Source organism: Eumetopias jubatus, unplaced genomic scaffold (assembly GCF_037043125.1).
Source record: "Eumetopias jubatus isolate StellerSeaLion01/CBP00866 unplaced genomic scaffold, mEumJub1_p1.0 scaffold_4, whole genome shotgun sequence".
Lineage (NCBI taxonomy): Eukaryota > Metazoa > Chordata > Mammalia > Carnivora > Otariidae > Eumetopias > Eumetopias jubatus.
This window is the reverse complement of record NW_028274810.1, coordinates 32692962-32819781: the sequence shown is the minus strand read 5'-3', so window position 1 is coordinate 32819781 and position 126820 is coordinate 32692962. Positions and strand designations below refer to the sequence as shown.

The 126820-nt window shown below is 38.9% G+C and overlaps 2 protein-coding genes across 6 annotated transcripts; both read right to left on the bottom strand.

Annotated features, from left to right (window-relative positions):
* Positions 1–5838: 5838 nt before the first annotated feature.
* GTF2B (general transcription factor IIB) lies at positions 5839–38516 on the bottom strand. Its single transcript, XM_028102534.2, has 7 exons — positions 38417–38516; positions 33843–33949; positions 16382–16515; positions 11562–11708; positions 11299–11428; positions 8631–8912; positions 5839–6265 (listed from the first exon to the last, which is right to left on the bottom strand). The coding sequence occupies exons 1-7, from the start codon at positions 38431–38433 to the stop codon at positions 6132–6134; spliced, it is 951 nt and encodes a 316-aa protein (XP_027958335.1). The 5' UTR covers positions 38434–38516; the 3' UTR covers positions 5839–6131.
* Positions 38517–58819: 20303 nt separating this feature from the next.
* KYAT3 (kynurenine aminotransferase 3) lies at positions 58820–124849 on the bottom strand. 5 transcript variants are annotated; one of them, XM_028102509.2, is made up of 14 exons: positions 124463–124849; positions 118890–118989; positions 93325–93383; positions 92882–93026; positions 89173–89322; positions 84591–84677; positions 83668–83793; positions 83448–83568; positions 76591–76667; positions 75138–75227; positions 70492–70678; positions 68198–68274; positions 67850–67936; positions 58820–61725 (listed from the first exon to the last, which is right to left on the bottom strand). In XM_028102509.2, exons 2-14 carry the CDS (start codon positions 118986–118988, stop codon positions 61663–61665), a joined length of 1368 nt encoding a protein of 455 aa, XP_027958310.1. In that variant the 5' UTR covers position 118989; positions 124463–124849; the 3' UTR covers positions 58820–61662. The 5 variants fall into 5 exon arrangements, with proteins under 5 accessions (XP_027958310.1, XP_027958311.1, XP_027958312.1 ...); XM_028102510.2 differs by lacking the exon at positions 124463–124849 and adding an exon at positions 111949–112001 and having other exon boundaries at positions 118890–118904; XM_028102511.2 differs by lacking the exon at positions 118890–118989.
* Between the last annotated feature and the right edge of the window lie 1971 nt (positions 124850–126820).

Below are 126820 nucleotides of genomic sequence, written 5' to 3'. Positions count from 1 at the left end.
CTCACTCTGAAGAGCTTTCCCCCAAAAGCCAGATACGGGTATTGCATTGAATGATTTTGTTGATTTAGTAACTGAACAGAATTGTATTTGAAAGCTACAACTAAAGTCAGCCCTGAGGCAGACTCCTGGAAAATAAGCCTCAGCAGCATAGTTTAATAGCAAACAGCACTGAATTGTGTAACCAAGAGTCCGGAGTTAGTCCTATGTCTCCTGCTAAGGAAACTTGGACAGGTCTTCTGGTTTCTCCAGGCTTCTCTAATCTATAAAATGGGGAAATTGGACCAGAGTGTTTGAACTCGGATTCCATGAAACTTACATGGATTAAATCCTTGAACTTGTAGTGATAGCAGAGATTGACGATTAAAGTGGCTTCCAGAGAGTCTTCGTTTTAAATACCGGGATGGAAGGGACCACATTAACTAAGATTTCAACTGTTTCAAGGTGCTAGCATGAAAAGGTCGGACCCATTTTATCTTCACAGAAATTGCCTTGTGTTTCTAATATTCCTAATTTGCTAAAATGTAGGCCCACCCAGAAGTTGGCTTCGATTTCTTAGTGTGATCAGCTCTCAACAAGGTGGGTGTCCCCCGGTGTACGGGGAGATTTTCCACACCTCAAAAGATAAGTAAAACCATGTACAATCACTGGTTTAGAATATGTCAGATCCCTTTCACTGGTTAGAAAGACCTGGCCATGATTTAATTTCTAAGTGTTAGCAATTTTACCATACGAAGATCAAGTCGTTGCACTCGAACAATCCACAACATGAGTGGATCAGCCAGTGATAAACCTCTATTTGTAACAGCCTTGAAGCAGATGGACAAATAAGGAATAGGTCCCGTTGAGGTGGAGAATACTAGGCGGGGCAGAGGCCAAAATGTGGAATTGCTGGGGATTGTCCCCCTTCCCTAAGTGAAAATGTTCCAGTCGTCAGATTAAATGACTCCCCCAAAGGGTCACTAACAATACATGGATTCCAAACACACCTATCTGCATCGAGAACATCCATACTCAGAGGCCGGCGCTGGGGGCGGCGGCGGGGGGGAAGAGAGCTACTACTTTACCTTTTGACTTGGCATTTTTCTGTCAATATCCGAAATGGAGTTAAACCAATTAAAGCATGTGTGACACAGGGAGAATTTTTAAAAACTAGAATTTTATTTAAGAGATACTTACCAGAATGTAGACTCCATTCCCCAAACATACCTTCTGCCCCTAGATTAATCTTTTAAAATCAGTTCTGCTGATCCAAGTTTTTTAAATGTATAGACCACAGTGCTATGTGATTCCCTCTCAGGACTGCCTTTGCTGCATCCCAAAGATTTTGAACAGTTGTCTTTTCATTTTCATTGGTTTCCATGAATTTTTTAATTCTTCTTTAATTTCCTGGTTGACCCATTCATTCTTTAGTAGGATGCTCTTTAGCCTCCATGTATTTGAGTTCTTTCCGACTTTCCTCTTGTGATTGAGTTCTAGTTTCAAAGCACTGTGGTCTGAAAATATGCAGGGAATGATCCCAGTCTTTTGCTACTGGTGGAGACCTGATTTGTGACCTAGGATGTGATCAATTCTGGAGAATGTTCCATGGGCACTAGAGAGGAATGTGTATTCCGTTGCTTTGGGATGGAATGTTCTGAATATGTCTGTGAAGTCTATCTGGTCCAGTGTGTCATTCAAAGTCCTTATTTCCTTGCTGATCTTCTGCTTAGGTGATCTGTCCATCTCAGTGAGAGGGGTGTTAAAGTCCCCCACTATTACTGTATTGTTATTGATGTGTTTCTTTTCTTTTGTTATTAATTGGCTTATATAATTGGCTGCTTCCATGTTAGGGGCATAAATATTTACAATTGTTAGATCTTCTTGTTGGACAGAACTTTAAGTATGATATATGTCCTTCCTCAACTCTTACTAGTCTGTGGTTTAAAATCTAATTTGTCTAATACAGGATTGCCACCCCAGCTTTCTTCGGATGTCCATTAGCATGGTAAATGGCTTTCCACCCCCTCACTTTAAATCAGGAGGTGTCTTTGGGTCGAAACTGAGTCTCTTGCAGACAGCATATCGAAGGGTCTTGCTTTTTTATCCAATCTGATACCCTGGGTCTGTTGACTGGGGCATTTAGCCCATTTACATTCAGGATTTAACTATTGAAAGATAGGAATTTAGTGCCACTGTATTGCCTGTAAGGTGACTGTTAACTGTATATTGTCTCTGTTCCTTTCTGGTCTATGTTATTTTTGGGCTCTCTCTTTGCTTTAGAGGACCCTTTTCAATATTTCTTGTAGGGCTGGTTTGGTGATCACAAATTTTTTTAGTTTCTGTTTCTCCTGGAAGCTTTTTATATGATCTCACTGATATGTGGAATTTAAGAAACAAGGCAGAGGATCATAGGGGAAGAGAGGAAAAAATGAAACAAGATGAAACCAAAGAGGGAGACAAACCGTAAGAGACTCATAATCTCAGGAAACAAACTGAGTGTTGCTGAAGGGGGGGTGGGGGGATGGGGAGGCTGGGTGATGGACATTGGGGAGGGTAAGTGTTGTGGTGAGTGCTGTTGTGTAAGACTGATGAATCACAGACCTATACCCCTGAAACAAATAATATATTATATGTTAATAGAAAAAAAGTTTATATTCTTAAAAAAAAATGTATAGAATGATAGGAAAAAAAAAAAAAAACCGGAATGGTGACAACCTAAGTGGCAAGGGCTAGGGTTTTTATCCCCCTTTATGCTTATCTCCATTTTTCTAGTTATTGAATACATTTGTGTAAGCAGGAAAATGAAAATACTAAACAAATCTTACTACTATACCTGGACTGCAACTGTATTTTAATTTTATTTTATTGTTAATAACCATACATCATTAGTTTTTGATGTAGTGTTCCATGATTATTTGCATATAACACCCTGTGCTCCATTCAGTACGTGCCCTCTTTAATACACACCATCAGGTTAACTCCTCCCCCCACCCCCTCCCCTCTAGCACCCTCAGTTTGTTTCTCAGAGTCCATAGTCTCTCATGGTTCGTCTCCCCCTCGGATTTCCCCCCTTCATTTTTCCCTTCCATTTTTTTTTTAACATATATTGTTTCAGAGCTACAGGTCTGTGATTCATCAGTCTTACACAATTCACAGCGCTCACCATAGCACATACCCTACCCAATGTCCATCACCCAGCCACCCCATCCGTCCCACCCCCCACCACTCAGCAACCCTCAGTTTGTTTCCTGAGATTAAGAATTCCTCCTATCAGTGAGATCATATGATACATGTCTTTCTCTGATTGACTTATTTCGCTCAGCATAATACCCTCCAGTCCTATCCACGTCATTGCAAATGGCAAGATTTCAGGTTTTTTTGATGGTTGCATAGTATTCCATTGTATATATATATACACCACATCTTCTTTATCCATTCATCTGTTGATGGACATCTTGGCTCTTTCCACAGTTTGGCTATTGTGGACATTGCTGTTATAAACATTGGGGTGCATGTACCCCTTCGGATCACTACATTTGTAACTTTGGGGTAAATACCCAGTAGTGCAATTGCTGGGTTGTCGGGTAGCTCTATTTTCAACTTTGTGAGGACCCTCCATACTGTTTTCCAGAGTGGTTGCACCAGCTTGCATTCCCACCAACAGTGTAGGAGGGTTCCCCTTTCTCCGAATCCCTGCCAACCTGTTTCCTAACTTGTTAATTTTAGCCTGACTGGTGTGAGGTGGTACCTCATTGAGGTTTTGATTTGGATTTCCCTGATGCCGAGCGATGTTGAGCACTTGATGTCATGTGTCTGTTGGCCATTTGGAGGTCATCTTTGGAAAAATGTTCATGTCTTCTGCCCATTTCTTGGATTATTCTTTGGGTGTTGAGTTTGGTAAATTCTTTATAGATTTTGGATACTAGCCCTTTATCTGATACATTTGCAAATATCTTCTCCCATTCTCTTGGTTGTCTTTTGGTTTTGTTGATTGTTTCTTTGTGCAAAAGCTTTTTATCTTGATAAAGTCTCAAGAGTTCATTTTTACCCTTGCTTCGCTCGCCTTTGGCGATGTTTCCAGGAAGAAGTTGTTGCGGCTGAGGTCAAAGAGTTTGCTGCCTGTGTTCTCAAGGATTTTGATGGATTCCTGTCACACATTTAGGTCTTTCAACCATTTTGAGTCTATTTTTGTGTGTGGTGTAAGGAAATGGTCCAGTTTCATTCTTCTGCATGTGGCTGTCCAATTTTCGCAACACCATTTGTTGAAGACTTTTTTCCATTGGACATTCTTTCCTGCTTTGTCGAAGATTAGTTGACCATAGAGTTGCGGGTCCATTTCTGGGCTGTCTATTCTGTTCCATTGATCTATGTGTCTGTTTTTGTGCTAGGACTATAACATACTCTCTTGATGACAGCTTTGTAGTAGAGCTTGAAGTCCGCAGCATGTATTGACTTTTGAGAATAGCAAAAATAACTACTTTAAGATCTAGCTAACTGGTTGCAGCTTGCAGAGAAAAGTCTTTAGTGGGTGGGAAGTTCTGTGGTCAATCACTAGAAACTGGGGAGTGTCAGAGGAGAGGACCGCTGCCCTCAGTCCATGCTTGGAAAGATGGAGAGGTGTGGTGCACCCCAAAGATGGGGGTGCCCGTGAGGGAGGCACTGACCAGCCTAAGATTCCTCTTTTTTTAAAATTTTTTTTAAGATTTTATTTATTTGAGAGAATGAGATAGAGAGCATGAGAGGGGGGAGGGTCCAAGGGAGAAGCAGACTCCCCGCCGAGCAGGGAGCCCGATGTGGGACTCGATCCCGGGACTCCAGGATCATGACCTGAGCCGAAGGCAGTCGCTTAACCAACTGAGCCACCCAGGCGCCCAAGAGTCCTCCTTCTTCCTGGGTTTCGTTCTGGGTGGGATGGATTCTGCCTGGAGTCATCACTACTGTTCTTTTATTTCTCTGGTGTTCTCCCCCAGGTTTGAGTAGTACCGTTGTGTCCTACATTTTGTGCAAAGGAGAAATACCATCTCTCTTCACGGTCCAGCAGCCATCCCCCCTTCCGTGGTCAATAGAAATGAAAGTCTGATCTTCTAAAGTCCCTTTTTGGACCAGAGTGTGAATCTGTCTACTAGACTGCAACAGGAGATGTACTTCTAATCTAGTGCTAACCTCTTGACAGATGTGTAAGAAAGAACTGGGACACCTGCTTTAAGGCAGTGCACTTTACCCTGTAAGGTGATGTTTAGCACGGATTCAAGGCCCCTCACAACTACCTCATTGGTAAAATGGCAAAATTCTGTTGGTTTTTACCTTCAGTGCCTACCAGTTAAGACCCTAAATTGATGTTCCTTATCTAAGAGTGATAGGCAAAACACCTACACCTCCCAATCACCTATGGGGGAGTTGTACTTATTAAAAAAATTCCTGGACATTCCTAGGCCTAATCTATTTTAAATATTCTTTACCCTATGAGTATCTTAGTAAATAAAAATAATTGCAGATAATGCAGGTTCTAGAAAATTGTTAACATCCAAAAATTGCAATCTGCTAATTATTTACCAGCATCATCTTCTCTGCTCCATAAGCTCATTGTTATATCTCTTCAGTCAATGCCTTTCAAGGTCCAGTTCATCACTTCTGGCTTTTCAATATAAATATATATTTTTTAATAAATTGCAGGGTGTGCCTCTTTGATGTTCTTGGTGTCAACAGTGGCTCCCAAAGCCTAACTTTGTTATATAAACAAAACAAAACTATATACATGGAAAGAAACAGAAAACAAGGACCTCTATCAGCTTTATTAGCTGCAATGATATGCATTATTTGTAATATAAATTACATATAACATGTAATTATAACAAAAACTTTAGTTTTGAAAAACATTTTATTCAAGAATTACATAATTTCAAATATCTTCCAAAATACAGCTTCCTAGATTGCTACAAAAGAAAGCAAATTCGGTAAGAAATTTAAATCATTAAATATGTTTCACTAGTATATACATACAGAATGCCAAGCAATTAATATTTAGCCCTGGAATGCGTACCATGTCTTTTGTTTTTCCTTATTAAAGAGAGGCTCAATCCAGCACTTGGTACAGGCTATGTACAACAGGCCAAGTTCAGTGTTCAGAAGAGTTTGACATTAGCTGCCTCAATTTACAGCTGTGGTAGTTTGTCCACAGGGGTGTCAAATTTGAAGTCTGTAGGAAACAGATCTGGGGCTCGAGGATAGATTAGCCTGTAGGACTGTCTGATTGTAACATCAGCAACACCAGCAATATCTCCAATTTCTAAAAGACAAAAATCAAAAATTAATTACAACTTCCATCCCATCTCCCTCTACAACCTGTGTTCCAATGTGTGAGATATGGTAGTATAAAATCCACAGTGAAAACCCCAGAGATGCTGCCTTTCAAACCCTAACAATGGAAATCCATACTAAGAGGTAGAAAGGAGGGCTACAGTTGGTAACAGTAATAATGGCAGTATCCCTATCACCTCAAAGGGCTGTCTCGGCCGTGTGAAGACTGCAGGACATGGGAACAGTGCTCAGGGCACAGCACTAGGAGTGAGACCTATTGTACCGGCCGTCGTGTTTAGAACTGACTGCTTCTCCTTCACAGTAAATCTTTCTGAGGATCATGGAAGTAATGTATGAATACTTTCTTATAAAGAAACTCACGGGGCGCCTGGGTGGCTCAGATGGTTAAGCGTCTGCCTTCAGCTCAGGTCATGATCCCAGGGTCATGGGATCAAGCCCCACATCAGGCTCCTGGCTCAGTGAGGAGCCTGCTTCTCCCTCTGCCTCTCTCCCTGCTCATGCTTTCTCTCTCTGTATCTCTAATGAATAAATAAAATCTTTAAAAAAAAAACTCACTTTATTATTTCCGTGTTTAAAAGTTCCCCTGCAACACCTCTAGTTAATTCTGTTCTTTTGTTAAAAGGTTCTTTTGGAATCATACGTTAAAGACTGACCTAACAGCCTCTTTTTTCTACTTAGTACATCAAACATTATACATCTGCTTAAGACAGATGTACATTCTAACATCATGTGAATGTTTTGACTATTACAGACACATAACACTGAGCATTGAAAGTTCACGTATTTCTAGTCTATTACGGAACCCTAGGAGTAGATCCACTTTTACCCTTCAGAGTCACTGTCACCTTTTTCCTTTTTATTAAAAGTCCAAAGGATGCTACTTGACAATTATTTGGTCATAAATACTTAATCAAAATGGATTTTTAAAACACAGGCTTTAATGCAAACTCATTTTACCACCTTTTCACAGTTCAAATCCTAAGGTTTTATGGATTTTCAGTGTGGATGCCTGCCATCCATGTGCAATGAGCTAGTCTTAAATGTCGTCTGTGTGTAGGACGTCCTAATGCTGTCGTGTTGCATCACATTCGCTATCTGTCTTCTAGACATGGAGACCGGTGACTCTCAACTGGCTGCCGGCAAGGGAAGAAAAGGGCCTTACATCTCCAAAAACCCCAAAAACTTCATGTAAAACACAAACAGCAGAAAGTGCCAAGATAAACACTTCTGTGTTGATTAGAATAAACTTTACAACTGGGAATAAAGGTAAGGATACTGCTTAGTGTCAACTTCTCAATTTTACCAGAAGACTCAAAATTTCCTTAAAAAATATGAGTGGAGGCCAAAAGGAATGGATAATGGCACATTTAAATAACTAATGGTTGGCTTCTTCTATACAATTTATTACTTTTATTAATAGAGAAATGTGCGGCCTAAGCAGAGGTGAAAAGGCTGTTCTTACTAGGGTATTAACAGTCAGTGCAGCTAGTCCTCTCATTGCCTCACTTTTAAATTTAGAATTGACTGCTTCTTTTTATTTATAGATCTTTTTGAGGATCACAGAAGTAATTAATGAACAAATGCTTGTAAAGAAATTCACTTAGCGCTTCCTTCTGTTCAAAAGTTCCCCTACGGCAGTAAACTCAAAAATGGCTGTAGAAGGATGAAACTTCTGTCAGTGTCTTCATTAAGAAACTGAGTAACGTTTGAAAGGCGAAAGAAAACGGGCTCCACAGAATGTTATAACCTGACGGTCAGCAGGAATTTCTGATGAGCCCAGCTGTAGGAAGCCATGCCAGGAAGCAGGGAAACAAGTGTGGCCCCCACCTCTCAAGATTTAAAAAGCTAAGTTTTGAGGGGGAAAGAAGGACTATTCAAAATAACGTTTCAGAGTGACAAAAATAACTTCTAGAAATGAAAAATGTACAAACTAAAATACTTAATTTGAATGGGAAAAGTGTGTCCATACACAGTTATGCCTCCATTTTTATTTATGAATCACTTAAAATACAGTATTTTGCTTCGAAGTTTTGATTTTGTTTTGATTCCAAGAAACTTTTTTTTTTTTTTTAAGACTTATTTATTTGAGAGAGAACTCGAGCAGAGGGAAAGAGAAAATCTCAAGCAGACTGCCCACCAACCGTGGAGGCTGACACGGGGCTCGATCTCACGACCCCAAGATCATGATCTTAGTCACCCAGGTGCCCTGATGAAGAAACTATCTCTTAAATGTGGGTTCAGATATTTACCTGCTTTATACTTAAAATGGAAATACAATTACATACCACAGCCTTCACGATTTCATCACTACTCCTCCTGAGAAAGAATCCTACCTTTTTGGGTCCTCTTCTCAGCTGATGCCTGTGAAGCCATGTAAATGGCTGCCGCCGCCACAGAGATAGGGCTCCGTCCAGGAACCAAGTCCAGTTCCACAGCTTTACGGGCTATATGTGTAGCTGCCATCTGTACTTGTTTAGGGAGACAGAGGTTGGAACAAAACCTGGACATGAAGTCCCCAGTTGTAATCAAATCCACACTGGTTTCTAAAGCCTTCAAAATAAGTTTGAAACATCTACCAATTTCTTTCTTAGAAATTCGTGACACGGCACATATTTCTGAAAGAAGAAAAAAGATAAATCCACATAAGTCATACGGTTCATTTAAGAATATATCATTTCTGATTATAAAATACATTCTAATTGCAAAAACGCAATCATGCCTTAAACAGCCTGATTAAAAAATGGGTAGAGGATCTGAATAGACATTTTTCCAAAGACAACATACAGATGGCCAACAGGCACATGTTAGAGAGGGAAAAGGACGTGAGAAACGAAAACCCTCATGCACTGCTGGTGGGAATGTAAACTGGCGCAGCCACTATGGAAAAAAAGATGGAGGTTCCTCAAAAAACTAAGAATACAAATACTGTATGATCCAGCTATTCCACTTCTGGGTATTTATACAAAGAATATAAAGACACGGATTCAGAAAGATTTATGCATCCCTATGTTCAGTGCAGCATTATTTACAACAGCCAAGATATGGAAACAATCTAAACGTCATCGATGGATGGATGGATGAAGAGGTGGTATATCAATACAGTGGATACTATTAAGCCATAAAAAAGAATGAAATTTCATCATTTGCAACAACATGCACGGACCTTGAGAGTATTATGCTAAGTGAAATAAGACAGAGAAAGACAAATACCACATGATTTTACTTGTATGTGGAATCTAAAAACCAAAACAAACGAATGAACAAATAAAAACAAACTCATGGACACAGAGAACACACTGGTGGTTATGAGAGGGGAAAGGAGTTAGGGCGTAGGCAAAATGAGTGAAGGAGTCAACTGTATGGTGATGGATGGTAACCAGACTTTTAGTTATTACTTTGTAGTATAAAACAGATGTCAAATTACAGTTGACCCCTGAACTCAGGGGTCAGGGGATGCCCACTCCCAGCACAAAAATCCATGTATAACTTTTTACTCCCCCAAAACTTTTTTAACTACCAATAGCGTACTGTTGACTGAAAGCCTTAGTGGTAACAGTCAACATCTATTTTGTATATGTATCATATACTGTATTTTTACAAGAAAGCTAGAGACAATATTAAAATCATAAGAGAAACTACACTTACAGTACTACACTATGTCAAAAAAATCTGCATGTAAGTAGATGCATGCAGTTCAAATTCATGTTGTTCAAGGGTCAAATGTATTAATACTGTGTACCCCGAACTCACCTATGGCGTATATGGATATATATGTTATATGACATACTAATTACCTCAATAAAGAACAAATCATGCCTTATAAATGAATCTTTAATCCTCTCAGTGATACTTCCCATAGAGCTAATTTAAAATTTCTCAGTTATTTTAAAAAGATATTTATTTTTAGAGAGAGAGTGTGCGTGAGCAGGGGGAGGTGCAGGGGAGATGGGGAGGGAGAGAGACTCTCAAGCAGACTCTACCTTGAGCACAGAGCCCGGTGCGGGGCTTGATCGATTTCATGACCCTGAGATCATGACCTGAGCCAAAACCAAGAGTCGATGCTTAATTGACTGAGCCATCCAGGCGCTCTGTTAATCCCTCTGTTAATTTAAGTGTTTATCACACTTTAAAGAAGTCTTTTAAACAAGTTAAATGTAGGTTCTTATTATTTTAATATTAATTTCTCTTAAGTTTCAATTCAGACTAGTAAGTTACGCAAAGCTGAAGAATACTTCTCAAGCATATGCACGTGTAATCCCTGTGCTTACAGGCTATAACAAAATGAGATCAAATATTTGACCCTGTTATTCTAAAAATTAAACTACCAAACACTTTCAGAACAAATTTAAGAAAAGTCTTAGTTTTAGCTGCAGTAACCAAAAAGATGATGAGGATAAAAGCCACGGCCTCGTTGTAAAATATTCACTGACGCACGAAAGGTAACGGAAGTCTTAAGCTGGAGTGAACCTGGCAGTGGAAGAGTAAAGACCACAGCGGCAGTGTGAACAGCTCACCTATTTATCATGACTGCAAACTGGACAGAAAATACTAGTTCTCTCAAAGTCTCCAACTCAAGTGTGAAAGTGCAAACTGTATAACAAGAGACAAATGTCGCTGATTTTTTCTAAGGCTTGACTCCTTCACCTGCAGAGACCTGTGCTAGGAGTGGAAATGGTTTTCCATGCATGAAGTGTACACACTTAACTAGTAAGGAAGGCATCCTCTGGCTTATGATGCCAGGCCTCAAAGCCCCCAAAATAGAGTCAGTTCAAAAGATCTCATGAGCAAAGAACACGGAGCTTACATGGGCTAAAGTGACATCACATGGGAAAATAGCCTGAAAAGAACATGGTTAAGATTACAGAATGAATTTCTGTCAAGGAACAAAAAAAAGAGGCATTTGGAAATGATACTAAGATGGATTACAATATGTAACCAGGAAAGCATGACAGCTACGTAGTGTCAAAGCTGCTTGACTTTGGTCTGCAACTAAACACTTACCTTTGAATGTCCTAGGAACCCCTTCTTGTCTACAGGCGATATAGAGACAAGCGGAAGCTATGGCATCATTAGCTCTGCCCTTCAGGCTCTTCTGTTCATACACTTGCTTGAATAAATTATTTGTTCGATCCTTCAAAGCAAAGAAACTAAGTTTAATTAACTCTAGGCCATTTAATTAGTTGCAATATCAAAATTTCATGTGTTCATTAAATTATGCTAAGTCAATGCCAGAATTCGCTTAAAGGAGACAGACAAGAACTTACAACTATATTTCGAGGGAGGTTGATTCTGTCTGCCATAGTAGTGATTTCTTTGAAAGCATTCATCATTGCTCGATCAGAACTACTCATTGTTCTCCGATTTTGGTACTTAGAATTGCCAAATTCGTCAAAACTTGCAGCTCCTGTACCCTATAAAACAAAGTTTTACAACTTTATGCAAAATTTTTTTTTAAATCTGAATGAACAGACATTTCTAAAAAAACAACTTACATGATCCGACTCCATAAGCCCAAGAAATCTACCCTGTGCCCCCTCCTTATTCCTCAGTAGAACAAGTACCAGACTGAGATGGTTTAAATGAATATCTGTGAGAGAACCCAATAATATAAACCATCACATTAATAGACCTAAGGAGAAAAATCAAAGGATCATCTCCAAAGGTGCTATAAAGGCAAGCAAACAAAACTCAAAAGCCATTTTTTGATATAAACTCACAAAACACTACAAATGGGTACTTCAAGTTAGAAAATCATTCTCCCAGGCCCAAAGCCAGCACAATGATTCATGAAGAAGAAAGGCATACCCTGTGTTATTGCGCTTCACTTTACTGCACTTTGCAGAGACTGTATTTTTGTACTGTTGTTAACAAATTGAAGGTTTATGGCAACCCTACGTTGAGCAAGTCTACTGGTGCCATTTTTCCAACAGCATTTGCTCACTTCAGGTTTCTGTCACGTGTTAGTAATTCTTGCAACGTTTCAAACTTCTTTCTGATGGTGATCTGTGAGCAGGGATCTTTGATGTTACTGTTATAATTGTTTTGGGGCTCCATGAAGTGCATACTTAGAAGACGGCAAGCTTAATAAATTGTGCTCTCTGACTGCTCCCCTGAGCCGCTGTTCCCCCATCTCTCTCCCTCTCCTTGGGCCTGTTTCCTGAGACTCAACAATATTGAAATTAGGCCAATTAATAACCGTATAAGGGCTTCTCTCTGTTGGAGTCAAAGGAATAGTCACATACTTCTCATTTTAAATCAAAAGCTAGAAATGATTAAGCTTAGTAAAGGCATGTCAGAAGCTGAGACAGGATGAAAGCTAGGCCTCTTGTGCCACACACAGCCATGTTGTGAATGCCAAGGAGAAGTTCTTGAAGGAAATTAAAGTGCTACTCCAGTGAACACGCAAATGATAAGAAAGTGAAACAGCCTTCTTGCTGATACGGAGAAAGTGTTAGTGGCCTGGATGGAAGACCAAACCAGCCACCACATTCCCTTAAGCCAGAGCAAGGCCCTAACTCTCTTCAATTCTGTGAAGGCTCAGAGACATGAGGAAGCCCCAGGAGAGGAGTTGGAAGCTAGCAAAGGTTGGTTCCTGAGGTTGAAGGAAAGAAGCTCTCTCTATAACATAAAGCACAAGGTGAAGCAGCCAGTGCTGACACAGAAGCTACAGCAAGTTCTCCAGAAGATCTAGCTACGAGAATTCACGAAGGTGGTACACTCAGTAACAGATTTTCAATGTAGATGCAACAGCCTTCTTTTGGAAGAACATGCCATCTAGGACTTCCTGAGCTAGAGAGGAGAGAGAGGTAATGCCTGGCTTCAAAGCTTCAACAGCCTGTCTCTGTTGTTAAGGGCTAATGCAGCTGCTGACTTGAAGTTGAAGCCAATGTTCAGGTACCATTCTGAAAATCCTAGGGCCCATAAGAATTACGCTATCTATTTTGCCTGTGCTCTAGAAATGAAACAACAAAGCCTGGATGACAGCACATCTGCTTATAACATGGTTTACTAAGTATTTTAAGTCCCCTGTTGAGAACTAACTGCTCAGAAAAAAAGATTGCTTTCAAAATATGACTGTTCATTGACAATGCATCTGGTCATCAGGAGCTCTGAGATGGAGCTGAACAATGGGATTACTGTTGTTCTCATGCCTGCTAACACAACATCCAAATCCATCCTGCAGCCCATGGATCAAAGAGTCATTTCAACTCTCAAGTCTTATTTAGTAAACACATTTCATAAGGCTACAGGTGCCACAGATAGTGTTTCCTCTGATGGCCCTGGACAGACTACACTGAAGAACTGGAAAGGATTCACCATTCTAGATGCCATTAAGAACATCCATGATTCATGGGAAGAGGTCACAATATCAACATGAACAGGAGGAGTCTGGAAGAAGTTGATTCCAGCCCTCCTGGGTGACCTGGAGCAGGACTCCAGTGGAGGCAGGAACTGCAGAGGCGGTGGAAACAGCAAGAGGACTAGAAGCAGCAGGAGAGAGCCTGAACATGTGACCGGACGGCTGCGATCTCATGATTGAACTTTCACGGCTGAGGAGCTGCTTCTCATGGATGCGCAAAGACAGTGGTGTCCTGAACTCAAATCTACTGCTGGTGAAGATGCTGTGAAGATGGTTGAAATGACAACAAAGGATTTGGAATATTAACTAAACTTAGTTGACAAAGCAGTGGCAGGGTTTGAGAGGACCGACTCCAATACTGAGAGAAGTTCTGCTGTGGGTAAAACACTATGGAACACATGCTACACAGAAATCGCATGTGAAAAGAGGAGGCAATCGATGGGGCAAACTTCATTATTTTAAGAAACTGCCAGAGCCACCTACCATTCAGCAACCATCACATCGAAGCAAGACCCTCCACCAGCAAAAAAATCATAATTCGCTGGAAGCTCAGATGATGGTTAGCATTTTTTAGCAATAAAGTATTTTTAAATTGAGGTATATGTATTTTTTTAAACATAATGCTACTGCACACTTAATAGTGTAAATAAGACTTTTATATGTACTGGGAAACTAAAAAAAGGCATTTGACTCCCTCTATTGTGATATTTGCTTTACTGTGATGGATTGGAACCAAACCCGCACTATCTCTGAGGTACGCCTGTACTAGAAAAACTGACCAATATAATGTAATTATAATTACATAATGTACCTAGATAACAATTATATCAACTATACTGGTGTAATTATTTTAAAATTAGGCAGAAGAGCAAGAGAGGGGGGGCGCCCAGCTGGTGCAGTCAGTAGAGCATGTAGCTCTTGACCTTGGGGCTGTGAGTTCAAGCCCCACGTGTGGCGTGGAGTTTACTTAAAATAAAAAACATTAAAAATTAAAAATAAAATAAGGCAAGAGAAAAATGAGAAGTACTAATTTGGGAAGGAAGTGATTATTTGCAGATAGTATTTTTGAACATCTAGAATACTCAAAATCACTGTAAAACTGCTATAAATCATAGAATTCATTAGAGGCAAGGTCAAAATTAAACAAATCAATAGCCTTCATATGTATAGCCAGTTATAAGGCAATGAAAGAAAAATATTCCAATTGCAAAACAACAAAGAAGGTAAGTATCTAGGAATCAACTTAAACATGCAAGACCTTTATGAAGAAAACCTCTCTAGAAGGACACATATGACTTAAGGAAATGGAAAGGCATACTATGTTTTTGGACAGATTTATCAGGAAGAAGTCAATCTTCCCTAAGTCAATTTGCAAATCTATCTAACCAAAACCTCGCTGAAAATGACTTTTTTTTTTTTTTTTAAACAAAGTGATCCATCCTAATCTTTAAATGGAAAAGACAAGTGAAGAAAATGCTGAGAAAGCAGAGCAGGGAGGAACTAAAGCTACTAGATACTAACAGTATGGTAGGACATCTGACTGCCGGAGCCAGGACACAGAAAGGATAGAAAGTCCGGAAACAGTCCCAAATACATACAAAAATCTAGCATATGACAAATATAGCATCTTAAAAAACTCTTTTGCCATGTAGGATAAACAACTGTCAAAGGATACAGGAGGAAACTAGCGATAGTGGTTACTGGTTTCTGACAAGGAAAGGGGGTTGCAGTGGGAACTGAGTTTGGGGGTCAAGGATAAAGAAAATTGTGTTCTTTTTACATTTGTGTTTGAGTCATGTATTTCCTTTTGAAAAAATTAAACATTAAAAAAAGTCACAGTGTCAATTTGTGGCAATCTGAGATTTTAAAATGTCCTCAGTATACTTTTTCCCCAAGCCTGTAAAGCTAAAGTAAATGTAGAAATCACCCAAAGATATTTCTGAATATAATACTACAACTTTAACCTAGCCTACACTATGTTTTTCAAATTTTATACATACTTTATAGAGCATGAAAAAACAATTAATGACCTGCTTTTTCATAATATTTTCTTGAAAATAGACTGCAGCAGTATACAGTAAGTCCTGAAATTGCATCCCTTGCTTAGTTCTTTGGAATATTGCCACCACTCCTTCCAATTCAGATAAAAGAGCAAAAAAGAGCCAGGTTGCCAGACAAATTATACTGCTGCTTTACCTAACAGCAGCAGCTACCATTTACTGAACACACACCACATGTGTGTTATAAATACTTTACCTACATTCCCATGTAACCCTCAAAATTTCTATGAAGTACTCTTAGTCTCACTGATGATGAATGTGAAGCTTACATACGTCACTTAGGTTAAGTCAGAAATCGACCAATATTAGAAAACAGGCTATACCGAGCTACAGTTTATCTTAGGTAATGTGGGGGGGGGAGGGGAAGAAAAGACTTTCTTAATATTCAAGGAACATATCAATATGAACTCAAAGAATTTTTGTGCAAAATGGGCTTCACGGAAACAAGGGCCTGAGATATAAAGACTCTGTAATCATGACCTGTTGCTCTCCCCTTTAAGGTGGAAGAAATGTGTAAGGGAACAATCATTCACAATCTGGTTAAATCTTATTCTCAGGTCAGAATTCCTCATGGGGGCAGTGATGGATACTTTTTCAAAGTTCCCAAACTCCCAGGTCTTTGGTCAGTCCACACTTTATGTTTCCTGCAGAGGGGATCTATTACCTTGCCAATCATGGTAGACAAATCTCCATCACTCAGAAGAGGATTCTGGGAGTCTCCAACTCGGGATGGATCTTTTGTTGCTTTATCATTGCTGAAAGTTCTCCATTCAGACCCCACATCGATAACCCGGTCACCTAAGAATATAAACACAAACAGAAATCTAAATGGTCTTGTCAAGACAGGATTTACTGAACACTGTGTAATACCCAACTCAGCCCTTATTCCTAGGAAATCTCAACATGGATATCTAGGCTCCAGCGCAAGTATCACGTCTCAGACATCTGGCCTGAAGCATTCCTTTAACGACTGTGCCAGTCCAATAATAACCCTCTTTATTTATTTTTAAAGATTTTATTTATTTATTTGAGAGACAGAGTGAGAGACAGGTCAAGAACGGGGGTGGGGAGGGTAGAGGGAGAAGCAGACTCCCTCCCGCTGAGCAGGGAGCCCGATGCGGGGCTCGATCCCAGGACCCTGGGATCATGACCTGAGCCGAAGGCAGACGCTTAACCGACTGAGCTGCCCAGGCGCCCCCAATAATAACCCTCTTTGAACATTATGCTATGATTAGTCATATTCTAACTCTTGGAAGAAAAAGAATTAGTCAAAATAAAGACAAATGGCAAAATAAAGCTATTCATATGTGATGCAAAGATAAAATAATATGATTCAGAACAAAAATTTGCAAGAGGCACAGAAAAAAAAACAGAAAACACTGCTCACAATGGTATTAATGCACACAGTTTCACATAAGAAGTTATTTTCATGGGAAATGCTTTGCAGAGAACTAGGCCTAAACTTATGTTTTAGTTAGCTATTGGACAAAAAAATATTTTTTGGCCAAAGAATTTATACAGAGAGCAAAATGTTAAGCCTAGAGCCAGTGAGAACAAAGCCAGGCAGGGAAACTTTTCTTTTTAAGCAAAGAGCCAGTGGCAAAATAGGTCCTGCCAAAAAAAGCACCTATGAACAGATCTGGTTGATTACTGCTCTGGAGGGGGGTGCTCAGTGGCTAGTAACGTCTCCACAGTGACAAGGGTCACCCCTGAACACCTGCATACGCTGTCATTGTGTGAACATTCTCTTTTAATCCTCACAGCCTCGTAAAGATAGGTACCACTTTCCTGCCACTTTGGAAATAAAATTAATTGGCTAAGATCACCCAACTAGAACTGAAATGTGCCTCAGATCCCAAAACCTGCTGTTCCCTACTGCATCTCTAAAGCCTGAGCTTTTCCACCAAAGTGTGATAAAACTGAAAGCAGGAACCAGCCCATTTGCATTGTTGCCTGAACAGAAAGGAGAAAGAAATGCAAGAAATTAGTTACCTCAGCAATTAAAAGACATTCTGGTACTGACAGTCATGAACATAATGGTTATGAGCGTGGGCTCTACCACTGGCCACTTAGCCTTGGACGAATTATGTCATTTCTCAACTTTCAATTTCCCCAACAACCGTACAATTTAAAGACTATAAAGATTAAATAAATGAATACAGGTACATTGCAGGTAAAGTGATTAAAAAGTTCAAAGTGAGTGCTTGATATTAGCTATTGGCTGCTATGAAAATGAAAATAAGAGGACAGATATTCTGACATTTCACTCCTTTTGGTGAGGGGAATAAGGAGAGGCACCAGTTATAAAACATTTGTCTCCACATCAGACTTTGAAAGTAGCAGAGTACTCTGCTACAGGTATTTGATCAGAGGGGCAGCAAAGAGAAAAGAAGGAAGGAAATTATGTAGACTCTGCTAAGTCTTCTGAACTATTTTCTATGTAGTTAATTAAAATGCTTATACTCCAAATATAATAATCATAATCTAATCCTAGTGTTATATTTAAGCAAGCAGGTAAACGTGCAATGGAATCATTCAACCCTGATGGTTTGGGAATACTTTTTCTTTGAACACTCCAATCACTTGGGAGTAACCAGACATCACTTGGACTATCAAGTGTTCCTGTCACAAGGGAACTGAGAGGTAGGGTCCCCATGTGCCATACCTGTATGTAGTAAGAATGGCCAAGGAAGGCAAAAGCAGGGAGATCAGTTTATGACGCAACTTCAGTAGATGAGAGGTTGAGCAGGTGGCCCAAAATAAGGACAGAAAGGTTAAATGGATAGGACCGTCATGATGGATTACTCTGCTTCCTCCTCATAAAAACAAACATCACTAAACTTGGGAAGCAATTCTAAGATTTTTAAAACTTATCTGAAAGTAACAAAACCTATAATTATAGACTGAAGTCTTACTGCAATATTAACTAAACAAGGCTCTTGTCTCAAGAAGACCACTCTAAAGAGACTGATTTTTCTTCCTTTTTATAAAAGAATAATAATGCTTGCTTACCAATATATATATTAATATAAATATATAAGCAAAAAAAAATTACCTGTATTCTCAACACCAGAGAAAACCATTGTTAATATTTTGGTATATATATTTTCTGCCCCCTCCTGCCCCCCGCTTTTTAAAGATTTTATTTATTTATTGGAGAGAGAGAGCACAAGAGGGGGTAGGGTCAGAGGGAGAGCAGACTCCCCGCTGAGCAGGGAGCCTGATGTGGGACTCGATCCTGGGACTCTGGGATCATGACCTGAGCTGAAGGCAGTTGCTTAACCAACTGAGCCACGCAGGTGCCCTATTTTCTGCCTTTTTAATTCATGTGTAGGTTTTTTCCTAAAATTAAATCATATTGTGCCTATTCCATGAAAAGCTCTATTCACATATGTATCATAAACAAGATTTTTAAACAGTTTGGCCCCTTTAATAGCATCCACCAATTAAAGTGATACTCTGATGTCTCCATGTACTATGTTTTCTTTTTTTTTTTTTTTAGGATTTATTTATTTGAGAAAGTGAAAAGAGCAAGAGAGAGCAAGTAGGGGGGTGCTGCAAAGGGAGAGGGAGAAGCAGACTCCCCACTGAGCAGGGAGCCCAGGACTCTGGGATCATGACCTGAGCTGAAGGCATATGCTTAACTGACTGAGCCACCCAGGAACCTGTTTTCATTTTTTAAAAAAAAGATTTTATTTATTTATTTTAAAGAGAGAGAAGGCACATATAAGTTGGGAGAGAGGTAGGGGGAGAAGGAAAGGGGCAGAGTTGGGAGGGAGAGAGAGAATCTCAGACAGACTCCCTGCTGAGCTGGAGCCAGATGCAGTGGATCCCACAATCCTGAGATCATGATGTGAGCTGAAATCAAGAGTCAGATGCTTAACTGACTGAGCCACCCAGGTGCCCCATGCACTATGTTTTCGAAGGGAAAAATGTGAATCTAACTTTCCTAGTCAGAGAACATGCGCAAAACAAAAAACTACTATGGCCTTCATATTTGGAGTTACTTGCTAAATTCTAAGTTCAAAAAAAAATCAAATGTCATCATTAATTTGTAATATTTTAAAGAATGTACTAAGAGAACAGTGTAAATGAAAAGGTCGGGAGGTATGCTCACAACTTTTAAGTCTCTCTAGAAATCTAAAGATGAAGCATCTTGCCTAAGACTTTATTTCATAGCATTTTCCTTTTGGCCCCCAAAATAACCTACATGAGTTTCTTTTATTGGCTGCTTTGTAATGCTTTTAAAAAGAAAGATGGATTAGGGGGAAAAGGGGGTTAGGGGGAAGCTGGCCTAGGATGGTATAAATAGAAAAGCCAGAACTTGGTAGTGATGTAATTTTTCCACATACGTGGGAACAATCTACATGACTCATTCAACAATCTGTGATTTGTGCTAAGAGCCATTCCTCTTTTTATATTTTACTGCTCAAAACATAGCATTTATAAGACATAAAATTTCCAAAATAACTCAAATAGCAAATCATGAAACTATAACTGGACCATCAGATGAAGTACATGAGTAACAAAACAGGGCAGACCATTCAGAAAAATCAGTGCATAAAGGATTTTCATTTGAAGAAAACCTAAATGAGGCAGCATTTTAAAAGTTGCTCTGGAAGAAAACTGCAATACATAATCTTTTCAAGGGTAAGTGCACAAAGCAGCCATAATGTTTAGGTATAATCAACCTCTGGCAAAGCAGCAGCCTGCCGATAAACACATGCACACAAACACACACACATATACAAAACCTCCCACATCCTTTCATGTTCTAGAAACAGAGGAGCGCGCCAACTTTTACCGGTTCGTTCTTAACCAAACACTGATTTTTGTAAAATGAACACCAGATAAAAAGTCTATACAGGAAAATTTATAATAGCCAAAATAATACCACTACCATAATATACAGAACAGTACTGTTCCTCCATCTAGTGTGTGCCTGCTACCACTTCGATCAGGTTCCTCAGCCAAAAAAGTAAATGCACTCAATATGTATATTCTATATTCCACACATGTACAGTTCTCAATCCATATATTAGAGCGGTGTCTAAAGAGAATGAACTAAGATTTTTACCATATTCTAAAGAGAGTAAGTTTCATCTCTTTATTTTTCAAGAACGACTTGAGAATGACTGCCAAAACCATTCACACCAACTACTTTGGCACCTACCTCATGATTTGGCATTTCCACTCTTAAATATTTATCTACAAAAGTGTCATACAAGAATGTTCATAGCAGCATTACTCATGTTACTAAAACCTGGGAACAACCCAATGTCCATTAATAGAAAATGTACACAATGGGCTATCCCTCAGCAAACAAACTAACGACACATGCAGTAATGTAAATGCATTCAAAAACACTATTCTGAACCCCTAGAATGTCAGTGACTAAAAAACCATACTATATGATTCTATTTATAGAAAGTTCAAAAACAGGCAAAATAATCTATGAAGAGAAATCAGTACAGTGGTTGCTGTTGGGCTGGGGGACAGAGGTGACGGACTAGAAAGAAACATAAGGGAACTGCTGAGAAGGGAAGGAAATGGTCTAAACATCTTGATTAGTGTTGATTACACCAGTATATGCAGTGTCAGGATGCAAACTGTACATCTGGGATCTGTGCATTATACTGCAGGCAATTATACCTCAATACATCACAAATAAAAATTCACTCCCACCAAAATACTGCTGATTTTGAATTAAGCTGCACCAAGCCTATCCATTATTTTGGGGATGGCAGAACAATTATCAATCTTCTTGGACAAGGGAATATACTTTTTCTCAAGCTCTTCTTTCAGATTATATGTATGTCACATTTATGACGAGATCTAATTTTTTTCTGTTAAAAATCCCATTTTCTAACTAGTAATTGCTATAATATTTTATATGCTTATATTCAACCACTTTTAATAGACTATTAATTTTTAAAATTTGATCTGAATATTCTAGATATAGAATCCCATCAGTAGCAAAGAACTTGTTCCTCTTCCAATGCTTAACTTCCATTTCTATTTTATGTCCACAGCACTTGTCAAAACTCTCAAAACAATGCCTTTGATTTAAAACAGAAATGTCTCCAATATTTCAACATTATGCATAAAAGCAACAGGTGAACCTAAATAGTTATCTATTAAAGCATCATTCTATTCTAATGCAGAGTATCTTATATATTAGGAGTGTGTTGAGTTCATTAAACGTCTGTCATCTTGGCAAACCATAGTGTTTCTTACAATACTATCCTCTTACATTATGAAAGCCAGCCACAGTTGTCTGTGGGCTATTATTCTTCTAGCACTTATGTGTTAAGATAAATAAAGTTATTCTGGAGTAGTAAATAATTTCAGGTCAGTGGCTTAAAACGAAGATTTCTTTCTTATACCACATGTCTATATAGGGATAGGACAGCTTTCTATGCCATCCTCATTCAAGAGGATAGAATTCCTACCACTTGAGACATGCTAGGGGGATAAGAGAAGGTGGTAAGTTACGCACTGACTTAACAGTTTAGTAACATTTCCTCTCACGTGCCCTTGGCCAAAGCCAGTCAAGGAGTGGTGCTTAACTTCAAAGGGGGTGGAAAAGCATAAACATACCATGTGGCTCAAAGGAGAACCAGAAATATCAGCAAACAGTCATCAATGCTGTTGCACATGACAATCAGCAAGTAGAATTAAGCACTCACTTTTGTGGGATTTATGTATACATTCATAAAAAAAGATTGTTTTAGGACTTCCTTTTTCTGTCACATAACAAACAGAGGAATCAGTTAACTTTAGCGGTTGGTTCTTTGCAAGTCTCTACTAAGGACATTTTTTAAATGTTTAAAAGATACACTCCCACGGGTGTGAGGGATTCTTGATTTGCAACCCTGAGGGTCTTCTGCCACAAATATAACATTTTCTTCTGTTGTATCTTTAATACTTTATCATATTCCCTTGGATCTTCAAGTAGTACCATAATGTATCTTGTCTTTACCACTTTCTCATTCACTCTATATTCAGCTGTCTTCTCCACTTTACTGATTCAATTTCCTAGAATGTTAAGTCAGCTAATTATTATCTATAACAGTTTTACTGTGTTTGTCTCCTTGTGCTACCTTATTTCTTTCTGAAAACATTTAATAGAAATATTACTGAAGCTTTATTTCACTGATTACAAAAAATCGGTTATTTTTCTAACCTTCTTCTAGTAAACTATATCAGGGGTAGAATTTTGTTAAGTCCACTGGATCACTGTTCTTCTTCATTGTAGTTTTTATTCATAAGCCTCACGCTGACTTTTCTGCTTATCCATCCTGTACTGAAAAACTATCAAACCCATGTCTGGTGGTGGCAGTCATGTCAGAAAACCTTCCAATCCACCGCCACCAGGAATTCTCAGTCTCTCCAGGTACCTGAAGTCCCTGGCAGTTAACAGATGACCCAAATAAAATAAATTCCCAAGACTCTAGAAATTTATTAGGAAGGATACAGGTTTGTAATTATAGCAAAAATAATAGTAGCAAAAACAGGATAGAACTTTTTCACATTAACAGTCCACAGTTAATAGTCCTAGACTAGTGTGACCCAGGCTCCTCCTATCTTTTTAATAAGCCATCTTTATCATGACTAGGGTTTGCAGCATTAGATGCCTGTTGGTGGTTCCCTTTACCATGTCTGTATTCTAGCCAGTGGGAAGAAGAAAAAGGGAGGGTATATCCCTTGTGGCAGGATCTAAAGTTGCACATACCTATTCTACTTACAACCCACTGGTTAGATCACATGGTCATATCTAGCTACAAGGGAAGCTGGGAAATACAATCCAGTTGGGCAGCCACACACCCAGTTACAGTGTGGGGATTCTACTACTAAACCAAGAGTGAAGTAAGAGAAATCAGGCAACAACCAGTGGCCTCTACCACTACAAGGAATAATGGGGTAGGAGAGAAAGGAGATGAGAAAGAATGTCCTGTAGAACCAAGGCACTTTGCCTTATAGTCTAAAGGAAATAGTACACCAAGACAAACAAATATCTAACCTCCTTACCATGCAAGCTATAAATATAAATCCAACGAGAGTTATTTTGTAATACGCTATTAAAACCAGAATGGCTTATGGTAACAATCTAAACAGTGCAGGGGAAAACTGCAACATACCAAAAGCAGCCAGAAGGCCAACCCTAGAGAGTCTGATCTTCTAGGCCTGAATTAGACTCAGAATGTTTTTGTTTCTTATTGTAAATTAATAAAGGAATTTTTAAAACAAGTATTAAGAGGAATCACCCTAAATTTCAGTTCTTTCTGCTATCTTCCCGGAAAGTGATTTGAGCATTTTCATATATAACCAGTGGTAGAGAATTCAGAAGTAGGAGTCTTAGAACAACCTTCTCCAATTACTTGTTTTCAAAAGGTAGATTAAAACCATTTAATTTGAAACTATAAAATTTTCCAAAAAATGCCAAGTCTAAAAGTTCAATAATGAGAATGTATTATTCAAGGTGGACAAGCCCTAAGCATTGAGTTTTTTAATTAAAAAAAAAAATAGGATGCTTTGGAAAACTGTTTGGGTCAACACACTACATGTGTTAAATGGAATGCTGAAAATGAAATGCATCATTAGCTTCCACACCTTTCTCAGTCATCTACCCCTTCCTATCATTCCTCCTTACGCTATTTCAAAGAATCCTGACTTTAGTTTAGGGTTCCCGTACATTCTTTTTTTTTTTTTTTTTTTAAAGATTTCATTTATTTGACAGAGAGAGAGACAGCAAGAAAGGGAACACAAGCAGGGGGAGTGGGAGAGGGAGAAGCAGGCCTCCCGCCGAGCAGGGAGCCCAATGCAGGGCTCGATCCCAGGACCCTGAGATCATGACCTGAGCTGAAGGCAGTCGCTTAACCAACTGAGCCACCCAGGCACCCCGGGTTACCATAGTACATTCTTAACAGAAAGCTTACATCAGAGACAATTTTCAAAAGCTATCTGATCAACAGATACTTGAAAAAAACAAACTCTACAAGTCAAGAGTATAGTTACCATTTGGAAAGCCATTTGGAAAGGAAAATGCCTTGTAAATTCCATCCCAGAGAACCTGAATATAGCTCTTTTCTCCTCAGATACAGGTAGGTTTGCGGCAACAGCATCTAAGCTAAGGAACTGTAGCTCTAATGGAACGTGCATCCTAACCTCGGTCACAGTAATTTGAGTCATTCATAAACTAACACCTGCAGGCCTCTATCCTATGGGGCACGTTTCTTTTTCCCTCCACTTGGAATGACCTTCCCTCCATAAACCCTTACCCCTACTTAATGATCATGTTTCAATGTAAATTCAACAGTAATTTCCCCAGGAAGTCACTGCTTCCTTCCTTTGTGTTCTCACCAAACTTGGAAGCTCTGGAATAGAACTTTTACCATGCTGTGTTGTACTAATGCACCCTCTTCCCTTCCACACACTAGCCGAAGAGCTGCTCCAGAGCTTGCTTAGAGCATCTGATCCTTCTATCCCTCTCCCTGACTGGCACAGTGCCTTAACAGAAACAGGCTTGTTAAGTCCTACAGATCGGGATTTGAGTGGCTCTGTCACTTACTAGATGTGAAATCTTGAGCTAATGACCTAAGTACTCCAAGCCTCAGTTTCCCTTAAAGAGTGGTTGTGCTGACCAAGTAAAGTTAGTAATTCTCTGTTGCTTAAGGTAAAGTAGCATCTAAATTAAAAATTCTAAACTAGGTAAGAAGGCTGTCTCTGAGGCCTTAGAAGAGGTGCCAAAGCAAGAATTTGAAAGTGAATATTCCTGAATTTTTTCCTTTAGGAAACACTATAATGCAAATTTAAAATTGGTAATCCGGCAATCTTTAAAATGCTACAGTTAGAGAGCATTCCATATGCTAGACCCACTCAAACATAGCTTGCAACTGACTTGCTATGATGAAAAGCAGCTCAGACTTAGAATAACCTGCTTTTTTCTACAAGGTTAAGAAAAAAGGAGTATTTGTAACCCCAAAATATGTATCATTGAAAACTCATACTATACATTTTATACATTATCTCATTTGATTTTTAACAATTCCTAATAATTCTGAGATGTATGGTACCTGCTGCCTGTTTTGGAGGTGGGGGAGGAGGAGTCACGACTTATTTTACACATGAAGAAAGTTAAGCTTGGAGAAATTATGTAACTTGGTTATAGTTCCATAGCTCATTAACTAGTAGAGCCAAGCCTGGATGCGAAGGCCACTAGTTATACTAGGAACTATGGACACACATAAGATACCTGCCCTACAGGAATTGGCAGTCTGGAGGCATGGAAAACATGAAAACAAAGATGAAAACTCTGAAAATACAGAAGATCTCAAAAAATGTGGTAAATTGTAAGGTTAATAGTACAGATATGTGTTTCTTAATGTTACCGATGTATGACCTGAGCTAGAATTTCTAGAAATGGGGTCTGGAATCTTTATACACCTGATTCTTAATGCACATTCATGCTTCAGATGCACTGGTATAATCAGTATCCAGAAAGACTTTAAGAAGGAGAGGTCAAATTGGCTCATTTTTCTCATTCAAATCTACCTATACTATTTTCTGGTATTTTCCTTATATTCCTTTTAAGAACAATGAAAGACTTCAGTTTTAAATGGCACACAAAAAGTAGCTTTAACTAGAAATGATACCACGAGATCTAAACACATTATTTGAAATCCTAATTTATAAAAGTCATAACCAATTTTGTGTTTTAACAACCATCACAGCAGCTTGCTAACCTAATACTTTGCTGACTATAAACAATGTACAAAGTCAAATTTATGAACAAACTGATAATCTAAATATGATTACACTGCCACCTAGTGCTCAATTTTTACAGTGACACAATCACAATTAGGATTTGGGGGGTAAAAACCCCACAAAACAGTGCTGTCAGAGTCAACAGTTTCATGGTAGAAATGACAACGCTTTGCTTTAAAAATTGACCTTATTTTGATTAGGTGATATCTAATCACCTAATCTAGTGATTAGATATCACTACCAATATCCCAAGGATCAGTGGTAAGATTAAATAGCCAGTGACAAATCATAACACTTTCCATGCTTAAAAAAATCCTGTAATTCAAATAAAAAATAAAATTGACTTTTCCTAGTCAATCAGACAGTTATTACATGTTAAATAGTATTAAAAATAGCCGCAAAATATTGGGAACAACCCAAGTTACAGATGAAACTAAGTATCACACAACCACTTAAATATGGGGGAAAAAATTAAAAGACACTGACTGTTTGACAAACTGTATTTTCCAAAGATGGCAGCAATAATCTCTCTCATCAACATGTTCTTCAGAAACATGACCTAATCTATCTCACACTGAGGGGGTACCTATTTCTCCACCCCTTCCAGTCTAGGTGGGCCCTATGACTGTTCTGACTAATAGATTGCAGAAGTGATCCTATTCCAAGCATTGTCCTTAACTACCTGAGTCCAGCTTCCACGCTTTTTTTTTTAAGATTTTATTTATTTATTTGACAGAGAGAGACACAGCAAAAGAGGGAACACAAGCAGGGGGAGTGGGAGAGGGAGAAGCAGGCTCCCTGCCGAGCAGGGAGCCTGATGTGGGGGCTCAATCCCAGGACCCCGGGATCACGACCCAAGCCGAAGGCAGACGCCCAACGACTGAGCCACCCAGGCGCCCCAGCTTCCATGCTCTTGAAACACATGCTCTTGGGGTATTTCTCTTGGAAATCAACCACCATGTATGAAATATGACTACTCTGAGACAACTACGGAGAAACTCTAGAGCATGGCACATCTGTATGGAGAGGCCAAAGGGCAGAGAAGAGGCAGAACTGTAGGAGAGAAAGCCATCGGGGGGGTGGGGGGGGGTGGGGGGGAGGTGCCTGGGTGGCTCGGTTAAGTGTCTGCCTTTGGCTCAGGTCATAATCCTAGGGGCCTGGGATTGAGCCCCGCATTGGGCTCCCTACTTGGCAGAGAGAGCCTGCTTCTCCCTCTCCCTCCGTGTTCTGTCAAATAAATAAATACAATCTTAAAAAAAAAAAAAAGAAAAGAAAGAAAGAAAAAGAAAAAGCTATCATGGAAGTGGGTCCTCCAGGTCCAGCTTGATCCATAAAATCATAATCAACATAAAATGGCTGGTATAAACCACAAAGTTCTCAAGTAGTTTGTCATGTAATTGAAACAGAAACTGGTTCCTGAAAGTATGATGTTGTTTAAGAAAAACTGAAACACTTTAGGCACTGGTTTTGAGACTGAGTGGTGGGCCTCAAGGATCCTATGAATGAAGGCTTGAAGGACAGTGAAAAGAGTGTTGTTAGAGACTGAAGAAAAGGCAGTTTATAATCATGTAAGTTTTTTTTTATTATGAAATTATTTCACTAAAAAAGGTGGTAGTCATGGGCTCTGTTGAGAGGAGTAATATATGGCTCTGAAGATAACAACTGAGCAGTATCTAGTGTTGAGTTTGAAATTAAGAGGAGTTAGTGACAACAGGCTGCCTTAAGTTTAAGCACAAATTAAATATTAAGTATAGAGTTGTCAAGAAAACCAATTCTAAGAGTTCCAGTTTCTAAAGTTGTCTGATTACTTAAATCAGAAGCTACTGAAAAAGCTTATTCAATAAAATGGTATAATCTGAAAAGTTTCATAAAAGGTAAAATGTTATGGCAAGCACATTCAAACCATGTAAACCAAGATTATTTATTAGGAAGCACATGATGACACCTAAATTTAAATCTGCAATCTCCTAAGGGCATAAAATTTGTGAAAAAAGTCACAAATTTTATGCCCTTAGGAGATTGCAGAATATTGGCCCAGACTAATTTCTTCCCTGTCTCCATAGCATAAGAGATAAAGGCAGAACTGAGCTGGCAACAGACAGCATACGTCTTTAAACCAACAAATTGATGCAAAGCCAATTAAATATATAATATAATCTCAATTTATGATCAATCTATGGCAGCAATATATGTTTGTGTATATATGTACACATGCACATGTATTTTTAAAATTTAGACTCACAGACTGTCATGTTCATGTTCATTTAAGCTCTTTTCAACATAATTTGATGATCTCCTCAGCAAAATGGAACTTTATTAGCAGACTCTTGCCGCCCACCCTCACGGAATAGATTATTCACTTGCAGGACACACTGCAGGTTAAGTTACACAATGAACCACAAATATGTGAATGAAGCTACTGTATATTTTAAAACAGGTGTTACGGGGTGCCTGGGTGGCTCAGTCGTTAGGCGTCTGCCTTTGGCTCAGGTCATGGTCCCAGGGTCCTGGGATCAAGCCCCGCATCGGGTTCCCTGCTCAGCGGGGAGCCTGCTTCTCCCTCACCCTCTGCTTGCCTCTCTGCCTACTTGTGCTCTCCCTCTCTCTCTGTCAAATAAACAAATAAAATCTTTAAAAAAAAAACCACAGGTGTTACATCTTATGTCAGAAAAACCAATTATCACAAAAAGAAATTTCTGTATATAGAAAGGAAGTTCAGATTATATTTTTTAATTTTCAAGCCTCACAATTAGGCTAGTTGCTTTAGTTATGATAAAATATAGTAGTTCCAATGCTGGTGTTCAAGACTAATAAGTAAATAAAGCAAACTAAAAGAAAATTAACTTCCTTTGGTTTGATATAAGCAGAAAAATGCAAGTAAAAATTAGGGATTCCAAGCACAAAAAAGCATGTAAACCTTGTGAATTAGATCTTCCTTCTCCAGTTGGTTCATCTTACACAACTATCTTGCTAGTGTGAAGCTGATGGAAGGGCTGATGCAAAATTTCTGCACTATTTTTTTAAATGACTACATTTAGGAGAGCCAAGAAGCTGAAATGATCTTCAATCTTCTGTCTCTGCCTCACTCTGACATACTATCAGTTTGATCTTAATACTGTGGAATTAGAATGCTCTCATTTAACTTAATCGGCAAACATTTCCTGTAAAGGGCCATATAGTAAATATTTTAGGTTTTGTGGGTCAAGAGCCTCAACTGTGGCACTTACATAAAGAAGAAAACTCCACTAATTTTTTGATGAAATTAAAAATTAAAATATAATAGTTTGTTATAATATATATCTACTACTGAGAAAGAATAGAATTCTCTTTTGGGGTGACAATATTTCACTTAATTGGAATTCAGTTAGTGTTCTCTATCATCAAAGTCAATTACAAATATTCATTTGTCAATGCTGTGTTAACAGGATTTTATGTATTTCATTTTTAAAAAAGTCTTGCACACACAGATAAGTACTGCCAAATACTGATATTAATCTGCAAGCATATGATTTTAATTGAGCATATTCATTGCTTGAAAGGCATTTATAGAATTTTATTACATTCTTCTGATATTTTGCCTTTTAACATGTCATTACATTGTAGATTAATCACTCCCAATTGAAGGTTAGGTGGGAGCTCCTTAATTGCAGTTAATCGGATTCTGAAATATGAAAATTTTCTTTGCATCCAGGTCTGAAAAACACTGATTAAAATATAGTTTGAGTCTGGAAAATATACCTGCTGCAGACCTGTGTGGGAATGAAGATCCTAGTTCCTGTTTTAACTTCTGACAGCAATGAAAGTATATAAAATACATTAAAGTAATTTGACATTGTTTATGATTCAAATAATGTTAGTTGTTGTGAAACTGACTTTACTACAGTGCAATTTTAACATATAGGCACTGTTTTGCCTTACAATTCTAGGTTGAATTAATTAACTAATATTAGCAAGTCTGCAACAAAAGCTAATTTCTAAAGCCATTCAGTGTACAATAGCAGTGGCTGAAGGCAGTATTGGATTCAGAAAAATTTCAACTTGGCCCTGAGCTCAAAAACAATTACAAGAAAACTTTGCTACTGCTAAGCTATCAAATTACTGTGTGGTAGGCAAGTCGAGATATTCAGCTTCTATTTCTGACAATGATTCACTGAAATGACAGTTAAGTCCATGAGAGTGAATGAAGTTCACTACTGATACTGTTACTGATCAATAACAGAGATTCAAACCTTTTCTACAATGTATCTGCTGATGAATACAACAAAGAACTACAGGCTTTAAAAATCTTACCTTTTCACCATCTTTGTAAATTTCTCAAACTAAGTCTTCTTCCACATGCATTTTTCGATCAGTTGTAACACATCTTAGAAGATTTCCCCCACTTCAGGTTGTACTGAATTAGCATTTTTGTAACTTTTTAAAAATAGTTTCTCCTGTAGTTGTTCCATGCAGATGATTCAAACTCTTAAAAACTCTGCACTGACACCTTGAATAAACAACCCAGTAGCATCTAGCTAGTCAACAAGAGTCCGGGAAAAATACTTGAAATTTGTCTGGACTTTTAACTGACTATTGATGTTGCTCCCAGGGTCCTCAACTCTTCAAGCAACTGTTTTTGCAGAGAGGCTAATCGTCTTAAATAAGTGTATTTTTTCTGGACATGATTCTTCAGCTACCACAATCAAACACGAATTAATTAACTCATCATTGGTAAATGGCTTTCCCTGCATGGGCTACAAATAAGCCAGTCAGAAACTTACTTTAACTGCAGCCTTATTTTTATTCTTTGATGTTGGTGAAGAAATTCTGCTATGATGAGATATTCCACTTTACATTTTCTAAATTTTCTGATCATTGTTTTTACTGAGTTGGCATGATGAGTGTTTATTTGGTAATGTCAAAGGTTACTGTATTCTTTTAGCAGAGCTATAGTATCACTGCATAATAAATACAGTGCTTTGCCATCTAATTCAATAACAAAATAATCCACACTCCACTGTACCTTAAAAGCATGACATTCAAAGTTGCCTTTTTTCTTTTTGTTTTGACACAATGGGTATGCAATGGTAACAAAATGTTGTAGTATGGAGACAGGCTTTGTACTCAAGATGCTGAGGAGTTGTAACTGCATTACTGGGATTTATAGTGCACTGGGCAGCAGTATGACGTGACGAGAACACCACATCTGGTTTCTGCTGCAACTACTAAATCCTGATGTCATAGTGCGAAAGCAGTCATAGACAACAGATACCAAGCAAGTGTGGCTGTGTCCAATAAAACTGTGGCTGTGTCCAATAAAACTTTATGTATGGGTACTGAAATCTGAATTTGATATTATTTTCATATGTCCCCAAATGTTACTATTCTCTGGATTTTTTTCAACCACTTAAACATGAGAAAGCCATTCTTAGCAGGCAGGTCATATATAAAATAGGTGGTGGGTCATAGTATGCCTGTCTCACACTGAACTCGTTTTACTACGAAAGGCAATCTAGGACAGAAATGACTCCATGTAGACAGTGGAGCTTCACTGCCACACTAAACTTCAGTTTCAGTTTCTCATCTCTAACATGAACATAATATTAGTAGTCACCTCAAAGGTTTCTCTGAGGATAAACTGAGTGAATATGTAAATCATTTAAAACAGTGCCCAGCATATATAAGCTATTAATATTGCTTACTGAGGAGAATTCAATTAATTGTAAGTGGATTTTAGTTCCTATTAGCAACTCTGTATGATATAAAACTCCCACTGGAGGTCTGAGGCGAGCAGCCTACTTGGATGAATATTACAGATGTCTCCAAGTAAGACAATTCCATAATATATCATCACCAATGTTTCTGTTATACGTCCCATAATCCTACTAGCACTTTCATTTCTAAGTATTTTTGTTTTTTTAAAGATTTTATTTATTTATTTGACAGAGAGAGACACAGCGAGAAAGGGAACACAAGTGGGGGAGAGGGAGAAGCAGGTTTCCCGCTGAGCAGGGAGCCCGACGTGGGGCTTGATCCCAGGACCCTGGGACCATGACCTGAGCCGAAGGCAGACGCTTAATGAGACTGAGCCACCCAGGTGCCCCATTTCTAAGTATTTCAAATGGCTAAGTATTACTCCTTTTTTCAGGTACTAGCTGCAACCCCACCATAAGAATAATTTCGAACAGACCATCTCTATTCAAAATTTGGCTATGTATCTGGATAAGTGAGCAAGTAGGAACAAAATGAAAATTTTAAGAAGTTTTTTTTTTAAAGATTTTGTTTATTTATTTGACAGAGAGAGAGAGAGAGAGCAGGAACACAAGCAGGGGGAGTGGGAGAGGGAGAAGCAGGCTTCCCACCCAGCAGGGAGCCTGATGTGGGGCTCGATCCCAGGACCCTGGGATCATGACCTGAGCCGAAGGCAGATGCTTAACAACTGAGCCACCCAGGCGCCCCATGAAGCAGTATTTTTGACAATTTTATACCAGAAATTCATAAATAAATCATTCTATGTAAGTGATTGGCTCCGTTAACTAAAAGGCCTTGGATGAGACTCAGTACAGATATACCTTTATTACCCTAAAACAAATCTTGTTTAAAGCCACAAAAGTTAGATTAAATTTACTCAATTTCTTTTTAAAGACTTAGTTATTTTGAGAGAGACAGAGAGGGAGAGGGGGCAGAGGAGAGGGATAGGGAGAGAGAATCTCAAGCATACTCCACGCTGAGCACAGAGCCTAATGTGGGGCTGGATCCCACAACCCTGAGATCATGACCTCAGCCAAAACCAAGAGTCAAATGCTTAACTGACTGGGCCACCCAGGCACACCTTATTCATTATTTCATATGCACAAGTTTCACCACCACCACCCCAGCACCCCCATCAAATATTTAAGATTAAGGACTCAGGAGGGATACCCGGGTGGCTGGCTCAGGTCATGATCTGGGGTCCTGAGATCATCGAGCCCTACATTGGGCTCTCTGCTCTGGGGAGTCTGCTTTTCCCTCTCCCTCTGTGCTCACTTGAGCGCTCTCTCTCTTGCTCTCTCAAGTAAATAAAATCTTAAAAAAAAAAAAAGACTAAGGACTCGGAAGACTAAGGACTGGGCTTTTTCTTTTGGATTGGCTGTCTCAATTTTAAATGTTCCTTCATACTCCACATTATGAAATATATACATTTGTATAGACAAAAAATATGGTATCTCTAACTTTACTTTTGTTTTTTTTTTCCTAATTCTTCTTGTTTGTTAGTTATATAAATAATTACCTGTAGGGAAAAAAAATCAAAATGTATTCATTAAAAGAAACTTTGGGAAATATACAAAAACAAAGTACCCAAAATAGTGATTTCAATTAAAACCATAGTAACTGCTCACCTACAACCAGGCCACATTCTGGACAGATCATATCACCAGCTCTGTAGTCCTCCACTAAAATCGCATCTGGATGGTTTGGACACGTGACTCTTGGAAGAGCATCCAAGCTAAATGGAAAAAAAAAAAAAAAAAAGAATTTTTTTATATTCTCCCAACCAACATGTAACAAAGTAGTCTTTTGGGGGCAGGGGGAGGAGGGGTAAAGAAAGATTTTGAACACTTTCCCAATACTACACATGTATAATACACTTAAGCTAAATCTTCAAAGTAAACCAGTTACCCAGTTAGATAACTTTTAATTCCAGCTAGTAATTAACAGATTCCATTAAAATTGTTTTTTCTAAGAACAGTTAGGTTTGCAGACATGGAAGGCTTTAAAAACCTAAATGGAAAGTCAGTCTTTTTTCTCTTAACAGGAGGCTACTAAGATCTTTAAAAATCTTGATTAGCATAGAAATGAGTAGCTACCATAATAACCTGTGACATTTACATATAGTCATCTGGTTTGTGTGACCTACCACTTATTTCTCTGATTAGAGAATAAATTTCAAGTCTGTTTTTTTTTTCCTACTTGCTGGATATTTTAGTAATAGATTTAGAATAGTACACTGAACCTAACAGGTAGATAGAGGAGGGTGATAGATGTGTCTCTGCTGAACTTAAGACCTGAGGATTTCATTTAGTCCAAAAAATGAGTTTGCTACCATTCAAGAAATGGTTTCAAAAGCTACTTTTTAATCTATTTGTGATAGTACTAATTTGCTCAATTATTCTATTTTGAAAATAAAGCAGTTTGGGGAAGACAAATCAATCTTAAAAGACACAAAAGAATCAGTTTTACAAAAGCAACAGAGGGGTGCCTTGCTGGCTCAGTGGGGAGAGCACCTGACTCTTGATCTCAGGGTTGTGAGTTCAAGCCCCACATTGGGTATAGAGCCTACTTTAAAAAAAAAAAAAATTAAAATTAAATAAAAAGCAACAAAGATATTTAACATAGATTTAGTAGTTATTTCCCTCACAATCATTAAGTGTTTGGTATCATAGAAAATAAGCCCTCTTTAAAAGTTTACTTGAAATACTACAGCACAAGGTTATGTTATGGCCATCACAAATATACATCTAGGGGTGCCTGGGTGGCTCAGTCTGTTAAGGGTCTGCCTTCGGCTCAGGTCATGATCCCAGGGTCTTGGGATGGAACCCCTCGTTTCAGTCTCTGTCTCCCTCTCCCCCTGCTCTCATTCTCTCTCTCTCTGTCTCACTCTCATGTGCTTAATTAAATCTTTAAGAAACAAAACAAACCCCCCCCCCACAAATATACATTTAAAAGACATCATTAACCATTCTTAGAGTAAGTAAGCAGGTATTTGTGGTTTTGGATAAATTTTCTAATGTCAACAAATATAATTCAGAATGTTAACTCTCAACATAGGTGATTCCCACTGAAAAACTAATAACCCACATTCCCAAAATGTATATATTCAAATTAACCAAAACATGTCTTGGATCTTTTCATTGGGAAAATGGAGGAACAGAGGTTTGTTTTATAGTCACACTTATTCCATAAATTCCTACTACGGAAATATTTTAATACATTATGACAGATAAATTAAGAAATTAGTATAAATTATGAAAAACTATGTTGAAATAAAGGAAAATCTTAGCAGAATAAAAGTAATGACAAAGAGGCAGCTATATGGCACACAGCATACAAAGATAAGGACTAATATATTTTGCACTATTAAAAAGTATGTTGTGCACATATATAAATGATATGTAAACATCTCAAAGATACGCTAAGTAAAAAGAGTAAGTTAGGGATTTTTAAAGATTTTGAGAAAGAGAAAAAATGTGGGGGAGAAGAAGAGAGAATCTGAAGCAGACTCCACACTGAGCACAGAGCCCGATGTAGGGCTCAATCCCACAACAAGGGAGATCATGACCTGAGCCAAAACCAAGAGTTCGATGCTTAACTGACTGAGGCACCCAGGCGCCCCTAGGGATTTTATACAAAAATGGAAAAAAATATGAATTACAGTTATACTCAGGAAAAGGTTAACTCTCAAAATGCTATCAAAAGAAACTAAACATAGAGGAAACCACAGGCCATTTATATAAACTTTAAAGTGGGCAAAACAAATCTATCATGTTAGAAGTTGGGATGTGGTTATCTTTGGAAAGGGGGTAATGGCGGAGGTCACAAGGAGGCTTCCAGGATGCCAGTGGTATTTAATTTCTTGACCTGGGTGGTAGCTATGTGTGTGTGCTCATTTTGTAACTGAACTGTGCACTTAAAATGTCTGTGCTCACTTCACGAAAAAGGTAAAAAGCAAGGTAGCAGACGGTGTTTACAACAGACTTTGGGGGAAGAAGAGAGGTTAGCGCTGTTTGTTAACCGTGCTTGTTAAACCAGAGAATCATTAGGAAAACAGGAAGAAACTGGTTACAATGGCTGCTTTGGGGGAGAATTAGATGGCTGGGAGCTAGGGAAGAAAAGAAACTGCTTTTCACTTTTCTTCTTGTTTTTGCACTATTTGTGTGTGTTACCTAACCAAAATAAAATGAATCACAATAAAGTTGTCAACTTTAATCAGAATACCCACAGGAATAATACAAAAGAGGAACCACAAGAGTAGGGTAGTGGGGGAAGTAAGGGAGAGAAATGAAAGGGAAAGAATGAAGTGAACAACAACCAATGACATTAAAACAATTTAGAGTCCCTAAGGAACCAGATAAATCCAAATCTCACTTTATAGCTATCACTTATTGGGTGCCTACTGTGTATCTAGTACTACATATATATTATTAATCTTCAAAGCAACCCTGCAAAATAAGGGTTATTTCCCTTCTAAAGATTAAGCTCCGAGAATGATTAGCCTAAAATCACAGAATAGTGGTGAAGTTTAGATCTGAACTGACAACATTTGTGCTTTTCTCTGTGAAAACACCGGGCAGTTTCATAACCTAGTAACTGCATCTTCCTCAGGGGGTAAAAAGCTAAAGGCAGAAATACTAACATTTACCTTTGTTCTCACTGGTAGAAAAACTCGAGATGGACAACTGCAATGACACATATATTTAAGACCTACACGTGTCCAGAAAAAATTTATTTCAAAGATTATTTTTTAACATATGAAGAAAATAAAGGCACACAAAGGAAAGTGTATTCTTCTGGTAAAGAATCAATCACATGAACTTACTATATTTAACTGCTGCAAATTTTTCTTACAAACACAATTTCCTGTCCTATTATATGGAAAAGCTAGGCCCAAATATGACCACACTGACCTTTCAGATCTACTGTGATAAGAGAACGTAAGTCGTATTTAGGTGTCTTTGGGTAGCTAAAGTTTTCCACTTACCTACGAAGCCTTTCCCAACAGAGCCACACCCAGATAGAATGATTGAGCATTCAATCACAGAATTACAATCAGTAAACAAGAGTGTCATTGGCTTTAAGAGTTGTTTCCAAGTTGTTTTACCTAATGCTGCCTCCACCAACACTTTTTTTTTTTTTTTAAGTACAGTAACATAAAGCAGTAAGTCTTAGGAGTTAACACAAAAGGACCTGGACTTCTTCAGTTTGCTATTTTGTGATAATGGCTTTCATTGGGAACTCTATTTCATAGATAACAAGTTCGGTGAAATTATGCCAGAGTTACCTCTCAGAGGCTATAGAACTAAGTTGATACTTTTAATACATTATGAGTTAACTAGAGGCCAATTGTGTGATAACAGGAAATAGATAAGAAATTCTACACTTTGTTCTAACACTAACCCTGGAAAAGTCAACACTGGCATGACTCAGTTTACACTGATGCAAAAATACTAATATCTACCTCATAATGGTAATGAGAGATAATTAGGGTCTACAAGCATTTTTCAGATCACAGGATTAAAGGCTGCCTCTAAGGGCACTGCATACATTTCCTGTAGATATGAGTACATCACATTTTAAAGAATATATTACAGTGACTTCCCAGCATATGTAAGTAATTTTCTGCGGGAAAGATTTTCTTCAGGAGTATGCAAAAGACATTTGTAAAAAAATAAACCTCTTAGAAGGGAACTTATCAACTCTTGAAATGCCCTAGCTTCCATTTCAGAAGGCCTCTGGGATGGTAATCAGTTTCCATCAGGCTGACGTCCCTAACTTTCTAGCTGTCAGATCGATAAGGGCCTGGAACTAACCCTTTCCCGCTCTTTGGAAAGGATGGGCTGGTTGAGCCACAGCTGGAAAAACAAGCGTAGAAAAAATTAACAAGAAAAAACACGGTTAAAATACTCAAAAAGGAGGCGAAACCAGGGGCTGGGGACACAGGGGCCCCCACAGGGTGGTGCCTGGGTGAGAAAACAAGCCGGGACGCTGGAGTGGTAACGCCGACGGCTCGGTACCCCCTGCGACACCCCTGACAGCCCTGCCGTCTGGAAGTGCCTTTGTCCGGCTCCGCCAGTCCGCCGCCTCTCCCCGCGCCTCCCGAGCGCTTTGCCCGACGCGACAGCCCCGGTGGCCGCCTCCCAGCTCTGGCACTCTCCGCCCGCCCCTTAGCTAGCCCGGCTCGGCCGGACATACTAACCGGCTGGTAGACGCCATCTTCACGGCCACTGCGGTCCCAGCTAGAAGCCACAACAGACGCACCAAGAACAGGAAGAGATTGTGGCGACGAGACGCTCCCAGACGGGCTTTTATAGGCAAGCCACCCACGCAGTCGTAATAGGGCGCGGCTACGGATCGGGAGAAAGGCCAAGAAAAGTGAGATTCTGTACGCCACGTGCTTTGCGTTTTTTTTATTTTCCTATTCCGTTTCTGTGATTTGCCCTGCCGCTGAGCGAATCAACAAAACTACCTAGGAAAATTCTCAAGGCAACTCTACAAACGGGCTACACCAAAGATGCCCTCAACTGGACTGAGTTAAAATACAAAGACAACCCGGCCTTCGTGGTGGGGGCAAAGCCCACATTCCCGAGGGTTTACTACCCACCTCCCAGCCTGCTGTCAGTTAGGCCAGTTTGAGCGCAATCCTTACTTGCCCAGAGGGGCGATTCCACTTAAGGAATTTGGAATAAAGAGAGAAATTCACTTAGGTCAGCCAGAACAGGTGTCAATGCAGACTCTGTCATCAGCTAGCAAGCTGTTTCTTCTTAGGCACATTCCTTCTCCTTTCCGTGCAAGGGGTAATAATATCTGCTTTGCATACCCTTTTAGAGCTGGCAGGAGATGAAACAAAACCTTGTGAGAGCACTCTGCACCCCTGAGGCAGGGAGATGTGGGCCCTATCCTACTTTTTTTCCATGGCCTTTGCAAATTTGGCTGATAGCCGAAGTACAGGGAACTTAGTAGAATGTTTGATACCTCAAAAGGACCCTAGATTTATTAATTAGCCAAACTAACGTCAGAATAGTAATAATAATAACAATACCACCACCAATCTGCTGAAAATAAACCAACTTTGACCCTGTGGGAATCAGAGGAAAGAGGGTGCTCCAGGTTTCTATGGGGATGAAGACTTAGAATATAGTGGCTGCTTTGTTCTCTTGGGCTTGGGACCTAAATGCCACTGAGCCTTCATTGTTTTCTTGAAAGGTGGGAAAGGCTCGCTTCCTCAGAAAGAACAAGGGGTGTAAGAAGCAAAAGTTTAGGAACTGAAATCTGAAATCCGGCTGGAGATGGGAGAACTTCTTCTTCTTCTTTTTTTTTTTTCTTTTTCCAGTCTTCCAATCTGTAATTCTGTAATTTAAAAACTTGACTGACTATTTGACTGTACTTTGGCTGGTGGGGGGGTGGGAGGTGGGGTTCTCCCTTAATATCTGGAAAAGTTTCAGAAATGCCGGTTCATTTCAGCTGTGCCAAATGCAAACAGAAAAGGGCTTGGGGGTGCTCCACCCCATTGGGGCAGGAAGTTTTTATAGATACAGCACTTTGACTTGGGAGCAAAAGGGGGAGCGGAGGAGGAGGGCAACTAGACACCTCTGGAAGATCAAGAATAAGGACCTACCACCTAATGGTTTATGGTAGGCATTCAGTAATGTTTGCAGAAGAAAGAAATCAGAGAAGTTGAAACCCCAGAGGAAAGAAGCTGGGCAACCTGTTAAATTACTTCTGCCCCCACCTGGAGGGTCTCTTATCTGTCATAACCTAGTTAGGATTTCTTTTATATTAAAATAGAACAATTTAGGTAGGTCATTCTTTTTCTTTTTTTGTACAGCATAGGCAATTTATATAGCATTTTCATCAACATTTATCCCATTTAATCTTTACATCTGATCCTAAGATTAAAAAACACAACATACACACAGACAGACACACACACACGCACACGCACATAGAGTTGGGGTTTTATCACGTAGGAATCGTGACCCAGACTAACATGTACCAAAACTTCTGGTTTGTCAGTATCCTCATTTCTATTTAACTTCCATATGTGAATGAATTAAGTAAACTAAGTCATTCAAATCAATTATTTAAATTAATTCATCTTTTTTAACTTAAACATTTATTTTAAAAGTTCACATTACTACTGTAAAATCAAAATTGATGTGCTAGTTATTGTTCTTCTAAAGTATAAAATGCTTTACATACTTAATAAATAATTTTTGACAAGTTTATGATCCACCTAGAAGTCAGTGACTTTCAGTAATTTAACGGTTTTTTTTTTAAGATTTTATTTTTAAGTAATTTCTACACCCAGTGTGGAGCTTGAATCCATAACCGCGAGATCAAGAGTCACATGCTCTACTGACTGAGCCAGCCAGGCACCCCTTTAGTAATTTTACCAAGTTGTGCATACATCCCTAATCCACTTTTAGCACATTTCCGTCATCCCAGTAAGAGCACTCATGCCCAGGGGTGCTGGGTGGCTCAGTAGGTTAAGCGTCTGCTTTCGGCTCAACTCATGATTCCAGGGTCCTGGGATCAAGCCCCACATCAGGCTCCCTGCTCAGTGGGGAGCCTGCTTCTCCCTCTCCTCCCCGCTTGTGCTCTCTCTCTCTCCCAATCTCTGTCTCTTCACTCTCAAATAAATAAAGAAAATCTTAAAAAAAAAAAAAAAAAGAGCCCACTCATGCCCATGGACAGTTAATGCGAATTCCACTGCCAGCCCCAGGAATCACTTTTCTGGACTTTTCATGTAAATGGAATCATATAATATGTGGTCTCTTGTGTCAGGCTTCTTGGAATAATGTGGTGGAGGTTCATTAAATCTAGCTTGTGGCCTCACTTTTGGAAACATTGAGAGAAAATGACATTTTCCTAACCTAAGCAAGACTTGACAAATATTTGTTTAGAAATTATATGACATATTCTGCTAGGCTAGGAAGAATGGAGGATTCAATGAAATGTATGGCCAGATCTGACTTGGACTCTTGGAAATGGGATGAAATGCCCAGAATATTAGATAAGCCTCATGTGCCTGGTGCCTCATGTAATAGGTATTACTTCTAGAAATGTGAGGGTTTTTTTAATTTTTCAAAATTTTTATCATGCACAAGGATGTTCAAACACACTAAAAATTAGAGGGTATAATGTAATGAATCTTCATTACCTCTCTTCCTGATTAAACAATTACCAAGATTTTGCCCCATTTGTATCATGTATCCTTTTCTTTACGTCTCCCCTTGCTAAAGCATTTTATTTTATTTTATTTTATTTATTTTTAAGTAGGCTCCATGCCCAACATCAAGCTTGAGCTTATGACCTGGAGATCAAGAGTTGCATGCTTCACTGACTGAGCCAGCCAGGCTCCCCTAAAGCATTTAAAAAACAAATCCCATCTATCACCTTGACTCATACATATTTTAGTGTGCCTGTCTAAAAAATATGGACTTGTAAACCTTTTTTAATATAACATTATAATACTTCCTGTATTACCAATGATATCTTTACACACTGAGTTTTCCATTGGTGGTTGTCCTGGGCCTGCTTTGTGGTGGTTTGGTTTCACCAGGCTGAACAGTAAGACCTTGCTGAAGGTGGCAGGGAGCCAGAGAGGGAAACGGAGGGCCCCACATGCAACTGCAAGAACTGAGGTCCTTATGCTTCAGGCCATCTCTTAGGTACCTCACATTCCGCTTAAGTTATCTCCTTCTTGGTTATCACATCAGGCAAGATATTATTCTGCTCCTTCTAAAGTCTTAGAGAGGTTGAGTAGGTAAAGCGCCCAGAGTCGCACGATAAGTTACTGGTGGAGGTAGAATTCAAGACCAGAAACGCCTGACTCTAAACCTTTCCCCCTTCTATGTAAGCCGACTGTGTAACTGATACTGCAGGACTGTATTCGGGGACCCAAAGTCCTGTGCCCTGGGAAATATAGATTATATTTGTAGAGGCGTTCACTATCGTTTTGACTCTTTAATAAAGACATAAAGTTTTCTTCAAATTCAGATAGAAGTAGTAATAAAAATTAATAATCGTGAAATTAATAATAGCAACATATGCCCCTAGAGTGCTTGCTATGTGCCAGGTACTATTTTAAGGCTTTGCATTTATTAACTCATTTAATCTTGCCAACAACTCTATGAGCTGGATACTATTCTTGTCCCCATTTAATAGATAGGGAAATTGAGGCACAGGATGTTTAAGAATAGCCTATAATCACACAGCTAGTAAATGGCAGAGCTGGAATTTGAACCCTGGCAATTTGGCATCAGAGTCCATGCAGTATGCTTCCTAATAGAAACTCAATGTACAGAAATTCAATTTACAGACTTTAGGATCAAGGAATGGATTCAACAAGCAGTGTACCTGGAGCAATCATGTGGGCTTGATTTTACAGGACAGCTGTGATCTAAAATATTCTGATCAGCTGTCTGCATAAAGATACTTGTGTTTGTCAGACTGTGTGCTGCCTACACTGAAATGTGCCTGGCTCATCTCCCATTGCTAAATGTACTTGCATATGCGATCCTGAATTTAACTTTTCCATTTGTTTGTTGATTTATGTGACATCTTTTATTACCCAGTATTGGCAGCTAGCTTGTCCTCCACTTGAGAATAAAGCTAGCCTTTCACTGAGAAAAGCCAGTAGTTTCTCCACATGCTAGGAAGTAGAATTTAGGCTTAAAACATTAATAATATATAAATAGAAAATATTAACTGTCAGTTATCTCCTTACAGGATCAGGGAGGAAGCTTGATAGAAATTAATTCAGTTTTTAATTCAATGTTCAGTGAGTAGTAGTTTTCTTTTAAACTTCTAATGTACTCTGATAAGGGGAGCCTGGGTGGCTCAGTAGGTTGAGTGTTTGCCTTCTGCTCAGGTCATGATCCCGGGGTCCTGGGATTGAGCCCCATGTTGGGCTCTCTGCTCAGCGAGCCTGCTTCTCCCTCTCCCTCTGCCTGCCACTCCCCTTGCTTGTGCTTGTTCTCTCTCTCTTTCTCTCTATCAAATAAATAAACAAAATCTTTAAAAAAATCACTGATAAAAGCAAAATGAAACAAAATAACTTTAAAAGGTTCATATTAATAGCCTAGTGACTATTAAAATTAATATTTTTCCAAAAAGATATCATTTGGCATTAAGCCTGTGACATCAAAAGTTATGCTGCACTGTTTAGTGATGTTTTATTCTATGTCTTAAAACTAATATTGCTCCCAATTACCAACTGTCTCATTTTATAATAAGAAATATGGGGAAATTGAGTGATATATGAGATTATAATTTCCTAAAGATGTTTTTAAGCACATTTACTGTAGTGTAGATAAGATTCACCTCTAAAGTTTTCCTAATGGTTTTTTTTTTAACTTTTTTTTTAAGATTTTATTTATTTGACAGAGAGAGAACAAGCAGAGAGAGGGAGAAGCAGGCTCCCTGCTGAGCAAGGAGCCCGATGTGGGACTCGATCCCAGGACCCTGGGATCATGACCCGGGCTGAAGGCAGCTGCTTAACTGACTGAGCCACCCAGCCATCCATCTCCTAATGGTTTTTGAGTGCCCTGATGAACTCTTGGGAAAAAATGAGAACATGAAACATGTTCATGTTCATGTGACATGTTACTTGACACTTTCTTAAAGACTAAATTTTAACATTAGGTATTTACTGTTTCCATGAAAATCACATGCTAAAAAACCTTATTGTGGAAAATAAGTACCTATTTTCAAATGATCTCATGTGATTTGAACATTAAATGAGAACTCTGAAAGTATTAGTTATAAAGGATGACCACGTGACAAGAATATAAAATTGCTCCTCTCATTACTGTCATGCATTGCTCACTATTAGAAAGCAATTTGGCATTACTCCAAGAATGATTTAGACGTTAAAGCTTCTTGAGCCAGTAAGCCCACTTCTGAGAACCAGAGTAAGGAAGTCTTCTAAACTATGGGAAGCCATGTTCATGAAGATGTCCATTGCAATGTTATTTATAACAATATAAGATTGGAAGCAAGATAAATGCTACAAATAGGAAGGTTGTAGCTTTGGTAGTAATACTACAAAACAGGAAGCGATCTTTACCTTTGAAATAGGGGAACAAAATACAGAAGTTCCCTTAAGTCTTAGTGCAATTTAAGTGGTGAAACCAATGCATGTACTAAGGGCCTGTTCTAAGCAATGCTTGACCACAGTCCATTCTATTACTTCAGGTGCTTGAGAGGAAGCTGCAGTGAGCTTACTGAGGACTGAGGCATCATAATTTTCCTCCAACCTTTGTGACTGACTAATCCTTTGCGCACAGAAGACACCCCATGAATGTTGGTTCATGTGAGTTATTGGTTGAATGAAGTAATATATTTAAAGTATCACTATTCTGATGTTCTTCACAAAAATTAGACCAAATTAGTGAGATTTACCAAGAGGATTTTCCCATTTATGGCTTTTCCTTTTTCTTTTTTTGCTTCCTTTGTGCTTTCTCTCTTCTACAAAACTGTCCATTATACCGGCTCACTCTAGCTATTTTCTGACCTTTCCTACCTACCATTTTCCTCCTTCACATTAATGAGATGAAAGGACCCTGCCCCACACTTGTGAAGTAAAGCATTTGCCACCCACTGTTCCACCACTGATCTTAGTCAAGACGGGTAGTTTGCTCAGTGCCTCATGTTCAGACATCACAAGAGTCCCTGCTCTCATTACTGGTATTATTAGCATCTGAGTACTAACACGTGCTCACGGCTAACCCAGATCTCTTAATGACCGACAGTAAGAGAGCAATTCCCAAATAGAGCTTAGTAGAGGTGATATTTGGTACACCATCAGTTATAAAGAATACCTTTCCTGGGGTGGCTCTTTTCAAGTTAAAGAAAAACCAAAGTAAATTTGAATGTAGCTTTTTAATTAAAACGACAAAGCTCACAATGGGTTAGCTATCTTCCACTGTTTTAGTGACTTTATTCTATGGCATTGGCATCGAGATGCAGCATAAAACATGCATAACAAGCCCATGTCTCTTTTTGCATTCATCTGTTCTGAACACTCAGGCTAACTTTGGAGCCTCTCATCAAATGCTCGCTTCTAGCAGGTCTGTGGATTATCATCTTTCCTCTTTTGGTCCTGTTAAAATCTTGCCATACTCTTACATTAGTGTTGATTTTGCAAATGAGGGAATGGTTATATCTTTCTGCTTTCTTTCCTCTTATGTGGAAGCTAACATTAAAAAAAAAAAAAAGATGCCCCACAAACCAGAGGTCACGAGTTTGATTTTACAATAGAAATCCTGAGAATTTCCCACCAAACTAAATGGTCATACATCTCCACATCTAAAATAACTAGACATGCTTGATTCTGTCAAATATTCATCAAATTGTTCCAGGGTAACATATTAGCTACACTTCAATGAGAATTAAAGTTAAGTTAATGAGAATTTAGGTATGGCTTGCTTTCAAACTACTAAACTACACTGTGATAGATCATACTTTTAAGTACTTTTATTTAGAACTCAAAAGTGTTTTTGATCTATTAATGGAGAAATGTATTTTTTCATTTAATTGTAAATCCTGATTATGAAATAAAAATAGAGAAAGATTATGTGTCTTCTTAAGATCAATCATCAAGCACTGTAGACAGCTACTCCCATTTCCTGAACAAAAGGTGATGCCTGAAAACAGCAAAAGGGACACCATACCACACTGGTGGTCATTCAGTCCCTCAGATTTCCCAAACTCCCTCCCACCTCAGCACTTTGGCCAAAAGATGGCGCTGTTTCCAGCTCAAATGACACTGCCATATTCCAATCGCATAAGCACTAGGCCTGTTGAAAATATTAAACAAATTTTTAATTTGGGAAGTTAAAAGTATTTAAAATTCTGAGCACAAGAAAAACTGTGTTAAAATTTTTATATGTTCCAATATCTAATTTGCACATTCAAATTCATGTAAATGTACCCGTATTGTACGCAGGCATATTCATCTACTCATGTGTTTTTGTTTTATTTGTACAAAGAGATCATATTCAGTAGTCTTAGTTATTTTTCAAGTGGCAGAAATGAAATGCATTCTTTGACTACATATCAGAATCTATTTAACTATACCACCAATAATGGAGGAATTGGATATTTCCAGGGTTTTGGTTTTGTTTTTTTTTGTATTATGAACAATGCTGTCATGAACATTCTTGTTCATATTTATGAGTGAAATTTTACCTGTTAAAAGAGCATAGAGTACCTATTCTTCTGAAGCTCTTCCAAAAAATAGAAATGGAGGGAAAACTTCCAAATTCATTCTACAAGGCCAGCATTACCTTGATTCCAAAACCAAAGACCCCACTAAAAAAGTATTATAGACCAATATCCCTAATGAACATGGATGCAAATATTCTCAACAAGATACTCGCTAATAGAATCCAACAGTACATTAAAAGAATTATTCACCATGATCAAGTGGGATTTATTCCTGGGCTTCAGGGATGTTTCAATATCTGCAAAACAATCAATGTGATACACACATTAATAAAAGAAAGGATAAGAACTATATGATCCTCTCAATAGATGCAGAAAAAGTATTTGATGAAAGACAGCATCCTTTCCTGATAAAAACTCTCAAAAAGTAGGGATAGGAGGAACATACCTTAATATCATAAAGGCCATATACATGAAGACCCACAGCTAGTATCATCCTCAATGGGGAAAAACTGAGAGCTTTTCCCTTAAGGCCAGGAACACGAAGGGATGCCACTCTCACCACTGTTGTTCAACATAATACTGGAAGTCCCAGCCTCAGTAATCAGACAACACAAAGAAATAAAAGGCATCCAAATCAGCAAGGAAGAAGTCAAACTTTCACTCTTCACACACGACATGATACTGTATGTAGAAAACCTGAAAGACTCCACCAAAAAATTACTAGAACTGATACATGAATTCAGCAAAGTCGCAGGATATAAAATCAACATACAGAAATCTGTTGTATTTCTGTACACCAATAATAAAGCAGAAGGAGAAATTAAGGAATTCATCCCACTTACAATCGCACTAAAACTGTAAGATACCTAGGAATAAGCCTAACCAAAGAGGTAAAGATCTTTACACTGAAAACTATAGGACACTTAATGAAAGAAATTGAAGAAGACACAAAGAAATGAAAAAACATTCCACGCACATGAACAGGAAGAACAAATATTATTAAAATGTTTATACTACCCAAAGCAATCTACACATTCAATGCAATCTTAATCAAAATAACACCAGCATTTTTCACAGAGCTAGAACAAACAATCCTAAAATTTGTATGGAACCAGAAAAGACCCTGAATAGCCAAAGTAATGTCGAAAAAGAAGAGCAAAGTGGGAAGCATCAGAATCCCAGACTTCAAGATGTATTATAGAGCTATAATCATTAAGACACTATGGTATTGGCACAAAAACTGACACATAGATCAATGGAACAGAATAGAGAACCCAGAAATGGACCCACAACTATATGACCAACTAATCTTTGACACAGCAGGAAAGAATATTCAATGGAGAAAAGACAGTCTCTTCAACAAATAGTGTTGGAAAAACTGGACAGCCACATGCAGAAGAATGAAACTGGACCACTTTCTTACACAATACACAAAAATAAATTCAAAATGGATGAAAGCTCTATGTGTAAGACAGGAAACCATCAAAATCTAGAGGAGAACACAGGCCACAATGTCTTTGACCTTGGCTGCAGCAACTTCTTGCTAGACACGTCACTAGAGTCAAGGGAAACAAAAGCAAAAAACAACTATTGGAACTTCATCAAGACAAAAGGCTTCCACACAGTGAAGGAAACAGTCGACACAACTAAAAGGCAACTGACAGATGGGACAAGATATTTATAAATGACATATTGGATAAAGGGCTAGTAGCCATAATCTATAAAGAACTCATCAAAATCAATACCTAAAAAACAAATAATCCAGGTAAGAAATGGGCAGAACACATGAACAGACATTTCTCCAAAGAAGACATACAAATGGCCAACAGACACATGAAAAAATGCTCAACGTCACTCATATATATATGTGTATTTATATATACATATATATACATAATGGAACTTATGATATGTTTCTCTAATTTATCATCTATATCCTCCCATAATATACATTCCATGAGGCCAGGGATTTTTTATGTTCTGTTCATTGCTATATCTCCAGCACCTAAAGCAGAGTCTTGCATATAGTAGGCACTCAACAAAAATTTGAATTTCTGCAAATGGAATTTGGCCCTCAGAACACGTGTGCCGGCTCCTGCAAATGCAAGGAGTGCAAATGCACCTCCTGCAAGAAGAGCTGCTACTCCTGCTGTCCCGCGGGCTGTGCTAAGTGTGCCCAGGGCTGCAGCAGCAAAGGTGCATCGGACAAGTGCAGTTGCTTGCTCTTCAACAAAGATCCACTGGTTCTTTGTTGTTGTTTTGTCTTTAACCACTGGCTCTCTCCTTGGCCCATGTCCCTCACTTAGGAATGATTTCTTGAAGTACCAAAGATTGTTTCTAAAACTGCAGATATGACTAGCATGTCTCAGAGTCTTCTTCCAGGCTTCTGAATCTTCTGTGCTGAGGGATCCAGCTAATCAATAATGGACTCTGATCTCTGGAAGCCCAGTCCCAAGATACAGAACTCAAAGTTGCAATTGGCTCCTGGCTCCAAGATAATTAGTGGTCTGCAAACATTTTTAAGTCAGGTAGTGCATATATACATGTGCAAATACACACACATGCCCCCTCCCCCAAAGCTTGAAATTACATCCATCTCCCTTTTGGGCAGTTAAATATTTTTAATCATGGTCTGCTTTTCTGTCTAAAAGGAAATTGAAAGGATAGCTCCACCCCTGCTCTCCAAGCATGGCGAAATAAGCACTAAATCAATACAACATTTCTGGAAGGCAATTTCACAATACCTATCAAAATGTTTCCAGCATGCCTTTTGATGCCCTGATTCTATTGCTAGGTATTTATGGTCTTTTCTTTCTGTTAATATTTTTTAAATTTAAATTCAAGTTAGTTAACATATAATGTAGTATTTGTTTCAGGAATAGAATTTAGTGATTTGCCACTTACATATAACACCCAGTGCTCATCCCAACAAGTGCCCTCCTTAATGCCTATCACCCATTTAGCCCCTCCTCCCCCTGCCTCCCCCAGGAACCCTCAGATTGTTCTCTTAGCTATAGAGTCTCTTATGGTTTGCCTCCCTCTCTGTTTTTATCTTATTTTTTTAAAAGATTTTATTCATTTATTTGAGAGAGAGAGAACAAGTGGTGGGGAGGAGAGGCAGAGGGAGAGGGAGAAGCAGGCTCCCCACTGAGTGGAGAGCCCAACGTGGGGCTCAATCCCAGGACCCCGAGATCATGACCTGAGCGGAAGGCAGATGCTTAACAGACAGAGCCACTCAAGCACCCCAGTTTTTATCTTATTTTTCCTTCCTTTCCCCTGTGTTCATCTGTCTTGTTTCTTAAATTCCACATGAGTGAAATCATATGATATTTGTCTTTCTCTGACTATTTCACTTAGCATCATACCCTCTAGTTCCATCCACATTGTTGTAAATGGCAAGATTTCATTCTTTTTGATGGCTGAGTAATATTCAATCGAATATATATGTCACATCTTCTTTATCCATTCATCAGTCAATGGACATTTGGGCTCTTTCCATAGTTTGGCTATTGTTGATAGTGCTGCTATAAACATCAGGGTGCATGGGCCCCTTTGAATCAGCACTTTTGTAACCTTAGGATAAATACCTAGTAGTGCAATTGCTGGATTGTAGGGTAGCTCTATTTTCAACTTTTTGAGGAACCTCCATACTGTTTTCCAGAGTGGCTGCACCAGCCTGCATTCCACCAACAGTGTAAGAGGGTTCCCCTTTCTCCACATCCTCGCCAACATTTGTCATTTCCTGACTTTTAATTTTAGCCATTCAGACAGGTGTGAGGTGATATCTCCTTGTCGTTTTAATTTGTATTTCCCTGATGATGAGTGATAGCGAGCATTGTTTCATATGTCTGTTGACCATCTCTGTCTTCTTTCAAGAAATATCTGTTCATGTCTTCTGCCCATTTCTTGACTGGGTTGTTTTTGGGTATTGAGTTTGATAAGTTCTTTATAGATTTTGGATACTAGCCTTTTACATGATAAGACATTTGCAAATACCTAGAAAACTAAACAGTTTTCATGAGGTTTGTATTCTTTTATGCATATATTGGTCAACAGAATGCTCTAAGAATAATTATAAAAGTGATGTTATAATAAATCATCTCAGAAATTCATACGCAAAATGGAGTTGTTGTTTTAGAAGATACAGCTCTATGGTTTCAGGCTAAAATATGATATTTATACTTTTAATGGCTAACTAATGAGAGGGATAAAAGAGTTTGTGAAAATAATGCTTCAGACAGGATATCCACTCTCACTGACAAAAGGACAAAATTATTCATCTTTTTATCCATGAGATTTTGCTACAAATGAAGTTTTACATATTATAAGAAAAAATGCTTTATCTAAATGTAAAGTAGCAGCTGTGTAATATGATGAAGTTAATATTGATTAGAAAACCCAATTATTTCTACAATTTATTCTGTTGTATCCCAAGATAGCTGTTTGTCAGCAGGTGAACTTCCTATTTAATTGGCATGATTGAGTAATTAGATGTATTCTCAGAGCAGCAATAAAATGAAATTCTCATGTCTTAAGAACATGGTTGAGGTTTTTGTTTTGTTTTGTTTCGCCCTTGGGTTTATACAACTGAGACCGAGGAGAATTCTTGCTTTATTTGGGAATAACTTTTGATTTAAATATTTGGTAATTATGTAGTTATATAATTGTTTGCATCATAAGAATGATGGGAAAAACTCACAAATTTGACAAAGATCTGTGATTGTTTGCCTTTCTTTCATACTAAATCCTTCAGGCCCTCACCATCTTTTCCTGCAGGAGCAGGAGACTTCTTTTTTTTTTTTGGTTTTATATATTATTTGCCAATCAGTGATTAGTTCTCATCCACATTAATTGTCTGTAGATTTTTGAAAGTGGTGACAGGTACATAGGTAACCAGTGTGTAGAGCTTGTTTGGTGAATCTTCAGAGCAGGAGACTTCTGATTGGCATCTCTTTCTGCCTAAAGGAATTTTTATCAGGTCAGTTTATCTTCCAGAAGAAAAATTTGATCTTTGTACCATATTCTCTATATCAAGTAGTAATACATTCATCTGTAGATAAGAGAAAACCCTACTATAGTGACTTAAACAAATAGAGGTTTATTCGTTTCGTGCATTACAAAGTCTGGGGGTAGGTACTGTGGCTCCAAATTTCTGCTAGGGTCCCAGTCTCTTCTCATCCTTCTGCTCTGCCATCCTTATCCTGTAGGCCTTCACTCTCTTGCATGAATGCAGTATGGCTGCAGTATCTCCAGACCTTACTTCTACATTCCAGGCAGGAAGAAGTTAGAAAGGTGAAGGTGACAAAAAAGGTGAAGAGGACAAAAAAGACAAAAAGTCTCAGGATGACTTTGCCTTTTATCTTTTTCCATGAACGGAAGCTCTTCTCAGGCACTTTCGATTAGTTGTAAGGGAAGCTGGAAAGCTTAGCTTTTTAACCTCTATGTAGAAGTGGTCAAAGGAGAAGGAGGATATAATTGGCTCTTGATTAGCCAAACCATAATTTTTCCATCCTCCCTCCCTCTCTTCCATAAAAATCTGCTGAAATTCATCATTGCTTACTATGCACAGTCTATATCTCTCACTGTTATATGGCATGATGTGACTCTATGACTTCTCACCTAATTTTGGGAATTTATAGACAACTAATTTTTGCTAATCCACCTGTATTAGTCAGAATTCTCCAGAAAAACAGAACCAATGGACATGTTTGTGTGTATAGATAGATAGATAGATATAGACAGAGATTTATTTTTCAAAATTGGCTCATGTGATTATGGATGCTGGCAAGTCCAAAATCTGCAGGGTGGGCCTGCAGTCTGGAGACCCAAAAAGACAATGTTGCAGTTCAGGTCTGCAGTCTGTCTGCTGGCAGATTTCCCTCTTGCTCAGGGGAGGTTAGTTTTCTGTTCTCAGGCCTTCAACTGATTGGATGAGGCCCACTCATGCCTTGGAGGGCAGTTTGCTTTACTCAAAGTTCACTGATTAAAATGTTGATCTCATCTAAAAGCACTCTTACAGAAACATCCAGAATAATGTTTGGTCACATATCTGGGAACCATGGTGCAGCCAAGTTGACACATAAAATTAAGCATTATACCACCCAAATTAAGTATGAATGTCAAAAAAATGACATGTGCTAAAAAAGGTAGAGAGAAAAAAAAAACCTCATTTGGAAATTGAAATGAACTCAGTATTACCAGACTTGGGAGTTGGAAAAAATGATCAAGAAAGATGAGACTAAGGGAGTAGGAGAGGCCATATCTTGCAGGACATTACAGGCCCTGATGAGGAGAGCAGCCCTTACATTAAGAGTGATGAAGAGTCATTAAAGGGTTTTAAGTCACTTAAGATGTTTGCTCATTCATCTTCCATCTTTTTCATTTCCCTTCTGACAACCAATGTAGTTTGTATTGAGTTGACCCTGGATTGGCTTAAGATATTTAGCATACCCAATCCCCTTGGCACAGCAGGTAGCTCAGGGATAGACCAGTATAACACAGTATGACCAGTGCTGGAGCTTAAGAGAAAGTGTCCTTTTTTTGCTGGAATTGCCTGTGTGACAATATGACACTTAGAAACTGCTGCAACCAACTTACTATCATAGAACATGGCAACCTGAAGATAAAGCTGACTCAGAGAGGATGGAACTACAGGACAGAGCTTGGTAACAGATTATAATCTGCATCCTGAATCAAGCTATAACTGAAACTAGACTAGTCCTAAAATGTTCAGCTAAGACAGAAAATTCCTTTTTGTTTGATTTGTAACATGAATATGCTTAATATGCTTAATTAATAAATGTAACATGATCACACTTGCATTTTAGAAAGCTCATATTTGGTCTATAAGGATAATGGATTGCAAGGGGCAAGGGAGGGAGAAATGTTTGGAAACTGGTAGTCTACTTGAGAGATGATATTGGCCTGTACCACAGCAGTAGAACTTGGGGGCAGAGAGGCGATGGATTTAATAGATAGTTAGGATAATATATACAGGAGTTGGATGTGAGGAGAAGGGTTAAGAATGACTTCTAGGTTTTCTGACTTGAGCAACCGGATTGGTGGCACCATTAATTGAGTGAGGAGACCAGACTGGGTATAGGGTTTGCCTGCGAAACATCGATAGAAGATGACAAATGGAGTGTTGGGTATATGGGTCTGAAATTCAACAGAAAGGACTAGGCTGGAGATACAAATTTGGGAGTCTCTAGCACATAGAGAGTAAATGAAGTGATTTAGTGAGAAAGATGAAATACCAATATTTAAGGAACAGGCAAAGGAGACTGAGAAGGAGCAGCTAAGGAGGTGGGAGGCTATTCATGGATGTGCAGTGTCGCAGGAACAAGAAAGGATAAGATTTAAGAGGGCCAGAGTGGTCTGCAGCAGTGAATACTAAGAGCTAAAGCCAGATGGGACTAGGTAGGATGTTTCCATCAAATCCAGAACATGGATGGAGATCTTTAGAGAACTTAGCACAATTTTGGGCAAGGAATCTAGATAGCAGAGGGGTGTGTGTTTGTAGGTGTGTGTGTGTGTGTGTGTGTGTGTGTGTGTGTGTGTGTGTGTGTGTGTGAAGGTGGAGTTATCAAATGAAAAAACTCTTTTAGGAGTTATTCCACTTTGCAGTAAAATTTTGCAAAACTTCTGGGCTAAGTCATCAGTTCTTCTTGTTGCTAATACTGACATATTTGGTGCTCCTATTCACTTTCATGTCTAAATATCATCAATAAGCCACAGATTCTCAGATGTGTATTTCTCTAGCCTTTTCCCTAAACTCCAAGTTGACTCTCTAGCTGCTTACCCAACATCTCCATCTGAAAGTGAATGAGCATCTCAAACTCAAATGTGTTCAAAACTTACCTCCTGACTTTCCCTCAATCCTGTTCCTCCTGGAGCCGTCTTGACCGCAGCGAGAACACTCAGTCCTTCCAGTTGCTCAAGGCAAAAATTGGACTCTTCTTTTTTTTTTTTAATAGTCCAAGTAAAAATTTATTGAGCTTCTGAGTAAGAATCCCTACATATTTAAAATGCTCCTAATTTAGCGTATAGGAGTTACTTCCCCAAAATGTTAGTCACAGCTGGATTGAAGTATTTGGAAAATGTGGCAATGCTGTTTATATAAGTCTGCTATGTTATAAATCTACTGGAGATCCAAAGGGATCTGCCTTTATGGAATTTGAAACAAAAGAACAGCAACAAAAGCTATTGAGGTAGGTCCAGAACGTATTTTAAAAAAAGCAATGAAAATTAGGAAGTGTTTTAAATAGCAACAAAACTTTTTTTTACTGATTTTATTTTAGTTTCTTAACAACCCACCAGAAGAAGCACCAAGAAAATCTGGTTTATTTCCTAAGACGGTAAAAAAATAAGCTCCTTCATGCCCTTAGAATAGTTGGCACATATTTAATATTAATATTGAAGTAGATGTAGTTGAAGTAAAGTAAAAACTAATGGTAGCATTGTTACAGAAAAAAGAAGTTACAGAAAAAAGACAAAGACAAAAGGCTGAATGAAGCAGGAAGACAATATCCAGACCAGAGTCCAGAGTCAACTGTGGGCACAAGCATGGGGAACATCTGTAAAATGAGAATATCCAGGACCACATCTGAGGGCCCTGAAGTAGAGATTACTAAACCCCAAAAGCCACCTCAAAGGAAAAGAAAAGAAAGAAAAAGGGGGGGGGTGGGTAAGAGCTGAAGTATCCAGCTCACCCTCAGTCAGCACAGGGAAGAGGAAAAGAGGTACCTCTGAAGATGCAGAATACCTAACTCCCAGAGGGAAAGTCAAGTAAATGGCTCAGAAAGACAACATTAAAAAAGAAGCTTCAGAAGTTTCCGAAGAAAACAAAGGTATACACAACTTTAAGGTTAGGATTAAATACATAAGGTTTTCTTATTTAACTTATGTCTTTATTTCTTGATATGTCATTTTAAGACTTAGAAGTCTCTACTGTAGAGGAAAAGGATATAGGAGATGTAAAACATGGATCTCTCTTAATGGCAAAAAGGAAGCATAAGAAGATACATAAAGAGGGGTGGAAAATGGGAGAAGAGATTATACCATCAAGAGTACTGACAAAAAGTCGATGAAACAGATTCTATTGTTGGCAACTGATACACTCCATAGACTCATTACTTTTTTATTTTTTAAGATTTTATTTATTTATTCATTTGAGAGAGTGAGCGAGTGAGAGAGAGTGAGTGAGTGAGAGAGCATGAGCAGGGAGGAGGGAAGAGGGAGAAGAGAGGAGCAGGAAGCCTGACACCAACATGGGGCTTGGTCCCAGGACCCCAGGACCATGACCTAAGCCAAAAGCAGATGCTCAATCGAGCCACCCAGGCACCCCACGAACTCATTCTTTTTTTTTTTTTTTAAGATTTTATTTATTTATTTGACAGAGAGAGAGATAGTGAGAGCAGGAACACAAGCAGGGGGAGTGGGAGAGGGAGAAGCGGGCTCCCCGCAGGGCTTGATCCCAGGACCCTGGGATCATGACCTGAGCCGAAGGCAGCCGCTTAACCGACTGAGCCACCCAGGCGCCCCTCCCATGGACTCATTCTTGATTCCTTACTTTGTCTCACGTCTCTAATAAACTCCATTAGCAAATCCTCTTGGTCCTGCCTTAAAAAATATATCCAGAATCTGACCATTTCTCCCCTTCCACTGACACCACGGTGATCTTTTATGTGAATTACTGTAATAGGTCCCCTTATCTCAACTTTTGCTGACCCTATGGTCTATTCTCAAGATAGCAGCCAGAGTGATACTTTGAAGGACCTCAAGAACCTGGAGTCCCCTCAAGAACAAATTATGAGGAATGTATTCCCAACAGCAGGAAAGAGGAATAAAAGGCTGAAGTCTCTGAGAAGACCAAGCACCCATTCTTCAGTGAAGAAGGATGAGGCTGGGAATTCCAACTTAAAGGAGTGCAAGGCAGGTGTGATTTAAAGTTAGGGGCCAACTACTTTGAGCAGCAGCTGCAATAGTGATCACCAGGAACCAGTCAAAGACATAGAGCTAGGTGCTAGGTGTGAGCAGGGCAAACCAATCAAAGCCGATCCTGATGCTCTTGTTCTGTCAGTTTTAGGTCCTTGCAGACCCTTCTGTCCAACCCCTTTTGGGTTTCACACTGCAGCAGTGTATCTCTAACCACAGTTAGACCTGGATATCTAATTACGCATCTGGAAGCCTCAGGTCTGGCCTTGACTTCTAAATTCTTGGAGATGTTAGGCCAGACTTTAAAATTTTCCTTGGTCCAATATTGCACTATTCACACACAAACCCCATGTTTAAAATCCATGCCTCCCTCCTCCCCAAGCCAACTCTCCTCATCCCAGCCAATTGGAAAGGATGGTAACCTCTATCCCTTGGTTCACTGAGACAAGGAGTTTGCTGTGAACCAATCCTAGTCCTGACTATTGGACCAAAACATGGAAGCCCTCCAGGGGCCACAGAAATTGTAGAACCCCAAATGTTGGGGTGGGCATTTGAGGCTTCAATGATCATAGTACCAGATTCTAGTATTATAGAACACTGTCTCCTGAGAACTCCAGCTTATTCTTTAAAGATCCTGTGAAGAAACCCTATGAAAACTGTTGATGAAATTCATTCACGTGTTCAGCTGTAGGTTGTGAATTTTCATTGCTGTATGCTATTCCATTTTATTAATAGACTGTTGATGAACACTTTGGTTGTTCTCAGTTTGGCATAATTACAAACAATGCTGCAATAAACATTATTTTACATGTTAAAAATTAAGTATAAAGTGGCATATCTGGATTAAACCGTTATCCTAACACTATCCTTATACTATGTTACTTCTTTGACCTCACACTCACTACTTTGAGCCTTGGTTATTACATCCAGCCACACCAGACTCTTGGTACCCATTAAACATCCTGAGTACACCCTCCTTCACAGAATCTTTGCACTGGCTATTCCTTCTGGCTAGAATGTTCCTCCTCAAGATCTCCATAATGCTCCCTCCCTCCTCTGCTCTAAGTCTGCCTCCATACCCCCTCCATGAGACCTACCTGACCAAGTGTTTAACATACCAAATTTCTTCCCTAACACTTTCATTCTCCTCTATCCTGCTCTACTTCTTTTCTTCATACAACTTCCATGTATAAGTTTAACATTCAGTAAGATCACAGGATACAAAGTCAATGCACAGAAATCTGTTGCATTTCTATACACTACTAATGAAGCAACAGAAAGAGAAATTAAGAAAGCAATCCCATTTGCAACTGCACCAAAAAGGATAAAAAATCTAGGAATAAAATTAAGCAAGGAGGAGAAAGACCTGTACTCTGAAAACTATAAAACATCAATGAAAGAAACTGAAGATGACACAAACAAATGGAAAGATATTCCATGCTCATGGATTGGAAGAACAAATATCATTAAATTGTCCTTACTGCCCAAAGCAATCTACAGATTTAATGCAATCCATATCAAAATACCAACATTTTTCACAGTACTAGAACAAATAATCCTAAAATTTGTATGGAACCACAAAAGACTCCAAATAGCCAAAACAATCTTGAAAAAGGAAAACAAAATTGGAGGTATCATAATTTCATATTTCTAGTTATACTATAAATCTATAGTAATCAAAACATTATGGTACTGGCACAAAAACAGACACACAGATCTATGGAACAGGATAGAAAGCCCAGAAACAAATCCATGATTATATGGTCAATTAATCTTCAACAAGAGAGGCAAGAATATGCAATGGGAAAAAGAAAGTCTCTTCAACAAATGGTGCTGGGAAAACTGGACACCTATATGCAAAAGAATGAATTTGGACCACTTTCTACACCATACATAAAAATAAACTCAAAATGGATTAAAGACCTCATTGTGAGACCTGAAACCATAAAAACCCTAGAAGAGAGCACAGGCAGTAATTTCTCTGATATGGGCCACAGCAACATTTTTTGAGGTAGGTCTCCTGAGACAAAGGAAACAAAAGCAAAAATAAACTACTGGGACTACACCAAAATAAAAAGCTTCTGCACAACAAAGGAAACAATCAACTAAACTAAAAGACAACCTACTGAATGGGAGAAGATATTTGCAAATGACATATCTGATAAAGGGTTAGCATCCAAATAACAAATTGATACAACTGAACACCCCAAAAATGAATAATCCAATTAAAAAATGGGCAAATGACATGAACAGACATTTCTCCAAGGAAGACATCCAGATGGCCAACAAACACATGAAAAGATGCTTGATATCACTCATCATCAGGGAAATACAAATCAAAACCACAATGAGATACCACCTCACACCTGTCAGAATGGCTAAAATAAAAAACGCAACAAGTGTCAGTGAGGATGTGGAGAAAAAGGAATCCTTGTGTACTGTTGGTGGGAATGCAGACCGGTGCAGCTACTCTGGAAAATAGTATGGAGGTTTCTCAAAAAATTAAAAATAGAACTACCCTATCACCCAGTAACCACCCTACTGGGCATTTACCCAAAGAATACAAAAACACTAATCTGAAAGGATATATGTTTATTGGATATGTTTACTGAAGCATTATTTACAATAGCCAAACTATGGAAGCAGCCCAGGTGTCCACTGATAGGTGATTGAATAAAGAAGATGGAATATGACTCAGCCATAAAAAAAGAATGAAATCTTGTCATTTGCAATGACATGGATGAGCCAGAGAGTATACTGCTAAGCAAAATAAGTCAGAGAAAGACAAATACCATATGATTTCACTCATATGTGGAATTTAAGAAACAAAACAAATGAGAAAGAGAAAAGAGAGGGAGAGAGACAAATCAAGAAACAGACTCACAATAGTGTCTGGCACAGAGTATGAGTTCAATGAATATTTGTTAAAGGAGGGAACAAAGGAAGGAAGAGGGGAGGGAGGGAAGGAGGAAAGAAGGAAGAAATTTTGCCCTGGAGAGGAAGAAATAATAGGGTAGTAGATAGCATTAAGGAAAGGATTTTCTAACATGAGAGAAATTTGGACATGTCTCACTGCTGAGGAAGGGAGCCAGTAGACGCTGAAGATACAAGAGAATGGACTGAACCAAGTGAGAATGTGAGAAGAAATGGTGGTAGGATTAGCACTGGACAAGTCTAGGACTGCAAAGAGCAGAGTTAAAGCCTGGTAAAAACTGTATCAAGTCCCCAGCAGGAGTGGACAGGCTAAAAATTATACATGGAATTTCTACTGCTATGCAGTAGTTGGCTCTTAGGTCCTGGGTTTCCTTCTGCATGTTGGACAGGCTAAAAATTATACATGGGATTTCTACTGCTATGCAGTAGTTGGCTCTTAGGTCCTGGGTTTCCTTCTGCATGACTGGACCTGGTTCTGCCTTCCTACCAATCCTCCCCACTCTGCCCCACACCCCTGGATGAAATGAATTAAGGATGAATGCTGGCGCAGATAGGTCATAGGTCTTTTGGTAGGATTTCAGTTGGCAGTGCTGGTCTGGTTGCATCGGCTTTTACATTTTGTTTTTCATAGAAGTGGGAGATGAGGTCATTAGCTGTGATTTAATTATGCTGGTCATGGTGGGCTTTGAAATGCAGAGAGAAAGGAGGTTGGATTTTTTTTTAATTTATTTTTTTAAATTTATTTTATTATGTTATGTTAGTCACCATACGTTACACCATTAGTTTTTGATGTAGTGTTCCATGATTCATTGTTTGTGTATAACACCCAGTGCTCCATTCAGTATGTGCCCTCTTTAATACCCATCACCAGGCTAACCCATCTCCCCACCCACCTCCCCTCTAGAACCCTCAGTTTGTTTCTCAGAGTCCATAGTCTCTCATGGTTCATCTCCCGAGGAGGATGGATATTTTTATGGTGAACAGGAGAGTATTAAGAATTGCTGCTGTGGTAAAAGGTAGAGAAATCTCATGAGGGTATCATGGAAGGACTAAACCTAGTTAAGGTTAATGACGTGCATTCATGGTTGTTGGTATCTGCACAATTGTGTATTTTGTGACATCAGTGCTCAGCAGTCCAGTATAAGCATGGCATTTTAATCCCAGGGTGGAGTTCTGGGTTTTTTTTGACCAGTTAGGTGAGACAGAACAATGGGCAAATTATTCAGGGTAGCAAAAGTGTCTTGGCTGAAGTGACAGATGATGCAATTGAAGCTGGGCAGGGAAAATATAAGGGGACAGATGGGAATAAAATAGAAGGTTCCATGTGATTATCAAAATTCAGTTGGTATAAAAATCACCTTGGAAGAGCCAGATCCTGAAATTATTTTCAGCAGGTCTAGGGTGAAGACCAGAATCTATTCTCATAGATTGATTCTGATTCTGCTGTAAGAGGGCCATAGACCATTTTTTGAGAAATAGTGTATTTGAAATTATAGTGAGTTTAAAGAAGTGATATTTTGAGAGGAGATGAGACACACCGAGAGAATACTCTAAGGATAGGTGGGTACAGTGTGAGATAACTAATTTATTATCTCATAGGTGGCACAGCCTTAAATGATGAAAGGTTCAGGGTGTACCCATGCGGGTGGGTGGCTGAAGTGGAGAGTGGAGTGGAGGTGAACATTGCCAAAGGTGAGGTCAAAGTACTGAAAGCCTAGGTAATCCATGTGGACTTTGAAGCCACTCTGGGTGATGGCGGTATTTGGGACAGAGAAGCAAAACTGTGAGCAAAGTTCAAAGCCATTGGTAAACGAAGGGGAGGGAATTACATGTGGGTAGACAAAGCAAGGACTTGGAGTTAAAGGGGTGTAACTGGCTAAGAGTTTTACACAATGGTGGAGAAACAGAACTGGCTAACCTTAGCTGAGCGTTTATTAAGGCTTTATCAATCCATTTTATCCTTATAAACTTTATCTAAAGTAGGTGCTATTTTTTAAAAGTAGGTTCCATGCCCAACGTGGGGCTCGAATTCATGACTCCAAGATCAAGAGTTGCATGCTCTACTCACTGAGCCAGCCAGGTGTCATAAAGTAGGTGCTACATTTTATTCCCGATGAGGGAACTGAAGCACTGAGAGGTTAAGTATAAACCAGGGTCTCACAATTCTTATCCACAATGCTACACTGCCTGATGTAAAATGGTAGTGGTAGGTGTTTTCACATATTTCAACTGAAAAACAACAAAACAAAAAAACCCCGGTGGGATTAACATTTTGGAAAACAATGGAAATATTTCTTCAAATTTCATTGGTACCAAAATATTTGTTTTCATAATCCAGCAGATGGCAGCACTAAATAATAATTCTATATTAGGTCATCTAATAGAAACAGTCTGCTTGTATCAAGACTTCTGTCTAGTCCATGCCTTAATGATTTCTTCAGCAGCATCCAGTGTACTATCTTTCTGTAAATAAATGAAATAATCTTATTACATATTAAATAAATTCAAGATGAAGTAAATATTTAAATATAAAAAAATACCAAAGTCAATGGATCAGGAAAAGTCAAGTAGTGATTTGGGAACCAAGTGCTCTTCAACCACTGGTAACTTGAGCAGGCCTAGTTGGGCTCTAGCCCATCCTTGGTGTTCCTTTGGGGGTCATGCCCTCTCAGGAGATGAGTCATTGGAAGCCTTGCCTGTATAAAGCCACAACTCTGGGAGGAGCATGGGCAGAAACTGGAAAATGTCATCTGTAGCATCTTCCCTCACCTTGGTGGTCTAGTACACAGGTCCCAAGCTCTTTAAGGAGCCTAGCAGCAAATCAAACAAGCCAATTATTTATAATGTTCTATCCCATTACTGCCTGGCTGGAAAAGTGAATGAACCTCATAAGAATTCAGTATTAGAGGAGTAGAGAAGTGTGACACTGATCATTACATTATACTGTTTTGTGATACTGGCTACCAATTTATTGCTACTATCCTGACACTAAAGAAATGTACAACTGGCTTGTGGCCAAAAAGCATGACCAAGAAAATGATCGACAAACTGTTAAATGCAGTTCAGACTGAGAACAGTTTAACCTGATCCCAGCTAAAACCACATCCACCAGTGGGGACACTCTCACTATTTACAACCACTAGAGCAGCCTAAGCAGCCTGCAGTGCCAAACAAGACCCAGACTCATAAATGACACTGATGTCAGCAGCAAATCTGAATGATGTGCCCCTGGGATCAATAGTTATTATTTTTGCTTTCTTGCCTCTCACTGCACCCCCTTTTGCGCATGACCTGACACCCCTCATGATGTCCACCTATAAGCTTGGGAGATTAAAGGACCGAGACTCAATCTCCACTTGGGGTATTTGAATATCTTTAGGAAAGGAACTCATAAAGGGGAAATCCTTTCCACTTGAAAAATTACATGGTATTTATTGCGTTTCTGCCAACATTTATAGCCAATGCTAAGGTTTTTGAAAAAAATTTTTTCCTTGCTGCTCAAAAAAGTTTGCTGAAAATACGAGTTTACTGAAACCATTACAATCTGCAGTCTCTCTTCTCCTAAAATGACATTTACAAATATGAAGATGATTTTTTCTGACACACAATCATGGTGAATGGTACTACTAGCTGGCATTTGCCTAACTGAAAATAGGCAAGTTGAGCAAGTTACAGCCGTCATTCATTAAGTTTTGGATAGTACTCTAATGATTTGTTCACTTTAAAATAAAGACAGATTTTGGTAAAGTAGGAAAAAAATAAAACATAATAGCACTAAATGAATATTTAAGTGAATATCTGATCTCAAGTGAAGAGAATTTTTCAAAATAAGAATGAAAAGGCAGACCTACAAAAGGAACACAATCAAATTAATATATAGTTATGGAAACATACCAGAGAGTATAGAAGGGCTTACACAGAATAAGAATCATCTGCTCGTCCTCTCCCTACTCCTTCCTACTATGCCCACCATCCCCCAAGACAACCTTTTATGGCAATTTCTCATTTCAGTTCTAGTGGTTACCTCCAAGATCTAAATAATGCATTTGGTTCTATTTCCTTATTTATCAACTTCAGACAAAATTCACAATTCCCTGCTCTGAATGAGGAAAAATTGTTCATTCACACTACTATGTCCATTCCCTTTAATGTTTCAGTTATAATTACTAATAAAATTCATTTGCTTTTTGAATAGGTAATACCAGCACAGATAAACAGTGAAAACCAAGCTCTTGTTTTTCTCTTCTGCTTTTTCTATTTCTTTTCTCTTCCCTCTCTACAGAATGATTTCATCAAAAAGCCATTAGGTGGGGCTGAGTGAAGCAGGTGTCCACATATGGGGGCAGGGGGAGCCTGGGCAGCCTGGTGCACGATGTTGCAGCCCGAGTGGAGTGAGGAGGGTTTCTGATGTGGGTGGCATGAGGTGCTGGTGATGGCAGTGGCAGCGTTGACTGGAACAGGATGTCAGAGTCCAAGCAGGGTAAGCCAGCATCTGTATGTCAGGGTGGCTCCGTGCTGGGTGTTAGAACCTAGATGGGATGGGGCAGGCATCTGCCGAGGTAGACTGGCATGGGGTGTCAGAGCATATGAGGGGTGGAGGATTCCATGCCGTGAGTGACAGTGGCAGCCTGGTGTGCAGTGTTGGAGAGCTGGAGGAGGGCATGTCTGCAAGGGGTGACAGCAGTGGCAGCCTGGTACAAAGTGTCAAAGCCTCAGGGGTGGTGGCTGGAGGGGCTGTGGCACATACAGAGGGACTGATTAAAGAAGTGATTCCATGATGAGAACGAGGGGTTTTTTTTTTCACTGTCAAAGAGGGGAGTTATGAATATGGAAAATCCTTGAGCACAAGTCATTCAAAACGTGCAAGTAAATCCACAGGAAAAAGATCCCAGAAGTAGAATTTCTGCATTAAGAGGTATGCGCATTTACATTTGGATGGAAATGGTCAAACTAACCACTGCTAAGAGATTTTACAAATTAAACCCCCATTCGCTATAAGAGTGTCTTATGGAAATTTTTAGTTGTTCACTTGTTTCCAAATTAATAGATAAAATGAAATTTTGTTGCAGTTTTAATTTTCATTTCTTGTAATATGACTAAAGTGGGACATCCTCTCATATGTCTGAGAGCTGCTGAGAATGTTACCCATAACCATTGTAAAGTGCTGCTTTTTGGCCTATTTTGCCTTAAATTTCACCTGGTTGCTTTCAATTTCCATTTTCTTGGCATGTTTTGCCACCCTTTTATTTTTAGCCTTTCCAAGAGGTTGAGTCAGCTATGGTAACTTTCCCTAGAGACTTCTTGGTATTGCTCCCCTATCTTCCAAAATTGAATATTGATGGGAAGGGGGTGTGTCCACACGGATCCACTTTCCCTGCCCCCACGAAGGCTTTGGTCTTTTTGTGTAGATGCCAAAGGACTGTTTCTTTATCTTCTTAAGTCCAATATATCTCCGTGTTAATCATTCTGTGACAATCTTTCCTGAGGCAAGGCATTCCCTTTCAATTGCTAGATTTGTCTGTTTTGTTTTGTTTTGTTTTTAATGGAAAGCATTCTTTAAATAAAGCTATAAAATTATTTTCAGGTTCTATTTGTCCCCCCCCCTCCAGGATTCTACATATTTCACTTGTCTTCCACATCTATAATTTTTCTAATATTTTAAAAATCTTTGTTCCTCTCCACTCTTCTTTGCTCACTTTTCTCAATCCTTAAAATGCTTACAGAAGTTAAGCATTCAGTGTTCTCTGTGCTGTTTCCAATGTCACTACCAATGACCAATAGCTTGATTTTTTTCCCTTCAATTTTGTACCCGAGCTCTGACAAGCTGCCATTTCATCTTCTTATATTATGACATTATCTTCCCTGAACTTTTTAAATCTCTGCTTTAATCTCAAGGTTTTGGATTTGAACTATCAAATTTTATTTGCTCTATAGCAACATTTTTCTGGTTGAATATTCTCTTTCTGAACACTTGGTTTTCCCTGTACCTTTCTCCTTTTTCCCTAATAGTGTATTTTTATAGATTCGTAGTTGATTCCTTTTCATTAGTCATTTTTGATTGAATTACCTTTGTAATCCCCTACTGCTGGCACACCTACTGTTCCTGTTGTTCTGGGTAATGAATATGCTACCTACTGACTTTGTCTATGATTTGAAGATGTGTCTGCAGACTGGTGTAAGTGAGGAGCCAGGGTAGCACTAGAAGACAGCAGAAATTCTCCCTGGTTCATAGTAAAGTTTAATATGATTGATGTGGGGACTTCAGTGGTGGGGAGGGGCTTTGTTGGTTTTTTTCCTCCCACCTAATTTTAGTGGCTACCTCCAGTTGAATCTATCTCCTCCACATCGCCCAACAAAGACTGGAGCAAAAATGACAGGAGTCAATGGGAAAATCTATAACCCAACGAGAATCTCTTTTCCACGCTGCCCCACCTAGGTTCTAGATGATATAGCTGTATGTTTCTAACCTGCCTTGCATGATGCTAAATGAGTCTGGAGAGGCTCCAACTGCCAGTGTACTTATTGTCCTATTGTTCTAGATGAGTAGGTTGCCTGCTGGCACCGTTTATAACTTGAGATGGAGACACAAGAGACTTTCTAGGTGTCTTCCCTTTACCTTCACTGTATTTGGAAACTCTTCATCATTTACTGGGGAATTTGTGAATTTGTTTTCCTTTCTCCTAGCTGTTTCTGATATTTCCAAGAAGAGAATGGGGAAGCACAGTGTTTACGATTTTAAAACAGGAAGTCTTAAGTTACTTTTTTTTCTTTTATTAGTTCTGCTTATAACTTCAAAAGATACACCTCTATATCTAGGATCCACTGTAAGATGAGAATATTAATGGCCTTAATCTCTCTTCTACATTTTAGTCAATTAAATTTAGGTTGTTAACATTTTTATTCTCTTCTGAACGAGTCTTCCAGAGTTTGTAGACTGTCTCTCAAAGTTGAAAACAATGTTTTACATCATTCTGACTAGGTTTATAGATGAATACGTTGGTAAAAAGAGTTTCTGGATCTTATTAAGCCTGCCTTCAGTAGCAACGACATCTTAAAAATAGCAATGATATATATATTCAGATTTTTTTTAAAAGATTTTATTTATTTACTTGAGAGAAAGAGAGAGAGTGAGGGAGCATAAGCAGGGGGAGCGGCAGAGGGAGAAGGAGAAGAAGGCAGGGAGCAGGGAGCCTGATTCAGGGCTCGATCCCAGGACCCTGAGATCATGACCTGAGCTGAAAGCAGCTGCTTAACCAACTGAGCCACCCAGGTGCCCCTCAGATATTTTTTGAGTATAGATTTGATGGTAAGCAAGTCACTCAGCTTTTATTTGTCAGGAATATACACTTCATTTTCAGTTTTAAAGGCTATTTTCCTGGATAAAGAATTCTGGGCTGATATATTTTTTATTTCAGGACTTTGAGGACGTCATTTCATTGTATTCTGGTCTTCATTTTTTCTGATAAGAAGTTGCTAAATTAATATACATGGGAAGTATAGTTTTTCTCTGGCTGTTTTCAAGATCTTACCATTACCCTTGGTTTTCAGCAGTTCAAGCGTAAAGTGTCTTAGGGTGGTTTTCTTTATATCCTGTTGTCCTTCACCAAACTTTTAGATCTCTAAGTAAGTTGCTTTTCACAAAATATGAGGAAATTTTGGCCATTACTTCTTAAAATACTTTTTCTGCCACATTCTCTCTTTTTTGGTACTCTAATTACATGTATTATCACTTGATATTGTCTCATAGACCTAAGACTCTGTTCATTTCTCAAAAATAATTTTTCCCTCTATTTTTCAGATTGGATAATTCTATGAATCTGCAATTCAAGTGGGTCCTTTATTCCTGATATCCTCAATCCTCTGTGTGTTAAGCCCCATACATTCTTCATATCAGATATTACACTTTTAAGTTCCTGAATTTCCACTTGATTTTTTTTATAATTTTAATTTGTTCACTCATTATGACAATGTTTTCCTTTAATTTCTTGAACATACTTTAAAGTCCTTGTCTGCTAACTCCTCTATCTGGGTCACCTTGTGATCTGTTTCTACTGACTGCTTTTTTTCTTTATTAAAGGTCACATTTTCTTTTTTCTTTTTTTTTTAAAGATTTTATTTATTTATTTGAGAGAGAGCAAGAGAGAGAGAGCACAAGCAGGGGGAGGGGTAGAGGGAGAGGGAAAAGCAGACTCTACACTGAGCAGTGGGCCCGACGGAGGGCTCGATCCCAGGACCCTGGGATCATGACCTGAGTCGAAGGCAGATGCTTAACCGACTGAGCCACCCAGGCGCCCCAAGGGTCACATTTTCTTATGTCTTCACACGCCTAGTAATTTTTTATTGCATGCTGCATATTGTATTGTTACATGGTAAGGAGTCCAATTATGCTGTAATACAGTAAATACAACACTTCAGAGTGTTGAGTTTTGTTCTGGTAGGCAGTTAATTTCATGGCAGCAAGCCAAAATTAAAAAACAAAACAAAACTGCATATGAGCACATCATTCCTAGCAAGAGAAAAAAAGGTGCTTTATAAATCAGAAGGAAGGACATCATAAATGTGGTTTTGAATAGAATAGGGAACTTACTTTTATGAAGCAAAATCGCACAAACTTCTCAAACTGTAATTTGGTCTCTGCATTACAGAATGCTGAAACTGGAATGGCTGACAGTTTCTGAAAAATAAATAGAAAAATAAAATAGGAAAACTACTTCTAATTCAAATTTAATTTTAGGACAGATAAATGTTAAAAAGAAACAGATACTTCTAAATATCCACAACAACCTCCAAAAAGAAAAAAATGTTTTTAAAATCCCCACATAGCCATAAAGGGAATATCATTTAACAAACCTGTAGTTAACATTGTTCAAAACATGTCAGTAAGTATCCTTCATATACAATACAGCACAGTATCTCAAAGTCCAATAAATACTACCTTATTTTTAGTCATCCATTTCACAAATTTATAGTCATAAGGTTCATTGCTGTCCTTCATATCAGAGAGGTCTGCATCTAAAACAACAATGAAAATTAGATGGCCTATTATATCTGAAGGCAAGATGTATTTCATTTAAATCTGTCAAGATTCAAAATATTCTCAGAAACTACTGAAGTCTCATACTATATGGTGGGTTGGGAAGAGAAAAATTCACAGATAGGTTTTGTTTTGTTTTTTTTTAAGAACAGTTATTTCCAAGAATTATGTAATTAATTACATTTTCTATTTGCCCTTGCAGCCACAGAGTTCAGTCCCAAGTTAATGCTAATCAGTATAGGAAAAATTTGTTTCCTTCCCCTCCTATGTGACACTGATTATTATATACATTTCTATTTATATATATTATTACATAGAAAACTTTTTAATATAAGTTAGTTTAAATGCTTTTTGGAAGCAGATCAAGTATATAAATCAATTATTTTAAAAATAATTCATGTTGGGCAATCCTCTCGGGTCCCCTCCCTCCTCAGGAGCTTTGTATTGTCACTTAGCTATCCCTCGATAAACCTTGCTCTGCTGCCCACCAGAAAAAAAAAAAATTAAAAAATGAATAAATAAATAATGATTTTTAAAAATTAAAAAAAAAATTCATGTTGAGGGATGCCTGGGTGGCTCAGTCAGTTAAGCATCTGCTTCTGGCTCAGGTCATGATCCCAGGGTCCTTGGGATCGAGTCCTGCATCAGGATCCCTGCTCAGCGGGGAGCCTGCTTCTCCCACTGCCTGCTGCTTCCCCTGCTTGTGCTCTCTCTCTCTGACAAATAAATAAATAAAATATTTTAAAAAATAATAAATAAAATATATAAAATAGGGGCGCCTGGCCGGCTCCGTCGTTAAGCATCTGCCTTCATCTCAGGTCATGATCCCGGGGTCCTGGGATCGAGCCCCGCATTGGGCTCCCTGCTCAGTGGGAAGCCTGCTTCTCCCTCTCCCACTCCCCCTGCTTGTGTTCCCTCTCTCGCTGTGTCTCTCTCTCTCTCTCTCTGTCAAAATAAATAAACAGTATCTTAAAAGTATATATATAAAATAAATAATAAATTAAAAAATTCACATTGAAAATATTATAGATTCCCAATTCAAAAGCAAAACTAAAGGTGATGAAAACAGCTATTTCTTTGTATCGTTTCATGAAATGAGCTATACATTTAGACGTAACATAGGAAAAGCGATTTCTTAAACCTCAGAGTATAGGACATCTTAAGGGATTTTATATAAGAATGGAGCTTAGGAGAGCAAAACATATACAGCTTTCAGGCACTAGGACAGCAAAAATCTCTGGGCATCATGGCTTCTGCTTCTCGCACAACAAATGAAGAAATAACAGTCACCGTTTGGTTATAAAATCAAAAGTTTCCAGCCTTATAAAATTTGGTATATATAAAAGGCTTTTCAAGTTCAGTGGAATATAACTTTATTGTAATAGAACCTTAAAACAAACTATTCGGCCAACTTCTGTCAGAATAAATTATGCTTTTAAATGTACTATTATTAACATTATAGTTTGTTTTTTTTTTGAAGAAAATCGGTTATATATAAAATGTTATCATGCTTCTAATTTTAGACTAGTATGGCATGTCAGAAGTACATAAAACAGCTTCAGGTAATATAAAGACCATTGCTTTTAGGAGACAAAACTATTTGGAATCTACCTATGTGACTTTAGACAAGTTATTTAAAATTTTCTAAGTCTTCACATCTTTAAAAGTGGAGCTAACAACGCTTTCTTCAAAAGGGTATTTGAAAGTGCTAGGCATGTAGCAGACTTTAATAAATATTATTTTCCTTCTTTACTTCATTTTAGTATATTCTAAAATAGCAAACATTCCCTGATAGCACCAATGTTCTAGAAATCTTATTTTTCTTAAGTAAAAAAGAAACTAAAATTTTACTCAGAGGAACACTGGGTTCATATATTATTTCATGTACTTGTGTTTTAAATTCCACACTAGAACAAGATGATAGCAAATTCTGTGTTTAATGGGATACCTAAAAGAACTGACTCTATAACCATGTTAACAGTCACATTTAAGATTCAGGGATCTAAAATTCAAGATGATTACTGAAAAAACAAAAAACAAAAAAACAAACAAAAAAGCACTGACATTCCGAAAAGCCATTTTTCCATAGACAAAATGCTGACATAGTTTTGACATCAATCTTTACTCCCTAAAAATTCTAATACAATTTCACACATAAGTTTCTATATATTTGAAATAAAAAAACCCTTACAAACCTAGCAAAGACACATCAGCAATTATGAAGTATCCCCCATCAGGAACTATGGGTTTTAGGCCAAGACTTTCAAGTAAATGTATCATCCGATCTCTTTTTACTTCTAACTCCTTTGGCAAAGAATTAAAGTAACACTCTGGGTCATCCATGCGCTTGATGTCAATCCAAAAAGCTTGAGCCAAGGCTTCCTGCATGTTAAGATCGAAACATGTGGAAAGGAAATACGGTAATGTTATTTATTGCTGAATTTATTGGTGTAATAAAATTGCCTGAGTCACATTATTGGCAAAAAAAAAATTCCCTGAATACCCATTCAGGGAATTACAGTTGAATTCCTGTGAACTTATGTTAGACTGTATCAATTAATGGAGGAATCAGTTACACGTAAATGATTAAATCTAATGTGAAGAACTGAGAATGAGCCATGAAGATCCGAATTAAAGAAGAGGTATTGTATAAAGATGGCTTACTTGGAAATAAAAAGACACTAAGTTATTTTCCATTGAGGGGAGCTGTAGAATGGCTTGCTAGAGCTAAGTCTGAAAAATGACCAGAGAAATGATGAACTAGCCAGCCTTTTTCCATTACCTTGGAGGATGTAGTGGAAATGAAAGCTGACCCACTGTGTCACTCCCCAGAGATATGCAATCATTCTCATCTGAATTCTAATCCCTGTTCTAATCATGTGTATCCCAGAAGTGTCTAAGTGCCACAGGGATTAGAAAAGAGTGTCCGGGGTATGTGGAGTCACTTCTGTACCATTCCTCAAGAAAGCCAGAAGTGACAGGAGAGAAACTGGGAGAAGGGAAAAAAAACCAATGTTGTTAAAGGTCATGTAGATGTCTCAGGAGGCAACAGGTAGGAAAAGGTAAACAAGTCTGAATCAGGACACACATAAAGAGCAAGGATCTGTACAAGCAGGAGGGCAGAAGATTGTTAGGTCAGTGTGAACTGAAACAACTTAAAAATACCGGTTTCTCAGAGCAAAGAAGGAAAGGTAAGCAAATAATCAAGAACCTGGAATAGTTGAGATAGCAGGGCAAAGTGGCCAAATTTTAAGGAAATTAATCAGAACCAAGAGGTATTAAGAATTAAAGGATAAAACATTCATTCAGTAAACATATACCAAATACTAATGTTAAATATTGGCTGATAAAACACTGGGGGTATAATGGTAAATGAGATAAACCTTGCCTTTATGGAGATTATGGTTGGTGTGTACTGGAGGGGGTATGTGGGAGGGTTGAGGAAACAAATACATGAAAAAGGCCATGTTTGGCCTTTTTCATGTGGCCACATCAGAACTGAGTCTGGTGTGGCTCAAGAGTAGCAAGAGAGCATGGCAAGAGATGACATGGAGAGACAGAGAAGGGTAAGGTCACTGAGAAGACTGCATGCCAAAAGAAACCAGCAGGAAAAAAGAATTAATCATAATTTCCCAGTACTAACAAAATCTTGGATAAATAACGATCAAGCTGCATCAGCCTAGGAATCTGGGGTTCCCCTGGAAGCATGGGCCAGTTTCCAAACATGGTTGTCTGAAAAATCCAGGCACTTGGTTGAAATGGATGACCAGAGGGGTCAGGAAAAGATGTTCCAGATTCTTAGCTGCATCTTTCTTTTTATGTATTTATGTATTTATGTATTTATGTATTTATTTATTTATTTATTTATTTATTTATTTATTTATTTATTTATTTTTGAGAGAGTGAGAATGAGAGAGAGAAAGAGTACATGAGAGTGGGAAGGGTTGGAGGGAGAAGCAGGCCCCCATCGAGCAGGGAGCCCAATGCGGGACTCGATCCCGGGACTCCAGGATCGTGACCTGAGCCGAAGGCAGTCGCTTAACCAACTGAGCCACCCAGGCGCCCTTAGCTGCATCTTTCTTGTTCTCAGCAACTTATTCACTCCCCATAGCAGGAGATATTGCCCTAGAAAAGTCAAAGCTCAAGAGACATAATCATCTCTCCTAACTGTACTCTTATACTGGACTTCTCTCTTTTTTTCATGCCCCACATGTGACCCAATGGCAAATGCTGTCATCAAAAACTCTGCCTTCAAAATATATTCAGAACCCAATCACGTTCCACCATTTTACCATCCCTGTATTGGTTCATTCAACTGCTGTCTCTCTCCTGGATCACTTCAACAGTCTTTTGACTCAATAAAGCAGCCAGGTCCCTTTGATAAGTTAGATCATGTCACCCTTGTGCTCAAACTCTCCAGTGGCTTCCTATCTCACTCAGCTTTTACAGTGATGAACCTGGCCTTATTTGATCTGGCTCCCGGCTACCCCTTGATTTACTTCCTCCTACTCTTGTCCTTTGATCATCCCATCTCCCTCTCGTGCTTTTCACAGATACAAACATGACAGCCAGACTGCCTACCCCAGGGCCTTTGCACTTGTTTTTCTCACAGTCTGGAAGGTTCTTCTCTAGGTAACCCATGTGACTACTTAAGCTTCAATTCATAGCTCAGATGTCATTTTCTCAGGGAGGCTTTCAAAGATTACTCCACTTAACATTGTATACTCTCCCTCTTAGCACTTTATAGCCTTCATCTTCCCTGCTTTATTTTTCTCTATTGCATCTACGAACACCTGACATATTATTAAAATATTTACTTCTTTATTAGCTGTGCCCCCACTAGGCCTTAAGCTCAAAAAGAACTTTGCAGAAAGAAATTCCTGCTGTATCTCCAATACTCAGTAAATATTTGTTGAATAAGTGAATGGATTTATTTTGAGTGGATAAAATGAATTTAATATTATATAAAACCAAAAGTCAAAACTAGTGTTTATTAAGACATTGCTTTAGAGAGTCATTGGAGAAAGAATTTTAAAATAAAATTTTTTTCTCATTCAATAGATCTTTTTGACAGGAAGCAAAAAAGTAAATTTACTGTAGCCAATATATTTCACTCTTCTGGCTTTTTAACGGCCTTCCAGATAAAGAAAATTTTTTCAGTGTTCTGATTCACAGAATGATGATACATAGATCCCTGTTTTATAAATATATAGTTAAAAAAACCAGAAACAATATAAAAAGATATACATTAAAAAGTCTTGCACTCACCCCGTCCCTATCTACTCATTTCACCTATTCCTCATACCCCTACAATTGGCATCTTTTTTTTTTTTTAAGATTTTATTTACTTGTTTGACAGAGAGATAGTGAGAGCAGGAGCACAAGCAGGGGGAGTGGCAGAGGGAGAAGCAGGCTTCCCACGGGAGCCCCGATGCGGGGCGTGGGGCTCGATCCCAGGACCCTGGGATCACAACATGAGCCGAAGGCAGATGCTTAATGACTGAGCCACCCAGGTGTCCCTACAATTGGCCACTTTTACTAGTTCCTTATGGATCCTTCCAGAGATCCTTTAAGAAAATACAAGCGAATGGTTTCCCCCTGTCTTATACAGGATATAGCATAAATATACACTGCCCTGCATCTTGCTTTTTTTACTTTACAGTATATTCTGGAAATTTTTCCATATTGATCATTATAGAACTTCCTCATTCTTTTCCTTTCTTTTCATTTTTAAATAGTCATGGTGACAGACAGAATGGCTCCCAAAGGTGTCCAGGTCTTAAAACCCAGAACTTGTAGGGGCACCTTGGTGGTTCAGTCCTTCAGCTCAGGTCATGATGGCAGGGTCCTGGGATGAAGCCCTGCATCAGGCTCCCCACCCTTTGAACCTACCCCCTGCTTGTGCTCTTGTTCTCTCTCTCTCTCTCAAATGAATAAATTAAAAAATCTTAAAAAAAAAACAAACCCAGAACCTATAAACATGTTACCTTGCATGGTAAAATGAACTTCGCAAATGTGGTTTAAATTAAGGATCTTGAGATGAAGAGATTATCTTGGATTTTCTGTGGGCCTACTACAATCATAAAGATCCTTATAAGGGAAAGAAAGTAGAAGGAGAGTCAGAGTCATGTTAGAGTGATGTGACCATAAGCCAAGGAATGTGAGCAGTCCCTAGAAGATGGAAAAGACAAGGAACAAAGTCTCCCTTACAGCCTTCAGAAGGAATACCAGAATGCAGACACCCTGTTTTTAGCCATAAGACCCATTTCAGATTGTTGACCTCCAGAACTGTAAGATAAAAAGATTTGTGTTGTTTTAAGCCACCAAGTTTGTGGCCATTTGTTACAGAAAAATAGGAAGCTAATACAAAATTCATATAATATTTAAATGTTTGGATAAACCATGGTTTGTTTAATTAATTCTAAAGATGGATAATGACTATCCCCTATCTTCTGCAATAAATGGCCATACACATACAGAGCTTCTTATGTGTACAGATAATAACTACAGGGTAAATTCCCAGAAGACGGATTGCTGCTTTGTAATGCACGTACATCTATAATTTTGCTTGGTGTTGTCACTGTCCTTCACAGAGTCTGTAGTACTTTGCAATCCCACCAGCAATGTATGAGTATTCAGAGTTAAAACTTGATGTATTTAAATAAACAGAAAAAAGCTGTTCTTGACAGTAATGAGTATCTGTCTGCTCCTAAATTCCCAAACAATACTAGAGGCCCAGCTCAAAAAGGGCATCATGGGTAGAACTAAGCCAATGAATACACAGCCTAAAAATAACACCTTTACCAAAAGACTTCAACCCCAAGTTACTATTAATACCTACCTGTAAAGGAGTCGCACAAGTATAAATGGTGTTTTGTTGAACCGTCTGTAAATGTTTTATCAAATGATTAGGACCAATGGACCAGCCAAGCTGGAAAAGGAAAAGATAAAAAGCAGATTTCAAAAAACAAATCTAATTGTATGTACCAAATCCGATAGAGTAGCTCAGCTTAATGTAATTATTAAATATATGCAACTCTAAAATGTTCATACTATGAAAGTAGTGCAGTATTAGTATTTACTCATCATTTCAACACTGTTCTTTTGTGAGAAAGTTTCCCACTGGAGTCACTAAACTCTGCCTTCAGAAGGTAAACAGTACCCTTAGTCGCTATTATCCTTTTCTTTTCTAATTTGCTACTTCTGATATTCTGAAGGTCTAAAAACTGGTAACAAAGGTTATCTGAATTAGGCAACAGTAACCCTGAATGAGGGCCTAAGGGACTCTTCCATAAGCTGGTTCTGCAGGCCCCATTTTTAATACTCCCTGCTTCCTGGCCATGTTCAGGAGAGGCCAGTTGGAAGATGACCAAATTTCAACCGGGTAAATCGCTGTTGTATTACATAGTGCAGTGCTTAAGTACGTGGATTCTGAAGCTAGACTGCCTGCACTGGCTTGACTTTATTAGCAGTATAACCTCAGGCAACTTACTTCTCTGCATTAGTTTTATTGCCTGTAGAATGGGGATGATAAATTATACTCACCTCATAATGCCATTATGAGAATGAGCATGTGTAAGGCACTTAGAACCTGGCACATAGTAAGTGCCAAAATATTAGTTATTATATTATTTTCTTCCTCCTTTTATATTAATACACAATAATCTGAACATTTTTTGCAAAAAAAAAGAGTGCCATCAGTTCGTGACTTATAAAATGAAAAATTACTTATTTTTTCTGCCATTTACAATGACATGGATGGAGCCAGACGGTATTATGCTAAGCGAAATAAGTTAGTCAGAGAAAGACAAACACCATACGATTTCACTCATCTGTGGAACTTAAGAAACAAAACAAATGAGCAAAGGAAAAAAAAGAGAGAGAGGGAGGCAAACCAAGAAACAGACTCTTAACTATATATAGAGAACAAATGGATGGTTACCAGAGCGGGAGGTGGGTGGAGGAATGAGGGAAATAGGTGAGGATTAGGGTGGGCACTTGTGAGGAGCACTGGATTTGTGCTGAATAACTGCACTGCACACCTGAAACCAATAATACACTTTATGTTAACTAACTGGAATTTAAATAAAGACTTTAAAATAATAAACAATCAGGTCTCAAAAAGGATAAAGGCCGACATGAAAGCTGAATGAGTAAAAATAAAGAAAAGATCAGTAAGTATAAAAACCTGTGTAAACCGAATATATATGCATTTAAAACACACATATACAGAAACTCTACGAGAAATAAAATACATGCTCATTTTCAACCAATTTCATTCTTCTGCACCTTACCTTCCAGCCAGTTACACTGAAAGTCTTTCCAGCACTTCCTATTGTTATTGTTCTCTCCCACATACCTGGAAAAGTAGCTAAATAGGAAAGAGAAAAGAAAAAGGTTAAGTAATTGCTTTCCAACCAATCTGTATTCAGTATAATCTAAAAACATAAAGGTAGTGGTCAGTGTATTTCAGTAGGTTTTTAAATATAATGTAACTCTAACCCAAACACAATTGAAAATGTTACAGTGCTTGAAAACACTGTCATATGTGATAGATTAAGTAATTTTAAGGAGCAAAATTACTTCCAGGGGCAGGAGTGTCAGTAGGCAGGGTTCCAGACAGGGGTTGCACAAGCATGGCACCCAGCGCTCAGTGTCAGTGGTAGCTGAACATTCAATATTCTCTTCCTGTGGCACCCTTTTGGTTGTGGTCTGGCTAGTGTTTACTCACGTCTTCTCTGCCCATTTTGCGAGTCTATTTCTCCAGGCTTCCTAAGGCAATGGTTCTTAAAATGTGGTCCCCACACCAGCATAGCAGTCTCAGTGGGGAACTAGTCAGGAAGGCAAATTATTGGACTGCATCCCAGAGCTACTGAATCACAAACTCTGGGGGTAGGGTCCTGCAATCTGGGTGTGCATGTGCGTGTGTGTGCGTTTTGCTAAAAACTTGGAGATATAAATCCCACATGATAAAATTCACTTCTGTAAACTGTCCAATTCGATGGTTTTTAGTATATCTGCAGAGCTGTGTAACCAGTTTTAGAACATTTTTTCACCCCAAGAGAAGCCCATACCTTTTGGGTATCACCCCTTAATATAATTTCCTTGGCCAAGAGCCATGGCCAGGAGCATTAGAACTTGTGCCTGAATGGAGCTCATCTAACATACCTAGTCCCTCCATAATGCACACCATGGCCTTCCTGCATTAGCCAGCACTTTAGCACTATGCAATCACCATGAAAAGGACACTTGTTTATAGTATGAGCTGAAGTAAGAAGGCAGAGTGTTGCCTTGTTGACCTCAACTGAGAACACGTGTATCAGGTGACTCTAATTTTTTGCCCCTTTCTGCATGTTTATGAATGTGAAGTGCCAAGAGTATTGACTTTGGGGTTAAAAATCTATTTCAGTGAGTAGGTGATTCACAAATATGGATTCCACAAATAATGAGAAATGACTGCATAAATGTTCTCAAGTTGATTGATATCTTTAATAAAATCATTCTTGTGAAATGAAATTCTATCAAATTCTATCAAACATTTACTAGCAATGACCAGGTGCCAGGGACTATGCTAGGTCTAGAGGAAACAAAGATGAGAAAGAAGCAGTTTCTGTCTTCAAGGAGTTTAATGTCTAGTGGGGGTAGGAGAAAAGTAAAACAACAACCATAATACAGTGTGGTAAGTGCTGTAATCGCAACAGGCATGGAGTGTCATGCAAGGACAGAAGAAGGTGTGAGGGGTAGCTTTATGCAGCCAGTAATGCTTGAGCTGAGACTTGGAAGACCACATAGGCCTTTGCCAGTCAGAGAAGGCAAAGAAACGTATTTGGGGTGAAGGGAATGGAGCTAACGAAGTCATGGGGGTATAGAATGTAAAAGCTTGTGAATTTTGCGGGACATTGGTAAACGATTCCCTTGTGAATCTCCTGAGAATGCTACCTACACTGTTCTTTGGATTCCTCAAGTAATTTAGTCGTGAAGTTCTTCACATGCAATCCCATGAGTTTTTCACTTGTTTTGTAGAGGAACAGTAGATACTCTTCTATTGTTCTAAGAGTTGGTATACACAAAGAGAGAACAAACAGCCATTTCTGTGGGGTCTAAGCTACGGTTTTCTTCATCTTCTCATACTCAAGTAAAGTAGCTAACAAAATTTCCAAAATGAATTCATACATAATCTTAGTCCATTGTGAAACACCTGGCAATATTTGTAAAGGTAGGAAAACTACATAAACCGGAAAAGTTACAAGTGTATTCTCTGTGGAGTATAACAAACCCCAAAAAGATAAATGAAGAAAATATTTAGAGGGTCCATTAGAAGAAAGAATATTCTAACATTTAATATAAATATATCATATCCTTTCAAGTTTTGAGACATCTGTAGTCTTCCAAAGTAATCCAAAAGAATACCATGACACATGTCCCACTTTCCTATTTGACCAGAGAAAATCTAAACACTGTATAATGCAGAGTATCACCTCCTTTAAAATAATAATATAGGGGTGCCTGCGTGGCCCAGTCAGTTAAGCATCTAATTCTTGATTTTGGCTCAGGTCATGATCTCAGGGTGGTGAAATCGAGCCCTTCATCAGGTTCCACGCTGGATGTGGAGCCTGCTTAAGATTCTCTCTCCCTCTCCCTCTGCCCCCCCCACCCCATGTGCACGTGCACACACATTCTCTCCCAATAAATAAATAAATAAATAAATAAATAAAGTTAATATATATCCCAAACCAGGAAGGTCTATTAGTAAGAACAATACTTAGAAAGAAATTCTTTGAAAATAAGAATCATCCAGAGAAATGAATACAACCTTAACATGTTTTCATGATAAGTTATATACAAAGGGAATCAAAACTACTCACATGTCAAATGTAGGAGTTTTTTTCAGAAAATATCAATGTAATAGTTATAGGTATAATATGTTTTAAAAAGAGCTAAGTAATTTTGATGACTATTTTAGCCATTTAAAAGTGGATGTCTTTTTTTTCCAGCAGTAAACTGATCAGCTGAATAACTTACAAGGAATTTTATACTAATTAGCTAAATACTGAAAGATTCGTATATCAATATCAATGTTTTAATTTATCTTTTTTCTACAAAGAGAGGTTTCTTTTGTTGACTGAAATGTCATTTTACAGAAATCTGGAGACATCATTTGAATCAAGAATCTGATCCAAGAACAAATTCTACTACTTCAATAAAAAGGGCCCTAAGGAATTTTAAAAACATCTGGATGTTCATGTCCTCTCCAACTCAGAGCCACAGAAGTTAAAGTAAACAGATAGTCAGAACAGAAGACCACAGCACTGTGTGTGAATCTACAGAAAAACAAAACAAAACAAAACAAACCCCAATCTTTGCAGGTCTGATCATTTAAAAAAACATATCTAGGGGCACCTGGCTGGCTCAGGTGGTAGAGCATGCAACTCTTGATCTCGGAGTTAGGAGTTCAAGCTCCACGTTGGGTGTAGAGATTATTTAAAAACAAAAACAAAAACACCTAGGGGCACCCAGCTGGCTCAGTTGGAAAAGCACGTAACTCTTGGTCTCGGGGTTGTGAGTTTGAGCCTCACAATGGGTGTAGAGATTACTTAAATGGATAAATAAAAACAAAAACAAAAACAAAAACAAAAACAACCCAATATTGGTAAGTTAAGCTTGCATTTATATCTGAAAGGCAACTGGCCTTTGCACTTCTCATTTATGACCCATGCTCCTTAAATCAGCCGCAGCAGTTACATGAGTTATTCACAGGTGGTTTAGGCTTCAGTGGAAGTCAGATAAAGATGAGAAACATGAGGAACTGTGCTACCGCAGGGAAAACCATCTCAGTGAAAGCATGAGGATGCTGCTAATTCATGATGTATGGCTAGAAAGCCTTATTGTGTTATATTAAAGAGCTACTCTCACACTCTGCAAATTGATGAAATAGCCATTTTGCATCTTTTGCATAACAAAGGCCACTGTATTTGATAGAATAGCTAAGTTTTCATGGAACCAAACTGTACTCTGTAAATAATGAAATAGTGAATTCATTTTTTTCTTGTTTATGGGCTGTTATAACAACTAAAAAAATCTGAGTTAAAAATATATGTCTTGATATCTTTAGCAAGTAATATCTGCTACATTTTTTAAAAAAATTTATTTGAGAGAGAATGAGATAGAGAGAGAGCATGAGAGGGGGAGGGTCAGAGGGAGAAGCAGACTCCCTGCTGAGCAGGGAGCCTGATGCCGTACTCGATTCCAGGACTCCAGGATCATGACCTGAGCCAAAGGCAGTCGCTTAACCAACTGAGCCACCCAGGTGCCCCTATCTGCTACATTTTTACTATGAGGGTTATCATATAACATGAGGCTTAAACAATATAATAAAGGTTCAAACAACAAATCTCAAGATCATTTAAAGTTATGTATTGGAAAAATATTGCTAAACTGAGTTAACTAAAACTCTAAAGATTTGAGGCATTATTGCATAGACATGAACATATATTTTATGTTAAGTACAGAAGTATATTCATTAGAAAGATGCCTCTTCCTCTCTCTGCTTAATAATCAACACTTAATTATTATTAAAATAATTATGTGTCCATAGTGATCTGATTTTCAACTGGAAATAGTTCAAATGGCCTGAAACAGAGATCATCAACAAGAAGGGTGAAGATGAACCCTAATGCAATTTTGACAATGTAAGAGCTTGCTGTGTCAAGGCACCACCACACCTTGCAAATCTCTGGCTGTCTTCTTCTTTTATCCGTATTCCCTGAGAACATTCTCTTCCATGGATTCCACCATCAACAAAATTTTGATGACTGGCCAAACTGTTTCCCCTCATAATTTGATCCTGATTGTCAGGCTTGTATCCAGAATCTTCTCCTCTGTCTCACAGACACTGAAACTTAGCAAGACTATAAAGCATGAGAGGCAGGAATATTCCTTCCTCCCCAGGGATCTGCTCCTCCTCAGCACATCTCCACCTCTGCTTAAGAGCCTCATCACTGCTGATGGGGCTGGGCCAGAGATCTCAGAAGCATACTTGCTTGCTCTCTTCCCATCTTCAAATGCTATACCCCCCCCATTGTCTTGACTTCTAAATAGCCCACATGTGTCAACTCTACTGCTAGCCTATCTGACTCACTTCAGATCCTCACCTATAGCTGGTTCTTAGCTTTATAAAACAAATCCAATCATGTAACCAATTCCCTTGCCATGGCACACCTCTTGCAGTTCTCAAAGTATGCTCATTGGAACTTTGGCGATCAAATTAATGTGTATCATTTTTTTAAAAAATCAATTTTAAGTTTCCTTCCATGAAATTTTCTTATGCACTTAAAATAAGTACTACTGTTTATCTGACAGTATATGTTACCAATGGTGAAACAAATGAACATTTAGTAAGTGAATTCTAATGGCAAAATAAAATAAAACTCTCACGGGCTTATTTCAATGGCTCTTTGTTACAAATATGCACAGAACTATTATTTTTATATTGAATTCTCTTTTTTTAAAGATTTATTTCCTATTTTAGAGAGAAAGAGAGAGACGGTGTGTGTGTGTGTGTGTGTGTGTGTGCGCGCGCATGAGCCGGGGTGGGGGGGTGCTCAGGGGCAGAGGGAGAGACTCTTCAAGCAGACTTCCCACTGAGCATGGAGCCCCATGCAGGGCTCCATCTCACAACCCTGAGATCATGACCTGAGCCAAAACTAAGAGTTGGATGCTCAACCCACTGAGCCACCCAGGCGCCCCTATTGACTTCTTCTAATTATTAAATTTCTGTTAGGAAAACTGTTTCTTGTTTCAGGATGGAAGGCAATATATCCCCATTTCATGATGTGAACTTTGCGGCTCTGAGGTGCTCTATAGTAAGGCTTTGAGTTTCAGAACCACTGACTTCCTCAACAAGTTTAAATTCTGTCCTCATATTCAAGGCTGTCAGAATTACCCTACTTTTCCATTATCATCATTGCCTGTTATACCCTTATAAACCGCTTGCCCTAACCTTAAGTGTACTTGATCTGTTAAGCCTCCTTGCCTCAGTCCTCTTAGTTTATCTGGTATGAATTTTCCTTCTACCTCTCTGCTTAGCAAATTCCATCTTTTGCCCACTCCTCTGTTGATCCCCTCAAGCAGTTGCTTTGTCCTCTGTATTTCTACAATTTATAATGTACCATAGGGATAATTATGATATATATAACAACTATGTATATGTAAGTGCCCTAATTTTCTATTTATTGATTTCTGCCACAGTGATTTTAGTTTTCCTTCCCTTATCCTTTTCATACCTTCTATTCATTTACTTATCAATTACGTTCTGATCATCTAGCATGTGCAAGATCCATCCTGGCAACTGGGGATTCAGAAGACACGAAAACAAACAAAAGTCCCTACATTCTAGCAGGTTAGAAGTAAACAATATAGGTCTTGATATTTATTATAAAGGAAAAAAACAAAACAGAACAGAAAAAAAAAGCAAAGCAAATGCTAGAAGGAAAGCCTGTAACTGTCTTAAATGTGGCCATAAAAAGTGGTATCTGAATAAAGCTCTGGGGGAGGTGAGAGACTGAGCCATAGATATCTAGGGGGAAAAGAGTTTCCAGGACATTGGAAGGGGAAGTGCAAAGACCCAAAGTCTGCAGCCCAGCATATAATCTTATAGCTGATATCAGTTTGAATAACTCCAGAAGACACCGAAACACTTACGAGACAGCACAGTAGTAATGAAGAAATCCCAGGCAAAGATCAAGCAGCAATAACTTACTGGCCCTGCAATTTTCTCCTGCTGACTTGGCATTTTGGCAACTTGCTCAGCACAGACAGTCCAGCTTGGGAACAAGTAAGCTCCCTGTATCTTATGTACCAAGTAATAGATAGATTCTTGATAAAAAGCCAAGGGTATAGGCAAAAGTATGACTTCTCTGGTTTCATAGCTTTATAGTATGATCCAAAAATCTCTTCCCCTTAGTTTGTACTGCTTGTCCTTCAATTTGTTTATTCAGTTAAGCATCACTTATTCAAATCCCATTTAAGTGCTCATCCGGACAGATACCCATTGCAAGGACTATTTTAAAGCTGTTCTGGGATCCTTTCCCATCAGTTGTTCCACACGTGCCCAAACACATTTATATTTGTGACTCTATGTAATAATCAGTACCTATTTTTAAATGCTTATTTCCAGTATATACAAGCCATTCATAAACCTCATCACTGATGCAGAGTGTGTCATATTTGATGCAAAGGTCAGCAATTATTTGGAGTTCCTCTTTGCTATATACCTATATGTGTTAAAGAAAACAAAAGAGCAGAGCCAATTATGATTCAACACGTGAGAAAATGATAGGAGAGAAGACTGTATAAAGAGATCAAAGACTCACCTTGCCAATGGGGTTATGTGGAGTATTCAGTATAATAGCTTTGGTTTTAGAATTAAATTTACTTGCCAGTTCTTGAGGATCCAATGTCCAGTCAGAACTGGACCATTTTTTCCCATCGACAGGTTTCTAAGTATGAAGAATCAAAATGTGATTTAATTCAATTAATTCATGTTTGCTGTCTTACAAATAAATGCTTTACTGGGAAAAAAATAGAGAAAGGTAAGGCAAAGGTAACTGAACAAATGACTAACAAAGAAAATAAGCAGAAATCACTAAGCCTTAAGAGCCCAAGAGGACTTGAGTCTCATGCTGACACCTATTAAATGGGAAAATAAACTCTTGTTGACATAAACAGCTGTTAAAGTGTCTATGTTCCTTCAAAGGAGCCAACCTATAACGTTGGTTAGCAGGTCTGGTACTTTAGGGCTAATATAAGATTCTGTGATTCACCTTAGTGTATTACTTATTTTAGTAAGGTTTTTAAAAAGACAATGGTAGCACACTTTATTAAATTCCTAAAAATAAAAGCAAAATTTAAAAAAATTCACTTTATTCAGAATTCAACAAGCATTTATGGAGCACCCAGCATACATACCCTACACTGTTAGTCACTGGGGAGCAGTGCTATGAAAGTGAGTTAGAAATGGTCTCTGAGCTGGTGGTGCTCATGTTGGTGGGGGAGACACATAACTACAAAAGATAACATGACATATAATGTGAATGCTGATACAACAGAGACACATGGCAAAAACAGAATAAAGTAATCAAAGTTGTCCTCTTCAAGATGTTGGTTACCTTCAGCCATAGTAGAGATACACAGTAAATCCCAAAAAGTAATCGAAGTGGAAACTTCATCAGGGACAAAGCAATTCTGTATATTTTCAAAACATCTTAAAGCATGTGAATGATGCTAGCAAACTTACAGATCGCAGGGGAATAAAAACAGGTGTTGCTCCAGCCATTCTCACCATAGGCTCATAACAGTCATAGAAAGGCATTATTATTATGACCTAAAATGAAACCAAATAAGAATTTAACATATCAATTATTCATTTGTTTAAAAAATACTGTGGGAGTCCAACCCAGAAGTCACAGATTTCATGAAGTGGAAAGGTTTTGGCAAAGATTTTAAAAGACTAGAATCTTTATATATTCAAAAGCTTTTGGGTATTGTTTCAACTATAAACAAGGGAGCCATAGTCTGGCAAGAGGTTTTTGATGATCATGCGAAGTTTCAGCCAGGCACAGTATTAAAAAATACTGTATCATATGATCTCACTGATATGAGGAATTCTTAATCTCAGGAAACAAACTGAGGGTTGATGGAGTGGTGAGGGGTGGGAGGGATGGGGTGACTGGGTGATAGACATTGGGGAGGGTATGTGCTATGGTGAGTGCTGTGAATTGTGCAAGACTGTTGAATCACAGACCTATACCTCTGAAACAAATAATACATTATATGTTAAAAAAAAAAGAAGATAGGAGGAAGGGAAAAATTAAGGGGGGGAATCGGAGGGGGAGATGAACCATGAGAGACTACGGACTCTGAGACACAAACTGAGGGTTCTAGAGGGGAGGGCGGTGGGAGGGATGGGTTAGCAAAAAAAAAAATACTGTGTACCTACTATGTGTAAGGCACTATACTACATGCCGAGATGCAGCAGTGAAAAAGCTGGCCTTCCTTGCCTTCATGGAGCTAACAGCCAAGTGGAAAAGACCTTAGAGATATACTTGTCCAGGAGTCCTTGGTCTCTTAATGAGATCTACAGAAGGGCTTGCAGTGGGGATGCTTGAAATTATATGTAAAACTTTACATGTGCCTAGGTAGGTTTTCCTGGGGGAAGAAGCCATAGGTCTCATCACATCCTCAAAGGAATGTTCCAGCCAAAACATTAAGAATTTCTTTAAATTTTAAGTTACAAAATAAAATATCAGAGAGGGGCAGAAGCCAAAGACTATAAGGGAAGATAACACAGCAATGCTCTCCATTATGGGTTACTACTTTACAAGTATTATCCTGAGAGTAAAGATGTTTCTCTCTGCTCAAAAGCACTCCAAAACAAAGACTGGATGCAGGGAGACTAGTTAAGATGCTACTTATATCTAGATTCAGTCTTTTTTCCTAGCCCCTTGAGATAATATTCCTCGTTCCTTGACCTCTACGTGCTCTCTCTCAATCACCTGTGGGCTGGCTTTTAAGTCAGTCAGTGGGCCAACCTGTCCGGTTGGTATTCCATCCACAAACCACCCTCCTAAATCTAGCATCCTTTTTACTTTTCTATAAGGAAAGTTTGAACACATAATTTATACCCATCATATATATTCAATTTTTATTTATGTGTATATATATATATATATATAATATAGAAATATATTTTAGAGAGAGAGCACACAAGTGCAGGGGGGGAGGGGTGGTGGGAGAGAGGGAGAGGGAGAGAGAGACTCTTAAGCAGGCTCCACGTCCAGCCTGACGCGGAGCTCAATCTTATAACCTTCAGATCATGACCTGAGCTGAAATCAAGAGTCAGACACTTAACCAACTGAGCCAGCCAGGTGCCCTTCTTTTTATCTTTTTAAACCTAGTAATATTTCATGAAAATTTCCTATTATTATAGTTTTAATATTTATTATCTTAATGGCTACTTGAGAGCCTTCTGAATTCTAGAATAGATTTTTTTATCATTTACTTGTATAAATAACAATGCTGGAGCACCTGGGTGGCTCAGGTGGTTGAGCATCTGACTCTTGATTTCAGCTCAGGTCATGATCCTATGATCGTGGGACTGAGCCCCGTGATGGGCTCTGTCCTTAGGGAGGAGTTGGCTTGAGATTCTCTCTCCCTCTGCCCCTCCCCCCACTAGTTCCCATGTGCGTGCGCTCTCTCTCTCTCTCTAAAATAAATAAATCTTTAAAAATAAATAAATAAATAGCAATGCTATATTTGTGAATATATGTAGTTTCTCCACTTTTAAATAGATGAATAAATTCACATGATTGCTATTGCTAGATTAAAAGGTATAAACATTTTTTTTAAAGATTTTATTTATTTATTTGATAGAGAGAGACACAGTGAGAGAAGGAACACAAGCAGGGGGAGTGGGAGAGGGAGGGGCAGACTTCCTGTGGAGCAGGGAGCCCAATGCGGGGCTCGATCCCAGGACCCTGGGATCACGACCTGAGCCGAAGGCAGATGCTTAATGACTGAGCCACCCAGGCGCCCCTAAAAGGTATAAGCATTTTTATGGCACCCTATACAGACAGCCAAATTGCTTTAGAAAAATTGAGTAACTATAATTTCACAAATCAACACTACGTTGTCTCACTTAACTTTTGTTGGTTAGATTAGTGATACCTAATTGTTGTTCTAAATTTGCACTTTTTACTGTGTATTTCTTATGATGTGAAATACCTGCTCAAAGGCCTTTCTCATTAAAGTCATATAAGGGCCTTACATTCTAAAGCCCCTTTGTTTGCGCTAGTCATTCAATTCACACTGAGCACCTACTGTACAGTCTACTATGTTAGGTGTTAGCTACTGTGAAGGGCAAAGAAATCAATCTTTGTTCATTCCCTTTGGGAAGGGATCTTTCCCTCAAGTGGACTGTAAGTTCCTAATTAGTCTGTGAAATTCTGAGAGACCAAGACGACCTATCTTTGAACCCTAGTGAGAAACACAGGTGCCTGCTTTGAAGTGAGAGCTCAATAAAGGAAAATAAATTGGGGAGGCAGGGAGGTAAAATTGAAAGAATATGCTTGACACTCTTTGCTGCAATTTCTTTATTTTTATGATGGGAATAATTTCCCTCTCTTTCTGAAGAGTATTTATTGAGTACTAAGTATTTTAAGGACTGGCCGTACAGCAATAAACTGGTTCTCCTGGAACTTATGTTCTTTTTTTTTTTTAAAGATTTTATTTATTTATTTGAGAGAGAGAGAATGAGAAATAGAGAGCACGAGAGGGAAGAGGGTCAGAGGGAGAGGCAGACTCCCTGCTGAGCAGGGAGCCCGATGTGGGACTCGATCCCGGGACTCCAGGATCATGACCTGAGCCGAAGGCAGTCACTTAACCAACTGAGCCACCCAGGCGCCCTGGAACTTATGTTCTACTGAGAGAGACAAAAAAACAAGAAATCACGGAAGTAAATTAGATAATTTCAGATAGTAATAAATGCTATAAAGGAAAGACGTGTGTGGTTTCAAAATATTAGATACAGTGATCAGGGAAGAAAGAATAGAGAAAAGAAAGTCAAGGGCTGAGCCTTGGGATGCTCCAGCAGAACGCAGAAGGAGGAAGCAACAAAGCATTAACAACATCAAAGAATGAGATAAAACTTTCAACTAGTTTATAGGATTAAAGGAGATTATGTATATGAAAATATACCTGTACTTCCTTAAGATGTTTCCTTAAGTAGTTTATTGTCTGGCATAGGAGAGGGAATTAGAGATGTATCAGAATAACATAATACAAAGTAACAGCAGTATCTTTTATAGAAGAGGTATAGGGAAAGTGCCATGAGAGTTCAAAGAAAGGAATTAACAACATAGATCCGGGTAAATATTTATTCTTCAGACTTAAGCAATGCCTCTCTGGAGTCTTCCAGGCCGTTACCACCATAACTTACACATTGTCCACCACTGACTGTCACACGCATTCCAATTCACCAGTTTGCAAGTATCTCCTCTACTAGAGGGGGAACTCCTCCCACACAGAAACTGTCTTTTAAGAATCTCCTGTGGTGCCTAGCATAGGAGATCATCAGTGATTTCTGAATAAATGAAGAGGTCAGGAAATACTGAAGCAGGGGTCCTGGAAAGATGATGGGGACACAGGGGCAGAGCTGACCGAGTCTGGAGCCATGTGGGTCACAGTACTAAAGCAGAAATCACTCATCCTTCTTGTTACACATGGTGCTGTTAACAATGTTGGGCACAAAAACACACTGACCAAATACTCCCTGACTGAGTTCAGATAAGGGTAATTTTAGTCATGCAAAATGAAAGACTCATTTTCCCCATCATTGCTAGCCCCTTCCACTTACCCTTATCTAAACAGGCTGTAAAAATAAGAATGAGTCACATGCCACAAAATAGATGAATCTCACAGACATAATGATAAATGAAAGAAGCCGTTCAAGAGTACATACTGTGTGATTCCATTTATATCAGGTTAAAGAGCAGGTAAAATGAGCCTATGGTGATACAAGACAGAAGAGTAGTTACCTCTGGAAGAATATAAACTAGGCAGGGGCAAAAGGGAGCTTTCTAGGTGCTAGAAATGTACTATATCTTCATCTGGTTTGTGGTTACATGGACACATACACACACATATATAAATATACACATGTAAACAATTTATAAAGCCGTATACTTACGATTTGTGAATTTTACTCATGTGTACTATACTTCAAAAATTATTAAAAATAAATGTAAAATAAATAAAAGATTCAGAGGCAGTACAAATGATAATAATTGATATAGGTAAGATGATAATGTTAATATACTTACTTCATCTCCCTCATCAATTAATCCTTCAATGGCATTAAAAAGAGAGCCATACGCTCCTACTGTCACAAGGATTTCTTTATTTGGATTGATTTGATTTTGATAAAATTTTTCATATAAGCAGGCTAGAGCTTTCACAAGTGATGGATGACCCTGTTGAATAAAAAAGAGGGAAAAAAATCTTGAATTTGATTATGGGATCTACTTCTTGGAGGTACTCTGGATCTAAAATGAAAGAATTTTTAAAATTTAGGTTTTATGTTTATAATTATCCAAGGAAAATTTGTATTTTTTAACGGAAATTAAAAAAAACATTTTTCACTACTTTCAGAGGATTCCTACATGAAGGATCAGGAAAATTTGCTAATGACTAAGAAAAAAAAAACCCTAGTAAACAATTGGTTTTGGAATTTAAAATTCCAATGTATTTGTTTTGATAAAAATTGTCTTCAGTACCAAATATATCTTTGACAGTACATTTTTTGACAGCAATCAAATCACATTCAATTATTTTTGACAGTAATTAAATTATATTGGATAGAGTTGGACTTTTTTCCCAGTTAAAATAAGAAAACCTGCATTGTCTATATATCCTGACTCTGTTCTTCCATGTCACCAAAGAGAAGGCTATTATGCCAACCAACGGATTATGGAGAGAGGGCAAAAACAAATTCCCCAAAGAAACGCACATTAATGCTCATGTGAGAGTTATGTTAGGAGGAAGTAGGACATTCTTCACCACATGAGAGCCAAGAGGGGAGGAGTCATCCAAGCAAACAACAACATTCACCAGAGGAATGAAGGGGACTGTAAATGCACAAACTCTGAGACATGTAAGGAGTTTTTGTTTTTTTTTAAGATTTTATTTATTTATTTGTCAGAGAGAGAGAGGGCGCAGGGAGGGGCAGAGGGAGAAGCAGGCTCCGCACTGAGCAAGGAGCCCGATGTGGGACTTGATCCCAGGACCCCAGGATCATGACCTGAGCCGAAGGCAGACGCTTAACTGACGGAGCCACCCAGGCGTCCCTGTAGGGATTCTTAACTCCTTCATTCGCTCTTTCTCGATTCTTCTCTTCTTCTATGTTCTCTGCGCTTGTCTCCTTCTCCTTCTTTTCCTTCCCTTTTCCCCTCCTTGTCTTATTTGGTATTGAAGTCAGTATGTCTTATTGCTTATTTTTTCCTAGCATGTAGCTCCTTTTTTTGCTTTTGGAGAACCACCTTGATTTTCTGTCAGTTGCAAGTGAGAGTCCAAGTGCAGGGCACCTAGGACTCTGGAGTAATAAACTGGGTCAGGATACAGGACAAGAGGGAGGCTGGTAGGATATACCCCAGGTTTATGAAGTAAAATAGCCTTTGGTCATGTTAAGTTATCCATCCCAGCTCATACGAAAAGGAGGCATTTTTTTTGTTTTTTGTTAAAGATACTTTTGTTGTCACCTTTGACAGAATGTTGGCTAGTATGTCACAGTGCCTCACCCAATTAAAATTAACAAAAACAAAGCTGTAGTATATTTTTCATATTTTGAAATTAGCAGATATTATAATATTAGAGAAACTGGGTATAATTACTAATGGGGGGGTGACAGAACACAGCCAGTAAACTAAAAAATAATAGCAAGGGAAAAAGACTACTTAAATTCAAGCTCCAAAAAAATACACAGAATTTGTGAAAAGAGCAGAGAAGATTGTCACCACTCCTGGAAATCCAAAATTTCCTTTGAATTTCATTTTAATAACAGGTCTAACAAATTCTAGCAACGGATGATCTGAAAGCAACCATAAACACTATACATGTTTTCTCAGAATAATAATGGTCTGTGTTTTTTTAAAAATTTTAATTACAAAAATAATGCATTCTTCATATAATAATTAAAACTAGGCAAAGTTGTGTTAAAAAGAATTATGATCTCTCCTCAACAACACTTCCTTCACATCTCCCTAAGGTGACCAATGTCTTCTACAGCCTGATGACAGTGCAATACCATCCCCTGTGCTTATTCCAATATAAAAACACATATATACATATACTCAAATATATTTACAAAAACTGGAAAATATTTAAAGAATGGGCATAGGCTACAGCAAAGGAAACAATCAACAAAACTAAAAGGCAATCTACAGAATGGGAGAAGATATTCGCAAATGACATAGCAGATAAAGGGCTAGTATCTAGAATCTATAAAGAATGTATCAAACTCAATACACAAAAAACAAAAAATCCAGTCAAGAAATGGACATAAGGCATGAGCAGACATTTCTCCAAAGACATACAGATGGCCAACAGACACATGAAAAAATGCTCAACATCACTCATCATCAGGGAAATACAAATCAAAACCACAATGTGATATCACCTCAACCTGTCAGAATGGCTAAAATTAACAAGTCAGGAAATGACAGATGTTGGCAAGGATGTGGAGAAAGGGGAACCCTCTTACACTGTTGGTGGGAATGCAAACTGGGGCAGCCACTCTGGAAAGCAGTATGGAGGTTCCACAAAGAGTTAAAAATAGAACTACCCGGGGCACCTCGGTGGCTCAGTCAGTTAAACCTCTGCCATCAGCTCAGGTCATGATCCCAGAGTCCTGGGATCGAGCCCTGCGTCAGGCTCTCTGCTCAGCAGGGAAGGCTGATTTTATCTCTCCCTCTGCCTGAGGCTCCCCCTGCTTGTGCTCTCTCTGTCAAAAAAATAAATAAAAATCTTTAAAAAAAAAGAAAAAAACTACCCTGTGATCCAGCAATTGCACTACTAGGTATTTATCCAAAAGATACAAAAGTGCTGATTCAAAGGGGTACTTGCACCCCAATGTTTATAGCAGCAATGTCCACAATAGCCAAAATATGGAAAGAGCCCAAATGAATGGATAAAGAAGATGTGATATACATATATATATACATATACACACATATATACTAATTCAAAAGAAATAGGCACCCTATGTTTGTAGCAGCGTTATTTACAATAGCCAGACTGTGGAAGCAGCCCAAGTGTCCATCGAGAGATGAATGGATAAAGAAGATGTGGTGTATATATATTTATGTGTATATATACAATGGACTACTACTCAGCCATCAAAAGAATGAAACCTTGCCATTTGCGACAACATGGATGAGGCTAGAGAGTATAATGCTAAGTGAAATAAGTCAGTCAGAGAAAGACAAATAGTATACGCTTTCACTCATATGTGGAATCTAAGAAACAAAACAAACAAAGGAAAAAAGAGAGAGACAAACTGAAAAACAGACTCTTAACTACATAGAGAACAAACGGGTGGTTAGCAGAGGGGAGGTGGGCGGGAAGATGGGTGAAATAGGTGACAGGGATTAAGAGTACACATCATGATGTGCACCGAGTAATGTGTAGAATTGCTGCATCGCAATATTGTACACCTGAAACTAATATAACACTGTACGTTAACCATACTGGAATTAAAAAAAAAAAAAAACCTGGAAAAAAAAGAGAGAAGATTCTCCCTCCCTCGTTGCCATCAGACCCTATAAGTAAAGGAAAGACCAAGATAAGACTGTGGAGGGGTTAGAAGTTGGGGACGGCTCCTTCTAGGAGGTAAGGGCAAGGGTGGTGGTCCCTCTGATTATTAGGTTGGGACAGCTGGTCCCAGAAAGCCAATTACACAGAAGTGACAGGAGTACATTCACACAAAATACAATATAAAATACAAGTTCATGCCCCACATGGTCTTCATATACTTACAAAGCCTCGTGTATACTGGTTCAGGCTATCAATTGCTGCAATTTCCGATAATTTCTCCTTTACATATATAGGAGGGGATATATCTGGAAGGCCTTGACCAAGATTCACAACAGAGGGGTCTGCAGCCAACTTTGTAAATTCAGTCCTAAAATTAAAAAAAATACTAATAAGTACCATAATTACAAAGTTAGCGTTTTATACCTCATGATCTTAACATAAAACTGAAAAACTAAGACCTAGTTTAGTCTTACAAATAAAAAAAAAAATGAGTTCCCAAAAAAACTTTACCACTTACGAAATGACTTTGTCTAATTAAATGATGGCTGAACTAATGAACTTAAAGTTTCTTACAAATCTCAATTTCTTGATACCCAACTAAGAATACCAAAATGTGTAGGAAAAAAGCATCACCAAATTATTGTTGTTTATTCCAAGGTACTCACCACACATTACTATCAAGGCCTTCAATTCGTTTTGCATTGATGATTTTCAAAGACATCTTCTGAAACATACAAATTGAAATTGAAAGATTTTTTAAAATTTCTTTAATCAACAAAAAAGCCAGAAAATCACGGATAGCTCTACCATTTCCCTACTGTTGCCATGGAAAAAAGCAGTACCATAACGACAAATGCCAGACCCCAAAATACAAAATTCTGAAGTGCAATCATCTCCCACCTACTGCCCTAAGGAATGCTTTCTCTTATGATCCTTAGATGATTATCTTCTCACAAAGAAACAAAAATATCACCCTCGCCTAAAAAAATAAACCAATTTGAGGGCCTGAAACGTACTGAAGAGAACAATAATGATACTAAAAAAAAAGTCAGTTTAAAAAAAATACCTTGAGTCATTCTCTGAAGATCATTTTCGGTAAGATGGACCGACAGTTGCACGAGTACACGCCTTGGATGGCATACAGGAAGGAAGCACTCAACAAATGGTTTTAAAACTACGCAATAGAGAGCCCCAGATCATGACAGCTCACATTAATGAGTCCTGAGCATATAGCAGGCACTGTTCTAAGTGTTGTACATAAGTAAGTCATTTCATAGTCACAACAACCCTACATAATGGTCCTCTTATTACCCCTAATTTCTGTAGGAGCAAAGCGAGATACAGAGGATTAGATTACAGAACTTTACACATCTGCCCACGTTGACAGAAGCTAGTAACATTTAAACCCAAACAGATTCAACTCAGGTTTTGAACCCAGGCAGTTTGACTCCAGAATACATACTCAGATTTCTTTCCTTTTTTCCTTTTTTAGATTTTATTTATTTTTAGAGCGAGAGCATGAGCAGGGGAAGGAGCAGAGGGAGGGGGAGAGAGAGAGAGAGAGAGAATGTCAAGGAGACTCCAAGTTGAGCGCAGACCCCAAAGCAGGGCTTGATCCCACAACCTGAGATCCCACAACCCTGAGATCAGGACCCGAGCTGAAATCAAGTGTTGGACACAACCGACTGAGCCACCCAGGCACCCCCTGATCTATTTCTATATACTGTCTTTTATGTAACATGACCTTATAAAAAATATTACCAGAATGCTGCCTCCTAAAAAAAAGTGTACTAGACATTTAGATCAGGTCTCCTTATATCAAGCAAGCTAGGGCTATGGTAGAAAAATATTAAAAGTTAAAATTATGGTACAGCATACAATTTCTTAGTTCTCTAGATTTTAAAGTTAAGTTTATACTCTCTCCCCAAAGCACTAAATTAGTGTTGAGTTCACTGTTAACAAGCTGCTAGGGGAAAAAAATGATTGGCAGCATTTTTATAAAGATTTTCCTAATAGAATATTAAAGCAATTTTAATTCGATCTGGGAGGAAGATAATGATAATGGTTATTAAATAGACCATTGTTCTCATTCTATTCCAACAATGGAGCCAAGAAAAATATTTTTTTACTCTCATATTTTTTAATCTTTGAAACTCCAGTGAAGTAAATCACATGCAAATTCTCCAGAGGTTAAGGTGCCTTCCAGAATAGCATTATGATTAAGTACCCACCTGAACATGATGCTATTCTAGAAACTACAATTATAAAACTATAAAGTCCCAGAATGATAGACAGAAAAGATATTTTAACAATTGTCTTTTGCCATTAAAATGTTTAAAACTTAATGATTCATTTAGCAAGTGGCTGCAAACACAAAGTACAAATTCATATATAAACAAGTGAGAAAAGTCTGCAGCAGATAATTTAGACACAAAGTCCAATTTTACTTAAAATATTTAGATCATTGAAGGCTTTTTTATTTTATTTCCAGATTTAATTTTAAAATCTGTGTCCAGAACAGCCTCTCTCTCACAACCTCCCTGCCTCTGCTCCTTCCCACCTCTATGCCTCAACCATTTTAATATTTGAAATATTCCATTTTACTTCTGTAGCTTCACATATGATCATTCCTCTACCTTAGTGGTCTTTCTACACCAGTGTTTCCCAACCTTTTTTTCATCACTGCCCCCATAAGGAGACCTTTTAGATATTTCTTCTAATCATCTCCCCTACTGCCCCATAAATTAAGGAGTTTTGTCAGATAGAGCTGAGGTTTACAAGGTCACAAAACATTGTAATAGCTATGGTTGGTTTCACCTGCCAAGCACCAATTTTCTCCCCTTGAGAGCAATAATGCCCCTGTTGAGAATGAATATTCTATACTTAATTCGATCCCCACTCCCCACCACCCTGTCTCTGCACTTGGCTAACTCCTAATACACTTGCCACTTTCAGTTCTCAAGTTAGACTTCATTTCCTCCAGAGAGTGTTTCCTGATTCCTAGGTCAAGGTTATATGTTCTTCCTACGTACTCCTATTACATGGAGTACTTTCCAGCATTTACTATATAACACTGTAATTTTCCTGTTTATTTATCTATATCCTTCCTTACACTGTAAACCCTGAGGATTAGTTCTAGCTTGTTCACTGGTATGTGTCTGTATTACTCAGGTTTCTCCACAGAAACAGAACCAATACAGGATGTGCATATATATATATAGTGATTCAAGGAATTGGCTCGTGGGACTTGCACAGGCTAGCAAGTTTGAAATCTGCAGAGCAGTCTGGCAGTCTGAAGGCAGAATTCCCTCTTCCTGGGGGGAAGCTTAGATTTTTCTCTTAAGGCCTTCAACTGAGTGGATCAGGTCCACCCATATTCTATAGAGGGCAATTTACTTAAAATCTACTGATTTCAATGTTAATCTCATTTGGAAAACACCTTCAGAGACATCTACACTGATATTTGAACAAATATGTGAGTTCCTTGGCCAAGCCAAGTTGACATAAAATTAACTATCACAGTGTCCAACATGTAGAACTATGCTCAGCACATAGTAATTTTTCAACAAATATCTGATGGATGAATGCAAAAATCTACACAGTAGAAGTAAACCTATGGTATCAGCTTCAGTTAGGTACTTATTGTATCAGTCAGCTTAAATTAATTTATGCTTCAGTAACAAATGACCCCAAAGTCTTGGCGGCTTAAAATCATAAAGGTTTCTTCTTCATTCTACAAACCAACCGAGGGTCAGCTGCTGCTTTGTTCCATGTCACTGTCACTCTGAGACATGAGCTGATGAAATAGCTTCTTTTTGGAATACTGTTAGTTTCATAGCAGAGGGAAAAAAATTTAATTTCTGCTTAGATGTGCACATACCACTTCTACTCAAATTGTATTGTACAAGGCAATTCATTGCTATGGCTAATACCAACATGGCAGAAATGAAGTCTGGAGGTACAATGACTGTTGTGGGTTGAATTGTGTAAACCCCCCCCCATTCATATTGAGGCCCTACCACCCAGTACCTCAGAATGTGACCTTATTTGGAAATAGGTTCATTGCAGATGTAATTTGCTAAATTAAGGTCATGGGTTGTGGGGAGGATAATCTGATGACAGTGTCCTTATAAAAAGGGTGAATTTGGAGACAGTCTGGTATATAGGAAGAATGTCACATGAAAATGAAAGTGATATGTTTGAAAGTCAGGGAATGCTAGCAATTGACAGCAAACCACCAGAAACTAGGGGAAAAGCATGAACTGACTCTTTCTCACATCATACAGAAGAAACCAACCCTGGTACACTTTGCTCTTGGGCTTTTAGCCTACCAAACTGTGAGCTAACACAGTTTTGTTGCTTTAGCCACTCAGTTTGTCGCACTCTGTTAAGGCAGCCAGAGGAAATTAATACAGTGATGAATATTTACAAGATACCCAACAGTGTCTAAAAACATCAAGATTCAGCAGTAGATGCAAATGCTCACTATATAAGAATTACTGTCCAGAGTAGATCCAGTCTTATGAAATGAAAATAAACCTGGAATCTCATGGGAAATTAAGTATGAGCCTCACGTGTGTGATGGGAAATCTACAGGGCCTATATAATTTCTGGACCAGCTACTCCATGAGCTTGTTTCTGCTCCCAAGTAAATTAATACCTGGTATACATAATATTGCATTGCTATGTTATAAACACAAAGATGCTAGTGAAATAATAAGCAGCATCTTTTTTTGTCCACTTGAGGCTGTAAGGTGCAGTTCTGCAGAATCACCACTAGGTGCCACTCTTGGCAGAGATGAGAAAAAGCTTGCTGCTAATTCTCTCTAAAATGGTTACTGCAATGGTGTTGGCACAAGGAAAATTTGGAAAGAAGAAAAAATATTACCCATTATCCTAAGACTCTAGCATACTAAAGTTTTGGGGACTCTGCCTGTAAGACTGCTGCTTTTAGGTCAGATAGGATAGGTGTAGAAAAAGTCTTCCCAAATGATGGGTTAAAGCTGGGGAAGCTGAGGCTGTTAGTATCTATGAAGCTGAGTCAATGAGTCTATGCACTGAGTCAAGCGTAAAAAGATAAAGAGTGCAAGAAAAGGTCAGAAACAGAAATAAAGCTGATGGTTAGAGAGAGGTGAAGACAATAATCAGACATGAGAAACAGACCCCAGTACTTCAAGACTAGGCTGGAGCAGAAAGCAACAATATGATGGGGACCCCTCTAATGTGGTGTCTGGCTGCTGGGGCAGCCAAAATATCCATTATCTTTCAGATCTATGTTGCAATCACATGTAATTTTTTAAATATTTGCCTTTTCTTTTAAGAGAGTGTCTTAAACATTTTATAAATTTTCTCAGTCATAAAATTTTCACTTTTGATTAGCAGATATTATTTCAGGTTCTTTACTCATTCATTCCCTATCGTTTGGGCATTTGTTATTCCCAATGTTTTGCAATTATAGGTAGTGTGTTTCTACTGTGCATTTAATTACAGGGTTCCTATTCTGTTTCCTTCAGTTTTAAAGTTTGATGTGGAGGGGAATGCTCTACTATAACACAGATGAAATATCATCAATATATAGTGATCTAGTTCCAGCAAACTAAACACAAAACTTTTTATTTACTTTTATGGAAAATGTAAGGTATAAAATTTGATGTTCCAGCAACCACAGTGATGACACTTAGTATTATTTCCCTTCATTCCTCAGCACTTACTTCCTAAATGTCTTTTTTAAAAATATTTTTTAAATATTATTGATTGGAGAGAGAAAGAGACAGATAGCGAGAGAGAGCACCAGTAAGGAGGAGAGGGATAGGCAGGTTCCCTGCAAGCAGGGAGCTGGATGTGGGGCTCAATCCCAGAACCCTGAGATCATGACCTGAGCTGAAGGCAGATGCTTAACTGAGTCATCCAGGCACCCTTGTCTTTTTTTTTTTTTTAATACAGATCTATTTTAAAAAGAAATTTTGCAGGCCCCTGGGTGGTACAGTCGGTTAGATGTCCAACTCTTGGTTTCAGCTGGGTCATGATCTATGGGGTTGTGAGATCAAGCCCCACATCAGGCTCCAAGCTCCATGAGGAGTCTGCTAAGGGTTTCTCTCTCCCTCTCCCTCTGCTCCTCCCCGTGCTTGCTCTCTGGTGCTCTTTCTCTCTCTCTCTAAAATAAATAAATCTTTAAAAAAAATAAAAAGAAATTTTGAACATAATTGCATAATTTATTGCATAATAAATTGCATAATTTATTGACACTTTACCAGTTTGAGTTTGCCATAAAGTTGATTGTTCCCTAAACTGACTAAGCAGAAACTTTGTTATATTCTTTCCTAGCTTTGAGGCTGAGAAACACATCAGTGCATAGTAGCTATATTACTCAGCTCTCTTTGCTGCACAGACAGAAACTCAATCAAAAACAGTTTCAGCAAAAAGGGGAATTTATTAGAAAGTTCGTGTCACTATGATAAGGAAAGAAGTGTGGCCAGGCTTACAGGTAACTGAAGCCAGAAAACTGAACCTCACCAGGGCTCTGCTTCATCCACATTTCTATCCAATCTCAGTCTGCTTTTCTCCACAGGAGACAAAAACACAGTCACACCTCCCAGTTTCACCACCAGAGGGACTGAGAGTTGTTTTCTCTACTCCAATTTTGAAAATTCTAAAGAAGGGCTCTGAATGGCCTAGCCTTGGCTAATAAACTGTAGCATTTCCCCAACAATTTAAAAAGTACTATATAAGTATGGTTGTTAAGATCATGATGAAAAAACATTAGCAAAAGCAGTGTAGAGCAAGATCATGAGAGGTGTAGTGACATAGTTGAACGTTGATGCCCCTTTTTTGGATGTCTTTTTAATGTGCTCACTACCTGATCAAGTAATGGTACAGACCTGACTCCACAATCCCTTGGTTCTTCCAGGTGTGCTCCCTGAGCCAGAACCTGTCACTACCCCTGCAGAGTACCTCTATAACACATCAGCTTCTATTGAAAAACATAGGTGGAATGGGGAAAAGAGCATTTTCTGGAGAAATAGGAGTTGATGATGTTCTTGAAAGGCGGGAGGGGTCTCAGGCTACGGCAGTCCATCTAAATGGGAAGTTCATAGGGAATCTGTAGCAGAGCTAAAGATACGGAGCTGAAGCTTCTACTGTTGGAACAGAGAGCCAGGGGAAAGAGCTGGCTATAGAACCAAATTCTAAGGCAGGGGTGAAGTTAAGTTTCCTCTTATACGCCGACTGATACATTGTTAGTGACTGCAATCTCATGTCTCCTTTACATTCTAACTACACTGGATTTCATTCATTCATGCAATGAATATTTATTGAATATGTATTGTGCACAAGGTATTCTTCGGTGTGGGATAGATCAGTGAGCAAAACAAACCAAGATTCTCTATTCTCACTGAGCCCTTCTTCTTTCTATACCTTAAACACACCTGGCTTGTTTCTATTATATATTATATTACTCTATATAGTTATTCACCTCTCCATTTCAGGAGTGACTCTGAGATTGGCCATGTGATTTGCTCTGGTCAATGGAGTGTGAGTGGATGTGACCTATACTATATCTAAGTAGCTGCAAATGCTTTTGCATGGTTACGGCTCATACTCATACTTCTCTACTATGAGAAGACCATGTCTCAGAGAGGGGCTACTCCTTTAGCCTCAATCCTGGAATAAAAAGACACAGAATGGAGTTACAACCTGGAGCAAAGCCACTACTGATTTGTAGCCTACATAAAAATGGGTGAGAATGAAAGTTTAGTGACCCAAGAAGGTAAGATTTTGTGGGTTCTGGTACTGCAGCAAAGTTGCTGATATAAAAGCCTTTGCAATTGCTGTGTGCTCTGCCTGGAATGCCCTTCTTTTAGGCCCAGATTCTCCTCTCCACCTCACCTCGCCCTGCCTTTGTTTCCTTGGGTGAATGCTAGAGCAGCAATGGCTGCCTCCTCCACTTGGAAACTGGTGTGTAGCAAGGCATCTGTGTGTGTGTGTGTGTGTGTGTGCGTGTGCGTGCGCGTGTGTGTGTGTACATGTGGTCGGAACTCATGGTGCCTTGGAGGAGATGAAAATGAGTTTTCCCTACTATATAAATAAATATTTGTATGGTTAAACACACACACACACACACACACACACACGCACACACACACACATATTAAAATATACCCTCCTCAGAGAGGGCTTCTAAAACTATGCCTTAATATTACTCATCGCTCTCTCCTACCAGCCCCACCAAAAATTTTAGCATGTTTCTCTATTTAATTTTCTTATGACGTTCACCATTTGAAATTATTATTTCTTAATTATCTATCTTGTTCACTAAAATGAAAACCTCAGACAACAAGGACTTATCTTGCTCAGTGCTGTATCTCTGGTATCTAAAATGGTGTTTGGCAGGTTGTATTTACAAGTATTTTCTGAACACATGAATGAAATCCCACCTCTTTTTAACTAGCCTCATTTTTAATGCCCATTTCAAGGGCATCCTCCCTCTAACCTATCACCCAGTGCTACAGAGCTATGCACTTAAAACAGATGATGGGCTACCACTTCTCTCTAAAAATCTTCAGCGACTCTCCTCAAACTATGGAATGTGGTTCAAATTCAAACCTGGTATTCAAGGCCCTTAATCTATTTCCAGCTTTCTCTCCCACCACGCTATCCCCTCACATACAGTGATTCAGTGATTCAACAGCTCAGGGCCACTTGCCATTCTCTAATTACACTCATGGTGTTTCTGTTTCCCTTTTTTTTTTTTTTTTTTAATTTTAGGAGAGAGAGAAGGAGAAAGAGGGCACACACACGAGAGAGAGAGCAGGGGGAGGGACAGATGGAGAGAGTCTCAAGCAGACTCCATGCTGAGCATGGAGCCCAACAAAGGGGATCTCATGACCACAAGATCACGACCTGAGCCAAAATCAAGAATCGAATGCCTAACCAACTGAGCTACCCAGGCGTCCCAGAGAGAATCTTAAGCAGGCTCCATGCCCAGTGTGCAGAGCCCAACACAGGGCTCAATCCCATGACCCTGAGATTATGACCTGAGCTGAAATCAAGAGTCAGACACTTAACTGACTGAGCCGCTGAGGCACCCCTGTCTCCCATGCTTTTATTCAAATTCTTTCCCCGTTTGATGTGATCTTCTCCATAATCCCCACTGTGGAAGGCTCAGAAATGACCTCCCAAAAGATGTTCACATCTTAACCCTTGGAAATTGTGACTATTGCCTTATATGGCAATATATATCCTTATGTCCTTGCAGATGTGATTAAATTAAGGGTCTTGAGTTGGTCTTGATTATTTTTGGGTTTTCCAGGTGGGCCCTAAATATAATCACAGATATCTTTAAAAGGAAGCAGAAGGAGTTTATACACATACAGAGGAAAAGGCCATGTGAAGATAGAGCAGAGGGCAATCTGAAGATGCTGGCCTTGAAGATTAGGCTGACATGACCATAAGCCAAGGAGTACCAGTAGCCACCAGAAGCTGGACAAAGTAAGGAACAGATTTCCTTACTGGAAGGAGTGTGGCTCTGCTGAAACCTTCATTTTGGCCCAGTGATCCTGATCTTGAATTCTCATCTCCAAAGCTGAGAATAAATTTCTGTGTTATTAAGACATCAAGTTTGTGGTAATTTTAATTTCCTATGGCTGTAGTGGCCATAGGAAACTATTAAACATAATCTACCTGACAACATATAGATGGTGATTAAAGACATTAAGAATGTAATTAAAGAAAATTACTAAACCCTTCCAAATCCACATTTCCTTAGCTGTAAATTGGAGATAAAAATAGTATTTACAAAATAGGACAGCTAGAAGGATTAAATGGCACATCATGTAAAGCACATAGTGCAGGGGCACATGGTAAACACTCAAAAAACGTTTATTATTATTTTTCCTTGACTTAAAAAAAAACTATGAAATCTATTATGATTTTGTAGAAAATGAGAGTATGCCACCCTGAAATATGCCACTTTGACATAAGGACCATTTTGGGCTAAAGGCAACTGAGAAGAAGCAGATGCAAGAAAAACTCTCTGCCCTCCCCTCTCTACCAGGATAGGCAAGACAATCACCAGAGACAATTCTAGACTTTTATCAGCTGAAATAGCACCAGAGGAATCTATGTAAAAACCCTAATTAAAACTACCCTTATTTTCCATTCCTTAGCCTCTTTTCCTTTGTTTTGTCACTTCTCTATAAATTTACTGTTCTTTCTCAAGATGCTATCCAAGCCCAAGTTCTAACCACCCTTTGAGTTAGTTATTCATCACTGAACTCTTCTGTGTGTATGTACAATGCATATGTTAATTATGTTTGTTTTACTCTTGTTGATCTGTCTTTTGTAAATCTAATTTGCAGGGTCTCAGTCGGAAAACCTAGGAGGGTGGATGATAGAGTTATATTTTTCCTCCCCTACAATATCATTCAGTGGGCTCACAAATCTTAAATAGTTACCAGGTGAGCCACAGAATGGGAGAAAGTATTACAACACATATCTTACAAAGACTATTATTCGGAATACATAAAGAACTTTTACAACTCAACAGGAAGGCAAATAAGGTTTGACAACCACTTTGTAGAAGATACAAGAATGGCCAAAAGCACATAAGAGATCTTCAATGTCATTAGTCATTAGGAAAATGCAAAATAAAACCACAGTAAGGTACTACTAGATACCCATCAGAATGGCTAAAATTGTAGATACTGAGTGTTGGTAAGGATGCGGAGTAGCTAGAACTCATACAACCCTAGTGGGAATGTAAAATGGTACAACGACTGTGGAAAGCTGCTTAGCTTAAAAATTAAACATAAATGTAGCATACAACCTAACCATTCCGCTGTTAGGTATTAAGAGAAATGAAAACATATGGCTACACAATGACTTGTACACAAATGTTCATAATAGTTTTATTCACAATAGCAAAACATTGGAAACAATCTATAAGTCCATTAACAGGTAAAGGGGTAAACAAATGATGGTAGATCCATATAATGGCATATTATTCAGAGATAAAAAGGAATGAACTACTGATGCATCACAACATGCATAAATTTAAAAATCATTATGCATGTGAAAAAATGATAAAATGGTACATTCTATACAATCCAATTAATATAATAATTTATAGATTATTTTTAAAATTTATTTATTTATTTAGAGAACGTGTGTGTGAGTGGGTGTGGGAGGGGCAGAGGGAGAGAGAGAGAGTCTTAAGCTCTATGCTCAGGGCATAGCTGGACGCAGCACTCGATTTCATAACCCTGACATCATAATTCGAGCCAAAATCAAGAGTCAGAGGCTTAACTGACTGAGCTACCCACATAACCCTAAAATAATAATTTTTTAAAAAGCAAATTAATCTATGGAGCCAGAGCAAATCAAGAGTGAAGGATGGACTGCAAAGGAATGTGAGGATCTTTTAGGGGTGATGAGCATGTTCTGTATGTTGATTTTAGCAATGGTTTCATAATACATATATCTTTAAATAATCAGTGAGTTTTACATTCTAAATGGATGTTGTTTATTGTATTGATAAAGCTGATTTTAAAAAGCTGCCAGAGTAGTGTCTTATAAAACTAAAGATACTATTTCTATATAATCCAGCAATCACTCTCCTTGGTATTTACACAAAGGAGTGGAAAATTATGGTCATAAAAAATCCTGTGTGTGAATATCTATAGCAGCTTTATTTATAATTGCCAGAACTTGGAAGCAACCAAGATATCCTTCATTAAGTGAATGGATAAACTGTGATACAACCAGACAACAGAATATTATTCAGTGCTAAAAAAAATAAAAATGAGCTATTCAGCAAAGAGACAACACATGGGGGAACCTTAAAGCTAAAATCATGAAGACAGTAAAAAGATCAATGGTTTCCAGGGCTTGGGAGAGGGAAAGAGGGATAAACAGGCAGAAGACAGGATTTCTAAGACTGAAACTATTCTGCAAGATACCATAAAGGTGCATTTGTGTCATTATACATTGTCAAAAATCCATAGAATGTACAATAATACTAGGAGTGAACCCTAATATAAACTATGGACATTGGGTAACGATGTGTCAATGCAGGTTCATCGACTGGAACAAATGCATCACTGTGGTGGTGGATACAATACAAAGGGAGGCTATGTGTGTGGGAGGGCAGGGAATATATGGGAATTCTCTAGTTCCTGCTCAGTTTTGCTCTGAACCTACCTATAAAGCTCTAAAAAACAGAGATCTATTAAAAAATGTTAAAAATAATTTAAAAAATAAGGTTCCAGAGCATTCTGAAATCATGTCTTCTCTCTCTCTTTGGACAAAATGCTCCTCAGGCAAGCAGCCATTAACAGTTATCTCATAGATTTTGATGTCTTCCAAGTTATGACTATACGTACATTCCAAAAAACCAGACAAATCAGTCTTTTGCCACTAGATGGCACAGAATATTCCTGCAGTGGTAGAAGAACCAAAAGTAAAACTCAGAAGTGGAAACATAGAGCAGGGACCTATAACTTAAGATATACAAGGGGAAAAACTATATAAAAATCCAACTTATAACTCAAAGGCACACATATTTAACCAGAACTTTTAAGCAACATATATAGCTGTTTCATTTTATAATTACTTGTGTCTGATATGCTGTAGCTATTTGATATTTGTTGACTAAACAAGTAAGTGAAAGGGAAGGAATCTCGATCCTTTCTGAGAAACAGTATGTTGCAGAAAAAATGGGTTCTTTAGTGGAGAATACACAGTGGCTACAGCACACCCTTAGAGGGCTAATTCTAGCAGAGCTAAAATTGGTCTTTGACATATTTTGCACCTTTGCAGACTGAAGGTAACTGACAGACATGCAAACTCTGGTTCTAGAATTTTGATTTACTTCCCTCCATCCAGTGGAAAAATGGGTTTTGCCTTCATTTGCAACTCAATTCCTTTATTACATATAAATTTATACTTTTTGACTTTCCTTTGAACTGGTTATAACTTGTTTTGTTCCCTCATATGAATAAAAAATCTTTAATACATATTCATTTTTACATTTGTATGAGTCATGATTTTGCCCTTTTCTGAAAATTCCCTTTCAACGATACCTGTAGAGAAACAAGTTTACTGGAAACAAGACAAACCTGGGAGCTGACAGAATAAATATACGGTTGGAATGCCAAAAAATGGGACTCGGGTCAAAAAAAAAAGGCCTGATTTATTCTCTTTGAAAACTAGGTCCAAGCCAAGATCCTGTGTGAGTTTACTGACCCCCCTATACTCACAGGGGTGAGCCCTTTTGCCTGTCTAGACTATAGAATCCCATCCCCCAAGCCCCTAAATTTAGAGTAGGAATGGACGGAGTCAGGCTAAACTAATCCGGACAACTCTTAGAAATTTGGATTTGAGACTGAGCAAGAGCTCTTGGGTTTTTACTGTGTAACCTGTACCAGGAAGATACATAAAGCTAGATCTGAGGCCCTGCCAAGCTGTGGTATATGGCTATATTCAATTAAAATTTCCAAGCTTAATACAAAGAGCTTTCAAGCCAGGCAGATCTTACTTTGAAATCAACCATCAAAACTACTAGCTGTGCGAAGTAGCAGGTTACATGACTTCTCTGAAACTCAGTTTCCTCACTTTTTAATAAGGAAAATGAATGTGTAGCCCATGCAATTACTATGATGATTAAGTAAGTTAAATCCATGCTGGAAAACATACCATATACTTAACACCTAGTGTCCACTTAGAAAATGGAAAAGATTCTCTTAGATACAAAAAGGATGAGTGACTTTACACCAAATAGGGTAAAGAGACTTGGGTGTGTACTAACTGTACGATAGACAGTATGTTAACATCAAAAAAAGAGAGCTGTGATTTCTTTAGGGAAGGACAGACTGAAGGAGAAGGGAAAGTTTTTGTTTGAGCTGCTATAAAAGAAATGTTTTTGTGCTTTTCTGATGGGCATGTAAATTTTAGAAGATGCTTTAAAAAAAAATTAATAGACCTATTTTTTTTTAAGTAGGCTCCACACCCAGCATGGAGCTCAAAATGGGGCCCAAACTCACAACCCTGAGACGAAGACCCGAGCTGAAATCAAGAGCTGGATGCTTAACCGACTGAGCCACGCTGGTGCCCCAGACCTATATTTTAGAGTAGTTTTAGGCTCACAGCAAAACTGAGTAGAAAGTACAGGGTTCCCATAGCCCCCCACTTGCTATCTCCACCAATAACATCCCCCATCAGAGTGGTACATTTGTTACAACTGATGAACCAATGCTGACACATTATCACACAGAGTCCAGTTTATCTTAGGGTTCCTTCTAACTGTTGTAAATTCCCTGGCTTTTGACAAATGTGTAACATGCGTCCGTTATGGCATCATACAGAATAGCTTCCTCGAGAAATCCTATTTAGGAAGGCTATTTTGAGGAGAAGCAGACACCACATCATTAATGAAAGCAAAGCAGAAAACCAGTGGGCTACAAAACTGCAGTCTGAATGACTAAATCTAAAATGAGGTTAGTCTAACCAAGGGTCACATGGTGAGGTAGTAGGAGTGGGTGTTCCATGAGACATCTCACCAGCAAGGACTCCGTTCTTCCTTCCTTGCTTCTTCTCTTCCATCTTTCGCTCATCAATCTACTAATTCTTTTCTTTGGCTTTCTGGCACCAAGGAATAATATCAAATTTATATCCCAGTTTCTAAGCCTTTAAGATCTAGGTGCTAAAACAGGGGACAGATAGTGATTTTCATCCTGAGTTCCTCTTCTTTCTTTTCTTGCTGTATAGCAGTAATTCTTTTCTTAATCTTTAAAATATTATTTATTTAAAATTACAGAAGCAATAAAATGTTGTAAAAATAAGCAAGTGATACAGATAAAGTGTAGCCAAGCCCCCACTATAGTCCTTTCCTCAGAGGTAACTTTTATGTAAACAGTTTTCAATGACGTTAATGATGATCTTTCATGTTCTTTACTATTTGTCCTTGAAACAGAAAACTTCTAACAAAAGTTCCTTAATTTGGGGCACCTAGGTGGCTCAGCTGGTTAAGCGTCTGCTTTCGGTTCAGGTCATGATCCCAGGGTCCTGGGATCGAGCCCCACATTGGGCTCCCTGCTCCGCGGAGAGCCTGCTTCTCCCTCTGCCTCTGCCAGCCGCTCTGCCTACTTGTGCTCTCTATCTATCTGTCAAATAAATAAAGAAAGAAAGAAAGAAATCTTAAAAAAAAAAAAGTTCCTTAATTTAATCAAGGTGTCCGAAATTCGATGGGCTACTTCTAGTATTGCCATTGGGAGGATAAAGAGTGCAGCGCCTACAAAAATTCCTATAGATGTAACTAAACTTCTTCCTAAATTGTCTCAATATCCACACAAGGCCTCGAACCAATAAGAGAAGACCTAATCATCCAGGAGTCAGTTATTTCTGTACTTGCCCCTCTAATACTTGAGGGTCTTGCCAGTCTGGAAATCTACTGGGAGGGGATAGCCATTTGTCCAGATCTATTAACAAGACAGTTACCCCCCCTTTCCCAAACATCCTTTTCTTCCAAGTTCCACCTGACTCAAAATGGCTCAGGTGGCGGACCTCTGCTCAGCCTCTTTCAGCATCCCTGGAGATCCAGACGGCCAAGACCTATTTGCCCTGACTTAGAATAATCAGCAATACATCCGGACAAGTTGTATGCTGAGGCCAGGGTCCACGGAGTCCCCTTCTTATTTCTCCCACCTGCTCCACCAAGATATAAGTACCCTCCAGTTCCCCAAATAACCAGCCTTTTTACAACATGTGGATGATCTCTTGCCATGCTGTTACCAACGAGGCATCCATACAAGATTCCATTTATTTGCTACAACAGTTAGCTGAAAAAGGACATAAGGTATCTGAAGGAGAATTACAACCATCTCTGGACATTGTTCATTCCTTAGGTCACAATCTACGTGCTGAAGGGATCCAGCTATCTCCAAAAAGGATTACACCAATCCAGGAATTCCTGAGGCCTATGACAAAGTGACAGCCTCATGGACTTCTGGGTCTAGCTGGCTGTCACAGACTACAGGCTCCTAATTTTTATAGGCTTCCCCACTTTATGGATTTACTCGAATTTGGGTTCCTGAGACTTTTTCCCTGGGAAGATCCACAGGAACAGGCCTTCTAAAACTGAAACAAACCTTAGAAGAGCCACCTGCCCTAGGGTTAACGAACTAGTCACAACCTTTTGCCTTATTTATACATGGAAAAGATAACCAAGCCCTGGGGATGTTCATGTGAGAACACGACAAACAACGGTGCTATTATCCCATGCTACTTGATTTCAGGTGCTCCCACCTACCCCCACCGACAGCTTCAGCTTTAGTCGCTAGAAGCCTCGGCAGAGCTCACCTTTTGGAAGTGATGTAAAGCTGCCTTAACTCTGGATTAACTTAACCTTTCTCTGCAAGTGGACTAGTTTCATGAAGTCCTTCTGCCTTTGCCACCAATCTTCATCTGTTGTAACATTCTTAATCCTGCCACATTATCACCCCTGCCTGATGAAGGTGAGCCCCACGACTGGGAGGGTACTAGCATCCCAATTCATGACACCACACCCCGATCCAAGGCATACCCCTTTGACTAATTCTGATCTAATTTTGTTTATGGATGGGTCATACTGTAAAAATGTAAAAGGAAATTTCCAGGCTGGTCTCGCTGTTACCCCCCCAATATGAACTACCTGGAAAGGGAAATCTCCCACAAGCGAAAACGGCCCAACAAGCAGAGCTCCACACCCTCACCAGACTGTGCTGGCTATCAAAAGGGCAAACTGGTAATATTTATATGCTGGCCGATACGCCATGGGGGTCGTCCATGAATTTGGAATGTTATGGAAACAAAGGGTTTTCTCATGTCCACTGGGACCCCAATCAAAAATGGACAAGTACATGACCTCACTGCTCTTCTATCTTCTGAAGTTGCTGTCTTCAAATATACACACTAAAAGGACTAAGCCTGACTATCAGGGAAATGCCCCAGCTGACTTTCATGCGAAGGCAGCAGCAAGAGAATTTGTAAAGGTTGGGGCACATGTGGGTAAAGTCCATTCTGCTTCCACAAAAACTGACCTCTTGTTGCCAGACTTGCCATCTTAATGTCCTTGTGATGTGGCAACAGTCTGCTCCTGAATCAGAAAAATTAGGATGGGCTGTAATAATGGCTGTAATTTCAATGAACAGCCAGGGATATGGGAAGCCCAAGATGGCCCCTTGGTTCTTTCCAACCCCTTGGCAAATTCTATTTTTTGATTTTTACATTCCTTCACCCACCATGGTGTGTTTAAAATAACTCAAATTATAAATAAAGTCTCCCACTAGGGGAGACTTCTACAAGACTGAAAAAAAAAACAGTTTACTGTCAGTGTCTAACCTATCAGGTCCATAGTTCTGGAAAACCTATTTTTGTTCCCAGACACCTCAAACCTCCTTCCTCTGGACCTTTTGAAAACCTGCAGCTGGACTTTATTCATTTGCCACCATTCTTGGATTATCAATATGTTCCTGTTATTGTTTGTATGTTTTCCAGCTGGCTAAAGTTTTTCCCTGCTGCAAGGCTAATGCCCTCACCGTGGCACAGAAACTGTTAGAAAACATGTTTCCCACTTGGGTATACCTTCCATAATTTCTAGTAATCAAGGTACCCACTTCACTGGGAAAATCATACAAGCTTTAATAAAGGCCTTACAAACACCTCAGAATCATCACTGTCCCTATTACCCTCAATCATTGGCAAAGTTGAAAGAACGAATGGAATTTTCTAACCTAAAATCTCTAAGCTTACTGAAACTCCTGGATTCCCTTGGCCTAAGATGCTGCTGCTAGCTCTGTTGATAACTCACAATATCACCCTTGGGAAACATACACTCACTCCATACCAGATGGTCACTGGTAGGCCAAAGTCTGTTCACATGCAACTTTCTGCTGATCCCCTGCCAGTAGGATCCCTTCTGCCCTCATGCCAGTATGACCAGCTACTGTAAGCTTTTAATGTTTAATGCTAAAGCCTACCATCAACAGGTTAAAGAAGCTTTCTCTGACCCCAGTTCAAAGGATCCTGTTGGTCAGTCTGGAGCCTGGTGATTGGGTATTTTGGAAGCACGACTGGGGTTGGGGGGGGAAGCGGCTCTCAAGCCCCATTGGAAAGGACCTTACCAAATGTTCCTGACCACTGATGTTGTTGCAAAACTAGAGGGCACTGAGCCTTGCACACACATCTCACAGCTAAAGATGGCCCCACCTGACCTCTGGTCCTGTACGGACGCTGGAGACCTCTAAGTCAAATCGAAAAGGGAAGACAAGTAGTTCACATCAAGGTGAACTGATTCTGCCCAAGATGCCAGATCAAGACTTCATACTTCAACATGAAATCTTTTTTTCTCCTCTTTCTTTCCTTTGGCATTCGCCTGGAAAGAACACCTTCATGCATCTCTCCCAGGCTGTTGCTGGGGGTGGTGGTTGGGTCACCCTTCAGATTGCTAGGTTTGTCATCAAAGATTCCAATCTGTCCATGATGCTAGAGAACCCCTGGTCCTCCCTGTGACTAAATTCTCTTCTTTTCCTAGTGTCAATGCAAACTACAACTGACTCCCCTAGAAGTCTCCCATTGATTTCAACGTTTACAGCCAGAACAACCCGTGCCTTGTTTTCATCTTTCTTCATTATGAGTGTACGCACCCAATGAGACACAACTACTTATGTAAATCTTGGTACATCTGCACCCTCATGTTCTTGTGATCATCTAGCTTACATGTGCCCCGCCCCCCCAAGACATCTCACCAGCAACATCCATCTTTGCAGGGTATTTAGAACAACTCATTCTCTCAGGCTAGGAGATTTTCTTCTGGTGGGTGGTGAAAACCTAACTGACCCCAGGCTTGAAAGGGTGAATGCAATAATCCCTGTGAATGAATTCATTAATAGCACCACCTAAAGGGAATGGTTTGTGTGTCTTTGTCTGTGGCAGTTAGCATTCTCCTTGGGCCTATGAATGCCTAGTTGGCCCACAGCTGGGCAATGACTTTTTTTTTATGTAACAGAGATAGAGAGCGTAAGTAGGCAGAGCGGCAGACAGAGGGAGAGGGAGAAGCAGGAAGCCTGATGTGGGGCTCGATCCCAGGACCCTGGGATCATGACCTGAGCCGAAGGCAGCTGCTTAACTGACTGAGCCACCCAGTCGCCCCTGGGCAATGACTCTTAAGTTAATTGTATCTCCAGTTTTTCACAAGCAAACTAAGATATCTCATTGGTTGACTCCCCTGAATTTATATCATTGAGATAAAAAAGACCTACCAGGAGGCATTCAGGATTCAGGATTTGCTTCTTTTTGGGAGGGCCATGCTTTCCTGGTTAGGAAAACAAGATGTGATCAGAAACCTCTCCCACACTTTTGAAGAAAATGCAGAATCTGTTGCTAATGACATTGGTGCCCAACAAAGATCTTGAGCCACTCTGGCAAAAGTTGTCCTTCATAATAGAACAGCTCTTGATTATCTTTTAGCTGAACAAGGAGGTGTCTGTGATGAGGGAGCAGAAGGCTAGCTGACAAAGCAGAAGCTGACACCCTACCACCACCACCCCCCACCATGGGATATATGTGACATTCCTCAGGCACTCTTGAGGAGTTTTCCCTAAAGGAAAAACAAATGGTTAACTGATAGAGATCACAGTCCTGCAGGACAGGAGTCTCCCTCAGTTTACAAATATCCTAGTGATTTACAAGGAAGAAGCTTTCTTATCAATAACCTAACTTCCAGAGACCCATAATTCAGTTTCCTGAAGCCTTAATATCACTCTCCCCTACATGAAATTGAGGGAGGCTGAGGCAGAAGGAAATGGGGTCTCCACCGAACCTCACATATATTCTAAAACTTCATCATCTGTGCTGAGGCCAACACCACCTGCTGGGTCTGGATTAGCATGTCTGGGAAGTTGAAACTAAATTACTGGAGACCACAGAAAGAAGTGACTTCTTCCATGGGGTCTTTCTTTGACTTATTTGATTTTGATTGGTTTGGGTCTTGGGACCATGGCTTCAAAGTGCACTCCAAACATTGGGAATTATCCTCCTTATAGTAATTGTAATAATCTCCCTGATGTGTTGTATTCTTTCAAAAGCTTTAAATGCATGCATGTTTGCAGTTGCTAACCACCAAGCAAATGAGTGGACCATCTAAGGAATGAAGAAAATAACCAACTTAACGAATGTAAACTGAAGGTTGTGACCTGTGAATATCAAGAGGTTAAGCAGGAATATCATAACCTATAGGTACCACACAAAGAAACAACGAAAACTGTGAATTTCAGAGTGGTAGTTGAGTGGTGCTAATGCCTTAAATTTTTTTTTAATAATTTTTTTTATTATGTTATGTTGTACCCATACAGTACATCATCAGTTTTTGATGTAGTGTTCCATGATTCATTGTTTGTGTATAACACCCAGTGCTCCATTCAATACGGGCCCTCCTTAATACCCATCACTGGGCTAATCCATCCCCCCCACCCCCACCCCTCTAAAACCCTCAGTTTGTTTCTCAGTCCATAGTCTCTCATAGTTTATCTCCCCCTCCAAACTCCCCCCCTTCATTTTTCCCTTCCTACTATCTTCTTTTAACATATAATGTATTATTTGTTTCAGAGGTACAGGTCTGTGATTCATCAGTCTTACACAATTCACAGTGCTCACCATAGCACATACCCTCCCTGATGTCTATCACCCAGCCACCCCATCCCTTCCACCCCCACCATTCCAGCAACCCTCAGTTTGTTTCCTGAGATTAAGAATTCCTCATATCAGTGAGCTCATATGATACTTGTCTTTCTCTGATTAACTTATTTCACTAAGCATAATATCCTCTAGTTCCATCCACATCGTTGCAAATGGCAAGATTTTGGGGTTTTTTTTTTTTGATGGCTGCAAAATATTCCATTATATATACATACCACCTCTTCTTTATCCATTCATCTGTTGATGGACGTCTAGGCTCTTTCCATAGTTTGGCTATTGTGGACATTGCTGCTATAAACATTGGGTGCACGTACCCCTTCAGATCACTGCATTTGTATCTATGGGGTAAATATCCAGTAGTGCAATTGCTGGGTCATAGGGTACCTCTATTTTCAACTTTTTGAGGACACTCCATACTGTTTTCCAGAGTGGCTGCACCAGCTTGCATTGCCACCAACAGTGTAGGAGGGTTCCCCTTTCTCTGCATCCTTGCCAACATTTGTTGTTTCCTGACTTGTTAATTTTAGCCATTCTCACTGGTGTGAGGTGGTATCTCATTGAGGTTTTGATTTGGAATTCCATGATGTTGAGTGATGTTGAGCACTCTTTCATGTGTCTGTTAGCCATTTGGATGTCTTCTTTGGAAAAATGTCTGTTCCTGTCTTCTGCCCATTTCTTGATTGGATTATGTGTTCTTTGGGTGTTGAGTTTGATAAATTCTTTATAGATTTTGGATACTAGCCCTTTATCTGATATGTCATTTGCAAATATCTTCTCCCATTCTGTCGGTTGTCTTTTGGTTTTGTTGACTGTTTCTTTGGCCGTGCAAAAGCCTTATCTTGATGAAGTCCCAGTAGTTCATTTTTGCCCTTGCTTCCCTTGCCTTTGGCGATGTGTCTAGGAAGAAATTGCTGCGGCTGAGGTCGAAGAGGTTGCTGCCTGTGTTCTCCTCAAGGATTTTGATGGATTCCTGTCTCACATTTAGGTCTTTCAACCATTTTGAGACTATTTTTGTGTGTGGTGTAAGGAAATGGTCCACTTTCATTCTTCTGCATGTGGCTGTCCAATTTTCCCAACACCATTTGAAGAGACTGTCTTTTGTCCATTGGACATTCTTTCCTGTTTTGTCGAAGATTAGTTGACCATAGAGTTGAGGGTCCATTTCTGGGCTCTCTATTCTGTTCCATTGATTTATGTGTCTGTTTTTGTGCCACCATACTGTCTTGATGATTACAGCTTTGTAGTAGAACTTGAAGTCTGGAATTGTGATGCCACCAGCTTTGCTTTTCTTTTTCAACATTCCTCTGGCTATTTGGGGTCTTTTCTGGCTACATATAAATTTTACAATTATTTGTTCCATTTCTTTGAAAAAAAGTGGATGGTATTTAATAGGGATTGCATTAAATGTATAGATTGCTCTAGGTAGCATTGACATTTTCACAATATTTGTTCCTCCAATCCATAAGCATGGAAGGTTTTTCCATTTCTTTGTGTCTTCCTCAATTTCTTTCATGAGTATTCTATAGTTTTCTGAGTACAGATCCTTTGCCTCTTTGGTTAGATTTATTCCTAGGTATGTTATGGTTTTGGGTGCAATTGTAAATGGGATTGACTCCGTAATTTCTCTTTCTTCTGTCTTATTGTTGGTGTATAGAAATGCCACTGATTTCTGTGCATTGATTTTATATCCTGCTGCTTTACTGAATTCCTGTATGAGTTCTAGCAGTTTTGGGGTGGAGTCTTTTGGGTTTTCCACACAAAGTATCATATCATCTGCAAAGACTGAGAGTTTGACTTCTTCTTTGCTGATTGGGATGCCTTTTATTTCTTTTTGTTGTCTGATTGTTGTGCCTAGGACTTCTAATACTATGTTGAATAGCAGTGATGATAGTGGATGTCCCTGCCGTGTTCCTGACCTTAGGGGGAAAGCTCTTAGTTTTTCCCCATTGAGAATGATATTCGCTGTGGGTTTTTCATAGATGGCTTTTATGATATTGAGGTATGTATCCCTGTATCCCTACACTCTGAAGAGTTTTAATCAAGAAAGGATGCTGTACTTTGTCTAATGCTTTTTCTTCATCTATTGAGAGGATCATATTGTTCTTGTTCTTTCATTAATGTATTGTATCACACTGATTTGCGGATGTTGAACCAAACTTGCAGCCCAGGGATAAATCCCACTTGGTCATGGTGAATAATCATTTTAATGTACTGTTGGATCTTATTGGCTAGTATTTCGGTGAGTATTTTTGCATCCATGTTCATCAGGGATATTGGTCTGTAATTCTCCTTTTTGATGGGGTCTTTGTCTGATTTTGGGATCAAGGTAATGCTAGTCTCATAAAATGAGTTTGGAAGTTTTCCTTCCATTTCTATTTTTTGGAACAGTTTCAGAAGAATAGGTATTAATTCTTCTTTAAATGTTTGGTAGAATTCCCCTGGGAAGCCATTTGGCCCTGGGCTGTTTGTTGGGAGATTTTTGATTACTGTTTCAATTTCCTTAGTGGTTATGGGTTTGTTCAGGTTTTCTATTTCTTCCTGGTTCAGTTTTGATAGTTGATACCTCTCTAGGAATGTATCCATTTCTTCCAGATTACCTAATTTGCGGGCATATAGTTGCTCATATGTTGTTATAATTGTTTGTATTTCTTTGGTGTTGGTTGTGATCTCTCCTCTTTCATTCATGATTTTATTTATTTGGGTCATTTCTCTTTTCTTTTTGGTAAGTCTGGCCAGGGGTTTACAGTCTTATTAATTCTTTCAAAGAACTATCTCCTAGTTTTGTTGATCTGTTCTTTTGGTTTCTATATCATTGGTTTCTGCTCTGATCTTTATTATTTCTCTTCTCCTGCTGGGTTTAGGCTTTATTTGCTATTCTTTCTCCAGTTCCTTTAGGTGTAGGGTTAGGTTGTGTATTTGAGACCTTTCTTGTTTCTTGAGAAAGGCTTGTATTGCTATAAACTTTCTTCCTAGGACCGACTTTGCTGCATCCCAAAGATTTTGAACAGTTGTGTTTTCATTTTCATTGGTTTCCATGAATTTTTTTAATTCTTCTTTAATTTCCTGGTTGACCCATTCATTCTTTAGTAGGATGCTCTTTAGCCTCCATGTATTTGAGTTCTTTCCGACTTTCCTCTTGTGATTGAGTTCTACTTTCAAAGCATTGTGGTCCGAAAATATGCAGGGAATGATTCCAATCATTTGGTACCAGTTGAGACCTGATTTGTGACCTAGGATGTGATCCATTCTGGAGAATGTTCCATGGGCACTAGAGAAGAATGTGTATTCTGTTGCTTTAGGATGGAATGTTCTGAATATATCTGTGAAATCCATTTGGTCCAGTGTGTCATTTAAAGCCTTTATTTCCTTGTTGATCTTTTGCTTAGGTGATCTGTCCATTTCAGTGAGGGGGGTGTTAAAGTCCCCTATTATTATTGTATTGTTGTCGATGTGTTTCTTTGATTTTGTTATTAATTGGCTTATATAATTGGCTGCTCCCATGTTAGGAGCATAGATATTTACAATTGTTAGATCTTCTTGTTGGATAGACCCTTTAAGTAGGATATAGTGTCCTTCCTCATCTCTTATTACAGTTTTTGGTTTAAAATCTAATTTGTCTGATATAAGGATTGCCACCCCAGCTGTCTTTTGATGTTTATTAGCATGGTAAATGGTTTTCCATCCCCTCACTTTCAATCTGGAGGTGTCTTTGGGTGTAAAATAAGTCTCTTGCAGGCAGCACATCGATGGGTCTTGTTTTTTTTTATCCAATCTGATTCCCTGTGTCTTTTGATTGGGGCATTTAGCCCATTTACATTCAGGGTAACTATTGAAAGATATGAATTTAGTGCCATTGTATTGCCTGTAAGAGACTTTATATTGTCTCTATTCCTTTCTGGTCTATGTTACTTTTAGGCTCACTATTTGCTTAGAGGACCCATTTCGATATTTCTTATAGAGGTGGTTTGGTGTTTGCAAATTCTTTTAGTTTTTCTTTGTCCTGGAAGCTTTTTATCTCTCCTTCAATTTTCAATGACAGCCTAGCTGGATATAGTATTCTTGTAATGCCTTAAATTTTGATCACATCTCTCAGTTACTTTAAGAAACAAGAATTGTTAAAAATAAAACCACAAGCCCAAAATGATGTCACTTAGACCAAATTCCCAAACTGGAGTTTAATACTTAATCTAATTGCACTTTCAACTTCCCCCAGAAATGTAGTCTTAACCAGTCAACCAGGAATTTTTCAATTAGTACCAAAGAGTCTACCACATGGGCCCCTCGCATCCCTCAAAGAAAGATGAAGTAATCTGCATGCTAAGACCCCTTGCTTCCCTCCCACCCCCAAGGGAAAGCCACCTGGCCTGGAATTAATTACTTTCCTTTGCTAATTACTTTCTTTCCCCACCCTCCTTCTACAAAAACCTTCCATGTTGTACAACTCCCTGGGGCTCTTCTCTGCTCCTGGATGGGATGGGTGTCCTGTTCATGAGTCATTTAATAAAGCCAGTTAGATCTTCAAATTTTCTCAGTTGGGTTTTGTTTCTTTAACAGTATCATCTAGTACCCAATCCATATTCATTTTCTGATTGCCTTTAAAAATATTTTTATGGGTGTGCCTGGGTGGCTCAGTCAGTTAAGAGTCTGACTCTTGATTTCAGCTCAGGTCATGATCTTAGGGTCACGAGATGATGGAGCCCCAAGATGGGCTCCGTGCTCAGTGGGGAGTCTGCTTCCCCTCTCCCTCTGTCCTCCTCCCTGCTCCTGCATATATGCTCTTTCTCTCTCAAAAAAATTAAAAAATATATATATCTTTTTTACATTTCAGTTGATTGCATCAAGTTCCTAAACAAGGTCCACACATTGTATTTGGTGGATGAAGTTCTCAAGCCTCTTTTCATCCTAGAGCAGTCCTTCTGAAATTACCCTCTCCCACTTTTCTCCCAGGCCACTGACTTATTGAAGAAATTCGGTCAGTTATCTATCCTGTGGTTATGGCCCACATTTTGGATTTGTTTGCTTTTCCATGATTTCCTCAATCTGCCATATATTTTATCAACTGGAAGCCATGGGGCCAGCACTGATAGTCACTATAATATCCTATCTTGACAAACAAAGCATGCCCTTCCTTGAGAGTGCTAGAGCTAGACAGGCATGAGTGTGGTATTTCGGTTATGCCACTTAAAAGCTGTGACCTTGGGCAAGTTACTACACCTACCTAAGCCTCCACTTTCTCACTTGTAAAACAGGAATATAACAATTCATAACTTGAAAAGTTTTATAAAGATAAAATGAGATAATGAGTAGGCAATGCCCAGCCCTGTGTCTGATACACACACACAAAAGCAGTAGCTCAGGGAATGTCAGCTCTAACAATGACAAAAGATACCTCCAGTTCACATAGCATAGAAATACTCATTCTAAAGTACCTGAAAAATTGTATCTTTTTTTGACATAGTAGGATATGTACAATATTTATCTGTATAAGTGATTAAGCAATACCTACAGCAGAAGTAGGGAGTCCAAGGATTTTTGAAGAATAAATAGTCTTCAGGAATTTTGCTCTACTGTCAAGGAAGCAGAGTCTCCTCTGGGCCAAAAACATGCTACAGAATAAAAGAAAAACTTTAAAAGGAAGAAAACATATGATACTTACATCACTATCAGACACTTGCAGCTATCTAATAGACCATAAGGTTCTATAAAATATAAGTAAAAATTGCTGATAGCTGTTATCTTGCTATATGTAATCTCTCATCACTAGAATCATTCCAATAGAATCCTCCTTATCTTAGAAAACTTTATGCATATGTCATTTTAAACTAGAGATATGTAAGGATATTGTAAATTCAAAAAATAAGTCTCTAATTTGGTCAAGAGCATAAAATTACAGTAAGTAAAAGTTCCATTTGTAGCAGCTATAAAAAACAGAATATTTCAATCTAGGAACTATTCAAATTTCATAATTTTCTGGATAGTAGTCACTGGTAAAACAGCACAATTTTTGACAGTAAATTAAAGTGGTTACAAACAGAGTTTAGTAAGTTGTTTGAAAAGGATTATAGCAAGTCCTTGACAAATATAAAGAATATACGAATGAATCTTAGGTTATTTTCGTGGCTGGTACTTTCCTCAACAATCCCATAGAGAGCTAGCAAGTTATTTCAAAAGATTCCCGTTACTAACAGGCATGCATTCTGAATTACATCTCTACCTATAAGGAAAACTGTTATCAAAGAAATATGAAATTCAATTATTATACTGCCACTTACAAGTATAAGAAAACTCAGTTTTCTAAAAAAATCCAAATGTAAAAGAAGAAACTTCTTGTAAGGTTTTACTCTGAGAATGTTGTAGTGGATGGCACTTCCTCTATCTCTAGTATTTAATTAAACTTTAGAAAAAGAGACATGCTCTACAGATTCAAAGGAATCCACTGAAGCCAGCTAGCTATGAATCTTTTTAAGTTACCAAAATGTTAAGGCTACAGAAAGCTTTAAAGGTGAGATATAATATATTGGATGTTTCTTAAAAAGTTAAGTATAAAATCCTGACCCTGTCAACAAAATCTCAGCTTAAAATGACAGCCTCTTAGCCATTCTACATCACATCAGCCTATTTAAATTCTCTGCAAAGCACTTTTGTTGCTGTTGTTTGGTTGGTTACTCATTCACTCATTCGATGCTTCATGAGCAGGGACCTGGTGTGTTTAGTTTACCACTGCATTCGCTGGCACAGAGTAGACATTTGATAAATAAAAGTATTAAATGACTGAATAAATCCATAAAATCACACTATAAATTAATGATTTAAGTGGACTATTTATGATGCCTCTTATGAAATATCGATTCTTTTTGTAAAGTAAATAATTACCCCTTATGTTGTAAGTCTTTCAAGTTGAAGAACAGGTTTTCTTAAATCAAGAAATGCCTATTCTTGTGTCATTACCTGTTCCGTTCAGGAATAAAATATTAACTAGGTTAGGCAATAGGGATTGTTTTAAGGAAAGATATTACCAAACGACAGGAACAATATCAAAAAATCTTTATTCAGTATCATGGAGTTATTTGATTTAGGATAATATAGTTGTTGTTGTTTTTCCCAGCAAATAAATGTCCATTTATTTAAGTTCAGCCTAATTTCTTAGGCATTTAAGCAAGTATAAGCAAAATGCTTTCTTACAAGTAGACAAATGAAAGAAACCTCTTCTATCTTCTTGAGATAAACTAGGTGAAAAAACAGCACTAGGAACCAGGATACCTTGATTCTAGTCTTTATTCTGATATTTAAAAAAAGTTTTCTATCCTTGGACAAGTCACTGATTCTTGGCTCAGTTCCCTCATTTTCCAAAACAGATGAATACATGAACCCTTGATTTGAAGGTAAAGTCAGAAGGGGCTGGTAAGTCAGTGACTGATCATGTGTGAGCTTAGACGCCAGCTCTTAGGAGAGTTCACTCCACACTGGGTGAACCATGCCCTCTGCCCACCAGGTCTCAGTGCCCATTCTCCTTAGGGAGTTAACACTAAATCCACTTGTTTTCATCTGGAAATCCCAACGCCTAAATCCCGCATCATCTCTAGCTACCTTCAACAGTATATTACCTCCATGATACAATGTACTCCCTGTCAAGTGACCCAGTTCTTCATTTCCCTTCCACTTTCCATAGCTTCCACTGTGTCTTTTGGAACAGATGGACCAAAATCATCAAATTTCAATGTATCTTTACGTTCTCAGAGTGTTTTCCTTGCTTTAACGCAAATCTTACTGTTCCCTGAAGATACCATTTCTATGTTCCTCGGTGCTGGCTTTTGTTCTTATATGCTGCACCTAAGTCTTGCCTGTTGTCCCTTTCACCACTGCCAGACTATTAGTTCCCTCAGCTGCCTCACTAATGTTATCTCCTGGCCTGCTGATAACTTCCTGTCATTGTTAAAGATTTTGTCATTAGGCATACAGTTTTCTACTCAGCGCAAAGTACTGTGATCATCCCAGATAATTTCAATGGCTTTAGAGATGATCCTCCCAACAGCTGACAACCCCATGTCCATTGGTCTTCTGCTCCATTCCACCGCAGTCACTTTCCTATCATTATATCCTGACCCTGCACCTTTCCATTACCTCAATCTTGTCTAATTCCAAAAGAACTAATTGAAACATTCTGCTCTTTGACCATAAACTACCATCCCCTTCAATTAATTATTCTGTTCTTCAATATTATCAAGATCTCTAGGAGGCTTCCTCTCCTTTTCCCAATCAGCCTTCCCTTTCCTTTATTTTCCAATTTAGAAACCAGCTCTACCACTTTGATAATGTTCTTGACAATGTCCTACCCACCTTGTCTGTCCTTTCACCTGTTTGCAGCACTCTAGCCCTGGATGAACTGTAGAACACAGTCTGGTTTTCACAAGCTGGGGAAAGTCACACAGGGTATGTATGGTTTCACCATAAATTCATGGGCATTGATCTTAAAGGGAATCCCAATACTCTCCAGCATTTATACTATATTTTACAGGGGAAGGATGGCAGAATATGCCACCCCAAAATATCCCACTTTAGAATAAGAATTATTTTGAGCTAAAGGCACTTGAAAAACAGCAAATGCAAGAAGAGCAATCTGATTCCTCTCTTTCTTTCTGAAAAGAGGAGACAGAAATTCCCATGTGAAAGGTGCTCTCCCTGCAAAGGAGAAAAGAATCATTCTTACACGGGAAGTTGAAGCTGAGAGAAGAAACACAGACCTTGTTAAAAATAATCCTTACCTTCCTTTAGCCTCCCCAAATATTTTGGTTACTTTTCCACAATTGCCTCTCCATGTTCAACCTAGTATAAAAGCATTTGTTTTTGCCACTTCTTTGAGTCTTCCTTTTCTTATGAGGACTCCCGTGTCACGTAGAACTTACATTAACTGTGTGTGCTCTTTTCCTGTATCTGCCTTATGGCAGTTTAATTCTCAGGCCCAGTTGGAAACCTCAAAAGGACAGGCCATACTTCTCTCCCATAGTCCAGAATGATTATTTTAATTTTTCCCACCCTCCTCTAACCCAAAAGCTCTTTATTCTAAGTAGATGACCTTGTTTCCTACCACAGAGAAAACAGAAGCTATCAGATTTACCATTTCAATTTACCCAAATTGAAAACACAAACCCCCAAAATCCTTTTATTCTTCCTTTCTATTATAATAAAGAAAGTGACCCTCCCACAAAAGGATAATTCTTCCTCCCATGACAGAGATCTCATTCACTCCTAGTTCTACGGACACCTTGCTCCACTGATTTTTACCCCTTGCTCCACTGATTTTTACCCCTGCATAAAGTTGGTATATGCAACTTTCCTTGCTCACATCTCTTCTGGTTAAAAAACAATAAACACAAAATATAAACAAAAACTAAAACTTCTGACGCCTCCCTGTTGCTCATTTCCTCTTCAAATCAAAACTTTCCTGTTACTTTCTCTTGAGAGCAAAGGTTTTTAAAAGTTATGTCTCAGTTGTCTTCTTTTCCTCAGTCCATGCTCTCCAGCCTGATGCAATCTGACTTTTGTACCCATTACTCCACAGAGGCGGCTCTTGCTCAAGTCAGTTTTGACCTTCATATTGTTAAGTCCAGTGAACATCTGGCAATTCTCTCACTATCCTTGAGCTCTCTGCAGTTTTAGATACTGCTGGTCAAGCCCTGTGTCCCCCCAGAAACACCCTGTTCCCTTGGCTTTTGACATACTACAATCCCTCCTTTCCCTCCTACCTCTCCTCCAATCCGCCATTAAACGATGGAATTTCTCAATACCCACATCCAGACTCTCTTTTCACTCATTAATCTCTCACTAAGTAATATGATTGTGGGAGGAATTGTGGGAGGAATCAGTGAAAAAAAAGGCTCCAAAGAAATCTAAGTAGGCTGACATACAGATTCTGAACCTCCGAGACTATTTTTCTTCTGCGCTTTACATAAACACATTTTGACCAGAACTTTCTAAAGCAATTAACATTCCATACATATATTCACAAATAATAAAAATAGATTAACAAATTTGGATGTCATTGAAAAGTTGGAGAAAATACAAATATATATGGCTTTTACTTCTAAACAACATTTTCATTGTATTTTTTCTAGTTTCTCCTTAAAAACAATGTTCTATGAAGAAAACCAGGCAATTGTGAATCAAGGTGATCTGGTAAACCTGATTATGGCATATTGTAAATAAGGTCACCTCCATATTCAAATACACATGATCAATAGAAAATTAAAATATTTCTTATCATTGGTGTAAACTATTTAAAATGAAAATACAGAAGGTATGTGCAGCAGAAGCTGAGACGGCTGGTGCACTGTTGAGGGGCAGAATCCACAGCTGCAATGTAAGCAAAGCGGCCAAAATGAATTGTATCAGGTTTGAAGCTCGGGCCTTAAACCCAAATGATCGATTTAGATAGAACTACTTTGCATGTGCGGAGGAGAGGTAGGAAGAGATTTAGGTAATTTGACAAAGTTCAGAACATTCAGGTTAACTGCAAGCTCAAGGAACGTTAAGGTGAGAGACTGCAAAAGAGGCTGATGCTAATCAACGCACAGCCCACGCTGTGAAGTTTGAACAAAGGTTATTTCTCCTTTATGCTCTCCCTGCCTGTCCACTTCTAGAATGTTTATAAGGTTCGCCGGTGCAACAGATGGCATCTAGAAGGTGAACAGGTACTAGATGGGGAAGTACAGCGGGAATAATAACCCTCAAAGTCATGTCATTGGAGCAAGAGTGGAAAAAATCTGCCATAGTTAGCCCGAGCTGAAGGACAGAGGATTCTGAAACTGCTGAAAAGCCGTTCTGTGAAAATGGGTTCGTGGAATATAAATGTGCCCAGCCTAAGAAAAGGGGCTGCCTGGTTTCCACGAGAAGGAATGAGGTTTCGGCACAGCACGAGGTGACACTTTCGGCACCGTTGGCGGCCGCTGTGGAAGTTAGCGAGCACTTTTAATTCTCGCCTCAGGCGGCGGAAGGGAACAGGGGGGTCGCCCCCATAAAGAGGCAGATTGGGCTGTTTTGCTCTTTTTTAACGACACACTTCAGATTCCACACTTCACTTACATGGCAGGAGAACAGCCTTCGTTTCCTCTCTTATTAGGAATCCCGGTTATGGATGAACTGCAGTCGGTGTTTCCACAATGCCAGAGTTGTCAAATCAAGAGCAAAAGGGGGCACAAAGCCTTTTTTGGACGACCGGGGGTGCAGGGGCCGCACGCTGCGAGGCCAGCCACCTCCCCAGAGGAAACGTAATTCCAGGCGGACGCCGGCTCCCGAGCGCGAGTCCGAGTGCTGAAGGAGATCCAGCCCGGCTCCCGGTCTCGCCAGGCGCGCCGCTCCCGGCGGCCTCCCTCCCTCCCGGCCTCGCTCCAACCGACTCCGCGCTCCGGGCTCCGGAGGGCCAGCCTGGCGCCTCTCTCACGTCCGGCGCGCGACAGCCTAGCCTCCTCGGGCTCCTGCCGCGCCTGCGCTCCTGGGCCGGGGGGGAGGGACTCGGACGTGGAGGCGGAGCCTGGGCGCGGCTGGGCGCGGGGTCGGGATGCAGAACGCGCATTGGCTGAGGCGTCGGCCGCGAGCGCGGACTGGTTGGCGCGGGATGCGGGGTGGGGCGGCTGGGAGTAAGGGCATCACCAGCGGCACTGCGCTGGTGGAGGTGCGGGGCCGCGTTCGGTCCGCAAGAGAGAGGCAGGTCTGGGCCAGGGGATGGGACGGGGAGAGGACCTAGAGATAGCCGGGGGTTGGGGATGAAGATTAGGCCCAGGGCCCTAATTAGATGTGTGTCCTTGATTTGGGTTGGGGTGGGTTATAGGACAAGGACTGATTTGGAAGAAAGGGCACACTGGGGCACTGCACTTAGGCCAGGGAAGAGTTGTAGATAGAATAATGTCGGAGGGTGCCTGAGAGAGGGCGAGCCTAAAGAGAATGGGAAAAGGGATTCGTAGATGTATTATCGCCTGTGATGGGGGTGAGAAAAAAAGCAGGAATTTACATTTCTGAATAGAAAAAAGAGAGAGAGAGTTTGATTAGAGAACTGAGAAGGAAAGGGGGTGTGACACTGGAGGAAAATACACGACATTTTAAAAGTGAAGGAAAAATCGCCAAAGAGAAAAGGACACCACCTCTCCGTTAGGGGAGGTGGTGGAAAGCACAGTTTTTGTTAAGAATCAAATTCCACAATTAGATTTCCTTCCTCTCCTATTTTGAGAAGATGAGAAGATAGATGAAGTGAGAGTGGCAGTAGCGTTGTTACTCAGGCCTAGAGGAAAGAACAAAGACAATCTGTGGTTGAAGGAATATACTCTTCAACTAGGTACAAGGAGGTTCAGGAGACAGTTAGGTGAATGGAGAAATTACTGGATGCAACAGAGACGCTAACCCTAAATTGTGACCTATTGTGAAGGCCATTCAGTTGTCAATATTTTCCAACAATTTGTCAATACTCTCCCTATTTGCTGGAGAATATTGGTGGTCCAGAAGACCACCAAGAACACACCTGTAGTCAGAAAATTGGTTATATTACTCATTGCAATGAGGGAGAACACACACCTTGGGGAACCATGGGGTCATTTCAATAACAGGGCGTTAGAAATGACTTATTATAAAATTTGGGCATGTATTTGATGATTTGGGGGGAGGATTCAAGGAAAGGAGAGTCATTCTGTTTTGGGCGCTATCAAGAAGTAGAGGCAACTGTAGGATGAGGTACCATATGACATTTTATGTAGAAGGAGGGAGGAAAATTGCAAGGCTAAATCCATAATTGGTAAAGAGGCAACAATTTTACTAGATGGGAGGGGAGGAAATTTAGTATCTCTGCAGTTTTCACAATGACCTTGTTTTTAAATCTGTGTTTAGGCAAGATTATTAAGTGATCTTGTCTGTTGTCTCATTTCATCATGACCACAGTGTGATTTTGTCTGATACTGGTGTTCTGTCAGATTGTTATATTCTATAGGGGAACACCACAGCCAGTGCCTAACAACACTAAAGCCTTAAAAGTAAGTGTCAGTTCAGTTCCCAATGTCTGGCGCTGCTTTTCTTTTTCTCACAGTTAACAAATAAGAGTTGAGTACATAGGTGCTGAGGCTACTTGAAAAAATGAGGCAGAGGAAGTGTGTGTCATAAACCTTACAGAGGGAGAAACACACAATAGAGGAGTTTAATGTGTACAGTGACTTCAGACAATGATAAGTGCTATAAAAGAAGCAATGATGGGTGGAGACAGCAGATGGTTTAAATAGGATGGTCAGGAAAGGGTTGTTTTTGTTTTGTTTTGTTTTTTTGCGGTGACATTCAATCCTGAATTGAATGATGAAGAGGCAACCTTGCAAAAACTGATTCTGGAAAAGAAAACAGTAGTGGTAAAGTCCCTGAGAGGGGAACAAAGTTGGCATGCTCAAGGAATAAAAGAGACCATAGCGA

Excerpts from the sequence above, each read along its gene's own strand:
- KYAT3 (XM_028102509.2), bottom strand. The coding sequence starts at position 118,988 with ATGTTTTTGGCCCAGAGGAGACTCTGCTTCCTTGACAGTAGAGCAAAA. Across the intron at positions 93,384-118,889 it reads TTGGACTCCCTACTTCTGCT|AAGATGTCTTTGAAAATCAT; the intron begins GTAGGTATTGCT and ends TGTATGTTTCAG. Across the intron at positions 76,668-83,447 it reads AAATAAGCATTTAAAAATAG|CTACTTTTCCAGGTATGTGG; the intron begins GTACTGATTATT and ends TTTCCTATTTAG.
- GTF2B (XM_028102534.2), bottom strand. Across the intron at positions 11,709-16,381 it reads TGTCTACCATGATTGGCAAG|GGTACAGGAGCTGCAAGTTT; the intron begins GTAATAGATCCC and ends TTTGTTTTATAG. Across the intron at positions 11,429-11,561 it reads ACCTCCCTCGAAATATAGTT|GATCGAACAAATAATTTATT; the intron begins GTAAGTTCTTGT and ends TTTGCTTTGAAG.